This window comes from Triticum aestivum, chromosome 7A (assembly GCF_018294505.1).
Source record: "Triticum aestivum cultivar Chinese Spring chromosome 7A, IWGSC CS RefSeq v2.1, whole genome shotgun sequence".
NCBI classification, from domain to species: domain Eukaryota; kingdom Viridiplantae; phylum Streptophyta; class Magnoliopsida; order Poales; family Poaceae; genus Triticum; species Triticum aestivum.
In genome coordinates, this window is record NC_057812.1 from 723136775 (window position 1) to 723258850 (window position 122076).

Below are 122076 nucleotides of genomic sequence, written 5' to 3' on the forward strand. Positions count from 1 at the left end.
ATGTTACTCTTGAAGTTACTCCCACTATAACCAGTCTTAGAAATGTGGCCCTGGGTTAGTGGCAACTCCCTCCCTGACTTCCTGGATTCCATGGACCACTCTCTCTCTCTCTCTCTCTCTCTCTCGCTCGCTCTCTCTTCGTGCTCTAAATTGTATCTCCGTATCGTAATATAAGACGTTTTTTAACATTGTACTATATACCATATGCTAGTTACTTGTATCCGGCATAGGCTGGCCTATGAAATACCCACACACAGGCATTCTTTGTAGAAAGGCTGGGATCTCCTCCACATTCGTCTGTAGAAAGGCTGGCCTAGTTACAAGAAAAATTGTGTGTGTGTGCGCGCGCGCGTGTAGTGTGTGTGTGCGCGCGCGGCTGGCGCCGGTGGCGGCGCGGTGGATTGGAGGAAGGAGAGGCCGGGGGAGGGGCTCACAGTGCGCGCGGGCGAGGTCGAGGCGACGGCGACGGGGACGGTGACGGCGCGGGACGGGGCGGGGCGGCGGCGCGACGGGGACGGCGACGCGCGGCGACGGGGACGGGGACGGCGATGGCGCGGGGACGGCGACGGGCACGGCGACGGCGCGAGACGGGGCGGCGGCGCGACGGGGACGGCGACGGCGTGGGACAGCGCGATAGGGGCGGCGACGGCGCGGGATGGGGACGGCGACGGCGTGGGACGGGGCGGCAGCAGAGAGAAATGGGAGATGAGAAACTGAAATTTTGAAGTATTTTCTTATATAGGAGGCACCTTTAGTACCGGTTGGAGCCACCAACCGGTACAAAGGCTTGTTTTGGCCAGGCCAAGCGGCGGGAAGGGCTGGCCTTTAGTACCGGGTGGTGGCTCCAACCGGTACTAAAGACCCCCCTTTAGTACCGGTTGGAGCCACGACCCGGTACTAAAGGGGGGTGCACCGCAAGGCGAGGGGCGCAAAGTTTAGTCCCACCTCGCCTAGCGAAGGGCAGCCGCACTGTTTTATAAACCCAGCCGCGGCTGCTCCTTCGAGCTCCTCTCCAAAACAGGCCTTCTGGGCCTACCTATTCTGTGCTGCCCTCTGGCCTAGTAGGCGGGCTTTTTGCATATGACTTTCAAAACAGTTATCTTGGGCCCGTCAACGTCATTCGGAACAGGTTGTCCGCCAGGACCCTTCCTAAAGACTACCTTCAAATCCTTGACCATATCATGTACATCAGCACCAGTACGGTGGCGAGGCTTCGTCCGGTGATCCGCCTCACCTTTGAAATGCTTGCCTTTCTTTCTTACGGGATGCCTGCTCGGAAGAAATCGACGATGTCCCAGGTACACATTCTTCCTACAATTATCCAAATATATACTATCGGTATCATCCAAACACTGCGTGCATGCACGGTATCCCTTGTTTGTCTGTTCTGAAAGGTTACTGAGAGCAGGCCAATCACTGATGGTCACGAACAGCAACGCCTTTAGGTCAAGTTCTTATTGTCCGTGATCATCCGACGCACGTACACCTGTTCCATTCCACAACTGTTATTATTTATTTATTTCCTATATCATGATAAATTTTTATTATTCATGCTAGAATTGTATTAACCGGAAACATAATACATGTGTGAATACATAGACAACCAGTATGTCACTAGTATGCCTCTACTTGACTAGCTCGTTGATCAAAGATGGTTAAGTTTCCTAACCATAGACATGAGTTGTCATTAGATTAACGGGATCACATCATTAGGAGAATGATGTGATTGACTTGACCCATCCCGTTAGCTTAGCACTTGATCGTTTAGTATGTTGCTATTGCTTTCTTCATGACTTATACATGTTCCTATGACTATGAGATTATGCAACTCCCGTTTACCGGAGGAACACTTTGTGTGCTACCAAACGTCACAACGTAACTGGGTGATTATAAAGGTGCTCTACAGGTGTCTCCGAAGGTACTTGTTGGGTTGGCGTATTTCGAGATTAGGATTTGTCACTCCGATTGTCGGAGAGGTATCTATGGGCCCTCTTGGTAATGCACATCACTTAAGCCTTGCAAGCATTGCAACTAATGAGTTAGTTGCGAGATGATGTATTACAGAATGAGTAAAGAGACTTGCCGGTAACGAGATTGAACTAGGTATTGAGATACCGACGATCGAATCTCGGGCAAGTAACATACCGATGACAAAGGGAACAACGTATGTTGTTATGCGGTTTGACCAATAAAGATCTTCGTAGAATATGTAGGAGCCAATATGAGCATCCAGGTTCCGCTATTGGTTATTGACCGGAGATGTGTCTCGGTCATGTCTACATAGTTCTCGAACCCGTAGGGTCCGCACGCTTAAAGTTTCGATCACAGTTATATTATGAGTTTATGAGTTTTGATGTACCGAAGGAGTTCGGAGTCCCGGATGAGATCGGGGACATGACGAGGAGTCTCGAAATGGTCGAGACGTAAAGATCGATATATTGGACGACTATATTCGGACATCGGAAAGGTTCCGAGTGATTCAGGTATTTTTCGGAGTACCGGAGAGTTACGGGAATTCGTATTGGGCCTTAATGGGCCATACGGGAAAGGAGAGAAAGGCCCCAAAGGGTGGCCGCACCCCTCCCCATGGGATAGTCCGAATTGGACTAGGGAGGGGGGCACCCCCTTCCTTCTTTCTCCTTCTCCCTTCCCTTTTCCTACTCCAACAAGGAAAGAAGGAGTCCTACTCCCGGTGGGAGTAGGACTCCCCCCTTGGGCGCGCCTCCTCCCCTTGGCCGCCCCCTCCTCCTTGCTCCTTTATATACGGGGGCAGGGGGCACCCCAAAGACACAACAATTGATCCTTGAGATCTCTTAGCCGTGTGCGGTGCCCCCCTCCATCATAATCCTTGATAATATTGTAGCGGTGCTTAGGCAAAGCCCTGCAACGGTAGAACATCAAGATCATCACCACGCCGTCGTGCTGACGGAACTCTTCCCCAACACTTTGCTGGATCGGAGTCCGGGGATCGTCATCGAGCTAAATGTGTGCTAGAACTCGGAGGTGCCGTTGTTTCGGTGCTTGATCGGTCGGGCCGTGAAGACATACGACTACATCAACCGCGTTATTATAACGCTTCCGCTTTCGGTCTACGAGGGTACGTGGACAACACTCTCCCCTCTCGTTGCTATGCATCACCATGATCTTGCGTGTGCGTAGGAAATTTTTTGAAATTACTACGTTCCCCTACAGTGGTATCAGAGCCTAGGTTTTATGTGTTGATGTTATATGCACGAGTAGAACACAAGTGAGTTGTGGGCGATATAAGTCATACTGCTTACCAGCATGTCATACTTTGGTTCGGCGGTATTGTTGGATGAAGCGGCCCGGACCGACATTACGCGTACGCTTACGCGAGACTGGTTCTACCGACGTGCTTTGCACACAGGTGGCTGGCGGGTGTCAGTTTCTCCAACTTTAGTTGAACCGAGTGTGGCTACGCCCGATCCTTGCAAAGGTTAAAACAGCACCAACTTGACAAACTATCGTTGTGGTTTTGATGCGTAGGTAAGATTGGTTCTTGCAAAGCCCGTAGCAGCCACGTAAAACTTGAAACAACAAAGTAGAGGACGTCTAACTTGTTTTTGCAGGGCATGTTGTGATGTGATATGGTCAAGACGTGATGAGATATAAGTTGTTGTATGAGATGATCATGTTTTATTGAAGTTATCGGCAACTGGCAAAAGCCTTATGGTTGTCTCTCTATTGCATAAGATGCAAGCGCCAAATATTGCTTTACATTATCGCTATGCGATAGCAATAGTTGCAAAAGCAATAGTTGGCGAGACGACCACGTGACGACACATTGATATAGATCAAGATGATGGAGATCATGGTGTCAAGCCGGTGATAATAGAGATCATGACGGTACTTTGGAGATGGAGATCAAAAGGCGCAAGATGATCATGGCCATATCATGTCACATATTTTGATTGCATGTGATGTTTATCTTTTATGCATCTTATCTTGCTTTGTTTGACGGTAGCATTATAAGATGATCTCTCACTAAATTTCAAGGTATAAGTGTTCTCCCTAAGTATGCACCGTTGCCAAAGTTCGTCGTGCCCAGACACCACGTGATGATCGGGTGTGATAAGCTCTACGTCCATCTACAACGGGTGCAAGCCAGTTTTGCACACACAGAATACTCAGGTTAAACTTGACGAGCCTAGCATATGCAGATATGTCCTCGGAACACTGAGACCGAAAGGTCGAGCGTGAATCATATAGTAGATATGATCAACATAGTAATGTTCACCATTGAAAGCTACTCCATTTCACGTGATGATTGGTTATGGTTTAGTTGATATGGATCACGTAATCACTTAGAGGATTAGAGGGATGTCTATCTAAGTGGGAGTTCTTTAGTAATATGATTAATTGAACTTAAATTTATCATGAACTTAGTCCTAGTAGTATTAGCATATCTATTTTGTAGATCAATAGCTCGCGTTGTTGCTTCCCTATGTTTATTTTTGATATGTTCCTAGAGAAAACTGAGTTGAAAAATGTTAGTAGAAATGATGCGGATTGGATCCGTGATCTGAGGACTATCCTCATTGCTGCACAAAAGAATTATGTCCTTGATGCACCGCTAGGTGACAGACCTATTGCAGGAGCAAATACAAACGTTATGAACGTTTGGCTAGCTCAATATGATGACTACTTGATAGTTTAGTGCACCATGCTTAACGGCTTAGAATCGGGACTTCAAAGACGTTTTGAACGTCATGGACCATATGAGATGTTCCAGGAGTTGAAGTTAATATTTCAAGCAAATACCCGAGTTGAGAGATATGAAGTCTCCAACAAGTTCTATAGCTAAAAGATGGAGGAGAATCGCTCAAGCAGTGAGCATGTGCTCAGAATGTCTGAGTACTACAATCACTTGAATCAAGTGGGAGTTAATCTTCCAGATAAGATAGTGATTGACAAAATTCTCTAGTCACCATCACCAAGTTAGTAGAACTTCGTGATGAACTATAATATGCAAGGGATAACGGAAATGATTCCCAAGCTCTTCGTGATGCTTAAATCGACGAAGGTAGAAATCAAGAAAAACATCAAGTGTTGATGGTTGACGAGACCACTAGTTTCAAGAAAAGGGCAAATGAAAGAAGGGGAACTTCAAGAAGAACGGCAAGCAAGTTGCTGCTCAAGTGAAGAAGCCCAAGTCTGGACCTAAGCCTGAGACTAAGTGCTTCTACTACAAAGGGACTGGTCACTGGAAGCAGAACTACCCCAAATATTTGGCGGATAAGAAGGATGGCAAAGTGAACAAAGGTATATTTGATATACATGTTATTGATGTGTACTTTACTAGTGTTTATAGCAACCCCTCAGTATTTGATACTGGTTCAGTTGCTAAGAGTAGTAATTCGAAACGGGAGTTGCAGAATAAACAGAGACTAGTTAAGGGTGAAGTGACGATGTGTGTTGGAAGTGGTTCCAAGATTGATATGATCATCATCGCACTCTCCCTATACTTTCGGGATTAGTGTTGAAACTAAATAAGTGTTATTTGGTGTTTGCGTTGAGCATGAATATGATTTGATCATATTTATTACAATACGGTTGTTCATTTAAGTTAGAGAACAATTGTTGTTCTTTTTACATGAATAAAACATTCTATGGTCATACACACCAACAAAAATGGTTTGTTGGATCTCAATCGTAGTGATACACATATTCATAATATTGAAGCCAAAAGATGCAAAGTGAATAATGATAGTGCAACTTATTTATGGCACTGCCGTTTAAGTCATATTGGTGTAAAGCGCATGAAGAAACTCCATGCTGATGGGATTTTGGAATCACTTGATGCTTGCGAACCATGCCTTATGGGCAAGATGACTAAAACTCCGTTCTCCGGAACAATGGAGCGAGCAACTGACTTATTGGAAATAATACATACTAATGTATGCAGACCGATGAGTGTTAAGGCTCGCGACAAGTATCGTTATTTTCTGAACTTCACAGATGATTTGAAGCAGATATGGGTATATCTACTTGAACATAAGTCTGAAACATTTGAAAAGTTCAAAGAATTTCAGAGTGAAGTGGTAAATCATCGTAACAAGAAAATAAAGTTTCTACGATCTGATCGTGGAGGAGAATATTTGAGTTACGAGTTTGGCCTTCAGTTAAAACAATGTGAAATAGTTTCACCACTCATGCCACCTGGAACACCACAATGTAATGGTGTGTCCGAACGTCATAACCGTACTTTATTGGATATAGTACAATCTATGATGTTTCTTACCGATTTACCACTATAGTTTTGGGGTTATGCATTAGAGACAGCTGCATTCACGTTAAAAAGGGCACCATCTAAATCCGTTGAGACGACACCATATGAACTGTGGTTTGGCAAGAAACCAAAGTTGTCGTTTCTTAAAGTTTGAGGTTGCAATGCTTATGTGAAAAGGTTTCATCCTGATAAGCTCAAACCCAAATCGGAAAAGTTTGTTTTCATAGGATACCCAAAAAGTTACTGTTGGGTACACCTTCTATCACAGATCCGAAGGCAAGATATTCATTGCTAATAATGGATCCTTTCTAGAGAAGGAGTTTCTCTCGAAACAAATGAGTGGGAGGAAAGTAGAACTAGATGAGGTAACTGTACCTGCTCCCTTATTGGAAAGTAGTTCATCACAGAAATCCATTCTTGTGACTACTACACCAATTAGTGAGGAAGCTAATGATGATGATCATGTAACTTCAGATCAAGTTACTACCGAATCTCGTAGGTAAACCAGAGTGAGATCCGCACCAGAGTGGTACGGTAATCCTGTTCTGGAAGTCATGTTACTAGACCATGACGAACTTGCGAACTATGAGGAAGCGATGATGAGCCCAGATTCCGCGAAATGGTTTGAGGCCATGAAATCTGAGATATGATCCATGTATGAGAACAAAGTATGGACTTTGATGGATTTGCCCGGTGATCGGCAAGCCATAGAAAATAAATGGATCTTCAAGAGGAAGACGGACGCTGATAGTAGTGTTACTATCTACAAAGCTAGAATTGTTGCAAAAGGTTTTCGACAAGTTCAAGGTGTTGACTACGATGAGAGTTTCTCACTCGTATCTATGCTTAAGTCGGTCCAAATCATGTTAGCAATTGCCGCATTTTATGAAATCTGGCAAATGGATAAACAAAACTGCATTCCTTAATGGATTTATTAAAGAAGAGTTGTATACAATGCAACTAGAAGGTTTTGTCGATCCTAAAGGTGTTAACAAAATATGCAAGCTCCAGCGATCCATCTATGGACTGGTGCAAGCATCTCGGAGTTGGAATATACGCTTTGATAAGTTGATCAAAGCATATAGTTTTATACAGACTTGCGGTGAAGCCTGTATTTACAAGAAAGTGAGTGGAAGCACTACAGCATTTCTGATAAGTATATGTAAATGACATATTGTTGATCGGAAATAATGTAGAATTATTCTGCAAAGCATAAAGGAGTATTTGAAAGGAGTTTTTCGAAGAAGGACCTCGGTGAAGCTGCTTACATATTGAGCATCAAGATCTATAGAGATAGATCAAAACGCTTGATAAGTTTTTTCAATGAGTACATATCTTGACAAGATTTTGAAGTAGTTCAAAATGGAACAGTCAAAGAAAGAGTTCTTGTCTGTGTTACAAGGTGTGAAATTGAGTAAGACTCAAAACCCGACCACGGCAGAAGATAGAAAGAGAATGAAAGTCATTCCCTATGCCTCAGCCATAGGTTCTATAAAGTATGCCATGCTGTGTACCAGATCTATTGTATACCCTACACTGATTTTGGCAAGGGAGTACAATAGTGATCTAGGAGTAGATCACTGGACAACGGTCAAAATTATCCTTAGTTGAATAAGGATATGTTTCTCGATTATGGAGGTGACAAAAGGTTCGTCGTAAAGGGTTACGTCGATGCAAACTTTGACACTGCTCTAAATGATTCTAAGTCTCAATCTGGATGCATATTGAAAGTGGGAGCAGTTAACTAGAGTAACTCCGTGCGGAACATTGTTGACATAGAAATTTGCAAAATACATGCGGATCTGAATGTGGCAGACCCGTTGACTAAAACTTCTCTCACAAGCAAAACATGATCACACCTTAGTACTCTTTGGGTGTTAATCACATAACAATGTGAACTAGATTATCGACTCTAGTAAACCCTTTGGGTGTTGTTCACATGACGATGTGAACTATGGGTGTTAATCACATGGTGATATGAACTATTGGTGTTAAATCACATGGTGATGCGAACTAGATTATTGACTCTAGTGCAAGTGGGAGACTGAAGGAAATATGCCCTAGAGGCAATAATAAAGTTATTATTTGTTTCCTTATATCATGATAAATGTTTATTATCCATGCTAGAATTGCATTAACCGGAAACATAATACATGTGTGAATACATAGACAAACAGTATGTCACTAGTATGCCTCTACTTGACTAGCTCGTTGATCAAAGATGGTTAAGTTTCCTAACCATAGACATGAGTTGTCATTTGATTAACGGGATCACATCATTAGGAGAATGATGTGATTGACTTGACCCATCCCGTTAGCTTAGCACTTGATCGTTTAGTATGTTGCTATTGCTTTCTTCATGACTTATACATGTTCCTATGACTATGAGATTATGCAACTCCCGTTTACCGGAGGAACACTTTGTGTGCTACCAAACGTCACAACGTAACTGGGTGATTATAAAGGTGCTCTACAGGTGTCTCCGAAGGTACTTGTTGGGTTGGCGTATTTCGAGATTAGGATTTGTCACTCCGATTGTCAGAGAGGTATCTCTGGGCCCTCTCGGTAATGCACATCACTTAAGCCTTGCAAGCATTGCAACTAATGAGTTGGTTGCGAGATGATGTATTACAGAACGAGTAAAGAGACTTGCCGGTAACGAGATTGAACTAGGTATTGAGATACCGACGATCGAATCTCGGGCAAGTAACATACCGATGACAAAGGGAACAACGTATGTTGTTATGCGGTTTGACCGATAAAGATCTTCGTAGAATATGTAGGAGCCAATATGAGCATCCAGGTTCCGCTATTGGTTATTGACCGGAGACGTGTCTCGGTCATGTCTACATAGTTCTCGAACCCGTAGGGTCCGCACGCTTAAAGTTTCGATGACAGTTATATTATGAGTTTATGAGTTTTGATGTACCGAAGGAGTTCGGAGTCCCGAATGAGATCAGGGACATGACGAGGAGTCTCGAAATGGTTGAGACGTAAAGATCGATATATTGGACGACTATATTCGGACATCGGAAAGGTTCCGAGTGATTCGGGTATTTTTCGGAGTACCGGAGAGTTACGGGAATTCGTATTGGGCCTTAATAGGCCATACGGGAAAGGAGAGAAAGGCCCCAAAGGGTGGCCGCACCCCTCCCCATGGGCTAGTCCGAATTGGACTAGGGAGGGGGGGGGGGGCGCCCCCTTCCTTCTTTCTCCTTCTCCCTTCCCTTCTCCTACTCCAACAAGGAAAGAAGGAGTCCTACTCCTGATGGGAGTAGGACTCCCCCCTTGGGCGCGCCTCCTCCCCTTGGCCGGCCCCCTCCTTCTTGCTCCTTTATATACGGGAGCAGGGGGCACCCCAAAGACACAACAATTGATCCTTGAGATCTCTTAGCCGTGTGCGGTGCCCCCCTCCATCATAATCCTCGATAATATTGTAGCGGTGCTTAGGCGAAGCCCTGCGATAGTAGAACATCAGGATCGTCACCACGCCGTCGTGCTGACGGAACTCTTCCCCGACACTTTGCTGGATCGGAGTCCGGGCATCGTCATCGAGCTGAACGTTTCCTAGAACTTGGAGGTGTCGTAGTTTCGGTGCTTGATCGGTCGGGCCGTGAAGACGTACGACTACATCAACCGCGTTGTTATAACGCTTCCGCTTTCGGTCTACAAGGGTACGTGGACAACACTCTCCCCTATTGTTGCTATGCATCATCATGATCTTGCGTGTGTGTAGGAAATTTTTTGAAATTACTACGTTCCCCAACAGAAGATTATAGAAACATAGAGTCACAGGCTAGGTGCTATGGTTGCTGCTCTGCTCGCCAATTGGGTATATATAGGCACCTCATTGGTCCCGGTTCGTGACATGAACCGGGACTAAAGGGCAGTCTGTGGTCCCGGTTCAAGCCGCCAACCGGGACCAATGATGGTGGGCCAGGAGCCAGGCCCATTGGTGTCGGTTCGTCCCACCAACCGGGACCAAAAGGTCCACACGAACCAGGACCAGTGACCCACGTGGCCCGGAAGGCCCCGCAGGCTCACGAACCGGGACCAATGCCCCCATGGGTCCCGGTTCTGGACTGAACCGGGACTAATGGGCTGACCCGGCCTAAACCAAAGCCCCCTTTTCTACTAGTGCAAAAGGATTAATGCCATATGCGCTTAGACCAAACCATACGTTGCTTGCGTCACCTACAAACTCCTCCATGTACTTTCTCTCGAGTTTTCTCCACTGCGACCCGTCAGCTGGTACTCTCAACTTTCCGTCTTTCTTACGGTCTTCTCTGTGCCATCGCATCACCTTGGCATGCTCTTTGTTTTGGAACAAACATTTCAACCGTGGTATTATAGGAGCATACCACATCACCTTGGCAGGAATCATCTTCCTGGGGCGCTCGCCCTCGACATCACCAGGGTCATCGCGGCTGATCTTATAGCGCAATGCACCGCATACCGGGCAAGCTTCAAATCCTCGTACTCACCGTGGTAGAGGATGCACCTCTAACCCTAGAGGGCAGACAGCCTTGTTTGCTTCGTACGTACTCTCGGGCAATTCGTTGTCCTTTGGAAGCATATTCTTTATCATTACCAGCAACTTTCTAAATCCCTTGTCAGATACAGCATTCTCTGCCTTCCATTGCAGCAATTCCAGTGTGGTGCCCAACTTTTTCTTGTCAGCTTCGCTATTTGGGTACAACAATTTATTGTGATCCTCTAACATGCGCTGCAACTTCTTCTTCTCCAAATCACTTGCGCATTTTCTCTTTGCATCGGCAATGGCCCGACCTAGATCATCAGCGGGCTCATCTGATGCCTCTTCTTCAGCTTCTTCCCGCATTGCCGGCTCAGCTTCTTCCCCAATTGTTGTATCATCGTATTCAGGGAAACCATGGCTAGGATAGCTGTCGTCATCCTTTTCTTCTTCATTGTCTTCCATCATAACCCCTCTTTCTCCGTGCTTGGTCCAAACATTATAGTGGGGCATGAAACCAGACTCAAACAGGTGGACGTGAATGGTTCTTGACTTAGAGTAATTGTGATCATTCTTACAGCCAGCACATGGACAAGGCATAAAACCATCCGCCCGCTTGTTTGCCTCAGCAGCAAGCAGAAAAATTTGCACGCCATTAATGAACTCAGGAGAGCATCAGTCATCGTACATCCATTGTTGACTCATCTTCATTACACAACACCGAAAAGACCAAATTAATACAAGTTCGTAAATAAAGTTCATACAACACTTAAATGCAACAAACAAATAACTCTCTAACTAAAGCATTTAAATGCAACAACAAATACGATCAAGATCGCAACTAAGGTAACAATTGATCCAACAGCATAATGATACCAAGCCTCACTATCAATGGCATATTTTCTACTCTTTCTAATTTTCAAGGGCATTTTCTCCATCTTGAACTTGTGATCAACGACGACATCGGCAACATGCAACTCCTATTTCATCTTCTTCCCCTCAATTCTTTTTAATTTTTCTTTCAAATACTCGTTTTCTCTTTGAACTAAATTTAACCTCTCGACAATAGGGTCGGTTGGAATTTCCGGTTCACATACCTCCTAGATAAAAATATCTATGTCAACTTGATGGGCATAATTTGTCATAAACACGAAATGCAACAAATAATTATAAAAGAGAATATACCACATCCGAATCATAACAAGGACGAGGGCCGACGGGGACGGATATCAAAACCATGGCACTATGTATAACAAACAACATACGGATAAGATAATTATACGAGTAACTATACATCCAAATCACACAAACATCAATTTTTTATATAAAAAATTCATGAACAAGAGGCTCACCAAAAGGTGGTGCCGGCGACGGGACGGTGCGGGCGATCGACGGTGGTTACGACGAAGATTTAGAAGGCACTAAGTAAACCACACCTACATATGCAAACAAAGTGTTATTTTGACCTCAGATTACATATAAATCAAATACTACCACATATAATTCCTCCCAAATTACTAACCCATAAATTAATCACTATATAAACCATTGCAAGAGCTAATCTAGCAATGAGAGATGAAAGGACAAAGTTGCTAACCTTTGTGATCATTTGAATAGATGGGGGGCCTTCAAATCTTGACAAAATTTGGGCAAAATTTGTGATGAGCTCGAGAGGAAGGGAAGAACAGAGGAGAGGAGAAAGGGGGAAGAAGTGAGCTCGGGTGGACGAAGGGTTTAGGGCGACCTTTAGTACCGGTTTAGGACGATGCATGATGTCATAAATAGATGTGAATTAGACAAACTGTTTATCATAAAACTGGTGTGACATCCTTAAAAACATTTAGATGTGAATTAGACAAACTGTTTCCGAAAGGCTGGACTATTTTTTTAGGCAACCGAAAGGCCGGACTGGGCGGGTAAGGGTTGCCGTCTTGTTTCTTATCCATTTTAGGTGGAGCATTGCTATGCGTACGACTATTTCCATACGATTTTCATACGGCACTGTATATCACACCGTCCTTGTGTCAGAGCAAGGCGCTGCCCACCACCCGATCAGGAATCGTACAAAATCGTATATCCAAGCGTCGTACGTGCAGCAATTTCGTTTTAGGTGGGCTGAACTCCCATCAAGTCCACGTCGTTATCTCAGTCAAGCCATTCTCACTGCTAGTGTATTCCTCGCCCCTGGTCTCTCGCCTGTTCGTTTCACCCGAGGCGCGCTCATCTTCTTCCCCAAATCCAGACGACGGGGCTGGCCACCGGCGGGAGCAATGCGTCGGGCGCCCAGTGCGCCGGGGCGGATCTCAGGGGGCCCACCGCGCGTCGGGCGCACGCGGCTGCGCTGCCGGGCGGGCGCCCGCGACGGCACCTGGTGCAGGTAGCGCCCCTGTTCATCGCCTGTACGTTTTCTATGCTTTATTGCTATGTTGTGCACTAGATCAACGTCTCTGTTGCGCCCATTACACGGTTTTACACCGATCGTTTAGCAGGGAATATCGAGTGGTATGTTAATGCTGATATAATTGGATTCAACCCAGATTGATTTTACTGCTCACGCATATAGGGCTGCAAGAAAAGCTCAAAACTGGTGAGCCACTCGAGATCGGCTCGTTTTTTGACTCGACTCAAAATCGACTCGAAAAGAGACGACCTGAGTTTGAACACTTTATATAGCTCAACCAAGAAACGAGCCGATCTTAAGCCAATGTTGGCTCGCTCGATTTTAGCTCGATAGCTCGACAGAATATCATTATGTTAAATGATCATGCCATATATTAAATGGAAATAAGATAATTTATTATCATATATGTTGTCCATAATATTTCTCCATTTTATTTATCAAAAAACATGGAAACTTAATTAAGTGCAGAGAAGATTTAGGCCCAATTATGGCACGTGGCCGACTATGTATTAAATATCCTATATTTTTGGCAAAGGTTCCCAGCATATTCACCTTATTTTTTTGTTTTTAATCCATAAATTTATAATTTTTACTATCTCATTTAGCTCGAAATTAGCTCGAGATCGACTCGAGATCGTTACAAGCTGAGCACGAGTCATGTTATACAACTCGATCACGAGTTTCACTCAATTTGAGCTCGCTCGAATTTGCATATGAGTTGAACTGAGCCAACTCCAACTCGCTCGAGCTCGACTTATTTGCAGCCCTACACGTATATAGCCTAGCTGTTCCTGTCATGCAAACCATCAGATGCATGCAATGCGGGCTGTAGTACTCCCTCTATAAACTAATATAAGATCTTTAGTGATCTAAAAGATATTATATTAGTTCACAAAGGAATTAATTAACTGGGGTACTGAGTCCAGTACTAATCTTCCAAACAGCCCCTGAAACGCCTTCATACATCTGCATTTCATCTCCCTATAGTAAACTGGCATTAGCGGTGCCAGTTTACCCATGCTCTGTTAATGGCCAAATTAAGCCGACACGGTGCCGTTACCCGATGCTCTGTTTTCCTCCTCAGTTTTGTCAGGCGGCAGGCCACTGCTCGCGTTCCTCTCCACCACTGCTGGTAGAAGCAGAGCATCCAAATGGTCTGACACTTGGAATGACTCATTGGATGTATAGTGCGAAATCTGGGGAGCGATGGATCTTGACTATTGTACCATACGTGTTCGTTGTGTGCGGCTCCGCACCCTACTGTGAATTTCTTGTAATCTTGTTCATCCATCAGCGGTGGTTGATGGAGCATATGTGGCTGCCTCGGCAGATCCATCGGCTGCAAATATCAAAAGCAGAAGGATGAAAGTTGTGTTAGGCTTCATATATTCACATATATTTGACCTCAAGAACAGAGGAAAGATGTTTCAGGAGTAACTTCTTTGGTGTGCATGAATGCACCAACAAATGATCGTTCAAACATACTGCTTTTTTTAGAAAAGGAGGGTGTATCCTTGGCCTCTGCATCTGGACGATGCATGCAGTCATATTATTAATTATTCACAAAGATCATACAAGGTGATATATCAATAAGCCTGAAGCCATCATCTTGGCAACACCATTGCTACTCCTATCCCTTGATAAAGGCGTGCCGAATGTGCGGGCATAATACCAAACAGACATCGCATCAAAGCCTAATATCTAAAGTCGGGTGTCCCATCCAAGCCACTATCTAGATTGGGTCCTACACCGGTCTGGCACACTCCCGGTGAGCACCGCAGGCTGCAAGGGCCGTCACCTCCATCATCTCTCCGTCCATCCTCGGAGCAGAACTGAAGCACCGACCTTGCCAGACCTCTCTGCCATCAACGCCACCATGACGCGAGACAGCTTCCTCCTCCTGCGCGAGTCCATCTCCGCGCATCAGACGCCGAGTCTCCACAGCGCCATGCCGCCGAGATCCGCCACCATCAATGTGTAAGATGAAGCACCGCTCCACCAAAGACGCCGTCCTCCGGTCCCTCGAGCCCGTGTCCACCTCCAAGAATGACGCCTCAAGGGGGAAACGACACCAGAGAGCCGCCCTCATCCGATCTACTAATTTATGGTTTTCTTTGGAGGTAGCAGAGAGTGGCCTTGAACTTCTCCATGGCAATGCCTTCAGGAAAGGAACGACGCAGACATCATCGCCATCGCCGGCCTTGGCAATAGCCAATAGCAGGTTGTCACCCAGATCTCAAGCAAGGAGAAGTCCCCCACCGAGACTCGCCGGCCGAGCAGGGGAGGCTGAGACTGCGCCCGCAGGACTAGATCCGCGATGGATTCGTGCCCACGCCGCCGCCACGGAGCCAACCCTGCGTGCAGCCGTCACGACCTGGCCGCCCGCTCGCGTCGCCCGCCACGCCCTCGCCGCATCAGCACCAAGACTCCGCCGCACCGCCGCATCTCGCGGTACAGCCGCACGCCGGGAGGAGAATAAGGGCCCCACCACCGACGTGTGACGGGATGGTGTAGGAGGCGGGCGCAGGGTGGGGGCTAGGGTTCCCCCGCCGCCGCCGCCCGCGAGAGCGACTTGAGGGTTCAGACATACTGCTTTCCAAGGATGAATAAGTGATGTAGGAATCCAAGTAAGCAGAAGTTTTACTAGGAGGGTACCTGCATCGTTCGGTTGCCTCGCCACCTCATCGCCCGCCTTTGAACTGCCATCGGAATGTTTAAAAGAGTTTTTGTTATCTTCAAGCCTAATCTTGATGCTCGGGTGTCCTGGAGAGATGCTGATGGCATTCTTCAAGATGGGCTCCGCGTTGGCAGCTCTTCTTTGTGACTCTTTATCAGCTCCCTCAAAGTAAATATCAATGTTGACTTGAATGAGTCTTCGCAGGTCCTCCATGCCTTCAATGGTCGAGGGGCCGTGACGCTCACCCCTTGCTCATGCATTTGCATATTGCACGTTTCGAGTTTAGGCATCGCCCCTGTCATGAATTTATGCACGGGGCGAAGCATGTGATTCTCAGAGGGTGTTTGTTTCCAGGGACTTGTTGGTTTAGGGACTTAAAAAAGTCTCTAAGTCCCATCTAAACCAAACAGGAGGGATTTATAGGGACTTAAAGTGGGCATTTGGAACTTATGAAATAAGACTCTTAAGGAGGGACTTATAGGGACTTATAGTTGTAATATGGTCTTATAGAGACTTATAAGTCCCAGGAACCAAACATGTAGGGACTTTTTAGGGACTTGGGACTAAAAAAAGTCCTAAGACTTATGAACCAAACAGGGCCTCAAATATTTGAGAAGCTGGAATGTCACCTCACCACCATAGATGGTAATCCTTATTTCCGGGGATTTTTGTATCCACAACCACAGGTACAATAGATTAGGTAACATTGCGAGCAAATCAAAGTCCTCCTGCATCAGCTTCTCAACAGCAATTCCCAACTTGGAGAGCTTTCGATGCTGACCGGTCCAGATCGGAACCCTCGGAAATGTCCAAGTTGCTGCAACATGGAGTTCCTCAAGATTCCTCAGTATTGCTAGTGCTCTCTTGGAGCCGGCTCCTCTGACATGTACTCCCTCTGTATTAGTTTACGGAGGGAGTAGAAGGAAAGGCAGAGAAGCACAGTACTCCTCTGTATAGAAAAACGAAGGCAGGTGATACGTTTTCAACGTATTTATAATTTTTGATTATGTCATGTTGTTTTATTATTAATTTTGTTTGTTTTATAATCATTTTATAGTCATTTTACATCATTTTTTGGTACTAACCTATTGACATAGTGCAAGTGCCAGTTCCTGTTTTTTCTGTGTTTTTTACATCGCAGAAAATCAATACCAGACGAAGTCCAAATGCCACGAAACTTTACGGAGATATTTTATGGACCAGAAGAAACGTGTTGGGCCCTTATTGCACCTGGGGGGAGTCTCGAGGAGGGGCAACCCACCAGGGCTCGCCAGGAGGCCCAGGCGCGCCCTAGTGGGTTGTGCCCACCTCGGGTGCCCCCGGACCGCCTCTTTGCTCTATAAATACCCAAAAATACCAGAACCCTACGGGAGTCGACGAAATATTCATCCAGCCGCCGCAGAGTCCAGAACCACTAGATCCAATCTAGACACCATCTCGGATGGGGTTCACCACCTCCATTGGTGCCTCTCCGATGATGTGTGAGTAGTTCTTTGTAGACCTTTGGGTCCGTAGTTAGTAGCTAGATGACTTCATCTCTCTCTCTCTCTTGATTCTCAATACAATGGTCTCTTGGAGATCCATATGATGTAACTCTTTTTGCGGTGTGTTTGTTGGGATATGATGAACTTCGAGTTTATGATTAGTCATATCTTTTTATATCCATGAAAGTTATTTGAGTTTCTTTGATCTCTTATATGCATGATCTCTTATAGCCTCATATTTTTTCTCTGATATTTGAGTTTTTTTGGCTAACTTGATCTATTTATCTTGCAATGGAAAGAGGTGCCGGTAGTGGGTTCATTCTTACGGTGCTTGATCCCCGTGACAGAAAGAGAACCGCCACGTATGTATCGTTTCTACTAAGGATAAAGAGATGGGATTTATATCTACGCAATAGATAAACGGATCTTGTCTACATCATGTCATCGTTCTTATTGCATTACTCCGTTTTCCATGAACTTAATACACTAGATGCATGATGGATAGCGGTTGATGTGTGGAGTAATAGTAGTAGATGCAGGCAGGAGTCGGTCTACTAATCTTGGACGTGATGCCTATGTAATGACCATTGCCTGGATATCGACATAATTATTTGAGGTTCTATCAATTGCCCAAGAGTAATTTGTTTACCCACCGTTTGCTATCTTTCTCGAGAGAAGCCACTACTGAAACCTACGGCCCCGGGTCTTCTTTCTCATATATTTCCTTGCGATCTACTTTTTCTTTACATTTTTATTCAGATCTATTAAACCAAAAATATAAAAATACCTTGCTGCACTTTATTTTATTTACGATATATTATTTCAATCTATTACAATCTCTGGCATCGTTACCCGAAAGGATTGACAACCCCTTTAACACGTTGGGGTGCGAGGTGTTGTTATCTATGTGTAGGTGTTGTTTATGTTGTGTTGCTTGGTTTTCCTACTAGTTCAATAACCTTGGTTTCTTCACTGAGGGAAATACCTACCGTCGCTGTACTGCATCATCCCTTCCTCTTTGGGGAAATAGCGACGTAGTCCTAGCAGACAGGAGCTTTTCTGGCGCTATAGTCAGAGAGCAATAAAAAGGAATTTCTGGCGCCGTTGCCGGGGAGGATCTTCAACATAACCAGGTTCCTAATCACAAATCTCATCGCCTCGCAATTTACATTATTTTTCATTTGCCTCTCGTTTTCCTCTCCCCCACTTCACAAAAATTTGCCGTTTTATTCGCCTCTCTTCTCCGTTCGCCGTTTTCTCGCCATGTGTGATCTCAAAAGAGCTAAGGGTTTTCTCCCTGGTCTTACTGCTTTGGATAGCCCCTCTATCCTCTCTAAACTCATAAACAATGATGCTATGGAAGGATCTACTTAAGGAAATATGCCCTAGAGGCAATAATAAAGTTGTTATTTATATTTCCTTATATCATGATAAATGTTTATTATTCATGCTATAATTGTATTAACCGGAAACTTAGTAATGTGTGAATACATAGACAAACAGAGTGTCACTAGTTTGCCTCTACTTGACTAGCTCGTTGAATCAATGATGATTATGTTTCCTAACCATAGACATGAGTTGTCATCTGATTAACGGGATCACATCATTCTCTAATTGTCACTCTGATTGTCGGAGAGGTATCTCTGGGCCCTCTCGGTAATGTACATCACAATAAGCCTTGCAAGTAATGTAGCTAATGAGTTAGTTATGGGATGTAGCATTACGGAACGAGTAAAGAGACTTGCCGGTAATAAGATTGAACTAGGTATGAGGATATCGACGATCGAATCTCGGGCAAGTAACATACCGATGACAAAGGGAACAACATATATCGTTATGCGGTTTGACCGATAAAGATCTTCGTAGAATATGTGGGAGCCAATATGAGCATCCAGGTTCCGCTATTGGTTATTGACCGGAGATGAGTCTCGGTCATGTCTGCATAGTTCTCGAACCCGTAGGGTCCGCACGCTTAACGTTCGGTGACGATCGGTATTATGAGTTTATGTGTTTTGATATACCGAAGGTTGTTCGGAGTCCCGGATGAGAACAGGGACATGACGAGGAGTCTCGAAATGTTCGAGACGTAAAGATCGATATATTAAAAGGCTATATTCGGACATCGGAAAGGTTCTGAGTGGAGCTCCACTGATTTCAGGTAATCACTATAGTATGTCCTTATGAAACATGCACATTGAATATAAATGCCGGTTAGCCTCTCTCTATATATGGTAAAATAGTGAGTGCTCCATATTTCCCAGGCTAATAACAAAGCTTGGCTTGGTAGGTCGGTACGTGGTTTGGCATGTTTGACGGGGTCAGAAAGGTAATCCGTGTTTCCAGTTCTTATTGATTTCTGTATTACCCTATTTTTTTAGGTATTCTATCTCGTCTTAAAGTTCCCCCGCATTACCACAACAAATGTCCCTACCAGCTGTTGCCAGTGAAGCTGAAACCATGGCTACCCCTCAACAAGCCTATAGCTCTTATCCTAGGCCTGAACCGCCTGAACCTCCAATTACTGTACCATTAGTACTGAATACGACCACCACTCACACCTATTCCAGACCTTTAAACCCCTGACCACCTAGACCTCTAGTAGCAAAGCAACTAAAAGACCCAATCACAAAAATAACCCTCTCTATCCCCCTCAAAACCTTTGGCACGAACACTTGTTTCCAGCCACCTATGGCCTTCCTCACAGCTCAAAACATAATAATATTAGACCTAATCCTGCACCTCCACCACCACAACCAGGACCCAATTCAATACCAAATATCCAATTTTCCCAACCAATACTTTTGCTCTATGCTGGAAATTCCATGAAACCAGAAGTGCCAATATATACTTACCTTAACCAACCAACCGCTTCCAACTCAACAGCATGACCCGTACCAATACCTGCATTGTTGTCTGCTTAGTTATTTTGATGTTGTACTCCTTACTGATTTCGTTTCCTAAGATTCTAGACTAGTAAAGCATGTGCTCTTTCGTGTATCAGAGTTGCAGTTGCACACAGATATGGAGTGTCGGTGATGGAAATTGGTGATGAAGGACAAGGTGAGACTGAAGGCAGCCACGATAATTCCATATCAGTGGAAGAGTTGGAAACCCAAAGCCAATCAAGCACTGTTACTAATTTGGTATAGCGATTTAGTTTCTATTAACATATATACACAGTCGCCCGTTATTTTATGCTAACACCAGCATCCTGGATTCTTAGATCCGGAAATTTGAAAAATGGATATGGAGATGAACAGTATTGCTCGAAGCTCAACCAGCCAACTCTCTGACAAAGATGGACATTATCGGACCATGAGGAAGCATGTGGCAAGAGCTTGTGTGCCGAAAATGATTTAGTGAAGGTCAGCTGCTGTTGCTTGAAGTGAGGCGCTCGACCATTGATTCAACCAGCCAACTCTCTCACAAACGATAGATTTTCATTGTTTGAGAATAGCTGGTCGATCTTGCTAGGCAGTCCAAAGAATTAATTACACTAGTCGTCAACCCGTGCGGATGCACGGGCTAGCCTACATTAGGTAGAAGTATGTAAGTTGGACTTTTTTTTTAATATTTATTACATTGTATACTTATTAGAAATTAAATGGAAATAGTATTTCTAGTAGATTTTTATTGATTGCAAGCAATAGCACGCGACAACGTATATTGGTTAGGTGATAGATATACATCTATTTATGGTTGAAAAATTATGCGACACTAATGTTTTATTGTCTCATTATATTTTTTTGGGACTTGTTTGTAGATCAATACACTATTAATTAATGGAAAAGTCAGTACAAAACAACATGAATGCTATATTCATGTTCCTTTGTATATTTTCTAACTGAATGTTCCGGAGCTCTAACTTATTCATAGAAAACAATGTTAAGGTAATATAGTTTACTCTAAAAAGTATTTGTATGTTTTCCATCAAGCGTTTTTAATATCGATTCCTTTCAATTAGTAGTGTGATTAAATCTTGTCTAATTGCGGAATTTCCTCCCTAGAACATAGTGATAGTACTATATGATGAGACTGTAGAAAAACCCAATGACTCCTTTGTGTTCAGTTTAAGAACAGAATGAAGTGCGTTATGTTTGTAAAACAACATGTGGCTAGATTGAAGAAAATGTAGATACTTCAGATTTATAACGACATCACCTATGCCTAAATGTTTCTCACCAATTGGAGTAGATGATCTATCTAGAACTTGCAGTTTCTGCTCCCAAAGGCATATTCTTTTGAAAGATTAAGATTTCCTTTCAAAACATATAATACTTTGTACCGTAAGTCATATTAGTGAAATTTATGTTCTTCAATGCTTAATAACATTTTTATGACTTCCAGTTCTGTTTTTATTTAGCAACTTCTTATTTGAGCACCATTTGTATACACGGGTATACTGATCTAAAAAAAAATCAATGTGTCTAGTAACCGAGCACAAAAAATAATTCAACCCACATAATGTAAGAATGTGTACTGGGAGGGGGTGGGGAGCCCATGTATTGAACATTCTTGAAAAGGGGTCCGAGCTGGATATTATCATTATTATATAGTACTAATTCACTAAATAAGATTTATTTGTACATGAACTGTTGAAATCTCAATCTAAATTCCATGCAAAAAAATGGCTACCCAGTGGGAGAATATAATCATGTTAATAAGATGTTATTGGAAATAATAATAACTAATCTTCTGTAAATAAGCTGTTTTCTATAAAATTTAGGGTAATTAACTAAAAACACAGAGGACAAACATACAGAGGCAAATAATAGATGATCAACAAAATTATGTCTAAAATATCAGGTTTATGATGATCTACAAAATAAGCTGTTTTTTTGTACTCCTTCTATGGTAGATAAAAGGTGGGGGATCCGGCAAACTTGAGCCGTTAGCGTAACAATCTCCATTTTGGTAAGGGAAAAATTCTAGGAAAAATAATGTTCAAGTATAGAAGGTGCATGAGTGTTAACCATCTCAAATATGTAGGAGCATATCAATGGACAGTATGGCATAAAAGTAAACAGAAACTTACCTCATTGCATCATTGTTGAATATAGTGAGAAGACAAACTCAACATATAAATGTATTTGTTTAGTCAAACATACAGAAAATATAGACAAATAAATTGTTTTGTGTAGGTCACACATTTCAGATAGGGTACATTGGAATATCTAGAAGGATATAATGATTGCATGTGATGTATACATTAGATGGTTATACATACCCTCAGATCATTCATGCTGGAGTACTCTTTTCTACAGGTTGGTAAGAAAATAGTTGTCCAAGGCCCAGCATGTATCCTAGATGAAAAACTGTAATTGTTTGTCTGACACGTGGAGCTTTACTAATCCAAGATGTTTTGTTTGGCACACGGTATCATCTTTTTTTGGCTTACGTCATCCTAATCTAGACTATACATGGGAGAAAACTGAGACACCATGAATTTTTCGATCTAAACATAAAGAGAAGAAAAAATACACATACAAAGTTGAAGATTGAGTAACTATTCATTAATTCCAAAAATCATGCTGATAAATAATTTTCATTGAAGATTGATGTCCAGTAGCATAAATCCAAGAACTATTACCATTTGTACAATGGAGTAATGACCAAGGACGCAAGGACTCCCTGCTAGAAGAACCTGAAAATGTCACAAAGAACATGTAATACTTCCAGTACTATTAATCACTATATTATATATTACTGCAGACACATATGGCACATGACAAATCCCATAAATTTAAAGCCAATTCAGCTAAATGAAAACATGGCAAAAGTCAATAGCAGTCGACATGATTCATGAGTGACAAAATATATAAATCTAGAAGCTAGATCATAAACAGAGAGTGACATTGGCCGCTACAGAGCTAAAATATGTGTCATTTTCAGGCCAAGACATCGATAGAACATGACTACCAACAAAACTTGCAACTTAAGAGAAAGAGGAGTCAATCTGTGCAAGAAACTCTAGCGCGCCATGGAACCGCTCCTCCGCTCCTAGCCGCGCCGCTGGACACTCCGGCCGCGGCGGCCACCCGCTCCCTGCACCGTGGGCCACTCCGGCCGCGGCGGCCACCCCGCGGTGCCTGCCAGCTCCTGCCTGCTGGCGAGCATGGGCTGGCCGCGCTCCCGTAGATCTGGCTCTAGCGGTAGCCTGCGTGCGTCGTCGCCGGCCTCCCCTGCGCCCTCTGGTCCGTCGATGGTGCCGGATTCGCAACCGCCCCGCCGAGTCAATGCGCGAGATCCCGGTTCCCCGCCCCGGATCCTGCTGCGCGGCGAATGCTCCACCGCGGCTCCGCCGCTCTGCCCGGCGGATCTGGCCGCGGATCCCCTCTCCTTACCGCTTTCGGAGCGACCGCGCTTTCAATCCATCGTTGTTGCCCCTGCTGCTGGCGTTAACTCCCCCCTGCGGGGCTGGATGGGGGATGGACCGAGGTCTCATCCCGGAAAAATAGGCGCCCAAGCTCTGGCACGGCAGGCAATAGGCTGCGCTCCTCTCCGGTCCGGCATGGGCATCGAGGCGACTTCAATGCTGCTGCCGGCCAGGCTGCCTTCTTAAGCCAGTTTCGCGGCAAGTGCTTTAGATGCCTGAGCAAGAAGCACCGTAGGAAGGATTGCCGCGACCCGATTTGCTGCATCATCTGTAACCACTCCGGTCACTTTGGCCGCTGAAAGCACAAGTGCTCCCTAGGTGGTTTTGATAATTGATGACAACATATCTCTTGTTGGACTAACACTTCTATCTAGCATGTTTCAGATAAGTTCAACAATGGAGTGGCATGGACTAAAGGTTGTGGGAACTCCTTAGATGCTAAGGACAAAGGATTGGCTAAGGCTTCGAGCCCAAGACTCTTCATTTTATATTTTAGTGATCCAAGATCACATTGAGTCCATAGGAAAAGCCAATACTATCAAGGAGGGATGAGGTGTTGCTTAATGATCCTCTTGCTCCATGTGCTTAATGATATGCTCCAAAACCCTCAACTACTTTCCCATATCCACATATGACCTAAACTCTAAGCCAAACTCGGTCCTACCGATTTTTCCTATCCGGCGCCACCGAGTTTCACTTGTCATTAGCCACTGCCAAACCCTAGCAATTCGGTTCTACCGATAAGGATCTCGGTCCCACCGAGATGGGGTTGCAAACTCTCTGTTACCCATTGCATTATTCTCGGTCCCACCAAGTTTGTGTAATCGGTCCCACCGAGATTGCAATGTAAACTCAGTGTTTCCCCTTTGTAACTTTTCGGTCTCACCGAGTTCCACTCGGTCTCACCGAAAGAGCAAATCGGTCCCACCGAGTTTGCCTGACCAACTCTCTGGTTAGTTAATTACCAAACTCGGTCTCACCGAGTTTGTGTAATCGGTCTCACCGAGATTACGTTATGCCAAAACCGTAACCGAATCGGTCCTACCGAGTTGCATGTCAGTCCCACCGAAATTCCTAACGGTCACTAGGTTTACCATTTCGGTCCGACCGAGTTTTCTGATTCGGTCCCACCGAGATTGGTAAATTGTGTGTAACGGTTGGATTTTGAGTGGAGGCTGTATATACCCCTCCACCTCCTTCTCATTCGATGAGAGAGCCACCAGAACACACACATCATTCCTACTCATATGTTCTGAGAGAAAACCACCTACTCATGTGTTGAGATCAAGACATTCCATTCTTACCATATGAATCTTGATCTCTAGCCTTCCCAAGTTGCTTTCCACTCAAATATTCTTTCCACCAAATCCAAATCCTATGAGAGAGAGTTGAGTGTTGGGGAGACTATCATTTGAAGCACAAGAGCAAGGAGTTCATTACCTACACACCATTTGTTACCTCTTGGAGAGTGGTGTCTCCTAGATTGGCTAGGTGTCACTTGGGAGCCTCCGACAAGATTGTGGAGTTGAACCAAGGAGTTTGTAAGGGCAAGGAGATCGCCTACTTCGTGAAGATCTACCGCTAGTGAGGAAAGTCCTTCGTGGGCGTTGGCCATGGTGGGATAGACAAGGTTGCTTCTTCGTGGACCCTTTGTGGGTGGTTGCTTCTCCGTGGACCCTTCGTGGGTGGAGCCCTTCGTGGACTCGCGCAACCGTTACCCTTGGGTGGAGCCCTGTGTTGACTCGCGCAACCGTTACCCTTCGTGGGTTGAAGTCTCCATCAACATGGATGTAGGATAGCACCACCTATCCGAACCACGGGAAAAACATCCGTGTCTCCAATTGCGTTTGAAATCTCCAAACCCTTCCCTTTACATTCTTGCAAGTTGCATGCTTTACATTCCGCTGCTCATATACTCTTTGCTTGCTTGCTTGATATGTATTGTGTGTGCTGAAATTGTGCCTAAACTCCACTTAAACCGAAAAGGCTTAAAAATTGCAACTTTAGCACGAAGTGTCTAATCACCCCCCTCTAGACACATCTACTTCTAGATCCTACAAGTGGTATCAGAGCTTTGGTCTCCATTGCCTTGGTTTAATCACCATTGGAGGAAGATGGATGTGTCTACTCTAGGGAGTCTTAGACATAGAGTGCCTATTCTTGATGGAAAGTATTTTCATGAGTGGAAAAATGAGATGCTTGTAATCTTCAATCAACATCTTTTGAACAAGTATATTGCTAGCCCTTGTGCACCCATATTGATCCCTTGCATCCTACCCTAGATGAAGATATTGACATGATTCGCAATCTTAGAACTATTGAGCTCATCATTAGAGGATTGCCCAAAAATCTGATTGCTAGTTTGCCTACTCAAGATTGTGCCTATACTATATGGAAATTTCTTGAGGAACGATTTCCCAATCATTCCTTGAAAACTTTGGATGAAATTCTCCATAAATCCATTGCCTTGAGTAAGATGAACTCTAGTGATCCTAGTTTTGGTAAATGTCTTCTTGAACTTGCCAATCTTAAGCATGCTAAAGGAGATGTTGGAATCATTAATGATATCATACTCAAAGCTATAAGAATTCATAAAAGTAACCACTTTGATCATTTATCTAATGAATTACCCTCTCTAGGAAATGATGAATCACAAGATCATGATGAACATGAATATTATGATGATGATGATGATAGTGACTTCGATCTCGACGATGCAATGAGACATTTTGGTCTTATGGCAAATCTTCGGGGATATGAATCAGGAGGAAAGGAATGGGTTCTTGATAGTGGATGTACTGATCATATGACCGGAGATGAAGAGATGTTTCGTGAGCTTGCTGAAAACAACGGCCCTCGAAAATATGTCACCTTTGGTGATAATTCAAAGGGTAAAGTGGTTGGCCTTGGTAAGGTGGCCATCTCACATGATAGTTCCATTCAAAATGTCATGCTCGTTGAATCTCTTGGCTACAACTTACTTTCAGTATCTAGACTTGCTGATTTCGGTTTGAATGTCCTATTTACTGAGGTAGATTGCCAAGTATTTCGTCGAGACAATCATAAAATGGTCTTTACTGGTATGCGTAGAGGTGATCTTTACATTGTCGATTTCTCTAAAAAGGCGCAACCTAAAACTTGCTTTGTTGCTAAATCCTCAAAAGGTTGGTTGTGGCATAGACGACTAGGTCACGTTGGCATGAGAAACCTTGACAAGCTTATTAAAGGAAATCATATCCTTGGAGTTAACGATGTCATATTTGATAAGGATAGACTTTGCAGTGCTTGTCAAGCAGGTAAACAGGTTGGAGGAAGACATCCCGTGAAGAACATCATGACCACAAGGAGGCCACTCGAGCTACTTCACATGGATCTTTTTGGTCCCAACGCCTACAAGAGTCTCGGTGGAAATTCTTTTGGTCTAGTTATAGTTGATGATTTTTCAAGATTTACGTGGGTGTTCTTTCTTAATGACAAGTCGCAGGTCCAGAAGATCTTCAGAAACTTCGCTAGGAAGGCCCAAAATCAGTTTGATGTGAAGATCAAGAAGGTTCGGAGTGACAACGGAACGGAGTTCAAGAACACAAATGTGGACACCTTTCTTGACGAAGAAGGGATTTCACACGAGTTCTCGGCTACGTACACACCTCAACAAAATGGAGTTGTTGAGAGGAAGAACCGGACGCTCATCGAAATGGCAAGAACGATGCTTGATGAATACAAGACGCCGAAGCACTTTTGGGCAGAAGCGGTTGAGACAGCTTGTCACGCAACAAATCGCTTATATCTTCACAAGCTACTCAGCAAGATGGCATACGAGCTTCTCACCGGTAACAAACCCCAAGTTGGATACTTTCGAGTATTCGGCTCAAAGTGCTACATTCTTGATAAGCATCGTCATTCAAAGTTTGCTCCTAAATCTCATGAAGGTTTCTACTTGGTTATGGACTCAAACTCTCACACTTACCGTGTCTACAACAATTTCACCCGAAAGGTTGAAGAGACGGTAGATGTGAAGTTTGATGAATCTAATGGCTCGCAAGTAGAGCAATTGCCAATTGATGTAGGAGACAAAGACCCTTCAGAAGCAATTCCAAGACTTGTCCATTGGCAAAATTCGTCCAACGGAGGTGAAGGAGAGTACTTCATCCGTCCAAGTGGAAGCTTCTACTTCACGACAAGGTGAACCAAGAATCGACACGGAAGCATCCACAAGTGGGACACACCAAGATGAAGAAAACGAGGAAATACATCAAGACGAACATCAACAACCTCCTTCTCCACCACGACAAGAGAACGACGACGTCAACAATGAAGAAGGCCAAGAAGAAGAACAAGATGAAGAAGATGTTCGACAAAGACCCAAGCAAAAGCTCTCACGAGTTCGAGCAAGAATTACCAAAGATCATCCCGTCGAGCAAATCTTCAATGATATACAAACCGGGAGAATCACTCGCTCAAAAACTCGTTTAGCTAACTTTTGTGAAAACTATTCATTCATCTCTAGCATTGAACCTATGAAGGTTGAAGAAGCATTGGAAGATCCGGATTGGATAAACGCTATGCATGAAGAGCTACACAACTTTGAGAGAAACCAAGTTTGGACATTAGTTGAGAAGCCCGACAACAACCACAACATCATTGGTACCAAATGGGTGTTTCGCAACAAGCAAGATGAAGATGGACAAGTGGTTCGCAACAAAGCACGTCTCGTCGCCCAAGGATACACACAAGTCGAAGGTATGGACTATGGTGAGACATATGCTCCCGTTGCTAGACTTGAGTCCATTCGCATCTTACTTGCCTATGCTAATCACCATAATATCACCTTGTACCAAATGGACATTAAAAGTGCTTTTCTAAATGGAGAAATAGAGGAGGAAGTTTATGTCAAACAACCTCCCGGCTTTGTTAATTCTAAGAAACCAAATCATGTTTACAAACTTCACAAAGCTCTTTATGGTCTTAAACAAGCTCCTAGAGCATGGTATAAATGCTTGACCAAGTTCCTTACTACAAGTGGTTTTGAAATTGGTAAAATTGACTCTACTCTTTTCACTAAAAAGGTTAATGGAGAACTTTTTGTATGCCAAATTTATGTTGATGACATCATATTTGGTTCAACTAACCCTCTCTTTAGTGAAAAGTTTGGAAAGCTAATGTCAGAGAAGTTTGAGATGTCTATGATGAGTGAACTCAAATTCTTTCTTGGATTGCAAATCAAGCAAACTAAGGAAGGTACATTTGTCTCTCAAACAAAGTACACCAAGGACTTATTCAAGAAGTTCAATATGCAAGAATGCAAAGGTATGTCTACACCCATGCCTACTAGTGGACATAATGATTTAACCAAAGATGGTGAACCAGTTGATCAAAAGGTTTATCGCTCTATGATTGGTTCATTGTTATACCTATGTGCTTCACGTCCCGATATTATGCTAAGTGTGTGCATGTGTGCACGATATCAAGCTGCTCCTAAAGATTGTCATCTTAAGGCTGTGAAAAGGATAGTGAGATATTTAATCCATACACCAAATTTTGGCATTTGGTATCCTAAGAGGTCTTCTTTTGATCTTGTTGGCTATTCCGACTCAGATTATGCCGGAGACAAGGTTGATAGAAAGTCCACTTCGGGTACTTGTCAATTTCTTGGTAGATCTCTTGTGTCTTGGTCTTCCAAGAAACAAAACTCGGTATCCTTATCCACCGCCGAAGCGGAATACATTGCCGCTGGTTCATGTTGTGCTCAATTACTTTGGATGACCCAAACTCTTAAAGATTATGGGATTTATGTGAAACATGTTCCACTGCTTTGTGACAATGAAAGTGCTATCAAAATTGGTCATAATCCTGTACAACATTCTCGAACTAAGCATATTGAAGTTCGTCATCATTTCATTCGAGATCATGTTGCTAAGGGTGACATCAATCTTAAGCATGTTCGCACCGATAAACAATTGGCGGATATATTCACTAAACCGCTTGATGAGAAAGTGTTTTGCAGGTTGAGAGGAGAATTGAACATCATTGATGCTTCGAATTTGGAGTAGAAACTCCATTGGCTACATGCAAGACATGAGCTTATAAGTAATCCATGATGTATCTCTTATGATAACTATCTTATGTCTTGGATATATTTGCATCTTGCATGTTGTCTAACCCATGTAGGTGCTTGGTTGAATTTAGTTCCATGAGATTGCGACTCACTCACATCTTGAGCAATCTCTACAAGACCAAGACTCTACACAATAGTGGTTGAAGACAAGGAAGCACAAAACCATTCAAACATATCCTTTGACAAATTCTATGTTGAGCATCATGATTGTCATTTTTGGATACACAAGTGCTCTCCCTTGCAAGAACTAACCCATGTAGGTAGATGAACTCAAACTCCAAGTGGTGCTCCCAACTCTTGATGAGCTACATCAACCTTGAGCACCCACACAAGTCCAACTACATGAGCAAGAACCACACCACCACCCAAGGTATGTTGTTCCATCTTAGAGAAGCTTTACTCCAAGACATGAGTCAAAGCAACTCAACAAGATGTGAATACATCAAGATGCTTAAACGAAAAATGGTAACCCCATTTTGAGCTTAAACGATGAGTATGACCTATGATCAAGTGTCCTCACTTGACTCCTACGTCAATATACTCTAACATAGGTGACTATGTCACCGCCCAACTCTAGATGAAGTTCTATTGTGTTCTTTTCTGTGTTATTGCATTTGTCTCATGCATGTTTAGTTTCTTTTCTTTAAGAAAAAAAATGACTTCATCTAGATCTTTTAGTTTCTTCCCTTTTCTCTTTGTGTTTGTTCTGCATTTTTTGCATTTAATTCCTTGCAAATCCTTCAGGTAATTCATTGCAAATCTTTGTGAGATCTTACTTGTCTAGTGAGCTGAGGTGACAAGTGTGTTTCTATGTGTAAACTCAGTTTCACCGACTTGAAAATTTCGGTCCAACCGAATATTTTCGGTACCACCAAAATATGCCACTCGGTGCCACCGACTTTGCAATCAGAAAACCAATTTTCCACTTATTCTACATTTCTTCTGTTCCAGCTCCACTAAATGAATCTTGTCCTCCACAAGAATCACAATTTTATCCTCTGCTTTGTGCTGAATCTCAAGGACCAAACCTATTCGACGGATTCCAGGAAAAACCTTCTTGGAAATTGATGTCAAAGGGGGATAGAGAGATCACATCAAAGCTTGTAGGAAAGAGAGATCACATCAAGGGAGAGAAAGAATTAAGGGGGAGAGAAAGTCTCAAGGATCCCAGATGTTGCTAAGGGGGGGAGAGAGATTTCCAGGGAGATGTTGCCACATGTCTTTTTGGGGGAAAGACATGTTCATATGAACTCATTTGAATTAAGTTCTATTCAGCTCTGATTTTCTGTTTCCTATCTTCTCCCAATATCCCATGTAAGATTCAGGGGGAGCAAGACACCTAAGGGAAAAGAAATCAGCCAAATTCATTGCATATCTTTATTCTTGGGGACATGTTGAATCCAATGTTATCACTCTCTACATGTCATCCCAGTCTTGGCATTCTTGTGGTTTCTTTTGTTTGCTCTGGCTAGTGGACGTACCTGTGTTATCTAACCTTGTTTGTGCATGTTCATTCCATTCTAAGCCAACTCGAGACCACAAGGTAAGTATATGCATCAAAATCATGAGTATGAGGAGTTCTTGCTTATGTACATACTGTTTGCAAGAAGGACTCATGAGCATGAAGGTATTTTTCTTGATAATCTTTTTCTCTGATGCATATGGCCAAGATACATGTAACACATTGCCTACTCTGTCATGTTTATGCTCTCACATGCCTCTATATTTCATATCTACATGAGTGCATACATGTAGGGGGAGCCTATGCTTGTTACATGTTCTTCCAAAGCTTTACTTGCTGTTCTTTATATCTTTATCTAAAGCTTTGATGTATGTTGCCATCAATTACCAAAAAGGGGGAGATTGAAAGCACAAGTGCTCCCTAGGTGGTTTTGATAATTGATGACAACATATCTCTTGTTGGACTAACACTTCTATCTAGCATGTTTCAGATAAGTTCAACAATGGAGTGGCATGGACTAAAGGTTGTGGGAACTCCTTAGATGCTAAGGACAAAGGATTGGCTAAAGCTTCGAGCTCAAGACTCTTCATTTTATATTTTAGTGATCCAAGATCACATTGAGTCCATAGGAAAAGCCAATACTATCAAGGAGGGATGAGGTGTTGCTTAATGAGCCTCTTGCTCCATGTGCTTAATGATATGCTCCAAAACCCTCAACTACTTTCCCATATCCACATATGACCTAAACTCTAAGCCAAACTCGGTCCTACCGATTTTTCCTATCCGGCGCCACCGAGTTTCACTTGTCATTAGCCACTGACAAACCCTAGCAATTCGGTTCTACCGATAAGGATCTCGGTCCCACCGAGATGGGGTTGCAAACTCTCTGTTACCCATTGCATTATTCTCGGTCCCACCGAGTTTGTGTAATCGGTCCCACCGAGATTGCAATGTAAACTCAGTGTTTCCCCTTTGTAACTTTTCGGTCTCACCGAGTTCCACTCGGTCTCACCGAAAGAGCAAATCGGTCCCACCGAGTTTGCCTGACCAACTCTCTGGTTAGCTAATTACCAAACTCGGTCTCACCGAGTTTGTGTAATCGGTCTCACCGAGATTATGTTATGCCCAAACCCTAACCGAATCGGTCCTACCGAGTTGCATGTCAGTCCCACCGAAATTCCTAACAGTCACTAGGTTTACCATTTCGGTCCGACCGAGTTTTCTGATTCGGTCCCACCGAGATTGGTAAATTGTGTGTAACGGTTGGATTTTGAGTGGAGGCTATATATACCCCTCCACCTCCTTCTCATTCGATGAGAGAGCCACCAGAACACACACACCATTCCTACTCATATGTTCTGAGAGAAAACCACCTACTCATGTGTTGAGATCAAGACATTCCATTCCTACCATATGAATCTTGATCTCTATCCTTCCCAAGTTGCTTTCCACTCAAATATTCTTTCCACCAAATCCAAATCCTATGAGAGAGAGTTGAGTGTTGGGGAGACTATCATTTGAAGCACAAGAGCAAGGAGTTCATTACCTACACACCATTTGTTACTTCTTGGAGAGTGGTGTCTCCTAGATTGGCTAGGTGTCACTTGGGAGCCTCCGACAAGATTGTGGAGTTGAACCAAGGAGTTTGTAAGGGCAAGGAGATCGCCTACTTCGTGAAGATCTACCGCTAGTGAGGCAAGTCCTTCGTGGGCGTTGGCCATGGTGGGATAGACAAGGTTGCTTCTTCGTGGACCCTTTGTGGGTGGTTGCTTCTCCGTGGACCCTTCGTGGGTGGATCCCTTCGTGGACTCGCGCAACCGTTACCCTTGGGTGGAGCCCTGTGTGGACTCACGCAACCGTTACCCTTCGTGGGTTGAAGTCTCCATCAACGTGGATGTAGGATAGCACCACCTATCTGAACCACGGGAAAAACATCCGTGTCTCCAATTGCGTTTGAAATCTCCAAACCCTTCCCTTTACATTCTTACAAGTTGCATGCTTTACATTCCGCTGCTCATATACTCTTTGCTTGCTTGCTTGATATGTATTGTGTGTGCTGAAATTGTGCCTAAACTCCACTTAAACCGAAAAGGCTTAAAAATTGCAACTTTACCACGAAGTGTCTAATCACCCCCCTCTAGACACATCTACTTCTAGATCCTACAGCCGCGAGTGCCCGCAGAATCCCAGGCGCAACCCTGCCGCGGCCACCGCTAGGGTGCCGACGAGGGATAGACTCTGCTTTGCTCCCGCTGCTCCTGCGTCTCCACCCGCTACCGCCACGCCGCCACCCCTCGCCATGGAGGGCACCCACGTCGCCGACCCCACGCGCCGCCCGCGGCACAGCTGCAAGGTGGTGATGTCCACCCCTGCGCTGGAGCATGCCACCTTCGTCCTCAAGCGCCAGGCGGTGCTGCTCAGGGCGGCGGATGCGCGTCGGACCTCCAGTGCCATGGCGGTCGGGCTGGAGCTCGAGGCGCGGCGGGATGCTGCGGATCACCAGCCACGAGCCGGAGGACTACCTCATCATCTTTGATCTGCCGATTCATCAGGATCAAGTTGTCAAGCTCGGCTCTCTGTCAGTCGACGATGCCAAGTTCTTCATCAAGCGCTGGCACGAGGATGATCACGCGGTGGTGCAAACCTTCAACTACCACGTCCGGGTGGTCATTAAGAAGATGCCGCAGCAGCTCTGGTCCGTTGAAGGGGCTGAAGAGGCCCTTGGCTGCCGCGTCGACCGCCTCGACAGCCGCACCTTCGAGCGGAGCCACACCAAGAGCTTCGCCTGCTGGGTGTGGGTTTGGGATGTGGGGCTCATCCCGACCAAGCACACATTTTGGCCGATGGAGCGAGGGGCGGGCCGTGTGGAGGAGATGCTCGGGTTCTCTCCACCGGGCCGCATCGTCACCGCGCCTCCGTCCGCAAGCCGGCACGACGTCCTCATCCATGTGGACCGCATCAAAGATTGGACGCCCTACGAACCGCGGTTGCTGCGCTGGGCGCAGAGTGGCCTGCCTTGCTCGGACTCCGAAGATGATGACAGACCCATGCCGCGGATCATCCCCGTCGCCTCCTGGAAGAGGGGAGTGGAAGACGGCCAGCGCGAACCACAACACCGCCGCCAACTTGTCGTGCTCGTTGATGTGGGCTACCGCGGTGCACCCCGTGGCGTTGGCTACAAGGATGAAGATGGAGAAGATTAGGGCGGCCGCAGATCATGGAAGGACACGCTCCTTGGCCAGAGCCGCGCCGAAAAGGAGAAGGTGGAGGAGCAGGAGAGCTCCTCTCGACGCCGTAGCCGCTCCCCGTCGGGGCAGCGCCGCTCTGAGAGCTCGCGCGGCTGTCGCAGCTCCGCCCGTCGTCATGCTGCAGGCACGGGGGGTGTTGCTCTTCACGCGCCGCGCCCCCTACCCCCGCCTCCTACTGCTGCCGCTGCCACGGTTTAAGACCCGATCGCCTACTTCTTCGCCGGCGCCAAGACCCATCTCCCGCAGCCACCACCATTCGATTGCATGGCTGCTAAGCTGGAGGCCCACGTGTCTGCCGCTATCTCGACCCCCCTGGAGTTCAACGGCCAAGCCAGCTGCATCAACGCGGCAGATGCGGGCCTGCCAGACGCCTTCGGCCCAACCCTGGCGGGCCCAGGCGTTACAGTGGGCCTCCTTAGTCACAAGGAGCGGGCCCACTCCGCAGCAGTGGAGATGCAGCTTGGGGCTGTCACCCAACATGTCTGTTGCCTCTAGCTCGATGCAGAGGGCGAGGTTTTAGACCTGAATGCGGCCCCGCTGCGCCCCTTCCAAGCCACCAAGCCGCCGCTGGTGCCGGAGGCACCGGTGCGCCGCTCGTCGGCCCCGCCCAAGACCAGGGCCGCGCCTGCTCCAGTGCGCCACAGTGCCCGCCAAGAGGGAAATCCATCGACGGTTCCAGTCGCGCAACGGGGGACGCCGCGGCTTGTGCGCGAGCTGGGTCTGCTTGGCTCAAAGAAGAAGATGACTGCCAAGGCCGCCGAGAAGCTGCTCCGAAAGTTCGATGAGCCGCTCACTGATGACGACATCGCCTGCATCGTCAAGCTGACCCGTCTCAACAAGGAGGCGCTGCGTGCAGCGGCTGCCTGTACCGGCGCCGATGGAGTGGCCAAGGAGGCCGTTGTCTGATCATGTTAGTGCGATGTTTTAGGAATCTCCAGCGGCGCCCGGCCTTAAGCTTGGTTGAGTTAGGGCTCTTTGTAATCCTTGTAGGGTTAGTGTTTAGGAGTAGCTGGCGCTGCTGCAATTTGGGGCCTATTGGTGGGCAGCAGCGTTCCCTGAAAGTTGGAGGAGTTTGCTTGTCTTCGTCAGTACGTTTATCTTCAATCAATGAAACTAGTAGCCGTTGGAGTATGATCAAGTGTCCATATGGATGACAACCGCTGTCCGATAGTTAGTTGGAACATACATGGGCTCAATATGCCAGCCAAACGTGACGCTGTCTGTGAAGCAGTCGCGGTGCATCGACCAACGATTCTCTGTCTTCAGGAGACGAAAATCGACACCTGGTCACCAGCTCTAGTCAGAGATATAGGAGGTAGCAGATTAGCCGACTGTGTAGTGTTGCCTGCGATCGGTTCTAGAGGCGGGGTTGCCATTCTTTGGGACAGTGAGATCGTCTCGATCGCGTCCCAGGCAGTAGGGGAGTTCGCCATCACTGCCAAAGTAACGGTCACCGAATCGGCCACTGCTTTTTGGCTAACTGCGGTTTATGGACCGGCAGAGGACGCTCGAAAGGATGCGTTCCTCCTTGAGCTGGCAAGATCTGCCCCCCCCCTCCTGGCGAGCCTTGGCTCCTCACCGGTGATTTCAACATTATCTACGAAGCTAGAGATAAGAACAACTTCAACCTTAATCGGCGTATCATGGGAAAGTTTAGGGTGGCACTAGACGCGGCAGGTTTGCGGGAAATTAAGTGTAAAAACAGGCGATTCACCAGGAGTAATGAGCGGCAAAACCCAACGCTGGTTAGTATAGACAAATTCTTTTGCCCTATTAGCTGGGAGCTTCTCTTCCCCGCCTATGGCTTGATGGCCGCCGCCACGGCGTGCTCCGATCACTGCCCGTTGGTCTTGGCGCCATGCGAAGCCCCGATCCGTCGTGCTCGCTTCAGATTTGAGTCTTTCTGGCCGCAATTCCCGCGCTTTCACACTACCGTGGAGCGTGCCTGGAGCCGGCCGGTTCAGCAACGTTGCGCTTTTGCGCGACTGCAGGTCAAGCTCAGCAGGGCGGCGCACGATCTGAAGATCTGGAGCAGATCATTGTTCAGCGATGCGAAGACTAAATTCCACATTGCCAGTGAGGTGATTCTCCGACTGGACGTGGCGCAGGAGACTAGAATGCTGTCAATTGCAGAATTCAATTTGTGCAAACTGCTCAAGATCCGGCTAGTGGGGCTGGCGGCAATCGAAAGGGAAAGAAAGAGACAAGCCTCCAGGGTGCTCTCGCTGCGAGCAGGCAACGCCAGCACGAAGTTCTTCCACGCCAAGTGTTGCTCCAGAAGACGTAAAAACTTCATCCATACAATTCAGAGCGACGATCGATGTGCCACGGCGCATAGAGACAAGGAGCAGATTATCCACAAGCACTTTAGCAGCATGATGACCGCAGGCTCGGGGCGACGTGTGACTCTCAACTGGAGCGCACTGCAGCTGCCAAGGGTTGAAGCGGCAGGGCTGGATAATCCATTCTCGGAGGGAGAGGTCTGGGCAGATCATGCAGTCACCAGCAGAGAAGGCGCCAGGCCCTGATGGTTTCAGTGGAACTTTCTTCAGGGCCTGCTGGTCGATCATCAGTACTGATGTCATGGCGGCTTTTCACCAATTCTACCGTTTAGCTGGTAGAAATCTAGCTGCTTTGAACACCGCATTTGTAGCTCTGCTGCCAAAGAAGGACGGGGCTGTGCGGATGTCAGATTTTCGCTCGATCAGTCTAATCCACTCCTTTGCAAAGCTGGTTACTAAGGTGCTGTCAATACGGCTGTCCAAAGTTATCAACACGCTCGCCTCCCCCGCTTAGTCAGCCTTCCTGAAGACGAGGTGTATACAAGACAGTTTTCTCTATGTCCAAAATGGTGTGCGGGCTCTGCATCGTTCCAAAACCCCAGCTATGCTACTCAAATTGGACATCTCCAAAGCTTTTGACAGCGTGTCCTCGGACTACTTGTTGGAGCTGTTGCAGGAGTTAGGGTTCAGCGCCGGATGGAGAGACTGGATTGCCTGGCTATTGGCATCATCGCACTCGGAGTTTCTGCTTAATGGAGTGCCAGGAAGGAAGATTAGACACCGCAAGGGTCTTCGACAGGGCGACCCACTGTCCCCACTGCTGTTTATTCTGGCCATTGACCCGTTGCAATGCCTGATCGATGCAGCGGTTCAGCAACAAATGATGCAGCCATTGCCAAGGAGGGAGCTGAAGCTAAGGGTCAGCATGTACGCAGATGATGTAATTGTTTTTATGAACCCAGTGCAAGAAGAGATGGAGATGCTCACCACCATACTGAATTTGTTTGGCGAGGCCACGGGCCTGAGGATCAATAGGCATAAATCAACAGTGACTCCAATTAGATGCGAGGAAGTGGATGTTCAGCAAGTTCTGCAGAGCTTTGGAGGCATCATAACTAATTTACCGCTAAAATATTTGGGCCTCCCGCTCACTCTGACAAGAACGAGACTTTTTCACCTCCAGTTTGTCTTGGATCGGATCAAAGCAAGGCTAGCCGGATGGAAGGGCAGGCTCATGTCCATTGCTGGTCGACGGGTCCTCGTTAGAGCCGTGCTAACTGCAATCCCCGCGTTTGCTATGACAGTACTTCGCATGCCAAAGAAATTCTTCAAAGAAATCATCAAAGTCAGACGAGGCTTCCTGTGGGCACAAGAGGATGAGCTATCCGGAGGCAAATGTAAAGTAAATTGGAGTAAGGTGTGCACACCTTTGGATAAACAAGGACTTGGCATCCTGAACCTCGAGTGTTTTGGCTGGGCCCTGCGGCAACGATGGCTATGGCAAACCTGGAAGCACCCAGACAAGCCATGGGTGGGCATGGAGGTACCGCGCACTGCCTCCGATCGGCCGTTCTTCAACGCGGCCACCTCGGTCATGCTTGGCAACGGACAGACGGCAAGGTTTTGGACCTGCTCCTGGCACCAGGCCGGCGCACTGCATCTCCTTTTCCCAACGCTGTATAAGCACTCGAGGAGGAAGAACAGATCGGTTGCTGATGCCATACGTGATGATCGATGGATCCTGGACCTATCGCACGGGCAGACAGATCAGATAGTCTATGACTGTGTTGCCCTGGCAAGACTATTGCGGCTGTTGCCTGTAAATCTCAGTTCAGACACGAGCGACGAGATCCGATGGAACTTGGAGGCCACTGGCTGCTACACTGCTGCTTCAACTTATCGGGCGCAATTCCAAGCGAACCTCACCTCCACATACCCACAGATCATCTGGAAGACTTGGGCGCCCGGGAAACTGAAGATCTTCTTCTGGTTGCTGCTGCTGGACAGGCTCTGGTGCAACGATCGACTGCAACGAAGAGGGTGGCCCAATGCATATTTCTGTCAGTTCTGTTTCAGAAACCTCGAGACGGTCGACCACATCTTCTGGTCCTGCCCTTTCACCATCACAATTTGGAACAGCCTCTCGGTTTGGACGGGCTGTGAAGCACTGAGTCTGCAATCTGATCGCCAAGCCCAAAGCGGCACCGATCGGATCATGAGCATTGTGGAGGGTACAAAACCGGAGTTCAGAAAGAGCATAAAGTCGCTCACGATGCTAGCAACTTGGAAAATTTGGAGGCAGCGGAACGACTGCACTTTCAGGAACAAAGCAGCATCTGGGAGAGAAATTTTGCAGGCCATCAGGCGAGGCATTGACCTATGGAGGCAGGCTGGAGCAACATGCCTGATGCACCCATTCACGCTGCCACCAGAAGGGATAGGCTGATTGAGCTAGTGTTTTGTTTTCCCTTTGTTTCACTTTTGATCGTTTTGATCACCTCCATGTATTTTCAGTTTACCCATTGCTCCTTGCTATGATCAACATGAAAAGCCGGCTATGCTGGATCTTTCAAAAAAAAAACTTAAGAGAAAGAAAAACTTGATACCAGGTGCGCCATCGTGTGTCATTGGCTGACGCCATATGCCATGTGATCCTACAGCCAAGCACATGACGCGTCGCCTGTTTTTTCTTTGCATATCCTCTGATCCTCTCCTCCTTGCCGCAATGCTTAGCACTGCTCTGATTAGAGGAGGGGGAGAGGACGGCTGGGTGACTCTTCTATACGTACATGATCACCATAGGCACCCTATCTATTTCTTGAGACTCCAATTGCTCCTCGATGCATAAAACAACTTGCAGTTGATTGTCCTAAGAAGAGAACCAACATATGAAGCGTGGTGGGAGGATGACCCTCCCTTAACTGCAAAGACGACAGATCGAAGTAGAAATCTATATACTTGGTCACATAATTGGGCGTGCCCAACTCCAGGTGCATAGCCGCCCTGGGCACGTCCTCCACCTCTAGCAACTTGCCATCTAGCTAGCTCGCCCAATCCAGTTCTTCCCCACCATCTGCCTCAGCGCATCATTGTGGGTTCTCGGGGGCATAACTCATCAATTAAACTCACGACAGGAGCAGTGTGATGATAGTTTTCACAAGCGGGCACGCAAGCAGCACACACCACAGCGATGACGGCCTTGAAGATCGTGTACGCGTGGATCAGGAACATGTGAACTTGAAGCACATGTCCACATGACAGCTGGCAGGGCATGCAAGATTAGGAGAGGGAGCACGGCAGCCAACCATGACTACGGCAATTCCATCTTTCAGATTGAAGGGAAGAAGAGGAACCTAGAACGATCTTGGGAGATTTATTTCTAGATCGGTGGGAAGGAAAGGAACGTGCATGCCACACCTATTTTGGGAGAGTTTTATTCGGCCAAATAAGAAGAAGAGGTATCGTGAGACATTGGGAACGGTGCAGAGGAGTCCTTAATTGATACTCTGATTTGGTTTTGGAGGAGGCTGTTGATGATGTGTGGTTTTTTTCTCTTGTGATGAAAGGACGTGAAGCTTTTTCCTCCTTTTTTTAGTGGATGGTTTTTTTTTCTTATGAAAGGACGTGAAACTTTAGATAGATTGAGATACGTTTCTTGTTCTGTTTTTACAGCTGAGAAAAGTGTTTTTTTGCTCAAGATTTTATGGTTGGATCTACACCGTAATAACTCGGTCCCACGCTAGATGAATGGCTAAAAAAAATCTAATTTGCGTGGGAATTTCTAGGGACTTGGTTGAATCTACACCGTAATAACTCGGTCCCACTTCTGATGAACGGCTCGTAAAATCTAATTTACGTAAGAATTTCTAGAAAGTCTAGAATTAGTATAGGTAGGTAGGTATAGGTATAGGTATAGGTATAGATATAGGTATAGGTATAGGTATAGATAGATAGATATCGATAGATAGATATAGATAGCAAAAGGGCTCGTGCGTTGCAACGGGAGAAAAAAAAAGCATCATAATCTCCAATGGTCATGACCACATTTTGCTACATCACATACTATCACTCTCAATTTCGTGAAATCATGAACAGTTTTTGATATCATGATTTAAACTCATTCACATATTTGAAATCGTGAACATTTTTCAAGTCTGTGATCACGTTTTACAAATTTTTAAACATTTTCTAAAATCAAGAACATTTTTTGAATACATGAACATTTTATACTATTTGCAAAAATTTGTTTAAAATCAGGAACATTTTTTAAACAATTTTCTTGAAAGGGCAAACATTTCTAGATTCGACGAATATTTAACTGAAAATTGGTGGAACAATTTTTTAAATCCACTAACATTTTTTGATTTAGCAAACATTTTTTGTTTTAACAAACATTTTTTGAAATGCATGATCAATTTTTAAATAAGTAAATTTTATGAACAAATAAACTATTTTGTAACTTTCGAATAATTTTTGAATAGGCCCGGAGGGTGGTGCTCCTCACAGCATCGACGTCGTCCGTGTTCTGGAGCTTCAGATCAAGATTAGTGGTAGAGGACCAAGTTACTTTTACCACTTTTATGTTGTGCCCTATTTTTCTTTTTTTTATACCTCCATGTAACTTGTATCACCATAGTCTTATATAATGCCGCTTCCGGGGCGTTTGGGGCCCTTTCCCTGTAAATTTTTTTTTGTGTGTCACTTGATGTGTACGGGTGCTATCTTGGAGAGATAAGGTCATGTGTGGATAGGGATCAGTGGGAAGAAACGACTGGACCAGAAAAGAGGTGAGGTAGCGGTGCGTGGGACCCTGTAGTGGACGCGTGGCCCGGCTGTTTATAGTCAGCTGGATGAGAACAAATTTCCCCATCTCAAGCGAAGCCCTCTCACAGACCCCCCCGCCGTGCTCGAGCGCGAGCGCCTCCTCGCTCCCTCATCCAAGAAGCAGGCACGAACAGGCGCCACTCTCCCGCAGCTTGATCCTGAGTGAGTCGAGCGAGCGCCTCCTCGCACCCTCGTCCACGAAGGAGGCAGCTCTCAAGGGCCCTTTTTCCCGCAGCGAACCCAGTGGGTCGAGCCAACCCCCCCGCCGGCGATCTGCAGCAGGACCCCGCTGGTGAGCCAGCTCCTTCCCGCGCTTCTCCCCGGTCTCCTCTCTCTGTCTTCTCACCCTCTCTTTTCTCTCAAGCAGGAAGCAGCAACTCCAGCACAACAATGGCGCCGCCCATGGATCTTAGAACTGTCGCCGTCACGCCCGCGTCATTCGGAACCTTCACTGACGCCCGCCGTCGCGACCCTGCATGTGCGTATCAGCACCACAACAATGGCGCCGCCCAGATCTCAGAACTCCCGTCCTCATGCCCGCGTCATTCTCCGGAATCTTCACCGACACCCGCCGTCGCAATTCTGCATGTGCGTGTTAGCAGGAGCATCTCCCGCATTGGCCTCGACCGCCTCTCGTCGTCTCCCTCTCTTCGAGTCACAGGCCGGCGGCGAGCTCGTAGAGGCATGGAGGTCAGGCGGCCATGGCTTCCTGCGAAGGAGGGAGAGAGAGAGAGAGAGGAAGGGAAGGAGAGGAGGGCAAGGTGGCGCGTTAGTCCGACGGCGGCACTCCGGTGGCTGGCCGGCGCGGGGCGGTTCGAGCGCGAGCCCGCGCGTGGAGGCGCTGGGTGCGGTCGGTGGTGGCAGACGCAGCGAAAGGGTGTTTTTTGTAAAAACAAAACGTTTTCTCAGATTCATTTAAAAAAGAACTGCGGGTTGAATATCCAAAAACATAAGGGCTTTTCTGCAAAACTGTCACGACGTACCACCAGAAGCACTCCGTGCTTTTTTATTATTATTATTATTATTATTATTATATATAAGGAGAAGATAGATAGATTTCCGTCCGTGCGTGCGTGATGGCTGATGAATGAAGAAGCGCATATGTGCGTGTAAATTAACAATCTCTGCCTTCTCTCGGCGGCGTGTGCTGTGCTGCCCGGTCGCTTAAAAGGCCAGCTGCTCCTTTTGCAGAATAGAGTGATCGTAGGCCTCTCTTGCTTTCTTCCCCAAATTTGGTGCAAGCGAGCAACGACGATCTCAACCTTCTCTGGTGGCACCGACCCACAAAGGTACCGTGTAATCTTTGTAGGGGATTAGAGCGGCGATTGATGTGTTTTGTTAGAGGGCTGACATGACGGGTTGGATAACTACGTTACGTGAGCAGAAAAATTTGATAATACAGTTCCTTGATAGTAGGGGTACTAGCAGAATCCATGTGGATGGCAGACTAGCGAAGATGTTGAAGAGAGGAACGTCTGCAGAGATGATCCTTCATGTTTGTTCAAAATTGCTTTAAAATGGATGCGGACATGGTTGGATGGTCGGCTCCTGCATAACTGTCCGTTGAATTGCTAGCGTATGAATTTCCTCGCCCTGTTTTCTCAAAAAATAAAATAAAATTACTCGTCCTTCTTTCCTCTGTTCGTTGTTCATCATAGGACGGAGTTGCGCCTCTTCTTCCCAAAATCCGGTGCGGGCGAGACCAGGAGGAATGCGCCGGGTGCCCAGTGCCCAGGGTAGAAGCTCAGGCTCCCGCACGTGTCGGGCGTATGCGGCTGCGGAAACGACGGCGAGCTTCTCCGTGCTGGTAGTGCTCTTGTTTGTGCTACAACAAGATCTCAGCATGAGTAGTGGTGCCCGTCTCACTATTGTACACCGATTGATCAACAGGGATCGAGGGTTTGTTGATTAACACGATAATAAAAATGATATTCCCAAATTTCCCCACGTGTTAATGCTCACAAGATCTCAACAGGGCATCAGGTAAACGACAAGATCTCTGTTTTTATTATCCCGTTAAGCGATACCGTTAAGCGATGCTCTGTTTTCCACTTTGGTTTATTCGAGCCCTCCTTTCCCCCACTGCTGGTCGTAACAGAGCATCAGGTAAACGACACAACGTTGGTCACTTGTAATGGATCATTGGATGAATATATAGTGGGAATATCAACATCGACTTGCCTGAGATTCGGCAGGTGCTCCACGCCTTCAATGGTCGAGGGGCCGTGACGCTCCACTCCACGCTCATGGATTTGCAGATGCAACTCTTGGAGTTTGGGCATCGCCCCTGCCATGTAGGTTAGGCATGGGGCGAAGCACGTGATTCTAAAACATTTGAGAAGCTCGAATGCCACCACACCATCACGGATGACAATCCTTGTTCCTGGGGATTTTGGTACCCACAACCACAGGTCCAGTAGATTAGGGGGCTGTTTAGTTTGTGACTAACTTTGTCAAAGGTTGCCACACCTAAGATTAGGCAAGTTTAACTAACTTAGGTGAGTGTTTGGTTCAAGCCATACCTTAAGCAAGCCACACTTGAGTCCCACATGGCATATATACAAAAAGTGTGGCAAAATTCCCTTAAGCTTGCCAACTTGTGGCTCTCATTTTAATGAACTAAGCTTAGGCAAGGTTGGCAAAAATGTGTGGTAAGTGTGGCAATGCTAGACCTAGAACCAAACAACCCGTAGGTAACCCTGCGAGCAAATCAACGTCCTCCCGCATCTGCTTCTCAACAGCAATTCCCAACACGCACAGCTTTTGGTGTTGACCGGTCCAAACTGGAACCCTTGGAAACATCCAAGCTGCTGCAACACGGAGTTCCTCAAGATTGCTCTCAGTGTTGCTAGTGCTTGGAGAACCCAATTCAACAAAAGGAGGATGTGATATCTTACTACATGACCAAAGATATCTCAGATTGCTCCTGATAAGTTTGGCCACGGAACACCAGAAAGTATCCATCAGAATTCCATGCTGGCTGGTGGTATGTTCAGCACCATCGCAGCAAAATTGTAGATGTCTGAGATTTGTAAGTTCACTGAGACCTGTTAAATTATCCACCGAGTTCATGTGTGCAAAATAGGGTCTGGCATATTGTACATGTACACATATTTGTATACGTATGTAATTGTATTCTGATCATCTATATATTGAGACGCGAGGATGGATGTTAGCCACCCACGCAAAACCCTAAACCTATCTCTTCAACTTGGTATCAGAGAGCCACCGGGCCGTCGTGCGAACCCTACGCCGCTGCCGCGATGTTGTCGGCCGCCCTTTCACTCTCCAACAGCTTTGGCACCATCGCCTCGCCCGCGGCTGCCACCGTTCCCGTCGCACTCGCTGTTCCGGCGATCTCCGTCCGCTTGGCCGCCATAACTTCATGCTGTGGGGGGGGGGGGGCATCGCCGGCACCGTCTTAGCCGGCGCCAACCTCCATGGCTACCTGGACGGCACCACGGCGGCACCCGCACCCGACAAGACCATCGCCGTGGGGACTGGCGATGCCGCGACGACCGCCGCTAATCTGGCATACCACCATTGATGGACTCAGGACCAAAAGGTCAAGGGCCTCATTCTCACCTCCATGGAGGAGGACATCGTCTGTCAGCTCATCAACTGCGAGACGGCGTAGGTGGTATGGACGGCCGTCGGTGCCATGTACGGCGCACAGAGCCATGCCAATGTTCGTAACATCTGGCTTCAATTTCAGACGTTGAGGAAGGAGCAGATGTCCGCGGCCGAGTACATGCACAAGATGAAGGCTCTCGCCGACACCATGGATGCCGCCAGCTCTCCGATTTGTGATGACGAGCTCATTGATCACATCCTCACCGGACTCGGCTCCGCCTACAACCCCATCGCCGCCTTCCTGGGTGTGAGTAACGCACCTATGCCCTACTCCAGCTTCTACTCGCTCGTCTTGTCGTTCGAAGCGTTGCAGGCTCAGTAGAGTGCGTCGGAGGGGTGGACTCCCTCGGCTAATGACGTGACTCGGGGCTCCTATGGCCATGGCGGACGTGCTCCGTACTTGGAGCCCTACCCCTCCCAGGGTGGGGGTCGCCCGGGCGATGGCAACGGCCAGCCCGAGCAAGGCTGCCTAGGCGGCAACGGCGGCCCCAACGGTGGCCGCGACGGCAACTCCTCCTACGCCGGTAATGGTCGGCAAGGTGGCGGGGGTAACGGCGGCAACACCTATGGTAGTGGCCGTCGCAACAACCACTGGCGCCCCCAGTGCCAAATTTGCAAAAAAACTGGGGGCATGAGGCCGATGATTGTCGCAAGCGCTATGACCAGGACCACAACACTCGCTCCGCCAACTCGGCCTCCACCAACACTGTCAACTATCCTTGGGTACTGGACACCGGGGCTACGGATCACCTGACGAGTGATCTTGAATGTCTCCAGGTTCACGAGCGCTATGATGGCAAGGACCAGGTTCAGGTGGCCATGGTGCAGGTTTGTCTATTTCACACATTGGTCATTCCCGTTTACCCAGTTCATCTCTAAAACTGCGCAACATCCTTCATGTTCCACACATCAGAGAGCATCTTCTTTCTGCCTATCGCCTTGTTTGTGATAATGACGTATTCGTTGAATTTCACCATCGTCTTTTCTTTGTTAAGGACAAAGCAACCAGGCGCGTCATTCTTCAAGGTAGCAGTCGGTGGGGGGTGGGGTCTATCTGATTCCCTTTACTCATGCATCATCCTCGTCATCTCGCCATGCTTCATCCAGTGTCTGAGTTTCGTCATCGCAATGGCATCAACGTCTAGGTCACCCTACCAATAATGTAGTCACCTACATTGTTCGGAGCCATGATCTTCCCTGTTCTAGTTCAAATACTTCACCATTCGTATGTGATGCATGTCAGCGTGCTAAGAGTCATCAACTACCGTATTCTACGTCTTATCATGTCACTAATGTACCTCCTAAATTAATACATTTAGATGTTTGGGGTCCCGCTATTGCGTCTTCAGGGGGTGCAAGTATTATGTTAGTTTTGTTGATGATTACACGTGCTTCACTTGGATTTATTTGCTTAAACATAAATCTGATGTTGAGCAAGTCTTCTATAACTTTCAGGCTCATGTAGAACGCCTTTTAGATTGCAAAATCAAGGTCGTTCAGTCCGACTGTGGTGGTGAATACCACAAGCTCCATCGCTGTTTTCAACGCATGGACATCTCCCACCGTGTGTCGTGTCCACATACATCTCAGCAGAACGGTATTGCCGAGCGCAAACACCGTCATTTGGTCGACACCGGCCTCGCCTTACTGGCGCACTCGTCTCTCCCACTCCGGTTTTGGGATGAGGCCTTTCTTACGGCATGTTATCTCATCAACCGTATGCCCACTCCGGTTGTCAACAAAGACACGCCCTTGTTCCGCCTGTTTCATCTTCAACCCAATTATTCCTCTCTTAGGATTTTTGGGTGTGCATGCTGGCCTAGTCTCCGCAAGTATAATGCTCACTAGTTGGAGTTTCATTCCAAGATGTGTGCCTTCCTTGGTTATAGCCCTCTGCATAAGGGCTATAAGTGTCTTGATCACACCTCGGGTAGGATCTACATTTCTCGTGATGTTGTTTTTGACGAGTCAGTTTTCCCTTACTCCAGCCCGGGTGTCTCAGTCGACATTGCTGAGCACGCCCTCACTTGTCAATCTAATGAACCGATTCCGGATGTCCATGTGCGGAAATACGACCTGTCATATTTGTCACCTAACTTATTTTCTGCAGATGCTGCTCTAATTTCTTCCCAGGAACCCGTCGTCGCTCCTGCATCTGCCGGCGCGACCGACATGCATGCCACGCCTCCTAAGGCTGCCTCGTCGGCCTCGCCCGCTGGCGCATCCGCGGCCCGGTCTGTCTCACCCGTTGGCGCGACCGCCAGCCCGACTGGGTCGCCCGCTGCGTCCCCCGCATCGCCTGGGTCAGCCCAGCCTGCCTCGCCTGCTTCGGTCATCGCCGGGTCGCCAGCCGCATCACCTGGGCTGCCATCTCCGCCTGGCTCTCCCTTGTCGCCTGGTTCGGCCCAGCCCGACGTGTCATCCCGGCCCGTGTCGCCTGTTGCTGACGATCGTTCAGCCACGACACTATTGGCCGGGTCTTCCTCGTCGCCGCCACCATCTACCGGCGACGCCGCTCCCGGGCACACTATGGTCACCCTTCACCGTGATCATACGTGTAAGGCCAAGACATACACGGATGGCACGGTGCGGTACGACACTCGTAGGCGTGCATTCTTCGCTGCATCCACTTCTCATCGTGATGCTCTTGGTGAACCGGCTTGGCGTGCCGCCATGTCTACGGAATTTGCTGCCCTTCGTCACACGAACACACGGGTGTTGGTGCCTCGGCCTCCTGGTGTTAATATTGTGGGCTGCAAGTGGATTTTTAAGACCAAGCATCGTCCGAATGGTTCTGTTGACAAGCACAAAGCTCGCCTCGTTGCTCGTGGTTTTACTCAACAACAAGGGGTCGACTATGGAGATACTTTCAGCCCCATGGTGAAGCCAACCGCGGTTCATCTGGTCCTCTCTCTTGCTGTCTCCCGCGGCTGGTGTCTTCGACAGATTGATGTGAGTAATGCTCTTCTCCACGGTTTTTTGGCCGAAGATGTCTACATGCAGCAGTCCCCTGGTTTTGAGGATGCTCGTTATCCCTCTCATGTCTACAAACTCCAGAGGTCCATCTACGGGCTCAAACAGTAGCCGCGTGCCTGGTATGCTCGGTTGAGTCAGCGTCTTTCATAGCTTGGCTTTATTCCCTGAAAGGCAGATGCGTCCTTGTTCATATTTTCACATGGTGCTATTCAGATATACATGCTGGTGTATGTTGATGATATTGTGATTGCTAGTTCTACACCACTACAAGAAATATGTCAACTTATGACCTTCTGTCAGTGACCCTCGAAGAATTGGTCATAAATTTATGACCATTTTAGACCAATTGGTCAAAAGCTGTTCAGGGGGCTTCAAACCCTAAACCATTGCGACCATTTTGGTCAGAAAGGTCGTAATTTCCTTACACGAAATGGTCACAAATCAAACAGTGCTAGTCCGCTGCCTTATTTCTAGTTGTTAATGACCAATATAGATGGTCATAGCCTTGTAGATTGTGGTGGGTTGTGATGACTAGGCCCCATCTCATCAGTTTTGCCTATGTGTCATGTCCATGTGGCAGTTTTTGCCCTAGGTTGTGAAGCAACCTATATTTCTATCATTCCCAAAATTCCCAAAAAAATCTCATAAATTCTTTGGGTCATATCTTCATCAAATATGTAAAAATCCTTCCTTGCCTAGTTCAAAACTTGTTCAACAATATTCATTTTCCTATTATGTTCACAACAACACTTTATGAAGGAAGTGCTATTTATATATTCTTGATTTCCCTACGAATTTTTGGGCACTCTTTCCTATCCAAATCATTACCGCATGACAAAATTCAGCTCCACTTGCCTAGCAAATCTTCCTCGGCAAATTTCCAAAGTTTTTGTCCACCTAGAAGCATTGTGAAGGAAGTACCTTTTTTATATCTCTAAATGACATGAAATTTATACAGTTTCTTCATATGCCCAAATTATCACCCTCCTCCAAATTGCAGCTCAGTCAAATCATCTATGTGAGCCTAGGTTAAATTTATATTTTATGGCCAAATTGGCACGTTGCAAAGCAAGTGTTACATAGACCCCTCCTATTACCCTCAATCTTTTCGGGCACTCTTCCATACCCAAATCATTGCCACATGATAATATTCAGCTCAATTTTCCTAGTAAATCTTTCTCGGGAAATTTCCAAAGTTTCTACCTCGAGAGAAGCTTTGTGAAGTAAGTACTAGCTAGGCTTACCCAAATGATCTGAAAATTGACCAGCGCATGACCATACCTAAGTAAATTACCTACACCAATTTTGAGCTCATTTCATTCATCCAATCTCTCTCACTAGTTTTCCCAAGTTTCTGTCCATAGAAGAGCATTGTGAAGGAAGTACTACTTTGGCATGTCCAAATGGTATTAATTTTCTACAATGCTTTCCTATGCCCAAATAACCATCCTCCACAAAATTTCAGCTTAATCCATTCATTATTTTGAGCCCAGCTTCAACATTCATATTTTTGTCCAGCGTGGTACTTTGCAAAGCAAGTACCACCTAGGATCCTCCTTTTGAGATAAAAATTTGTGAAGACATTCTCCTTAGTAGATGATCATCCTCAGCCAAAACTCGCGCCCATTGTCCATGTGCATTTCCCGTACCGTTAATCAAACACTGGGCTACTAATTCATGTTTGAGCATCGATCGGTCTTCTCGTGAGAATCTTAGTAATTTTCTTCCTAGAACCAACCTGGGGAGTGCCCAACCCACTAGACATTCCTAAGCCGCCCAGAACACATGGCAACATTACGGTCACGCGGTGACCACGCGACGGGCATGCGAGTTTACGCGCTCTAGAGTTGGGGCCCTCGGCCACCGCCCAAACCTCGACGTATCACCACCAAACCATGTATTTATGATTAAATAGGTCCTTATGTAACTAGAAATGATTTTTGGAAAAAATAAATAGCAAACTATGAGGCAGCTGCAGTTCAAATTTGACCCGCTTCCAGCTGAATCGGCGGAAATTTGTCTTTTTCACGAGAGGTGGATCAAAACTTTTTACACCCAACCATTTTGTCAATTGTGCATTGAATATGTCCTAGTATTTTAGAAAATTTATTTGGTCCAATTTTCTAACAATTATTTGGTAGTTCCTTCACAAAAAACCTCCTTTCGGGCACTCGGAAAATGAAAAATGGTTTTTTCGTCCAAAGAAAATGAAAACTTCCTTAGGCAACATTGTTTGCCATTCCAATATGCACCCTTGTGCACAATATGAGATCATTTGAACAAACTATGCCACGAATGTGGCCATAAGATTGATCATTTGGCTTGAAAGCCATTGATCTCCACACGTGATAACTCGTTTCTGAGAACACTTTTTTAAAATAATTACCGTATTACAAGTTTGTTATTTTTCTTGGGAACTTGGCCACATATAATGACACAATGCGAAGGTTTCCCAATTTTTTGATTTTTTTGAATTTTTTATGCCCGTTTCAAAATGCGGTCAAAACGGCGGGCTTGACCGTTCCTAGCTAGTGGTTGAATCTTGGAAAACTTTTGGCATTTCTCTGATTAAATAGATACTTATGTACCTAGAAATGATTTTTGAAAAAAATAAATAGCAAACTATGAGGCAGCTGCAGTTCAAATTTGACCCGCTTCCTACTGAATCGGCGAGAATTTGTCTTTTTCACCGGAGGTGGATCAATGCATTTGACACCCAAACATTTGGTCAATTGTGAATCAAATATGGCCTAGTATTTTATAAAATTGATTTGGTCCAATTTTGCAACAATTATTTGGTAGTTCCTTCACAAAAAAACCTCCTTTCGGGCACTCGAAAAATGGAAAATGGTTTTTTTGTCCAACGAAAATGAAAACTTCCTTAGGCAACATTGTTTGCCATTCCAATATGCACCCTTGTGCACAATATGAGATCATTTGAACAAACTATGCCATGAATGTGGCCATAAGATTGATCATTTGGCTTGAAAGCCATTGATCTCCACACGTGATAACTCGTTTCTGAGAACACTTTTTTAAAATAATTGCCGTATTACAAGTTTGTTATTTTTCCTGGGAACTTGGCCACATATAATGACACAATGCGAAGGTTTCCCAATTTTTCGATTTTTTGAATTTTTTATGCCCGTTTCAAAATGCGGTCAAAGCGGCGGTTTGACCGTTCCTAGCTAGTGGTTGAATCTTGGAAATTTTTTGATGTTTCTCTGATTAAATAGATACTTATGTATCTAGAAATGATTTTTTGAAAAAATAAAGAGCAAACTACAAGGCAGGTACAGTTGAAATTTGACCCGCTTCCTACTGAATCGGCGAGAATTTGTCTTTTTCACCGGAGGTGGATCAAGGCATTTGACACCTAACCATTTGGTCAACTGTGAATCAAATATGGCCTAGTATTTTATAAAATTGATTTGGTCCAATTTTGCAACAAATATACTGTAGGTCCTTCACAAAAAGAACTTAATTCGGGCACTCGGAAAATGGAAAATGAATTTTCCGTGTAAAGAAAATAAAAAGTCCCTTAGGCAACATTGTTTGCCATTCCAATATGCACCCTTGTGCATAATATGAGATCATTTGAACAAACTATGACATGAATGTGGCCATAAGATTGATCATTTGGCTTGAAAGCCATAAATCTTCACGCATGATAGCTCATTTCTGAGAACATTTTTTTTAAAATAATTGCCGTATTACAAGTTTATTATTTTTCCTAGAAACTTGGTCACATATAATGACATAATGCGAAGGTTTTCCAAATTTTTGATTTTTTTGAAATTTTTTATGCCCGTTTCAAAATGCGGTCAAAACGGCGAGTTTGACCGTTCCAAGCTAGTGGTTGAATCTTGGACAACTTTTGATGTTTCTCTGATTAAATAGATACTTATGTATCTAGAAATGATTTTTTGAAAAAATAAAGAGCAAACTATGAGGCAGCTGCAGTTCAAATTTGACCCGCTTCCTGCTGAATCGGCGGGAATTTGACTTTTTCACCATAGGTGGATCAAGGCATTTTACACCCAACCATTTGGTCAATTGTGAATCAAATATGGCCTAGTATTTTATATAGTTGATTTGGTCCAATTTTGCAACAAATATACTATAGGTCCTTCACATAAAGAACTCAATTCGGGCACTCAGAAAATGGAAAATGAATTTTCCGTGGAAAGAAAATACAAAGTCCCTTAGGCAACATTGTTTGCCATTTCAATATGCACCCTTGTTCATAATATGAGATCATTTGAACAAACTATGCCATGAATGTGGCCATAAGATTGATCATTTGGCTTGAAAGCCATGAATCTTCACGCATGATAGCTCATTTCTGAGAACACTTTTTTAAAAGAATTGTCGTATTACAAGTTTATTAATTTTCCTGGTAACTTGATCACATATAATGACACAATGCGAAGGTTTTCCATTTTTTTGATTTTTTTTGAATTTTTTATGCCCGTTTCAAAATGCGGTCAAAACGGCGGGAATGACCGTTCCTAGCTAGTGTTGAATCTTGGAATTTTTTTTGATGTTTCTCTGATTAAATAGATACTTTTGTACCTAGAAATGATTTTTGGAAAAAATAAATAGAAAACTCTGAGGCAGCCGCAGTTCAAATTTGACCTGCTTCCAACCGAAACGGCGGAAATTTGTCTTTTTCACCAAAGGTGGATCAAAACTTTTGACACCCAACCATTTTGTCAATTGTGCATTAAGTATGTTCAAATATTTTAGAAAATTGATTTGGTCCAATTTTGCAACAAATATATTGTAGGCCCTTCTCAAAAAACTCATTTTCGGCACTTGAAAAATGGAAAATGAATTTTTAATCAACCATGACCAATTTTTTAGTCAACTATGACCAATTTAAATGGTCATAACATCGTACCCGTGTGCTGCATTTTGATTGGTCTGTGGGCGTTTCACGCGGATCGTGGATCGAACACCGTCGGATGCTCGCGGATCCAACGGCAGTCCTCACCCCAAGCCCACCTAAGCCGAAACCCTAGTCCTTGTGGACATTTTCCAGCCCCCCCCCCCCCCCCGCCTTCCTTCTTTCTCCCTCCCTCCCACGACCCCAACCCCTCCCTCCCGCGACCTCCTCTCCCCCGATCCCATTGGGCAGCGCGACCTCCGCTCCACCAGCCCCGCCAGCGACCTCCTACCCCAACGCCGGCGCGCGGCAGATCAACCCAGCAGCAACCCCTTCACCCCCGTCTCCTCCTCCCATCAGATCCATCACCGCCGCCACCTCGTCATCTCCTCCTCCCTTCAGATCCATCCACCCGCTGCCGCCCCTTCTCCCCCGTCTCCTCCTCCCATCGGATCCATCACCGCCGCCACCTCCTCTTCTCCTCCTCCCTTTAGATCCATCCACCTACTGCCGCCCCTTCTCCCCCAGACCAAGCAACCTCCTCTCCTCACGCAACGGAGACAACATCACTGACGCCCAGCCACAACAGCGTCGCGGCCGGCTTGCTCACCGGCGCGCGCGTGCGTGCTTCGATGCGTGGCGCTTCGTCGAGCTGGCCGGACCATGGCGCGTGCATGGCTTGCTTAGGGTTTGCGGTGGCAGCACAGCACGCCATGTCTCCGTCCACCAGGACGGCAATGGCGCGAATCTCAGAGACCTCTCGGCCTCTCCCAGCCTCAAACGCTCACCTGTAGCCCTCCCCGTGGCTAGGGCGGCGGCGCCTCAATCGTCAACACAGCTCCGGCGACATTGGCGGCTCCTCCCCGACATCTGCCGCGTCCCCACATGCGGCTCAGCCCCTGGATGGTGCTATTCCGCCCGGTGGCCATGGGGTACTCGAGCTCCATCCCCTCCTCTCTCTCTCTCTCTCTCTCTCTCTCTCTCTCTCTCTCTCTCTCTCTCTCTCTTTCTCTCTCTCTCTCTCTAATTTCTGCTCTGTTCTTTGACTGTAGGTATGCAGGAGGATGTTGTAGATAGACTGGGCAGCAAGGATGGATGGCGCCTGAGGAGGGGGTGCTCGACCTGTTGGAAATATGCCCTAGAGGCAATAATAAAAGCATTATTATTATATTTCCTTGTTCATGATAATTGTCTTTATTCATGCTATAATTGTATTATCCGGAAATCGTAATACATGTGTGAATAATAGACACCAACATGTCCCTAGTAAGCCTCTAGTTGACTAGCTCGTTGATCAACAGATAGTCATGGTTTCCTGACTATGGACATTGGATGTCATTGATAACGAGATCACATCATTAGGAGAATGATGTGATGGACAAGACCCAATCCTAAACATAGCATAAGATCGTATAGTTCGTTTGCTAGAGTTTTCCAATGTCAAGTATCTTTTCCTTAGACCATGAGATCGTGTAACTCCCGGATACCGTAGGAGTGCTTTGGGTATACCAAACGTCACAACGTAACTGGGTGACTATAAAGGTATACTACGAGTATCTCCAAAAGTGTCTGTTGGGTTGACACAGATCAAGACTGGGATTTGTCACTCCGTATGACGGAGAGGTATCACTGGGCCCACTCGGTAATGCATCATCATAATGAGCTCAAAGTGACCAAGTGTCTGGTCACGGGATCATGCATTACGGTACGAGTAAAGTGACTTGCCGGTAACGAGATTGAACGAGGTATTGGGATACCGACGATCGAATCTCGGGCAAGTAACATACCGATTGACAAAGGGAATTGTATACGGGGTTGCTTGAATCCTCGACATCGTGGTTCATCCGATGAGATCATCGAGGAGCATGTGGGAGCCAACATGGGTATCCAGATCCCGCTGTTGGTTATTGACCGGAGAGCGATCTTGGTCATGTCTACATGTCTCCCGAACCCGTAGGGTCTACACACTTAAGGTTCGGTGACGCTAGGGTTGTAGGGATATGTATATGCAGTAACCCGAATGTTGTTCGGAGTCCCGGATGAGATCCCGGACGTCACGAGGAGTTCCGGAATGGTCCGGAGGTAAAGATTTATATATGGGAAGTCCTGTTTCGGCCATCGGGACAAGTTTCGGGGTCATCGGTATTGTACCGGGACCACCGGAAGGGTCCCGGGGGTCCACCGGGTGGGGCCACCTGTCCCGGGGGGCCACATGGGCTGTAGGGGGTGCGCCTTGGCCTACATGGGCCAAGGGCACCAGCCCCAAGAGGCCCATGCGCCTAGGGTTTCAAGGAGGAAGAGTCCTAGGAGGGGCAGGCACCTCCTAGGTGCCTTGGGGAGGAGGGATTCCTCCCCTTGGCCGCACCACCCTAGGAGATTAGATCTCCTAGGGCCGGCGCCCCCCTTGGCCCTCCTATATATAGTGGGGGGATGGAGGACTTCTTACCTTGATCTTTGGTGCCTCCCTCTCCCTCTCCAACACCTCCTCCTCCTCCATAGTGCTTGGCGAAGCCCTGCCGGAGTAGTGCAGCTCCATCACCACCACGCCGTCGTGCTGCTGCTGGAGCCATCTTCCTCAACCTCTCCTTCCCTCTTGCTGGATCAAGAAGAAGGAGACGTCACGCTGACCGTACGTGTGTTGAACGCGGAGGTGCCGTCCGTTCGGTGCTAGGATCTTCGGTGATTCGAATCACGTCGAGTACGACTCCCTCATCCCCGTTCTTTGAACGCTTCCGCTCGCGATCTACAAGGTACGTAGATGCATCCAATCGCTCGTTGCTAGATGAACTCATAGATGGATCTTGGTGAAACCGTCGGGAAATTTTTGTTTTCTGCAACGTTCCCCAACAGTGGCATCATGAGCTAGGTCTATGCGTAGTTCTCTTGCACGAGTAGAACACAATTTGTTGTGGGCGTTGATGTTGTCAACTTTCTTGCCGCTACTAGTCTTATCTTGCTTCAACGGTATTGTGGGATGAAGCGGCCCGGACCAACCTTACACGTACGCTTACGTGAGACCGGTTCCACCGACTAACATGCACAAGTTGCATAAGGTGGCTGGCGGGTGTCTGTCTCTCCTACTTTAGTTGGAGCGGATTCGATGAAAAGGGTCCTTATGAAGGGTAAATAGAAGTTGACAAATCACATTGTGGCTTTCACGTAGGTAAGAAAACGTTCTTGCTAGAACCCTACTTCAGCCACGTAAAACTTGCAACAACAATTAGAGGACGTCTAACTTGTTTTTGCAGCAAGTGCTTTGTGATATGATATGGCCAAAGTTGTGATGAATGATGAATGATCTATATGTAATGTATGAGATGTTCATGCTATTGTAATAGGAATCACGACTTGCATGTCGATGAGTATGACAACCGGCAGGAGCCATAGGAGTTGTCTTTATTTTTTGTATGACCTGCGTGTCATTGAGAAACGCCATGTAAATTACTTTACTTTATTGCTAAACGCATCAGCCATAGTAGTAGAAGTAATAGTTGGCGAGCAACTTCATGGAGACACAATGATGGAGATCATGATGATGGAGATCATGGTGTCATGTCGGTGACAAGATGATCATGGAGCCCCAAGATGGAGATCAAAGGAGCTATGTGATATTGGCCATATCATGTCACTATTATTATTTGATTGCATGTGATGTTTATCATGTTTTTCATCTTGTTTGCTTAGAACGACGGTAGTAAATAAGATGATCCCTCATAATAATTTCAAGAAAGTGTTCCCCCTAACTGTGCACCGTTGCGACAGTTCGTTGTTTCGAAGCACCACGTGATGATCGGGTGTGATAGATTCTAACGTTCACATACAACGGGTGTAAGACAGATTTACACATGCAAAACACTTAGGTTGACTTGACGAGCCTAGCATGTGTACAGACATGGCCTCGGAACACAGAAGACCGAAAGGTCGAGCATGAGTCGTATAGAAGATACGATCAACATGAAGATGTTCACCGACGTTGACTAGTCCGTCTCACATGATGATCGGACACGGCCTAGTTAACTCGGATCATGTTATACTTAGATGACAGGAGGGATGTCTATCTAAGTGGGAGTTCATTGAATAATTTGATTAGATGAACTTAATTATCATGAACTTAGTCTAAAATATTTACAATATGTCTTGTAGATCAAATGGCCAACGTAGTCCTCAACTTCAACGCGTTCCTAGAGAAAACCAAGCTGAAAGACGATGGCAGCAACTATACGGACTGGGTCCGGAACCTGAGGATCATCCTCATAGCTGCCAAGTGTCCTACAAGCACCGCTGGGTGACGCACCTGTTCTCCCTGCAGAACAAGACGTTATGAATGCTTGGCAGGCACGTACCGATGACTACTCCCTCGTTCAGTGCGGCATGCTTTACAGCTTAGAGCCGGGGCTCCAAAAACGTTTTGAGAGACACAGAGCATATGAGATGTTCGTAAAAATGGTTTTCCAAGCTCATACCCGGGTCGAGAGATATGAAGTCTCCGACAAATTCTTCAGCTGTAAGATGGAGGAAAATAGTTCTGTCGGTGAGCACATACTCAAAATGTCTGGGTTGCATAACCGCTTGACTCAGCTGGGAGTTAATCTCCCGGATGACGCGGTCATTGACAGAATCCTTCAGTCGTTTCCACCAAGCTACAAGAGCTTTGTGATGAACTTCAATATGCAGGGGATGGAAAAGACCATTCCTGAAGTATTTGCAATGCTGAAATCAGGAGAGGTAGAAGTCAAAAAGGAACATCAAGTGTTGATGGTGAGTAAAACCACTAAGTTCAAGAAAGGCAAGGGTAAGAAAACCTTCAAGAAAGACGGCACGGGAGTTTCCGCGCCCGGCAAGCAAGCTGCCAGGAAGAAGCCAAAGAATGGACCCAAGCCCGAGACTGAGTGCTTTTATTGCAAGGAAAGTGGTCACTGGAAGCGGAACTGCCCCAAATACTTAGCGGACAAGAAGGCCGGCAAAACGAAAGGTATATGTGATATACATGTAATTGATGTGTACCTTACCAGTACTCGTAGTAGCTCCTGGGTATTTGATACCGGTGTAGTTGCTCACATTTGTAACTTAAAGCAGGAGCTGCGGAATAAGAGGAGACTGGCGAAGGACGAGGTGACGATGCGCGTCGGGAATGGTTCCAAAGTCGATGCGATCGCCGTCGGCACGCTACCTCTACATTTACCTATGGGATTAGTTTTGAACCTCAATAATTGTTATTTAGTGCCATGTTTGAGCATGAACATTGTATCAGGATCTCGTTTAATACGAGATGGCTACTCATTTAAATCCGAGAATAATGGTTGTTCTATTTATATGAGAGATATGTTTTATGGTCATGCTCCGATGGTGAATGGTTTATTCTTAATGAATCTCGAGCGTAATGCTACACATATTCATAGTATGAGTACCAAAAGATGTAAGGTTGATAATGATAGTCCCACGTACTTGTGGCACTGCCGCCTTGGTCACATAGGTGTCAAACGCATGAAGAAGCTCCATGCTGATGGACTTTTAGAGTCTCTTGATTACGAATCATTTGACACGTGCGAACCATGCCTCATGGGTAAAATGACCAAGACTCCGTTCTCAGGAACAATGGAGCGAGCAACCAACTTATTGGAAATCATACACACTGATGTGTGCGGTCCAATGAGTGTTGAGGCTCGCGGTGGCTATCGTTATGTTCTCACCCTCACTGATGACTTGAGTAGATATGGGTATGTCTACTTAATGAAACACAAGTCTGAGACCTTTGAAAAGTTCAAGGAATTTCAGAGTGAGGTTGAGAATCAACGTGACAGAAAAATCAAGTTTCTACGATCAGATCGTGGAGGAGAATACTTGAGTCACGAGTTTGGCACACACTTAAGAAAATGTGGAATAGTTTCACAACTCACGCTGCCTGGAACACCTCAGCGTAATGGTGTGTCCGAACGTCGTAATCGCACTCTATTAGATATGGTGCGATCTATGATGTCTCTTGCCGATTTACCGTTATGTTTTTGGGGGTATGCTTTAGATACTGCCGCATTCACTTTAAATAGGGCTCCGTCAAAATCCGTTGAGACGACACTGTTTGAATTATGGTTTGGGAAGAAACCTAAGCTGTCATTTCTAAAAGTTTGGGGATGCGATGCTTATGTCAGGAAACTTCAACCTGAAAAGCTCGAACCCAAGTCGGAAAAATGCGTCTTCATAGGATACCCTAAAGAAACTATTGGGTATACCTTCTACCTCAGATCCGAAGGCAAGATCTTTGTTGCCAAGAATGGGTCCTTTCTAGAGAAAGAGTTTCTCTCGAAAGAAGCAACTGGGAGGAAGGTAGAACTTGATGAAGTATTACCTCTTGAACCGGAAAATGGCGCAACTCAAGAAAATGTTCCTGAGGTGCCTGCACCGAGTAGAGAGGAAGTTAATGATGATGATCAAGATACTTCTGATCAAGCTCCTACTGAAATTCGAAGGTCCACAAGGACACGTTCCGCACCAGAGTGGTACGGCAACCCTGTCTTGGAAATTATGTTGTTAGACAACGGTGAACCTTCGAACTATGAAGAAGCGATGGCGGGCCCAGATTCCGACAAATGGCTAGAAGCCATGAAATCCGAGATAGGATCCATGTATGAAAACGAAGTATGGACTTTGACTGACTTGCCCGTCGAGCGGCGAGCCATAGAAAATAAATGGATCTTTAAGAAGAAGACAGACGCGGATGGTAATGTGACCATCTATAAAGCTCGGCTTGTCGCTAAGGGTTATCGACAAGTTCAAGGGGTTGACTACGATGAGACTTCCTCATCGGTAGCGAAGCTGAAGTCCGTCCGAATCATGTTAGCGATTGCCGCATTCTATGATTATGAAATATGGCAAATGGACGTCAAAACGGCATTCCTTAATGGTTTCCTTAAGGAAGAATTGTATATGATGCAACCGGAAGGTTTTGTCGATCCTAAGAATGCTGACAAGGTGTGCAAGCTCCAACGCTCGATTTATGGGCTGGTGCAAGCATCTCGGAGTTGGAACATTCGCTTTGATGAGATGATCAAAGCGTTTGGGTTTACACAGACTTATGGAGAAGCCTGTGTTTACAAGAAAGTGAGTGGGAGCTCTGTAGCATTTCTCATATTATATGTAGATGACATACTTTCGATGGGAAATGATATAGAACTCTTGGACAGCATTAAGGCCTACTTGAATAAAAGTTTTTCAATGAAGGACCTTGGAGAAGCTGCTTATATATTAGGCATCAAGATCTATAGAGATAGATCAAGACGCCTCATAGGTCTTTCACAAAGCACATACCTTGATAAGATATTGAAGAAATTCAATATGGATCATTCTAAGAAGGGGTTCTTGCCTGTGTTACAAGGTGTGAAATTGAGCTCGGCTCAATGTCCGACCACGGCAGAAGATATAAAAGAGATGAGTGTCATCCCCTATGCCTCAGCCATAGGTTCTATTATGTATGCCATGCTGTGTACCAGACCTGATGTAAACCTTGCCGTAAGTTTGGTAGGAAGGTACCAAAGTAATCCCGGCAAGGAACACTGGACAGCGGTCAAGAATATCCTGAAGTACCTGAAAAGGACTAAGGAAATGTTTCTCGTTTATGGAGGTGACGAAGAGCTCATCGTAAAGGGTTACGTCGACGCTAGCTTCAACACAGATCTGGATGACTCTAAGTCACAAACCGGATACATGTATATTTTGAATGGTGGGGCCGTAAGCTGGTGCAGTTGCAAGCAGAGCGTCGTGGCGGGATCTACATGTGAAGCGGAGTACATGGCAGCCTCGGAGGCAGCACATGAAGCAATTTGGGTGAAGGAGTTCATCACCGACCTAGGAGTCATACCCAATGCGTCGGGGCCGATCAAGCTCTTCTGTGACAACACTGGGGCTATTGCACTTGCCAAGGAGCCCAGGTTTCACAAGAAGACAAGGCACATCAAGCGTCGCTTCAACTCCATTCGTGAAAATGTTCAAGATGGAGACATAGATATTTGTAAAGTGCACACGGACCTGAATGTAGCAGATCCGTTGACTAAACCTCTCCCTAGAGCAAAACATGATCAACACCAGAATTCCATGGGTGTTCGATTCATCACAATGTAACTAGATTATTGACTCTAGTGCAAGTGGGAGACTGTTGGAAATATGCCCTAGAGGCAATAATAAAAGCATTATTATTATATTTCCTTGTTCATGATAATTGTCTTTATTCATGCTATAATTGTATTATCCGGAAATCGTAATACATGTGTGAATAATAGACACCAACATGTCCCTAGTAAGCCTCTAGTTGACTAGCTCGTTGATCAACAGATAGTCATGGTTTCCTGACTATGGACATTGGATGTCATTGATAACGAGATCACATCATTAGGAGAATGATGTGATGGACAAGACCCACTCCTAAACATAGCATAAGATCGTATAGTTCGTTTGCTAGAGTTTTCCAATGTCAAGTATCTTTTCCTTAGACCATGAGATCGTGTAACTCCCGGATACCGTAGGAGTGCTTTGGGTATACCAAACGTCACAACGTAAGTGGGTGACTATAAAGGTATACTACGGGTATCTCCGAAAGTGTCTGTTGGGTTGACACAGATCAAGACTGGGATTTGTCACTCCGTATGACGGAGAGGTATCACTGGGCCCACTCGGTAATGCATCATCATAATGAGCTCAAAGTGACCAAGTGTCTGGTCCCGGGATCATGCATTACGGTACGAGTAAAGTGACTTGCCGGTAACGAGATTGAACGAGGTATTGGGATACCGACGATCGAATCTCGGGCAAGTAACATACCGATTGACAAAGGGAATTTTATACGGGGTTGCTTGAATCCTCGACATCATGGTTCATCCGATGAGATCATCGAGGAGCATGTGGGAGCCAACATGGGTATCCAGATCCCGCTGTTGGTTATTGACCGGAGAGCGATCTCGGTCATGTCTACATGTCTCCCGAACCCGTAGGGTCTACACACTTAAGGTTCGGTGACGCTAGGGTTGTAGGGATATGTATATGCAGTAACCCGAATGTTGTTCGGAGTCCTGGATGAGATCCCGGATGTCACGAGGAGTTCCGGAATGGTCCGGAGGTAAAGATTTATATATGGGAAGTCCTGTTTCGGCCATTGGGACAAGTTTCGGGGTCATCGGTATTGTACCGGGACCACCGGAAGGGTCCCGGGGGTCCACCGGGTGGGGCCACCTGTCCCGGGGGGCCACATGGGCTGTAGGGGGTGCGCCTTGGCCTACATGGGCCAAGGGCACCAGCCCCAAGAGGCCCATGCGCCTAGGGTTTCAAGGAGGAAGAGTCCTAGGAGGGGAAGGCACCTCCTAGGTGCCTTGGGGAGGAGGGATTCCTCCCCTTGGCCACACCACCCTAGGAGATTAGATCTCCTAGGGCCGGCGCCCCCCCCCCCTTGGCCCTCCTATATATAGTGGGGAGATGGAGGACTTCTTACCTTGATCTTTGGTGCCTCCCTCTCCCTCTCCAACACCTCCTCCTCCTCCATAGTGCTTGGCGAAGCCCTGCCGGAGTACTGCAGCTCCATCACCACCACGCCGTCGTGCTGCTGCTGGAGCCATCTTCCTCAACCTCTCCTTCCCTCTTTCTGGATCAAGAAGAAGGAGACGTCACGCTGACCGTACGTGTGTTGAACGCGGAGGTGCCGTCCGTTCGGTGCTAGGATATTCGGTGATTCGAATCGCGTCGAGTACGACTGCCTCATCCCCGTTCTTTGAACGCTTCCGCTCGCGATCTACAAGGTACGTAGATGCATCCAATCGCTCGTTGCTAGATGAACTCATAGATGGATCTTGGTGAAACCATAGGAAAATTTTTTGTTTTCTGCAATGTTCCCCAACATGACCATGGCTGCTGCTCGGGATGCATCAGCCATGGATCTTACTCTCTGGCCGTAGGTGAGCTCGTCCCCTCCTCCTCTCCGCTCGATTGATTTGCTAGTACTAGGATAGGCCATTGCTTCTTTGGTGTTAGAATTTGGCACTCAACCTCGTGTGGGTTGGATTGATTTTGCATAAAGATCCTAACAGCATATCAGAATAGAATCATCTTTTTAGGTTCGCTGGAATGCATCAGTACAGCAAACCGAAGACATCATGCATCACAACAAAGAGCCTAATAGAAGTTTTGCTCTACTCCTTGCTAGTTCTATAATTAGATGCATTTTGTAGATAAATTGTTGGCCATCTATGATGGATTTACAGTGCTAATTTGGTTGTATAGCCTTTCCGAGAACCGGCAAAGATACTTCAAACATTATTTCTATTACAATGGTTTCATTAATCTGGTCTCAAAATTCAGTTTAGTTGGTTCAGTGTTGTAGTTTAACTGATCTCATTTGCCCCATGCACTGTCTTATAATGATTTACAATTCACCGATATGCTCACAAATGGACAACATCAATGATATGCTCTCAAATTTGTTTTCCAAAATATTGACAGGAGCATTGCTCTTTCTGTTAGTAGAAAAGAGGAAGTTTAAATACAATTTTAGTACAGGGGCCAACCCCTAGCACCTTGGTACACAACCCAGATCATCAATGAGTATTCTGCTCACATTTTGACATGCATAAATGACCTGCTCTTAAACTGATAACATAAAGTTACGATCTCAGATAAATTTGAGTTCTAGATTCCTCACAAAATACAAATTCAGTTTCTAAAACTGAAACTTCACTTCAGGTTCTTGCTGCTCAGCTACTGCCTGCTGCCTCCTTCATCGGTTTAGAAGTTCAGTTTCTAAAACTAAAACTTCACTTCAGTATTTCTTGCTTGCATGTTTGCTTCTTCTTTAATGGTTTGCGATTCGGATCAACTAAACTGAAAGTGAGATGCTGAGATGTGGATCACACTAGTACTATTTCAGTATTTCTTGCTTGCATGTTTGCTTCTTCTTTGTACTGAAGTAGGCGAGTTGATTTTCTGCTCTTAGTTTCTGTAGCAATTGGAGGAGGAGTTGGTGCCGAGAACTGGACCAGATGTGCTTTGATTCGTGATCTACAGCGCCCTTGATCTCAGGTGTGTGATCTACAGTGCCCTAGCTTGTTTGTTCTGACTAAATTTAGTTAGAACAAGTTAAGCTTCAGACTGCATATAAGAAAAGAATAAAAACAGACTCCTAAATTCAGTAAGAACAAGTTGAGTACTTGGTGTATATTCAACGCCCTTTGCTTGTTTGTTCTGACTAAATTCTGTTGCCTCGCATGACCATGAGCAGAGGCTGGAGCAGATCCGGAGGGCGTTCCAGGGCCTCGAGGGCTCCCATGTCTGTCCCTTCCAGGTCAAGCCTCACTTTGCTATTTGTTTCTCCTGTAGTGTACATTACATTACTTGGTTTGCTGTTTGCAACGCTGCCTGCGTGCTATTGTCTAGTTTGCTGTTGCTTTTCGTGCTTCACTGAATTTCAGGATTAGGGTGTGTTTTCTAAATTTTCGTGCTTGTTATGGTGCAGTATGCTTCGACGGGAGCATCTGCGGAGAGGGTCAAGGAGTGGGTCTCAGAGCTGGCTCATCCACTTGGAGGTATGCACCTTGCTAAATCTTGGTGCAACTTATCATCAGATTTTCTTTGAAACTTGGCGTTGATTGGTCTGAAGATGAAACTATAGTACTATACACACGACATGCAGCAACCACTTATATCAAACAGTGGAACAGTGCTGATGTCCTGAATGGAACGACACGATATTTAGCATCATTGATAAATCGTTTGTGTACTATCGTGTGTATAGCAGGGTTTAGATACTTGGAATTAATGTCTGCGTACATATATAACCGATTGGATTCTGTATGTATGCTTAGATGATTGTTTGGCTCTATATAATTGTTGACATGAATATCTTAACTTTCCAAACAAGTATAGGACTGTGCCTATGCATATAGATTATCCAAACAAAACTTAAAGTAAAAATTGAAGTATGAAATAAGCAATAAGTGTCTGATTTTTATCTACATGTTAAGCGGAAAGTTGCAGCCAAGGCTTATATATTACAAAATATTGTCTCACATTTGAGCTTCTACCGTTGTTAGGGACATTGTAGTGTGATCTTCATGATTTTTTGCTTGAAGATGTACTGATTCATTAGTCAAGCAGAGATAGAAGTCATATTTTGTGTCTATTAAGTCACGTAAAAATCACATAACTTGATCAGTGCCTAACATTATATTTAAGCTATACTTTGTTGTAAGTTCTTGCTTATATTAGTGTCATTCATTTCTGTTCTAATTAATGTGGAACCGAGAATGAACATTTTTCTCTCTTTTTAGACTGCTAGATTGTACAAGTTGAACAATCTGCTCTAGTTTAAACAAGTTGGGATCCATCAATACAATAGGACTTAGTTTACATTTCATCTTGCTTGTAATCAATATCCTCACTTCTAATTTACCTCAAGTTTACCGTTTACCGAAAGTTTCAAATTAGAAGAAGTTTCAAATTCTTATGTTGGTTTATGTTCTCTTTGTAGGTTATGAGATGCGCTGCTGGAGACATGCCGTTAGCAAACTGGAAGTGATGCAACCAAATCTAATCGGAAGCATGGCCTTCTTGTAGGTTTGCACATAAGTGGAACTTGTAGTGTATAAGTAGTCGCTGGAGCTGTGATGGTGATCTTTCTTTTGACTGGATGTTGTTTGCTATAGATGACAATCTTTTAGTTGTTGCTTCAAATGATGTAACTGCAAGAAATGATGTATGATTGTATAGTGAAACAAATGTTGCTTTGATAGCAAAATTGAAAAAAGCTGAATTGTTTCTCTGTTGTCCAATCCTTTGAATTAGTGGGCTGAAAATATTGATGGGCTAGAAGAGGCCTTAGCCCAAACAATATTGGACAAAAAAATGAAAGGAAAAACATCTTAAAAAATTTAAAAAATTAAATGGACCGCAGAAAGGCCGAGGCCCAGAAAAATGGAAGAAGCTCAGAAAACAAAAAAAGGCCAAATTGTTGGGCCAGGCCCATGTACTTAGCAAAAATTAACAATATATATATATATATATATATATATATATATATATATTAAAAAGGCTGAATTAATGGGCTCGGCCCATCTAAAGCACCGAAATGGACCGGGCCGATTCTAATTTTTGACCTTTTCAATTGGTTGCAATTTTGCCACGTCGGATCCGACATGGCCTGGGGAGAGAGCTAGCGACCAAAATAGAAGGTCATAGGATCAACGACCTTTTGTTAAAGGTCGCTATAGTCAGTTTACGACGCCCAGCTTTTGACCTTATATTTTTGGTCACAAAAAGGTCATAAATGGAAATTTGTAACCATTCAGTGACCAATAGTGGTGGTTATAAGTTGACATATTTCTTGTAGTGCACCTACTATGATGGATCGCCTTGTGCAGTCCTTGTCTGTGAGTTTTCCCATCAAAGACTTGGGCGGGCTGGAGTACTTTCTTGGATTGGAAGCATCCTTTCATTCAGCGGGCATGACATTGACCCAGAAGAAGTATGCCCTTGATCTTCTTCATCACGTCAACATGGAGAACTGCCACTCCACTTGCTACATCCGAGAGCCTCTCACGTCACAGTGGTGCATTGCTGAGTACCGATGACTCTTTCAGGTACCACAGTGTAGTTGGAGTGCTTTAGTATCTGACACTCACTCGTCCAGATATCTCCTTTGCCGTGAAAAAAGTGTGTCAGTTCCTGTCTCAGCCTACGGAGGTTCATTGGGAAGCAGTTAAGCGTATTCTGAGGCATGTCAAAGGTATGCTAGACACAGGACTACAGATTCGTAAGTCCAGATTTACTGGAGTCAGTATATTCACCGATGCAGACTGGGCAGGTTGGGTTGATGACATGTGTTCTACTAGTGGCTTTGTTGTATTTGTTGGACCCAATCTTATATCTTGCAGTTCCAAGAAGCAGCCTACAGTCTCGAGGTCTAGCACCGAGGCAGAGTATAAGGCATTGGCCAACGGCGCGGCTGAAGCCATTTGGATAGACACAGTTCTCACAGAACTTGAAGTCACACGGCATCGCACACCCATATTGTGATGTGATAACTTAGGGGCAACTTACCTGACGGCGAATCCAGTGTTTCATGTGAAGGAAATATACCCTAGAGGCAATAATAAAGTTATTATTTATTTCCTTATATCATGATAAATTTTTATTATTCATGCTAGAATTGTATTAACCGGAAACATAATACATGTGTGAATACATAGACAAACAGAGTGTCACTAGTATGCCTCTACTTGACTAGCTCGTTAATCAAAGATGGTTATGTTTCCTAACCATGGACAAAGAGTTGTTATTTGATTAACGAGATCACATCATTAGGTGAATGATCTGATTGACATGACCCATTCCATTAGCTTAGCACCCGATCGTTTAGTATGTTGCTATTGCTTTCTTCATGACTTATACATGTTCCTATGACTATGAGATTATGCAACTCCCGTTTGCCGGAGGAACACTTTGTGTGCTACCAAACGTCACAACGTAACTGGGTGATTATAAAGGTGCTCTACAGGTGTCTCCAAAGGTATATGTTGGGTTGGCGTATTTCGAGATTAGGATTTGTCACTCCGATTGTCAGAGAGGTATCTCTGGGCCCTCTCGGTAATGCACATCACATAAGCCTTGCAAGCATTGCAACTAATGAGTTAGTTGCGAGATGATGTATTACGGAACGAGTAAAGAGACTTGCCGGTAACGAGATTGAACTAGGTATTGGATACCGACGATCGAATCTCGGGCAAGTAACATACCGATGACAAAGGGAACAACGTATGTTGTTATGCGGTCTGACCGATAAAGATCTTCGTAGAATATGTAGGAGCCAATATGGGCATCCAGGTCCCGCTATTGGTTATTGACCGGAGACGTGTCTCGGTCATGTCTACATTGTTCTCGAACCGTAGGGTCCGCACGCTTAAGGTTTCGATGACAGTTATATTATGAGTTTATGAGTTTTGATGTACCGATGTTCGGAGTCCCAGATGGGATCGGGGACATGACGAGGAGTCTCAAAATGGTCGAGACGTAAAAATCGATATATTGGACGACTATATTCGGACATCGGAAAGGTTCCGAGTGATTCGGGTATTTTTCGGAGTACCGGGGAGTTACGGGAATACGGGGGAGAAGTATTGGGCCTTATTGGGCCATACGGGAAAGAAAGAGGGGCTGCCTAGGGCAGGCCGCGCGCCTCCCCAAGGCCTAGTCCGAATTGGACTAGGGGGAGGGGCTGCGCCCCCTCCTTCCTTTCCTTCTCCCTTCCCCTTCCTTGGAAGGACTCCTAGTTGGACTAGGAAAGGGGGAATCCTACTCCCGGTGGGAGTAGGACTCCCCTAGGGCACGCCATAGAGAGGGCCGGCCCTCCCCTCCTACACTCCTTTATATACGGGGGCAGGGGGCACCCCATAAACACACAAGTTGATCTTCGTGATCGTTCCTTAGCCGTGTGCGGTGCCCCCTTCCACCATATTCCACCTCGGTCATATTGTAGCGGTGCTTAGGCGAAGCCCTGCGACGGTAGAACATCAAGATCGTCACCACGCCGTCGTGCTGACGGAACTCCTCCCTGACGCTTTGCTGGATCGGAGCCCGGGGATCGTCATCGAGCTGAACGTGTGCCAAGAACTCGGAGGTGCCGGAGTAACGGTACTTGGATCGGTCGGACCGTGAAGACATACGACTACATCAACCACGTTGTGCTAACGCTTCCGTTGTCGATCTACAAGGGTACGCAGATCACACTCTCCCCCTCTCGTTGCTATGCATCACCATGATCTTGCGTGTGCGTAGGAATTTTTTTGAAATTACTACGAAACCCAATAGATGCCAATAAATGAAGGCAAACTCCTCGCTCATTTGGTTAAAGACACGACTGAAGTAGACCTTGACGACACTGTACGTGACACTACGCTTTTTGAGCTTGTCGCGACGGTGCGCAAGAACAAGTCTAATTCAGCAAAGAAAAGAGGGCGCTCCTCATCTAAGAAAGTAAAGGCCTCTAAACATAAAGTTGGTTCAGCATGAGAGGCATATTTTGGAATAGCAGAGGTCTTGGCGACTTGGCTAAACACAAACACATTGCCGATTGCGTAAAGGATCATTCGTTGGACTTTGTGGCTATCACTGAGTCAGGTAAACGTGATTTTCCAACACGTGATCTGGACCACTTTTCATGTGGTTTTGATTACGAATGGCACGTCTTACCGCCGACCGGGAGGTCCGGGGGAATTTTGCTAGGTATTAACTCTACATACTTACATCTTTTGTCCACGTCAAAGGGGGAATATCATATTAAATTCCACCTTCGAAATAAGTCCGATAACTTCACCTGGAGTCTGGTGGCTGTATATGGCGCCGCTCAAGAGGAGTATAAGTCTGCATTTCTAAAAGAATTAGTAAACACCTATCGAGACAATCCCCATCCCATGTTAATCGAGGGGGGGGGTTAATATTCTGCGATATCAACAGGAAAAAAACAATGATCGTTTTGACACTAGGTGGCCTTTCCTCTTTAATGATGTTATTGACAGCCTGGATATGAGGGAGATCACGATGTCTGGTCGTCAGTATACCTGGGCCAATAACCGATCGGTGCCAACCTTTGAAAAACTGGACCGGGTAATAGTACCTGGGCCAATAACCGAGGCTAGGGGATATTTATATTCCCAATCCCTTGATAAAATAGCGGAGGTGAGGCCTCTGTCTTCTGTTGAGATTGAACAAAAAAGTAATCTTAACGAGCAGATTGCCCGCTTACTACGCGAGAAAGAGATTAAATGGTACCAACATAGCAAGGTGGACTCGCTGGTGCAAGGTGATGATAATATGAAGTACATTCAAATGCTAGCCAATGGCAGACATAGAAAGAAGCGTATATTCTCCCTTGAACAGGAGGAAGGTCGAATAGAGGGGGACGTACCACTTAGAAATTTTATCACTAAGTATTACAAAGACCTTTTTGGGCCTTCAGCTGAAACTAATTTTCAGTTGGACGAGTCTGTTACTTATGACATTACCCAAGTTACAGACGCGGAAAATGAATTCCTAGCCTCTCCGTTTTCAGAGGAGGAAATTAGATCTGCTGTGTTCCATATGGAACACAACAAGGCGCCGGGACCGGATGCACTAGTAGAAAAAGGGGCTTTTGTCCCGGTTGGTAAGGCCCTTTAGTCCCGGTTTTCGAACCGGGACTAAAGGGTCGTTACTAATGCCTCTCCCCTTTAGTCCCAGTTCTTACTGGAACCGGGACTAAAGGGCGCGGCCACGTGGAGCTCCACCTTTAGTCCCGGTTGGTGCCAACCGGGACTAAAGGAAATTTTATGATTTTTTTTTTGAATTTTTTTTTTATTTTCAAATTTCTGAATTTTTTTAACCTCTAGTCTGTAATCACCACCCCTCATCACTGCTCAATTTATCCTCTAACCACCCTCATCATTCCAAATCATCTAACTTCCCGAACGGTCACCCATCCTCCCACTCCCCCAGCCTGAGCACGCTTAACTTCCGGGTTCTATTCTCCCTCGTTTCCAAGTCTGCACTTGTTGTTTTCCTGACAATAGTAAGATGTCAATCCTATTAACCTTCAGGAATTTTGCTTGAGCATGAAGTGACACATTTCACTGTTTGAGTTTGAAACTATTGTTTTAAAAAAATTTATTTAGTAACACTAATATTTCTTGAATAATTAGTTTGACCACAGTTTGACCGAAGTTTGACCACAGTTTGACCATATTTGACCAAAATTCGAAATAACTGAAATAATTATTTAGTAACACTAATATTCTAGAATAATTAGTTTGACCATTGTTTGACCACTGTTACTAGTGGTGCACCTAGCAAATGGTGCGCCACTAGTAAGTTTGAAATTTTTTCGATTTTTTCCACTCCAGATCTTAAAAGCCCCGTATCTTTTTTCTGTTAGGTTTTTGAGGATTTTGAAAATGTTTAATGGGGTTCCCCCTGGTTAAATTCGGATGTAACTTTTCGAGTAGATGATTTTTCATATAAAAAAACATTTTAATCCGAGTTCGTATGCAAAAGTTATGCCCATTTTACAAATTCTAGAGATATTTTGCAAATAAAGTCGAAATTCATATTTGTAAATTTTCCCAACAACTAGACCACATATCACATGGGAAACTTATTTTATTTTTATTTTTTGACATTTTCATCATTTTCTTTTGTTTTTTCTAAAACTGAAAAGGCGGTCCACGGGGGGGGGGAGGGGGAGTTTGAAAATGGGACCTTTAGTACCGGTTTGTGCCATGAACCGGTACTAATGCCTCAAAGCCCATTAGTACTGGTTGGTGGCACCAACCGGGACTAAAGGTCTAACCTTTAGTACCGGTTGGTGCCACCAACCGAGACTAATGGGCATCGCACCCTTTAGTCCCGGTTCGTGGCACGAACCGGGACTAAAGGGCCCAGGTGAACCGGGACTAATGCCGTAGCCGCACGAACCGGGATAAATGCACCCATTGGTCCCGATTCTGGACTGAACCGGGACTAATGGGGTTACCCGCCTGGACCAAAGCCCCCTTTTCTACTAGTGATGGCTTCCTCGCAGAGTTCTATCAATGCTTTTGGGACGTGATTAAGGCAAACTTGGTTCAGTTGTTTAACCAACTGCATTCCGAGGACCTTGATATTGCTCGTTGAAACTTTGGGGAAATTATTCTATTGCCTAAGATTAAGGAGGCTAGTCGTATTCAACAATATCGACCGATTTGTCTCCTAAATGTTAGTTTTAAAATTTTTACGAAGGTAGCGACTAATCGGTTGAATGGTGTAGCCGATCATGTCGTAAAACCCACTCAAACAGCATTTATGCAAGGACGAAACATATTAGATGGTGTGGTCGTCCTGCATGAAACTGTTCATGAGATGCACCGAAAAAAGTTGAACGGTGTCGTTCTAAAAATTGATTTTGAAAAAGCATACGACAAAGTTAAGTGGCCCTTCCTGTTGCAAACATTGTGCATGAAGGGGTTTTCATAAAAATGGTGTCGCTGGGTAGAGAGCTTTGTCTCTGGAGGTAGTGTGGCCATAAAAGTTAACGATGACGTTGGCAACTATTTTTAGACACGGAAGGGGCTTCGTCAAGGCGACCCCACATCTCCCATCCTGTTTAACATAGTCGCTGACATGCTAGCTACCCTTGTTGAGCGGGCTAAGCTGGATGGTCAAATTAGTGGAGTCATCCCACACTTGGTAGAAGATGGACTATCCATTTTACAATATGCGGATGACACGATACTATTCATGGATCATGATCTAGATAAGGCTGGAAATCTCAAGATGCTCTTATGTGCTTTTGAGGAACTCTCTGGTCTCAAAATTAATTTCCATAAAAGCGAACTTTTTTGCTTTGGTGATGCTGCAGAATCAGCACCCGATTATGCCGAGATTTTTGGATGCCAGCTTGGGCAGTTTCCGATTCAGTACTTGGGTATTCCCATACACTACCGGCGTTTAACTATTGCTGAGTGGAGGCATGTGGAAGAGAGACTGGAGAAACGATTAGCCAGTTGGAAGGCCAAACTCTTGTCTTATGGGGGCCGACTGATCTTGATCAATTCCGTCCTAAGCAACATGGTTTTATATATGTTGTCATTCTTCCACCTGCCGAAAGGGGTTCTACAGCGGCTAGATTACTTTAGATCCAGATTTTTTTGGCATTCTGATAACGAAACCAAAAAATATCGACTTGCTAGGTGGAGCGTATTATGCAGACTTAAAAGTCAGGGGGTCTGGGTATCCAAGACCTTGAGATTAAAAACATAGCTCTTCTCGGCAAGTGGGTTTATAAATTACTCACTGAGAATGAAGTATGGCAGGAAATCATTCGCAACAAGTATGTGGGATCCAATGCCATTTCTCAAATTCATTGGAAACCTGGGGATTCACATTTTTGGAGTGGTGTCATGAAGGCCAAGGAATTCTTCTTCCAATTTGGGACCTTCTCGGTTAGGGATGGTTCTCAGGTTCGTTTCTGCGAGGATACCAGGTTAGGGAACAACTCACTAATGGTGCAATATCCGAGCTTGTACCGGATTGTTAGACATAAATTCGTCACGATCAAACAAGTCCTCGGACAAGGAAAACCCCGATATTTCATTTCGTCGTGATCTTTTCGGCACTTGCCTGGCAGCATGGAATGAATTACTCACTCGCCTGGAGGACATTCAACTGTCAGATGAGCCGGACACTTTGCGATGGAACTTGCATCAGAATGGCAAATTCTCGGTCAAATCCATGTATGATGCAATGGTTCATTGTGATGTTCCAGTTGATAATAGGAAATTATGGAAGCTAAAAATTCCTCTAAGAGTGAGGATTTTCCTCTGGTTTCTAAACAAAGGAGTCATCCTAACCAGAGATAACCTGGCACGACGAAACTGGCATGGGTCCAAGACATGTGTCTTTTGCCAACATGACGAGACTATTAAACACTTATTTTTTGAGTGTAAGTTTGCCCGGACAGTTTGGGCCATGGTCCAAGTAGCTTCGAATTCATATCCACCACGTAGTGCACGAAATATGTTCGGCAACTGGTTGTGGGGTATTGATAAACAATTTTCTGCACATATTCTTGTGGGAGCGGCGGCCTTATGCTGGGCAATGTGGCTTACCAGGAATGATGTGGTTTTTAACAATAAATGTGTCTCATCTCCTATGCAGGTTATCCATGTTTGTACATGATGGCTCCGTACGTGGTCTATCCTGCAGAAGCCGGAGGACAGGGACCTTTTTATGATGGCGTCTACACGGCTGGAGCGTACGGCCAGGGAGGTTTTCTACCCACATGGATGGCGGTGTGATTTACGGATAGGGTCTACCGCTTCCTAGGCTCGACATGATTTATTGCTTGCTATGTATCGAATTATTTCAATTTAGAGTGCTCTGAACTTTTTGGCTGTGTGCATCTAGCTATGCAGAGGCCGGGCTTTCTCTCAATACGATTGTATCATCTCGATATATCTATTCAATGAAAAGTCCTTTATCGGAAAAAAAAATTAGGGCTGGCAGAATAAGGGTTGACACCTGTTTGCGGCTATGGATTCTCAAATACCTAAGTTGAAATAATTTACAGATTGGTGTGAGGTCAATCCTGTCACCCATGTGAGCACCCTGGCAATTCACATTGAGAACTCGGATGGACTTGAGTTCATACATAGAAAAGTCGAAACGGTACTTGCCAAAAAGCGCAAGAGATCGAATATGCGGCATGCTTAAGCTTGCTTCTGCCTCCATTCGCTCCAGAATCCAACTGAAGGGAAATTCTACGAACCTTGCTCTGCAATGCTGAGCTCATGCTCTGTAGATCATCTACCACACTAAGAAACTTCTCTTCTTCCGACTTGAGTCTGATTAGATCAAGAATCATATCATGAACTTTACAGTTCATGACCTGTCCATTGTACCTAATATGTGTAGGTTGGATCATGCTCCTATTCACAAGCTCATTAAAGTAACTTTCAGCTACCTTATTTGTATCCTCGCCATGTAATTTATGGATGAAACCTTCAGCCACCCATTCCCTCAAAAGATTTCCCTTCGTAATAATTTAATCCTCCGGATACATGGCAATATATAGCAAACATGTTTTGAGACGAGGAGGAAGATTGTTGTAGCTAAGGTTCAGCACCTGTCTCATGCCCTCCAAAGTCGGATCTGTTCTCAGATTTGAGCTTAAAGAATTGCCACATGCTTCCATTGTATCACTGATCTTGTTGGTTGTTGACTGGCCAAAAGACTAGTAATACTGACAATAGCAAGCTGAAGATCAACCTGTCCAACTCTACTGAAATATAATTTTCTTGAGTTGTGATCATCAAGAGGACTCATATTGTAAACGAACTCATGCTGATAGTTGCAGGTTGCTTTAGCTACCATCTCAATTCTTGTGGTTATGATAACTTTGCTACCTTGTTGGTTCTCTGGGAACGCACAACGAATAATTTCCCATACTGATTCGTCCCGTATATCATCAATAACGAACAAGTACCTGCCAACGTTTTATATCAATTATGCACTCAATTATTATACAACAATTCAAATGTTGAAATAACAGTGGAAGGAGCAAATTGGGGACTGTAAAATCTCAAAGCAACTATGCGTACAATAGGGATTGAGAAGTTACTAAAGTACCTTTTTTCTCTTAGATATTCTCTGATGTTGTCAGTCAGATCTTGCGCCTCGTCAGTATGGGTTGCTTGTGGCGTCTGAAGTTTTTTTTATGATCCCACCGAGAAGCTTCATCATGTTAGGTCTTTGTGATATGGACACAAACACCTTGCAGTCATATTTCCCTCCAAGTTCATGGTATACTTGACTTGCAAGTGTGGTATTTTCCAGACTTGGATCCATTCTCATCTTCTTGCTGCATCTCCGCAGGTTAGTGTCCAGCTTTGTTTGCCTGTCAAATTCTTTTGGTAACAGACTTCACTTTTACCATTCGTATTCATCTATCATCACACCTTTAAAACTGAAAAAGGATGAAACACCACTTGCTTAGTAGTTTGTTAATTATGAACCTGATATGTATTTCTGTTTACTGGAATGTGCATGAATTTCAGCTACAGTAAGGCTGTTAAGACAGTATTATATTCTTTGAGGAAACAGTGCAGCACCTTCATTTTTTTCAATGGCAAAATTCATCCTAGTAGGTGTTTAAGTGACAGATATTCCACAAAGATTAAAGTAAAATCACGGGTGAAACTACAGCGATCGCGGCGCAACCGCTGGTTGGATGGCTAGCTCCCCGCGACGCTATGCCACTAATCCCATGATCTGGCGCTAACCACGCCATCGCGGCGGGAAAAGTCGAAAACAGAGGCCCAAAAAAAGCTCGGCCCATCTTTGTCCCAACACCCGACAGACCAGCTCCTTCCGAAAACCTAGCACGCTCTCCCCATTCCCTTAGTCTCCCTGCCGCCGAAAAGGTTGCAGCGGCTCGGCAGGCCGGCGGCTGCTTCGCCGAAAACCGGCGTCGGTGACCAAGGACAAGGATCCGGCAAGCTGGAGGTAGTGACGGGCGAGGCGGCACGGTGACCAGCGACAAGTCCACGACGTCATCTCTAACTCCCAGTACGCCTGCCAGATACATCCATATACAGTTAAGCCCTCTGTGCTCCGTTTGTCTGACAGTTTAAGTGCCGAACTGCCGATTCTTCTTTGTGTCGAACTGGCGCGGACCTTAATGGACGTGGTGTTGTCGAATTGGTGATGCTTCTTGTTGTTGACTAGTAGAGACCTTGAGATATTAAGTGGCGAACTAGTGATCCTTGAGACCTTGAATTTATATAGAATATTATGATGCATTATATAGACTAGTGTTGGTGCTTTATATATAAAGCGGGGGAAACCCTTTTTCATATATAGAATATTATGTGGTGAATTGGTCTCTGTTGTAGACCTCTCTTATGCCGGTTATGTCTGAATTTCTACTGAAGATCCCCTGTTTTCTGCTGAAAATCCTCTGTTTCTAAGACAAATATGCACATATACTAATTGGCGTTTGGGAGGGTCGGCCGCTAAACCCGCGATCTTAAACTTTGAACACTAGTGATACTGGTGGCCGAGACATCCTTGCTTAGCACGAACAACTTTGGGCACCAGTGCTGATCAAGGATGCAGCTCCTCTGACGTGCCATTGGCCCACTGAAATATGGACCGGAGCCCAAACTTCAGTGGCCAACGCCAGGGTGCAGTACGTCGTCAGCGGAGTGGCAACTCTTTGTGGGCTTCCTCACACATGAAGTAGTTTACAGGTGAGCTACAATTGATAATGTGGAAAGCAAATGCTAGGAACGTTTATCCACGTGTAGACTATATTTTTCTTCTGTTTGGCCATCCGATGGACCAAAAGCATCAAAGAAATGTTTTTAAAGTACTCCACTACTAAAGCTTACGCTAGATCTAACCTAGAATTAGGAGCCAGTACGAAAAGCTGTGCCATTTGTTTAGCAGGATAGACCGACCATTGAGGTCGTTGTTTCTGACGCTGTTTGATTAACCAAGAGAGGAATCTTAGGCCCCCATTCAGTGGATAGATATTCTTTACGCGTAGCATTGTACTCCTAGGCATCAATCAACTGGATCATACGAGGACGCAGCGTGAACCTCCTGACATGGTCATGGTGCGCACTAAGGACCTGTTTTTCTAATATATATGCTTCAACCCTGGGCCATTTAAAAAAACACAACCCAATGAGGACAGTCCCATGTGAAGTTCAGGTTTCTTTACCTGTAATGCAGAGGAGGCATCCAAGAAGTTGCCAACTCAATCCCTGCAAGACTAGCAGCCAGTAGGTAGGAGTAATAAGCAAACAAAGAAACAAGAAAGGTAATAAAATGATGGTGGTGATCAAGGTTTTGGATACAGGGGGTAAACCACTAAACACGCACATCGAACAAAAATATACTGATTTTTTCCAATCACTTATTTAACAACATACTAAGATGTGGTGTAGTTGTAAAACTTTGCCCGCCATATTGGCATTTCGAATCCCAGGTGCTTAAACGTTTTCTGTTTTTAGATACGCATGTTGAAAATAAGGTGGACATCCTTGAGACTGCTTGCAGCGCCAGCAAGTTGCATGTAACCTTAGTATCAACATGAGAGCTGATATACGTACGATCAAATTCAAATTCTGTATGATCTTTGTACGACAAGACTCATCTGGTGTCATGGGCCCAGACCTCAAGGAAACGGGTCTGTCTCTTGTCGTACAAATCATATGACAGTTGAGGAGGAATCTTGAGCTGCCGGAGAATGCCTGCTCCAGTATGTTATATAACATTAAACTCACCGGCCTTAATTATCCATCAGAACTGAAATAAGTCATGTTGAAGGGTACGAATCTCAAAGCAGTCAAGGACTCAAGGCACACCTTGAGAGCAAGCTTGTGAACCATCCAAAGATACCTACTATGAAGGTGGAAGAACTACCATGTTCCTCCTAAAATGTACTCCCTTCATCCCATAATATAAGATCTTATTAGGACGGAGCAAGTGGCATATATTCTCTTTAACTTCCTTTTCTTTTCACCTACCACTGGCTCGATCCACTGTTTGCAATCTGACGTGTATTTGTCCATTTCTTTTGTACACGGGTTATGTTTCATTGGTTATAAACATGTTTCTGGTCATTCATATCTTGCATTCTTGCGTGTAAAGCTGATCGTCTCCTCTTGCAGTGTAGTGCTGCTGTTGTCCTCTTGCAATGTATTCTCCTCCCCTGCCTCTACATATTCTAGATTTGTGCATATAATGGTGCTCATTTCATGATTTCACTGATTAATTAAACCCTCTTGCAGCTCTCTTCATTTCTATGTATGCAACCCCAAGACCTCTCCTCCTTTCAACGTATGCAACCTCAACCTGATCCAGTCTTATCTTCCTGCGCCTCTCGTCTACTTGGATTTTCCTCGAGTAGCTAGTTGGATCCCCAAACAGATCCTCCAGGTCAGTGATCCAGTCTTTTGTACTCAAATAGGCTTCTAATTTACAGCTTGTATATTTCCTTTTGGGTTATATCATGAAATTTTATGGCTGTGTGCATTCTTGTGATGTGGAGGCTGGGGTAATCCTCTTTTTGAAAAAAAGTAATGACATTTTTCAGATCTGAAGAACAGATGAAACTCGAGTTATTAAGTAGCTTGTTAATTAATAGCAGGATCTACAATTGTTATGCAGGACATGCGCATGAATTTCTGCTACACCATGGCTATTTAGAAAGTACTCCTTCTGTACCGAAATACTTGTCAAATAACAAATATTTAGGTACAGAGGGAGTACGATATTCTTAGAATAAACGGAAGAGGGGGATTAATTGGAAGGGTGGACGACTTACGCTAGCTAATGTTTATGCATGTGTTCCCAAGAAATAATTCCAGGCCCGGAGTGCCAGTGGGCTAGCGCCGCCCGTGTTCCTCATTCGGTCGGAGAGTCAGCAGGCGTGGGGCTGTCTATCCCGTACTGATCGTGCTAGGTCTTCTGTATCTTCGCCGAACAGTTCCCTGCTCCGCCAACATAATAAAATAAATTCATGGGAGCGCCAAAATTAATTGGGTGCCTAACAAGATTTTGACTAATTGGACCATCTATTCTTGCGTTAACTGGATATTTTCTTTCTGACAATCCTTCTCCCTCATATCCCTGTAGTCTTCTTCTTCCTCGCGCACATGTCGATCCACCTGCTGCCACCGGTTGAACCATAGTCAGTGTCGCTGCTGCGCCGCCTCGATCGCCTTGCCCTGCCCGAGCCACACCTAAGGTGCATTGCCCAATTATTCTGTTATTCTCCTTATCTCAAAGTTCAGGTTCCTGAATATTGTATGTTTAGGGAATGATTACATTAGCTGCATTTCAAATTAATTGTTATGGAACAAGTTAGAGTCCCACAACTAACTTGATTCCATAGTGATGAGCGCATCAAAGGCCAGTAACCTCAAATAATAAGTCTTCGATAGGGAGTTTTATTTATTCGTGAATCTATTTCTTATTTACTTATATTATGAACAGTACAAGGGAACAACCTTTTATTTTGCATGCATGTCTACCTAACCCAACCATATAGCTAACTTCATATATTTTTTGTATTCTAGAGGATTTTGGAGCTTGGCTTTGTACATGACTTGCCTTGGCTCTTGTTTGCAGGTGCATAAGCTTTAAGATGATGCACATAAAGTAATTTTCTAGGATTTCTTAAATAGCACAAGTATCTAAAGCATAAACTCAGGCACCCACCATTACACTGCACATTTGCATTTCCTTATTACATTTAAAGAAGATTACAGAAGCATCATTGGAAGTTTAAATATTGCTGTCATAAATATTGGTTGGCGCAGAAATTATTTACTATAGACATTTTTGTTTGTAGAATGACCATATCCTGCCTTAAATAACGCTAATTTGGAACAATCATCTTTTTGTTAGTGGTCATAGTAGATAGTGTGAAATTGATTGCACATCAGATACATCATACATGGATCATGAGGTCCTGGAGCGTATACTTGATGGAAGAGAAAATCCGACAAATCTATCACTCTCACTTTTGAAGGATATCACCGAAAATTTCTCAGAGGATCGAGAAATTGGCCATGGTGGATTTGCAACAGTTTATAAGGTAAAATTAATTTTTACCACAAATTAGGCATAGATCATCTAGATATCTCCCTTGGAATTATTATATTGACTTGAGCAGTATTTGATGTACGGAACTATGTTAATACTCAGTGTTACAACCTAGTAAAAATATCACCGTATATACAGATGTTACATACCTCTTCAAGATGTCACTTATTTTAATTTTAAAGGCGTACCCAGTGCTCAAAGCTTCCACACAAGGTGGGGGTATGGGGATGGGAATATCTAGACAGGCTTAACCATCTCGCAAAAAAAAGATAGAACTTGATTTGCTTATTTTTGGTATATACTCCTGTATATTGTAGTCAGTCAATCAGGCAGATACTTTGGGTGGTCTATTGCGAAATTTGATTTCCAAGATAGAGACAGTGTGTCACGATGAGAGTGCAAGATTAGACGGATGCACACATGCATTACTTGGGAAAATATGTGCCTCCTTAAGTTGACTAGGGAGTTTCATATTTTTCTTAGCATGTGCGTATGGTCGAGTTTGTGTACTTTGCGCTCTGTCAAAGAAAAAAGCAGCTGTGTCCGTTAAGTGTTGTGTACCAAACTTTCAGTACTATCTTTCATGCACAACATATTCAAATTCAGCTAAAAGCTTTTAAAAGGCTTACAATAGAAGTTAAACAGGGAGTGCTCCCGAATGGGAACGTTGCGGTAAAGAGGATAAAGAACAGTCATTCAATCAAGGAGACATTGTTTTATCACGAAGTTGACAGCCTGTTGAACATTGAACATGAAAATATTATACGGTTTCTTGGCTTCTGTGCTAGCACAGATCAGACGGCAATAAAAATTGAAGGATTGAAACAACATATTTATGCCGAGGTACGAGAAAGACTACTCTGTTTTGAGTATGTTAGCAATGGAAGCCTGAGAAAGTATATTACAGGTACGTCATTCTTGCATGTGATAGAACTCTTATCTTTACTTATTTGTCCTTTTCCTTTTTAACTTACGTTTTGATAGATTTTACCCACAGTCAAGAAGTGAGATAGACTGGAAAACAATGTTAAGGGTCACTAATTGTGCAATCTAGCATCCATCAATTAAATGTTTGAAACTTTGGTGTCTCAATGCTACTTTTCCATTATGCAGATGAATTAAGGGGACTTAAATGGGACACACGTTATGAAATAATTAGAGGCATTTGTGAAGGTTTGTACCATCTGCACCATGTAAAGAAAATATACCATATGGATATGAAACCTGAGAATATACTGCTAGACAATGATATGGTTCCGAAAATCACTGATTTTGGTTTATCGAGACTCGATGAGAAGTCACAAACCATGAGTGAAGTCCGTCTTGGATCACTGTAAGCTATGATTCAAAACTATCTAACTTTCTTCACACTTACTCTCATATTTTTCTGATGTTATAACGCATTGAAATACTGGCCTTTTATGTAGTGGATACTGTGCTCCAGAATACACAATTCAGGGAAAGATGTCTTTCAAATCAGACATGCTCAGTTTGGGAGTTATAATTATTGAACTAGTGACAGGACAAAAGGTGATCCCCAAGAATAAAAACAATGTAAGAGGTTTTTAACTCGCCTTGCTGGCAAAAAAAATTCAACTGTCCGAACTTTCTACCTTGCATATTTGTTGCCATTTTACTAATCCTACTTAATTTGCATTTTATAGTATTGGGTGACATAAATAACCAGTTAAATAATACTCCCTCTGTAAACTAATATAAGATGCTTTAGGTCACAAAGTTAGTGACCTAAAACATCTTATATTAGTTTATAGAAGGAGGACATATTGGAAAAGAAGTACAAGCTACACATGGAAGTAAACTCTGTACCAAATGGTGATATTGAGTTACACATTACTTGTATGAAGATCTTGGAAATTGAATGGCTCTAAGCATTCCATGTGGGCCCCGACTCACCGGCCATGTCCCTTTCTAGCTTCCTGAACTCTCTAAATCATGTGCAGTATACCACACTAGGAAATATCCACGCACATGTTTCTTTTCCTTCTAGAGAACACAAGTTGTGAGTTGTGCGCGTTGTTCATTCTATTTTTTACAAGACAACTACAAGAGAGTAGGCTGCTCCTGGACATTCATATATAAGGAAGACTGGCCTGGTTTACGAAGAAACCTAGGCCAGAAACCATATAGAGTTTGGTTGATTAAAGGACGACCATACAAAACCTTGACAAGAGAGACAAACCCCCTAGATAAACTAGGCTAGGGGAGTCATATGAAAAATACAAACACTAGCAACCCAATGCCACCAGCTTTTTGAATCACTCATGCCCTCTTGAAGTTAAAATGCCATCACCGGTCCAAGCTAACCTCCACTACCGAATTGATTGTCATCTGCAATGGCTTGTGAGCTAGTTCTTTTGCAACGTCTTCAAGGAAGAAAACGGCACACATACGCAATTTTGCTGGCATTAACCGAACATGACCACCCACCTAACCTTGGGGAGGGTCTTGCCAAACCAAATATACATGTTTACCTCAAGATCGGACATCTCCAGCATGGGATATGAAGACTGGAAGGGAAGCGTGGTGCCAACGAGAGGGTCCCCGGGCTCGTCTCCTACCGCAGAACCGACATCTCCGACATGGAGGACCAAGAAAGTTATGAAAATGTGAGGGATGACGGTGACGATGGTCGTTCCTGCTAGCTACAGCTGCTTCTTGTCCCCGTGGAGTGGCATCCACACATTGATGGTGTTTCGGTTAGCTACCAGACAAAAAAGGATGGCCACAGGTGCGGCACAGGCTGGGTGGCCAGTGGGCTTTTTTAAAACTAACCACCAGTAACCAGTGTGTTTACTCTGCTAATGACGGAGACTCTCCATTGAATTTTAATCACTTGTGGGCTCAAAATGCATTAGTGGCGTGTTTTAGGTGCCCGGAAGTGATGTATGAATTCATAGTATAGCTAGTGTTAGCGTATTCTTATCTCCAGTGCAGTTTGGTAAGTGTTAAGTAAGTTAGTGTTTGAGTTCTAGCACTAGCCGTAGTACTTGTCCAACGAGTATTCTTGGAGGCATTGATTCTAAACAAAGGTCGTATTAGAATTAGTTTTTCATCTATGGTTGCACAAAGTTGATATATGCCCATGTGTCTGTTTGTAGAGCTTAGGAATTGTAGCACCACGTGCAGGCCCGATCCTGACATTTCGGGGGCCCAGGGCGAGACTAAGCCTAGGGGCCCTTAATATAAACACAACTATGTATTTTCAAAAATATTTTGAATCGCTAGTCAAAGGAAATACAATATGTTTCTCTTTCTTTTTTACTATTTATACAATATGTTCTTGTTTAAGTCTCTTCTTTACCAATATATCTGGTAGCTTTATTATTAAGTTTATCCTATAATTTCTTTCATCGTAATCAGCTATAGTAAAAACTGGCACCTGGTCTAGAATATATAATGAATGATTTAAATGGCAATGATCACTCCCGTTATCATCCATTTAGATGTCAGATTGTATTATGTATAGCCCCCATATGATTAGTTTATTCCTCCATACCAATTACCGGCAAGTCGCAAATATAAAAAATAATAGCCCCAATGATATCTTTTTTTTTGCGGGAAGGGGGGGGGGGGGGGGGGGGGGATGATATCTATCCATTAACAATACTGATAAATCAATTATTACTTTCCAATTGCAATAAGCAGAGGGCAATGTCGATGATCATTCATAACTTCGAATCAACTATCATGATAGAACTTCCTAGGCCATACATACCGACTACCTATAAAAATAGAGATCAGAGACATACCTTCTTTTGTGTAACTGTCATCGTATCCTAATAGTATTGATCTAGCCTCCGAGCGAGTCAATGTGGTCTCGTCCGAGGCAGCGACTGGCTATCTCCGACAGTCCAGCCCCCTTCCGACTTAGATCTGCTCCGAGCCGAGGCCGCACCATGCATGCATAGTAGTAGATGGATATCAAACTTGGCCATCTTGATCTATTCTCGCTGTCTTTTTTTTAGGCTATCTAGTCTTGCCGTCTATGTCATTCTCGCTTCCCATCAGTCCTATTTTTCTCACAAAAAATTGGGCGCACAACTTTCGGCTTCTGAATTAAGGAAAAGTGTTTTTTTTTGCGGGAAGATTAAGTAAGGAACCTAAGAGCTGATTGTTCCATAACTGTGCCTAATTAATCGCATCTAATAACTACTCTATTAAATAATTGAAAGGACCCTCAATCGTACTACTAGTAGCAGGAAGAAAGGAAGGCAGGAAATCAGGGAAAAGCTTGTGCGGCGGCGTTCTGGGCAAGTGCGCTACGCTAATCAGAGAAGAATTGGGGGCCCTTGGCACCTGGGGGCCCGGGGCGGCCGCCTCGCTCGCCCCCCCCCCCCCCCCCCCCCCCCCCCCCTCCCTCAGGGCCGGGCCTGACCACGTGAATGTGGTGTGCCCGAGTCTAGAGGCCGGGTATGTTTAGTTTGCCTAGTTTGAGTGGTATTGTTGCTGATCAGGTTGGTGTGTATATATGTATTGTAAAACACCCTAGTACACCTAAGCTCTACGACAACACTCTCAGGAGGGAGAACGGTGCAAAGTGTCGCCGCTACCGGGCCTGAAGTGGGCAACGATATTCACCTGGAACCCTAGCATGCAGAGGAGAAACACGGCGACATCTCCAAGAAGACAGCGGCACCCGCAGGTGTCGCTGCCGCTGGCCCCAAAGCGTGGAGCTTTCACTTAGTAGCTCACTCGTGCCACCACGAGGAACCCAAAACATCTGCAACAAGACCAGGCCTCCAGATCCGGATTTGGGCCTCTCCACTACCAATGACGGAAGCAAGCACAAGCCACCCACCGCTACATGCCTTGCCTTCTAGACGACCAAGAAGTATAGCCACCAGTCCACCACAGTTGTCATGGAGCCTGCCGAGAGGCCACCATGGAGACCGCCACCTAGGGCCACGGCTCCTTCATCCAAGTCCCGAGTCACCGCCAACCCTGGACATCACAATGCACTCACCACAGTAGGAGAAGCGAAAGACTCATCCTTCGCTCCTAGCCCAGCATCAGCCACCGGCCCTGGGCTAACGCTTCCATAGTAGGAGGTATCGACGCCTGCATCCCAGCTAGGCCTAGTGGAGCCAGGGGACCCGTCCCAACAGCATCTGACGGCAACCATCGATCAAGGCCCAGCACTATTCCTCCGACCTTGGCCGATTCAAACTCACACGACGCCACCACCGTGCCCTCAGCATCGAACCGACCTACAACATAGCAACAAGGGAAATGACTCGGACTGATGCCACAATGGAGCAACAAGGAAGGAGATCACTAACATGAAGGCATACCAGTGCAACTAGGTCTCCCCCCTGCACTTGCACTCTCTCAAAATAGGCTTTCTTCCCGCTTTATATATAAAGCAACACCCCCAACAAAGTACACGACCAACCAATACAATATGGTGGGGAGGCTCACTTACAAAGTAGATCACAAGATAAACATGAATCTCAAACAAGCCTAACACCTATCCGAGGCCCGACTGAAGACACCTAGGCTCCACGACAACGATCCCAAGAGGTTGATGGCGTGAAGCGTCGTCGCTGCCAAGTCTAAACAAACAGACTAGAGTTTTCATGTAGAGCCCTGGCACAAGGGAAAATCCAGGGTAACACTCTCAGGAAGTAACTGGCAACCATGGGCGTCGTCGGCGCCGGCGCCAGGAATGCAAAGCTTTAACTTAGAAACTCGCCTACACCAAGGAGGGGTCCGAACCACTACCACAATAGAGCCTCCCCCCACTACACCCCTTGTTGACCACATGAACAAGAGGTGAAGCCACCAGCGCCACCATGAAGCCTACCTGAAAGCCAACCCTAGAGCTCGCCATCTAGGACCACTGCCCCGGCCATACCCCTAGGCTCCACAAACCATCCACATCACGACCACCCGACCACCAGAGTAGAAGCCAAGGGCACCTCCTTTCACCCCTATCCCGGCATCAGCTACCGGGCCTGGGTTAGCGCATCACCCTCCATAGGAAGCACCCACACCCGCATCCACAGCACCCTTGGTGGGTTGGGGGAATACAACCTAGTGACTACCAACGGCCGCCAGCAAATCCGCGGTCCTCCGTGCTGATACATCCGATGGCGTAGTAGTGTCCAGAGAGTGGAACTCAGACCGATGCCACAAACATGAATCGGGCATAATGCGAAAGCTTGTGCCATTGCGGACCAAGTGAGCCCAAAACCTGTGCACCGCTGGACATCGCCCACCACCATGGGACAGAACCACACCGCCCCTCGACATTGATGGCGAAACGTGTGGACGCACCTCAATCGTCGGAGATCGCCAGGGTCAGGTAACGCTGCCGGCCAACTCCAAGGCAATGCCACTGGGAGGAGCAAAGACTGCCCCATCAGATCAGATCGTTTATATACATATATACATGGACTCCCAAGGAAATCGTTCAGATTCTAACTTGACGATGCCATCAGGCCGCTGGCAAACTGCAAGGCAACACCATTATTGTTCGGCAACGGCACAAGATAGCCTTATCCTCCCATGCACCCAACTCGCCACCACCTCCAACCTCGTTCGAGCTCCATCGAACAGCCGCCGGTCCCGCCTCCACATGCACTCCGCTGGATGACATGCACCACCGCAAAACAGATTCGCGACGCCCAGACAACAACCGATGGCCACCGGTGACACGGATCATCGCTGCAAGAGAGCAGTGGGTCGTTCCGCAGCCAGGCATGTGCAGCTCCACCATGCCAGGTCTGCATCGCCCCACTAGGAACACACCAGATCACGGTACCAGCCACCACGGCTACCCCCACATGGCGGGGCCGAACCGAAGCACTCCGTCGAGTGCTGCTTTGCATCAGATGTGATCAATAAACCACCACGGCTATAATTTTTGTGTGTGCATGTGTTTGTTATCTTTGATGTGATCAATAAACCGCCAGTGAGAGGGCCAAACTGCTGCCAACCTGCAGAACCAAACCATAATTCCATGCGACAGTAATGGTGTACGAACCAAACGGATCTTAGCCTCCACCATTAGCTATTATATCCTGCAGCACCCCGCATAGAAGAGACACAGAGAGGTCACAAGTAGGAGATGGGTCCTGCAAAAGCACAAAATGGTGATTCGGAGCAAGCAATCAGGGCATGATGAAACTGTGGCAAGCTTCAGGCGTATCCCCATGCATAGTTGGTGTCTTTGTTCTGCTTCAGCCATCATGGTTTCAAGAACCACCATGCATGTCTGGCGTCGAGTCTACTCTAGACCGTCTATTTATGACAGAGCTTTTGCGCCGAAATGCTATTTTGAGAATGGAGATACTCTGATTTTCGCACTTGCATCGTTCTTCTAGATAAAAGAAAAACTTTCCAGCCCTGCATTGAAAGACTATACACAACCACAGTTACGCCATCCTATATATGTAAAGAAAGTAATTTGCACAATAAATAATAACACATGATTCCCCATACTTAAACTACCACTTTAAAAACTTCAAGAGTTTTTATATAAACCAACAATATCCAAAAGCTGGAATCAATGCCCACACATTCACTACGTGCTAACATGCGAGCACCTCATCTAACTTTGTACGTGTCATAATTCCATTACTTGAGATTATTGGTTAAACATTTTGTCTTACTCTATATGTCATCTTTTATGGAATGACAGGTACTTAGGAGATGGAGGCATAGATGGAGGAAAACAGGGAAGGGAACACAGTTGGTTTACCAACAAGTAGAAAAATGCATGGAAATTGGGTTACTTTGTCAGGAAATTGACCCGTCTGAACGACCTTTTATATGGGATATCATAGATGATATCAGACAAGTGGAACGTGTTAATGGGTCAATCAGAAATGACTCTGAATATAAGTTTGGACAGGCAAGCTCGTATGCTCCCTTAGAAGTACAAGTTATCTATGGACTACACTCCCTAGTTGTCTCCGTCTTATGTTATACACAGTGGTGGAGCTACAGTCTAGCCAGCCTCGGCAACTGCCTGGGCTCTGGAGTGTATCCTCATTCAACCCATTTGATTAAATGAAGAACAAATGAATATTTTCAATGGGAAAATGGTCGGAAACCTTGGTGCTTTGTCGAGGCTCTCTCACCGAGTGGGCTCCATCACTAGTTATGCAATACATATATTATTTGTCCCAAAAAATGCAACATTTTTTTCTTCTTTTTTCTTGCAGCTAAGCCCTTACTCGGAGGACGACGATATGCTTGGAATTGAGCCGCTCGAACTACATTTTCCTTTCCAGCTTAACAAACAGATGTCATGCACCATTCAGCTAACCAATGAGACAGACTCTTACATTGCCTTCAACGTCGAACATATGAACCCTCTGTCATACTGTGCACAACCGCAGAAAGACATTATGCCACCACGATCCAAGTGTAATGTCAAAATAACAATGCAACCGCAGGCCAAGGCACCGAGAGATCATACCAACGAATTCACTGTTTGGAGCACAAAAGTGAATGATGGCCTTGCCATTGAGGATATGGCTACAATCAAGTTTATTAAAGAGGCAGCCAACGTGGTTGATGACGTGAATTTGGATGTGGTTTTTGATGTCAGTGAGCCACAAGAAGCAAGAAGCACGAAGCAACTGGTGAGTTATCTGAAAATACTAACTTGCAATACTTACTCTATTCAATTATTGTCCCGCGCAAACGATCTTTTGTTGTAGTTAGAGTGCCAAATTGATAGACATTCTGATCAAAATATATTTACTTACGTTTGTTGTAGAACTGAACTTGTTGGTTTTGTGAATGAAATTGGGGAGAGATTGCTATCTTCAACAAATAAAAGATCGTCCAGAACAAATACATTTTTAAATTATTTTAATACGGAGTACCGCAATATAATCAGTAGAGTAGGTTGGGTTGCACATATTTTCCTTTTTATTTTCATGTAGTATTAAATCAACAATACAAAATAACTGTTGTGTTGAGAAGTCAGAATTTTCTTTGTTGACAAGTCTCACCAGTTGCGTGGGTGTGTGTGCATCAGCACGTGATACAGGCACCGAGACAGAGGTGAGATTGGTAAACTAAGAAAGAAAACCTACTTGCAAAAGCTATGTATGGTTAATTATTGGCTAGTACAAATGAAATTTGTGTGTAATGAATAATGGTGCAAGTAAGAGTAACAACATGGCAGAAATTTAATTAATACAAATGTCAAAATGGGCAACGGCGGCATACTATACTCCCTCCATTCCTAAATATAAGTCTTTTTTTAGGGAGTCCAGTGCTGATTATATACGGAGCAAAATGGTTGAATGTAGACTCTAAAATATGTCTATACACATTCGTATGTAGTCCTTATTGAAATCTCTAAAAAAGACTTATATTTAGCAATGAAGGTAGTATATAACAGGTCTAATGTTTCGAGTCAACAATGTTTCACTCAGCCGGTAAAAGTGAACTATCGGTTAGCAGGGATGTTTCATCCTTGTTTGATCAAAACTGTACATTACCATATAATGCACGAGAATTGGGTGGGGTTGAGAGCTCGTCCAGCGACGAGAGGGTGCGGCCAGGATGAAGCTCCGTGGTGCGCGAGCCCTTGGCGCGGTCGGTCTTGGCACCCGTAGCACCGCTCGGTATCCAGCTTGCTGCTAATCGGCATGCGTGGAGAGGTCAGTGTTGCCCGCCACCGCTGTTTCCCTGGCCACGCCGGTCGATCGAGTCCTTGAGAAACCTTGGCTTACAACCTACTTCTCATTTCTTTTGCTTTTTTTCCCATACGACCATTAGTCCGACAACCTAATTATCTCCGTATCCGCGAGCATGATAGCTTCCTCCCAGAGCCCTTCGTGCTAGTTCGGACACCTACTGTGTGGAGCTTGCTCCCCAAGTTCTATAGGTGGCCTCAGCCATATAGCCGAGCAATGTTTGGACACCAGCTCCATTCGCACCAATTCGACGAAACGACGAGCCAGAGTTTGGGCTCACCAGCCAGCTCCATTTGCGCTCCGCGCACTCTGGTAGGCATTCATCATCCAACACCGTCCGCACCAGGTTGAGCGTATGTCCAGCACATGTGGCAAAACGTGCACAACCCATCCACTGATAATCTTGGAGATGTTGCGCACTGGCGACCACGACATTGCTGTTGGCGCCGCCGATATGACCATGGGTGTCGGGGTACTCCCATGCGACGCGCGCGAGCATGGGGATTTTGGCCATGGCAAGCGTCAGTTTGGCTATACAGCATCTTGGTCTCCCTAGACCACACTACGGCGGCCTCGTCGACAGCGTCCATGAACTTGTTCCAATAGTGGTGGTTATGTGTCAGAAAAAAAACAAAAGACGGTTCCTTCTAATTTACTCTACTGTGTAAGATAGATGATTTGAGATGATCAGGGTCGAAAGAGATCCCAACTAAATTCATTTATGAGTGTAACTGCGTTGTGGCATTGGAATAATGCTGCTTCAGTGACTGAGTTGAATTGTACTGATGATTTCTTTTGTCTGCCATCTTTGATGCATTGACAAACTAGCCGACAATCCAACCTTTAATACAGCTATTAGTTTTTGGGTTCTCATTTTCTCATCTTCCCACGCCCTTCCATCTCAGTGGTGGTTTCTCTAGTGTTGACAGGAATGTTGTTTGGTCAGATTACAGATGATGCAGTCGGTCCGTTCTTTTGTATAGATGCACATCAGACAGAGCCATTGTAAGTGTGTAGGATAATATGGGCATTTTAATCTTTAATCTTCCTTTTAAAGTCGGTGCGTTGGATGTGATTATCCTGCTTTAATACCTCATTATTATCATACAGGATTGTAACCGGTCACAAATTTGGTGATGTTCTGATTTGGAACTATGAGACACAGCAGGCAAGTTACCTCTATTGCTTCTTCTGCTAGTATTTTGGATAAACAAAGAAAATTATGGCCGCTTGCCCTTTGCACCAGAAAGATTCTCGTGGCCCTAGCATTTAGTAGTTCGTAAGTACATATAGAGATTCCGTTGATTGCCAAATAGCAGGAAAGTCTATGTTTGGTGATGGTCGATGGGTGCCGTACCATAATTTTGAAGTCTTTGCCCACAGCCAAGAAAACACCACACCATATTGCCTACTTTTTTCCGTCGTAGTACTTCAATTGAATTACCACGACTAAATGTAAAGGGTCATCACTAAAAGCTCAATTTTTGTTGGCAAATATACCAACCTTTTGTTTACACTGGACCAACAAATGACTCGTTTATGTTTACTGGCAGAAAGTGGTCGCTTCGACTAAAGTCTCAGAATACAGTGGTAAGCTCTCTGACTTCTTTGTTAACATAATTTGCTTATGATATGCTAATCAGACGATTGCCCTCACTGCAGTAACTAGTGTTAAATTTATTGCACGAAAGCGGTGGCTTGTGGCTGCGTCAGCTGATTATTTCGTCCATGTGTACAAGTATGAAAAGAAACTCGAAGAGGTCACGAGTTTCCATGCTCACTATTATCATGACAGAACCAGCTGTTCATTAGACGTCCATTCAACCCAGCCGTATCTGCTGTCAGGGGGTCGTTGGCAAATAAATCTTTGGGACTGGGACCAGCGCTGGAATTGCATGCAGACATTTGAAGAACACTCGGGTTCTATTAATGACCTAAAATTTAACCCAGAGGACACCAAAAGTTTTGCAAGTGCTGATAGTGCTTATACAGTAAAGGTATTGCTTTCTCTCTCTTATTTCTTTGCTAAGTAACCTTTTTGATGCAGTGATGAAGATGGAGTACGTCTAATTTTCTATTGTACCATGACTGGACGCTCTTATGGTTGATGTTCAGGTTTGGAGTGTTGATTCTCCCAAATCCAAGTTTACTCTATCTGGGCATTTGGGAGGATTCTTTTGCCTGGATTTCTTCAAGCGTGATGGTCAGCTGTATTTGATTAGTGGCTCCTCTGACAAGACTGCCAAGGTCGGCTATTATGCTGGAAAGTACATTAATACAACATGCATCTAGCATTTCTAATATATGTCGCCTTGTCTTTTTACTTTTCAAAACAGATATGGGACATGCTGAAGGAGGAGTGCGTTCATACACTCGAACATGAGTCTGCAGTCATTTCCGTCCTTTCACATGCCAATCTTTCGGTTCTAGTTACAGGTACAGACGATGGTGCTGTTCATGTGTGGAGCGCCACTGATTTCAGGTAATCACGCACATAACCCTTATGTCCTTATAAGACACAGGCACACCCCTTCAGAACATGACCTATACATCACATTGCGCATATATGCCAGTTAGCCTCTGCACATGGTAAATTAGTGTGTCAATATTTCCCAGGCTCAAGACAATACTTCAGCTTGGGCCCGGAAGTGGTGTTGTTGGTTTTGCATGTTTGATGGGGTCAGGAAGGTAATCATTATTTCCACTTCGTTGCCTGCTTAGTTCTATTGATGTTGTGGTCCTTTACATTATTGCTAGACTTGTAAAGTGCTCCTCTTTCATCTGTTAGGTTTGCAGTTGCTCATGAGAGAGGAGTCTCAGTAATACAAATTCCTGATGAAGAAGAACAAAGTGGATGTAGCAATGGCAGCAATGAGAACTCAATATCAGTTACAGATTAGGAAATCCAAAGCCAGTCGGGGACTGCTAGTGATTTTTATTAAAATGGTACATATACCTCATCTACGCAGTTGACTATGAAATGTGTTAACACGGGCATAATGAATTTCCAGATCTGGAAATTTCGACAATTGATTCAGAAATGAGGAGTATCGCTCGAAGCTCAACCAGCCAATTCTCGCACAAAGATGAATTATATTTACACTTCATCATAATAAAGAGTAGGATGGTCTTTTTCAATAATACGTCTCCCGCTTCGATCGCGAAACGTGGCCTGTGTATGTACCGCACTGGGCCGACCCGTTTTACACTTTTCATCTTCTGCAAAGAGATAAAAAATTGAGTGTCCGGCAAGATTCAAAACCAGCACCTGTATGCTTAGTACAACTCCAATAACCAACTTGAATACTTTCTTATTGTGTCTACTGCCTAGTTACCTTCTTTTTTCTTCTTCAAATATAACATTAACCAACATGAGCCTGTTTCATTTTCTTTTTTCTTTGGTTTTTGTTTGTCCGCTTTTTTCTCTCTATATTTTTCTAAATTCGCGAACTATTTTTAAATTGTAAACTTTTAATTATATATGTGAACTTTTCAAATACGTGAACATTTTCCAAAATTCATGAACATTGTTTTCAAATCCATGAACTTTTTTTCAAGTTCATAAAGCCTTTTTAACATTCATAAACTTTTTACAGCTTGCAATTTTTTTTCCAAATACTTGAACATTTTTTTGCAAAATTAATGATTCTTTTTTTTCAAATCCGTGAATACTTGTGCCGGCCCAACAGGCGCCCGATGGGAGCAATGCGGTCACCTAGTTGGGCCAAGGCCTAATTTTTTTTCTTTCTTGTTTTGTTCATTCGTTTTCCTCATCTTTAACATTATTATTCTTTTGAAACCTGTTCAAAAATTTGAAATGTTGTTTGGAATAACAAAAAATGTTCTTGTTTTCAAATAGTGTTTACAATTTAAAAAAATGTTCTGTGGTTTGGAAAAATGTGCCTGTTTTTGTTTTGTTCACAAATTTAAGATTCTTTTGCATTTAAAAAAATTGATAAATTAAAAAAGTACGTGTTTTGCCATTTGTGTTCATCACAGAATTTGTTGAAATTCGTTAGCAATTTTGAAATATTATTCAAGTTTGTAAATTCATACACTATTTAAAATTACAAAATTATTGACAAATTTTAAGAAACGGTTAGAACATAAGAAAATGTTCATATCAATTGATAATAACGAAAATTGCAAATAACATAAGCATTCAAATTAGAAAAAAGCACATGCTCATGGACGCACCTGTCTGGCCTAGTCTAGCACACTTGTCGAAGCTAGTGATTTGTTTAAGACTATGGACAAATGACCTCATCTTCTTTGCAGCAGTCTGGCACGGACATATGAGGCATCCATGACAGATTTGAACAAATTCCAGCACCGTATCAAGTTGCGTCCCATCTGCCATTTACCAGACATTTTTCACCGAGAAAACTCTAGAAAATGAAAGAAATGTAGAAAACTCAAACAACTTGGCATGGTGCTCGAATTGGTCATAGAAGCTCGTGAAAAAAAGTGCCATTTGACGGATGTCGAGAAACAATGTGCTTCCAAACGGACCTTTCTAGCCTACCCGAACACCCTCCGTTGAGCATGATCTACTTTTGTAAATTCTTCAAATGACCTCAACTTCTGCAGGCAGGTTGGCAGCCATCACGTCGATCACGCTCATGCTGGATAAACTCATCGCTGTTTCCTTGTTCAGAATAATGTGGTGCATGGCCGATGTGGCATCTGCATCCACGTAGCTAGTATACCGGGAGTGCTATGGCACGTCCAGGTTGTTTATTTTCTCATTTCCTTGTTTAGTCCTCCGGTTAGCAAGGTACACGAAATGCAGTCGTGGGATGGCACGGCATCAGGCAAATTGTGGGGCAGACCGGAGGTTAGTTAGCTAAGATCCATTGTAATCGAGCTACTCATTCAAAGGAATAACAGAAAGACTCGCGTAGGTTCAGGCGAGGCAAAAACTATTGTCTGTTGTTCGTTCTCGCTCGTTCTTCTCACTCTTCGGCGATCTAACTCGCCACTCCGGCAACTACAGCTCATACGCGTCTCTACCGTGTGTCAGCATAATCTTCTGTGAAGTTCTACACCCGTAAATAATTTACCCTGTCCAATAAAGACTGCTTGGGAGTTCAGTAGTATTACGCTCGGCCTGTACTAATTATTCACAATAGACCTGTAGTAATTTACAGTGGTATTGAGTCCAGAACTAGTCTTTCAAACTACCCCAAAAACGTCTCTATACATCGGTATTTCATCTCCCTTGTGAACTAGCGTTAGCAGTGCCATTTAACCAATAGTCTGTTAATGACCAGACTAGACCGACGCGGTGCTGTTACCCGATGCTCTGTTTTCCTCTTCAGTTTCTTCAGGTCAGTGCTCGCGTGCCTCTTCGCCACCACTGGTCATAACAGAAGCAGAGCATCAGCTAAACGCCACAGCATCAGTCTCTATCCTACCATTGAAATTGTCAGACACTTGAAATGAATCCTTGGATGTGTAGTGCGAAATTTGTGGAGAGCTTGACCACATGCGTGGCTGCCTCGGCAGATCGATCAACTGCCAGTATCATCAAAAGCAGGAGGAGGAGGAAACTTGTGTTAGGCTTCACAGGTTCACATAGATTTGACCTTAAGAACAGAGGAAGGAAGTTTCAGGTGTAACTAATTTTGGTGTGCATGCATGCACCGGCAAAGGAACGTCCAGACATACTGGTCTCCAAGGATGAATCGAACTCAGGTGTTGTAGGAATGAAAGTAAGCAGAAGTTTGACTAGGAGGATACCTGCATCGTTCAGTTGCCTCTCCACCTCTTCGTCCCCCGTAGAACTGCCACCGAAAAGTATGTCAGCATGCACCATCACGGACGATAATCCTCATTTTCGGGGATTTTCGTATCCGCAACCACATGTACAGTAGATTAGGTAACATTGCGAGCAAATCAATGTCCTCCTACATCAGCTTCTCAACAAAAATTCCCAACTTCGAGAGGTTTCGGTGCTGACCAGTCCAAATCGGAACCCTCGAAAATGTCTAAGTTACTGCAACATGGAGTTCCTCAAGATTCCTCAGTATTGCTAGTGTTTTCTTGAAGCCGGCTCCTCTGACATGTACTCCCTCTGTAAACTAATATAAGAGCGTTTCGATCACTACTAATGACCTAAGTGCTCTTATATTGGTTTACTAGAGTAATACCAGTAATGTGCTGGTATTACTCTAGTAACAGCCTCGAGTTAAGTCAAGTCAAATCAACTTCGTATATTACACACCCACCCCCACACCTACCCAGCTGCTGCAACCTGCAAGGAGATCAGACCACCATTCACTGAGCTCGTTTCTCTCATCGATCTAACAGCGTCTCCTCTCTCAAGGTGAGTGCAATCGCTTTATGCAGCTGATTGATTGTTATCTTCAAGCTGTCGATCAGTGCTTTGATAAACTGGGAGGTTGTATTGTTAATCCATGGCCTCTGCCTGCTCTTGTCGCCTCCGCTGGCCGGAGAGGAAGGTCAGGTGGCGTCCCTCTTCCTCTGCAAATCCAGATCCAGAGTAGATACGTTCTAGGGTCGCCGCCGTCGGCATGGCCGTTGTCTTCTCGATCGATGCAGCCTCAGGCGGCTGGACAGCAGTAAAGCGTCTCGCCCAGATCTAAAACTTACGGATGCCGGCGGCGCCGCCCGTCTGAGGTTTCCCCCCATCCAGCTAGCGTTTCCATTAATCTTTCCTGCTTTGCATTTCCCTCCACCACTTGGCGCCATCGCTCCAGATCTGACCACTCAAGTGTACTCTGCTTCTTCTTCTGATGCTATTCACGGCCTACTCTGCTTCTTTCTTCGTCAGAAACTTATGCCCCGGCTCTGCGGCAAAACCGGTTTCAGCAGGCGACGGTGCAACCAGATCGCCGGCACCGAAGCTTGTCGCTGCTTCTGCTGCTGCTGCCCTTGTCTGCCATTTTGGACAGGCAGCGAGCTAGTTTGTTTGGGGCAGGCCAGGCTCTGCAAAAAAAAAGCAAGATTAATTAATTAATCCCGGGGAGCTTCCACATGCTGCAAAATATGTACATAGTATTTTCTTCGGGGTCTTCTTGAGCTGTGCGTCTTTTTAATTCCGTGGCAAAAATGGTAGAAGGGCATTTTTAGCAGTACATCAAATTAGGCATTTTTAGCCATACTGTTATCTCAACTTTACAAGCATTATGTCATGTGTGTATCGACTTTGTTACAAATCTTACAATAATTTCGTTTATTTTGCATTTAATGCAGGGTTTTATTACATCAGTGGACAATTTGTATCAGGTCCGGTTTGTGCTAAATATTTGTTGGCACATGAATGATTTCCTGGAGTCAACTTTCTTGAACAATTACCATACGCTGCTATAGAAAGGTACTAGCGATCCAGTCAAACGTCAGTTCTCTATCGAATGCTGCTCCAGTAGGAACAAACCTTTTTTTTGTTAGTGTTGAAAGTGCATATTCTGAAATTGATTGCACAGCACATACATGGATATTGAGGTCCTGCAGCGTATACTTGATAGAAGGGAGAAGCCGACAAATCTATCATTTGAGCTTTTGAAGAATATCACAGAAAACTTCTCGGACGATCGAGAAATTGGCCATGGTGGATTCGCAACAGTTTATAAAGTAAATTATCTTAACAGAAATTACGCATATATCATCATCTAAGATCATGCTTGAAATTCTTATATCGACTTGAGCCTCATTAGTTAAAATCACAGTATATATAGCTGTCACATATATTTCCAAGATACTCCTTAGTTTTTGGGGTACTCTGCATATATATTGAAGTCAGTCAATCAGGCAGATTCTTGTATTATTAAAAAAAGGCAATTCTGTGTGTGGTACTCCTAGGATAGAGACACGGTGTCTCGCGTTTTATGGCACAACCCTGCTCACAGGCATTAGTTGGTCAGGGAGTCCCAAATATGTGGTGGCACGAGTATTGTGTTACTCACTTCATCTCTTTATTGCATAGCACCATCAAATTCAGCTAGACATTTTTTAAATGCTCACAAGAGAAATTAAACAGGGAGTGCTCCCAAATGGGGATGTTGCTGTAAAGAGGATAAGGAACGGCTATACAATCAATGAGACCTTTTTTTATCGAGAAGTTGACAGCCTGTTGAACATTGAACATAAAAATGTCGTACGGTTTCTTGGCTTCTGTGCTAGCACAGACCAAACAGCCGTACCAATCAAAGGATCAAAACAACATATTTACGCGGAGGTAAGAGAAAGACTACTCTGTTTTGAGTATATCAGCAATGGAAGCCTGAAAAAATATATTACTGGTACGTTGTTGCATCTGATAGCTGTTATCTTTGTTTATTCATCTTTTTCCATTCATTTCATGTTCAGCATATAGCTTGCATAAATCCATTGTTGGAAACTTTCATTCCCACTGCTACTTTTTCTATTTAGATGAATTAAGGGGACTTGAATGGAATACACGTTATAAAATAATTAGAGGCATCTGTGAAGGTTTGCATCATCTGCACAACGAAAAGCAGATATATCATATGGATCTGAAACCCGACAATATACTACTAGACAATGATATGGTGCCGAAGATCACAGATTTTGGTTTATCGAGACTTGATGAGAAGTCAAAAACTATGAGTGAAGAACGTCATGGATCACTGTAAGCTATGCATCAAAAGAACATGTTTCTATGCATTTACTCTCACATTGTTTGATGTTATAATGCATTGAAATACGACCTTTTATGCAGAGGATATTGTGCTCCTGAATACCTACATCAGGGAAAAATGTCATTCAAATCAGACATGTACAGTTTGGGTGTCATAATTATTGAACTAGTGACTGGACAAAAGGCGGTCCCCAATAATAATAACAATGTACGAAGGTTTTATCTCACCATGGAGCAATTCTATTTTTCAAAATATCCTTAACTTTCTAGCTTGCATATTTGTTACAACATTTTTGACTAACCCTACTTAATTTGCATATCATGGCGTTGAATGGCATGCATATCTAGTAAAATAATACATAATAATTGAGAAAAATAAGCCATGTGATGTTCTTTCTCAAAAACCTATCTGCGCACCACGGAAAAGTAAACTCTTTGGCAGATAGTGATATTGAGCTACAAATTACCCGGACCACAATTTAGGAAATTGATTCTGATGGATGGTAGCTTCATGTGATGGCTCATAACATTTTCAGCCATGTGGTCCTGGGTCACCGGCCCTGTCTCTTCACAGCTTACTAGTGTCCTTGGACCACTCCGGCTTCACGCTAAAATTGTATAGCATACCATGCTAGGTTGCTTATATGTGACTTTGGTGGATTTAGGAAACACCCACACACTTGATTTATCCACAACGAAAATTAATTAGTTTTGCTAAATTTTAGTTGACTGAGACTTAGTTATGTCCCAATCGATGCTATATTCATGAGATCTTACACAGAGATCTGTACATTTTTTTTCCTTTTTTATACGTTATGTCACTCAATGGAGACTTGTTTAAGTCTCAGTCGACTAAGATCTAGCAACACCCAAAATTAGTAGGAAGATTCTTTTCCTCCTAGAAACACAAGTTGTGGAAGTTGTTTATTCTGTTTTGTACGAGACCATGTCAAGAGGGCAGGAAGCTCCTGCGCATATAAGAAAGGTTGTTGTCGATTAAAGGACGACCAAGCAAAACCGTGACAAATGAGAAAAATTCCCTAGCTAACTAGACCAGGAGTGTTATCCTGGATAGTAGCAACACCGGCAACTCGATGGCACCAACTTGTTTTAATCACCTGTGTGCCCCCTTGAAGTTGACAACACTGATGCCGGCCCAAACCGACCTCCACCATGGAATTTGTTCGCCATCCTTAGTGAATTGTGACTTGTGAGTGAGTTCTTTGCAACACCTCCAAGGAGGAAAACCACGCACGTGGGCACCATCTTTGCCAGCATCGACCCCATTGAAAACTTATGATTTCGCCTTGAACCGCACATGACCACCCTATCGAACCTTGCAGAGGGGCTCATTACACCAATGGCCATCTCTTGCTTCAGATCCGACATCTCCAACATGGGAGAAGACGCAGGAAGGGGAGAAGGCCCCTGCTGGTTCCCAAGTTGCCGTCCACAACGTCAGTAGGTGAGCATGAACGTAGAAGGGCGACGGTAGGTGAGCATGAATTTAGAAGGGTGATGCCAAGGGGTGGGTCCTTGGGTTCCTTTGCCATCTCCTGCCCGAGATCCAAAGTTCTGACATGACATGCGGGAGCATGATGGCTATGACGATGTGGAGGATGACGGTGACGCCGGTGGCATCTTTGCACAACAACTTCTACTTGTCCCCATGACTTGTTTGTTCCCGGTTTGCGGATAGCGATGATGGAGTACACATGGCTGGATGGCTCGTGGTTTTTTGTTTTTGTAACTACTCCCCACTAGCGGGTGGGTTTGCTTCATCGACGCTAAAAGTAGTCACCAGTGACGTTTAATCCCTGACTGGCCCAGAAACCGTCAGTCCGGGGGTTTCGGCACCCATCAGTGATATATGAATCTATAGTAGCAAGTGTTAGCATTGTTATCTCTAATGCAGTCTGGTAGGTGTTAAGTTCTTGTTTGAATTCTGGCGCTTGCTATAGTACTGGTTTGACAAGTATTCTTGGAGGCGTAGATGCTAAGCAAGGTGGTATTAGGGTCAGTTTGTCGTGTACGGTTTGGACAAAGTTGATGCATGCCGATGCTAATTCAGAACAAGCGTCATGACATGATGAAATCGTTGTAAGCTTCAGGAGCATCCCATGCAAAGTTGATGTCCTTGTTCTGCATCAGACATGAGACATCATGGTTCCAAAAGCCACGGTGCATGTCTGACGTTTAGTCAATTCTGGACCGCCCATTCTTACGCCTTGTAAACATAGCACCATCAACGTTTTTGTGCTATATATATTTATAAGAGAGCTTTTGCAAACTGATTTTTTTTCTTTCAAAAAGGAGGTTGAACCCGTGGCCTCAACCAGTTTTACTAACTTTTTCAACAAAGCCTTACGAGATAAAACATTGATCCATCCGAAGCCACCTTCTAGGAGACTAAGTGTCATCGCACCTACAACTTTTAAGATGGGGGTGGTCATGATCAGGGCGCCTTGACCTACACCTACTCACATCATGTAAAACCGGAGCACCAGTTCAGCAGACACTTAGCGCAGACCGCATCCGCTCGCTCCAAAAGTCGTTGTCGCCTTCTTTCGCGAACCCATCTTTAGGACAGGGGTCAACGCATAGACCTTGCCAGGCCTGCCGGCGATGCCAGGCCTGCCGGCGACGCCAGACAGCGCCACAGCCCTATGCACGTCCATCATCATGAGTCCGTGCCGAGACCCAATTACGCCATGCCGTCGAGACTCGGTGTCTTCAACTAGGAAGAAAACATGCCGCTCCACCTCAACACCCCTACAGCCATCACCTCCTTTAAAAACCGATGCCCCCGGGAGGGGGAACGGCGCCGCATGCTGCCATCTTCTGATCCGGATCTCCCGGATTCTGATCCGGATCTCCCGGATCAAGGGTTTTCCCAGCAGCCCTGGCGGGATGACAAGAGCTGTAGCAACGATGCCTTTGACAAGGTTATGCCACCACCATCCTCCATTACCAAAGTCAACCCGTTTTTCACCGGTAGCCGCACCTCCCCGAAGTCGCAACCGGCTAGATCGACACAAACTGCCACCATCATCCGGAGCCATTCCTCGGCTTTCGATTCGCGAACCCCAAACGGTTGCGGTTCTCATGCATCTAGCGCCGTTGACTTCAGAGATAGCTCCGGCTGCAATGCGCCTCCTGCGATGAAACCGTGTTCGGGATACCGTGATCCGCCACCCCCATGCACCACCACATGGAGCCGCCTCCTGGCTAGTCATCCCCCGCGGAGGATAAGCCACCGCCGACGTTTCTGGAGCTGCTGCTTCGGGGTCCTTGTGCCTCAAACCGTTCACACTCTTGCCGAGTCCGCCATCCCTGCAATGCTGCCAGAGCGACACCGTGCTGCTGGAAGGGACAACCGCAGGAGGAGGATCTTACGCCGCCGTGCAATGCCCCTCTAGGTAGCCGCGCTACGGCCGTGGGTCGCCAGATCCCTGCCATCCTCTTCACCGGCGGCACGCGGCCTTTCCCGACGCCCGCCTCTGGAGACGACGAGGGGAGAGGGGAGGGAGGAGGGGGTGGCGGCGGTGGCGGCTAGGGTTTCTTCCCTTGGTTGTCCACGAGGAGGTGACGTGAGGGAGCCTCTTCCTTTATTCCTTTACAAACTGAAATACTCAGTTGAGAATTGAGATGCTACTATTTTTCCTTCACCATTTTTCTAGAACAGCCATATTTGCACAAGTGTTAAAGAACATAGTTTGGGTGCGTTATATAGGGAAGCTTCAACAATCACTAGAAAAACTTACAAAATTAGAAACCAATTTTTATATAAATCAACAATATTCATAATATCAAATTAGTAGCCACACCTTCATTACGTGCATGCAGGGAGAAAATCCATCTGTACTGTCTCTAGCGCCTCTTTGTATATATGAACCCTTCTCATCTCTCTCTCTCTCTCTCTCTCTCTCTCTCTCTCTCTCTCCTCACACACACACAGCAAAAGCAAAGCACATGGGATGCTCGGTTTGGCAAAAGATCTTTGGAGTGAGTGAGAGAGATAATGGGATCTTACGCTATTGATGATATTGGGAATTAAAACCTTATCTCTCTTTTTGCATCGGTCCTAAGCGTCCATCACCTCGTCTAATTTTGTGTAGATGAGAGAGACATGTCTAAGCTGGTTGATGTGTCATCATCCCCACGCTTGTGTTCTTTTTGTTGAACATTTCAACTTATTCTATGTCACATTTTGTGGAATGACAGGTACTTAGGAGATGGAGGCACATATGGAAGAAAACTGGGAATGAAACACCATTGGTTTACCAACAAGTAGCAAAATGCCTCCAAATTGGGTTACTCTGCCAGGAAGTTGACCCATCCAAATGACCGTATATATGGGATATGATACATGTTATAAGAAAAATTGAAGGTGCTAATGAAAAAATCAGCAATGCCTATGAACATACATTTGGACAGGTAAACTCGTATGCTCCATGGGCCTTATTAGTTAGCTTTGGACTACTTACCCTGAGTATGGTGTGTAACACATATATGATACATGTACTCCTGCTCTTTTCATGAAGATAAGCCCTTACTCGGAAGATGATATGCTTGGAGTTGAGCCACTCCAACTGCATTTTCTTTTTGAGCTTAAAAAACAGATGTCGTGTGCACTTCAGCTAACCAATGGGACAGATTCTTACATTGCTTTCAACATTGAAAATACGAGTCCCCTATCATACTTCACACAGCCGCAGAAAGGTATTGTGCCGCCACGATCCATGTGGTGTGTTGAGATAACAATGCAGTTGCAGGGCAAGGCTCCGGGATACATGCGTCGTGCCAATGAACTTATTGTATGGAGCACCAAAGCAAATGATTGCCTTGTAGTTGAGGATATAACTACAAACATGTTCATTAATGAGGCGGTCAACGTGGTTGATGACGTGAATTTGGATGTGGTTTTTGTTGTCTATGAGCCACAGGAAGCAAGTAAGGAAACCAGTGTGGTGAGTTGTCTAAGAATACTAACTTGCAAAGCTTTATCTATTCAATTTGTGTCCAGTGCAAATGATCTTTTATTGTAGTTAGAGTGCCAAATTGATAGACGTTCAGATCAAAATATATTTACTTAAGCTTTGTACCAGAACTGAACGTTTTGGTTTTGTGAATGAAATTGGAGAGAGATCGCTTTCTTCAACAAGTAAAAGACGTCCAGATCAAATATATTTTAAAATTATTTTTAATACGGAGTACCGCAATGTAATCAGTGGTTGGGTTGCACATATTTTCCTTTTTATTTTCATGTAGTATTAAATCAACAATAAAAAACAATTGTTGTTGACAAGTCTCACCAGTTGTGTGCGTGTGTGTGCATCAGCACGTGATACAGCCAGAGACGCAGGTGGGATCGGTAAACTAAGAAAGAAAAGTTATTTGTATAGTTAATTATAAGCTAGTACAAATGAAACTTGTGCGTAGTGAATAATGGTGCAAGTAAGAGTAACAGCATGACAGCAATTTAACTAATACAAACGTCAGAAAGGCCATGGTATCAACAAAGAGCATCTTGGTCTCCCTGGGCCACACCCACACTATGGCAGCCTCTTTGTCAGCGCCCACGAACTTGGCTGACATACCGCACAAGCGTGGGAGGAAGCCGAACAGCCTCGTTGTGTCCGCCATTGCCGACGAGCTGTAGGCGGTGCAATAGGCCTCCTCGCCTCCTCATCCCCACAACGCCGTCATCTGGCGCCCGAGCGCGGGCATTTTGGGTTTGAAGTGGCAGCGGCAGAAGTACATATCGCCGCCCTGCGAAGAGCTGCCGCATCATGTCCTGCTCCGTTACCATGAAGGTCACAGACGACTAAATAGACATGTTTATGCCGCCGCCGTACGCACTGAAGTCATGCCAACTCCAACCTCTGATGACGTGCCTCTCACCGTGCGGTCCAACGGCGACGGCGTGCGTCGCCGTCAAGGCGCTGCTGCTGCTGGGCGTGCAGGCGTTTTGCATGGGCGACCCTACTAGTTGCTTGTGCGGGTCAGGTGGCTTGGGGGTGGTTGCCTACGCGCGATGATTCACGGCGTTGTTATGTGTCACGACGGCGGGCAAGTAAGTGTTTATGTGTCACGACATTGCTCCAATAGTGGTGGTTATGTGTCAGAAAGAACAAAAGAGGGTTCCTTCTGATTTACTCTACTCTGTAAGATAGATGATTGGAGATGCTCAAAGTAGAAAGAGATCCGAGCTAAATTCATTTAGGAGTGTAATTGCGGTGTGGCAATTGAATAATGCTGCTTCAGTGACTGAGTTGAATTGTACTGATGCTTCCTTTTGTCTGTCATCTTTGATGCATTGACGACGACGTAGCAGACAATCCGACCTTTAATAGAGGTATTAGTTTTGGGGTTTTCATTTTCTTCTCTTCCCAAGACCTTCCATCTCAGTGGTGGTTTCTCTAGTGTTGACAGGAATGTTCTTTGGTCAGATTACATATGGTGCAGTCGGTTGGTTATTTTCTATGGATGCACATCAGACAGCCATTGTAAGTCTGTAGGATGATATGGGAATTTTAATCTTTAATCTTCCTTTTCAAGTCAGTGCATTGGAGGTGATTATCCTGCTTTACTACCTCATTATACAGGATTGTAACCGGTCACGAATCTGGTGATGTTCAGATTTGGAACTATGAGACACAGCAGGCAAGTTACCTCTATTACTTCTTCTGCTAGTATTTTGGACAAAGAAAGAAAATTATGGCCACTTGCCCTTTGCATCAGAAAGATGCTCGTGGCCCAAGCATTTACAGTTCGTAAGTACATATACAGATTTTGTTGATTTCCAAATATAGGAGGAAAAGTCTATGCTTGGTGATGGTCGATGGGAGCTCTACCATAATGTTGAAGTTTTTGCCCACAGCCAATAAAACACCACACTATATTGGCAAATGTTTTTGCCTAGTTTTTTTTTCTGGTCATAGTATTCAATTAAATTACCATGATTAAATGTAAAGGGTCATCACCAAAAGCTCAATTTTGTTGGCAAATATACCAATCTTTTCTTTACCTTGGACCAACAAATGACTCATTCTTGTTTACTAGCAGAAAGTGGTCGCTTCGATTAAGGTCTCAAAGATACTAGGTAAGCTCTCTGACTTCTTTGTTACTCCCTCCATTTTTATATACAAGGCCATAAACTCAAATTACAGGTACAAAGGTAAAATTTAATGCATACTTGACAAGCCAATTTTTCTTTTCATTTACCGAGATCATTAATACGCAACATGGATGCAAGGAAACTGAGTGAAGGAAGTAGCTAGTGTCATTATGACTGCATGCATGCAAGTATTAAACAGGTTGTTAGTATGAGGAAATATCATTAATTCTTTCCTCGAATACTGTTGGTGGCCTTGTATTGATGTAAAACGTATATTCCATAGTGGCCTTTTATATAAGTAATTGGAGGGAGTAACATAATTTTCTTCCACCATATGTACAGTTGTACAATGATATGCTAATCAGACGATTGCCCTCACTGCAGTATCCATTGTTAAATTTATTGCACGAAAGCGGTGGATTATGGTTGTGTCAGATGATTGTTTACTCCATGTGTACAAGTATGAAAAGGAACTGGAAAAGGTCACGAGTTTCAAAGCCCATGATTCTCTTGCGAGGGCACGGTGTTTATTAGATGTTCATCCGACCCAGCCGTATGTGCTGTCAGGATGTCGTGAGAAAATAAAGCTTTGGGACTGGGACCAGGACTGGAATTGCATACAGACATTTGAAGAACACTCAGATGATATTAAAGAACTAAAATTTAACCCAGAGGACACCAACAGTTTTGCAAGTGCTTCATTGGATTGTACAGTAAAGGTTTTGCTTTCTCTCTCTTATTTGTTTGCTAAGTAACCTTTTTGATGCAGTGATGAAGACGGAGTACGTTTCATTTTCTACTATACCTTGACTGGAAGCTCTTATGGTGGGTGTTCAGGTTCGGAGTCTTGATTCTCCCAAATCCAAGTATACCCTGTCTGGGCATTCGGATTTGGTGTACAGCGTGGATTTCTTCACACGCGATGGTCAGCAGTATTTGATTAGCGGCTCTCGTGACAAGACTGCCAAGGTCGGCTATTATGCTGACTGCAAAGTACATTAATACAACATGTATCTAGCATTTCTAATATATGAGTGCTTTGTTTTTCTTTTCTTTTCAAAACAGATATGCGACTTGCAGAAGAAGTGTGTTCATACACTGGAACATGAGTGTCACGTCTATTCCGTCTTTGCCCATCCCAGTCTTCCAGTTCTAATTACAGGTGCTTATGATGCTCTTCGTGTGTGGAGCTCCACTGATTTCAGGTAAGCACGATACAACCACGTCTCGCCATGTCTCGATACAACCACGGCCGGATCTCCCTGCTCCAGCCACCCCTACGGCCGCCGCGCCATCTGCTCTCTCCGTCCCTCCCACCCGCAAGAGAGCCCACGCAACCTTGCGCCGTCCGTCCCGTCCTCACCGCCAGCAGCCCCGTCGGCCACCCTGCCGCCGCCTACCGTCGAGCTGCCTGCTGGCTGCAGGGCGTACGTCGTCCTACCGGTCCCCCGTCCGCTGCCTGGTCCAATCCGGATCGGGAGCTCCTGGCCACGCTGCTGCAGCCAGCGCGGGGCCGCCCTGTCCAGGTGGATAGAGGGTCCGTGCAAGTGCTGGAGGAGCACCTGGCCAAGCCAGCGCCCGCTTCCACGAGGCTCCCCGTGCCTGCTGCTCCGACTTCGCTCGTCCTTTGTTCGTGCGACCGCGACCTCGGCATGCCTATGGGTTTGTAGTCATCGACAAGGTCGTGGCTCTAGTGCCGCCTATTATGCCTGAGCTGCAGGAGCGTTGTAGGGAACTCACTTCACCTCTTTCATTGGTGCTTCCGAAGGAGATGGAGCAGGTGGTGTCGGTGGGTGACGAGGTTGATGAGGTAGGTGCGTTGGCACCTAATCTGAGGTGCAACTGTTGGGTTCGCCTCTGCCATGTGAACAACTGGAGGCGCCTGAGTCTGTCGTGTCAGTGGTACTCATGGCTGAGGATGTTGTTGCAATGGTGTCTGTGAGGGAAAAGGTTGATGACATTCTCTCTGGAGATACAACTTGGCAGCTTGCTCACATATTTGGAGGCGGCCAACTCTGTATCTGGCAAGACGATTGTGGACAAACCACTCTGGAAGAAAAGCAAGAAGGGTGGCACCACAGCAAAGGCGTCTGTAGCTGCTTGGTGGATGGCCCTCAGTCTCTTGGTCGGTCCTTATGGCCTGGCTTGTCTCTGTCAATTTGGATGTGTTCGTGGTCTTCAGCCCAGGCACTTTTGTTAGGGGTTCCCTTGCGGTGTAGTAGTGTGAGGATTGGTGGTAGTTGCGTGTTGGGTATGATTGCAGGGCTGATAGTGCACTTTTGGGGTTGCATGCTCTATGAGTAGTATGTATGTGGTTGGTTTGTGTCAGTTCTTTTTCCCGGTTTTCCGTTAATTAACCGGGCAATTCTCTTTTGCTTAATTAATCGATGAGGCAAATCTTGACTCGGTATAAAAAAATGCTGGTTAGCCCCTCTCTCTATTATATGCTAAAACAGTGAGTGCTTCATATTTCCCAGGCTGAAGAAAAAGCTTGAGGTCGATTGGCCGGTTTATGGTCTCGCATGTTTGATGGGGTCAGAAAGGTAATCAGTGTTTTCAGTTGTTATTGATTTCTGTATTACCCTGTTGTTGTATGCTTAGTTATTTGGATGTTGTAGTCCTGTACACTGATTTCGTTTCTTAAGATTCCAGACTAGTAAAGCGTGTACTCTTTCATCTATCAGGGTTGCAGTTGCACAATTTTATGCAGTGTTAGTGATGAAAATTGGTGATGAAGAAGGACAAGGTGGTTGTGAAGGCAGCAGCAACGAGAATTCCGTAGCAGCTATAGATTCTTAGGAAACCCAACGCCAATCGAGAGGACTGCTAGTACGTCTACGCAGTCTATGCTGACACGGGCATAATGAATTTCCAGATCCGGAAACTTGAACGACTGATTGGAGATGAACAGTACCTGTCTGCTAGTACGTCAACTCTAGCAGGTGGCAACAACTTGTGTGCAGAAGATGATGATTTCGTCAAGATAACTTTGTATTGTCCGGGAGGAAATTTTACCTGTCTTTTGGTAAATGTTGGGTGCCAAAAAATAACTTCCACCATTCTTTTTCTAAGGGCTATGTCAACACTTCATTGTCCATGTTTATGCACATGCTTATGCGATAAGTCATTTAAAGAATCTCGACAATGTGTCAATGCAACATTTCTTTTGTCTCACGATATATGTTGTCAAGCTCAAGACGAGTACTTGTCACCCTTGTGCTAGCTCGACCTCTCTTCTCGAAAACGTGATACAAATTCTAGCACCGGGTTAAATCTTAATCCAAGTCACTTTGGTATGCTTTCCGAATCCAATCACTCGAGAGGGCCCTAAGAATGTCTCTCCGTATTAGAGGGGCAAATCCCATCTTGGTCAACCATGTCTCACGACTCACCCAAAATTTACCTTTATGACTACCTAGTTACGAGTAGCATTTGATAGACCCTAAGTGAGTCAATCCTCATCCTGAGAACAAAGAAGCTCAACTCTAGAACATGATATATACATCGTACTTGAGACTAACAGATGGCAGTATCTCACTGCGTTTCAAAGTGGTTATGTCGGACTCGGTGATCTCTATCCACTAGTCCATACTATCGAGGTAGCAACTCTATGCCAATGACTCCTGAAACATACTCATCAACTGAATCGTATACTAGTGAAAGGGTATGGGCCCAAACAATCAGCAAACATTACATAGTCTCACAAACAAATCACATACTTATTGATACATATCAGTGATGATGTTAAAGGAAAGCACAATTAACTCATGAATCGTTAGCTTTTGTTTCATATGTTTTGCCTTTATCTCTTTTTTATATTTTAAAATAATATAAAAATATTTTTCCATAATTAGTCTAGTTATTTCTTATTAAAAGTTACCATCTCACGTTTAAACAATGTTTGCGTGACTTTTTAGAAATTTCCAGCATTTTAAAAATAGTCCAGCGTTTCAAGAAAAATGTTCTATATTTTTTAAAAATTACTAATTTTTTTAGAAATGTTCACGTAGTTTCGAAAATGATTCATACAGGTTCAGGTTCCCTCGCGGGTGGAGTGCACGCAGATGCGCTGCTAGTCTGACGCGCTGCCACGGCTGCAACGGCTACTACTCCTTTTCATCACCCCCATCGCCTGATGCTCCGTGTGTACCAAATTAAAATCCTAACACTTTTAGTGGTGGCCATTTCATGATTTTGCACCGATCAATTAACAAGGATCTCGGGATAATACTAGCAAAATGACATTTCCAGATTTTCCCATGTGTTAGTGCTCAACTAGCCTATAGCTGGGCTACAACATGCATGTCAACCTAATCAAGTTGTTAAATCTGGAGTAGTATGGTCTTCCTAATTACAACAAGTAAATTTGGAAGTCAGCCGATATCGCCCAAAGTTCAGCTATCACGTCCATCAGCCTAATCTTCTGTAGAGGTCTACACCTGTACTAAGTAATTTACCCTGTATCATGCTGTACACCAATAAGGCTGCTTGGGAGTTCAGTAATACTACACTCTTGTAAAAAAATTATAGAACAGTTCTTCACACTAGGCCTGTACTATAATTTATAGGGGTATTGACTCCAGAACTAGTTAGCAAACTACCCCGTCTAACCAATAAATACTCTTTTAATGACCAGATTAGGCCGACGTGGGGCTGTTACCCAATGCTCTGTTTTCTCCTCAGTTTCTTCAGGTCAGTGCTGGCGTGCCTCTCTACCATCTCTGGTCATAACAGAAGTAGAGTATCAGGTAAACGCCACAACGTCAGTTTCTATCCTACCATCGAAATGGTCGACACTTGAAATGAATCCTTGGGTGTGTAGTGCGAAATCTGTGGAGAGCGAGTTCGACCATGTTGGTTGTCTACGGCTCGGGTCCCTTCTGTGAATTACTTGTTCATCCATCAACAACGGTGGATGGAGCATGTGTGGCAGCCTCGGCAGATCGATCAACTGCCAGTATCATCAAAAGCAGGAGGAGGAGGAAACTTGTGTTAGGCTTCACAGGTTCACATAGATTTGACCTTAAGAACAGAGGAAGGAAGTTTCAGGTGTAACTAATTTTGGTGTGCATGCATGCACCGGCAAAGGAACGTCCAGACATGAAAGTAAGCATAAGGCTGGTCATAGTGGAGAGTAACTTAGACTAGTGTCATATGCATGATACTAGTCTAAGTTACTACCTTCATAAGAGCATCTCCAACAGGCGCCGAAAGCGCCGCGCGCAAAAAACAGCTTTAGCGCGCGCCCATCGACTTGTTTGGCACGGCGCGCGGCGCCCGCTCCAGCAGCCGCGCTAAAATGCAGCGCGCGCGCCGCTCCAGCAGCGCGCAAAAAATGCAGCGCGCACGCTCATTCTACAAATGTATCGGAAGCATAGAAACTAGATAGATTGCATAGATTTTTAAAAACGATACAAAGGTATTTTACATCGGAGACATCGACTGCATAGATAAAAACGACAAACGATAAAAAACTACATAGATTGCATAGAAAACTACTCTAAGTCGCTATCATCATCACCATTATCTTCCTCGGCGGTGTCGTCCGAGGTATCTATCCATATGTCCAACCAACGATCATCATTTTCCGTGAAGAACGACCTCCCACCTGCTGCAACAAGATCGGACTGCGCATTCGCCAATGTCTTCCGCCGACGCCTGTCCAACCGCTCCTCGCGGCGCCTTCGCGTGTCCTCCTCGCGGCGCCTTGCCCAGTAGGTTTGCTCGTAGGCGACGTCCTCCGGGTGGCGCCGGCGCCACTCCGCCATGACCCGCTCGTCCTCCTGGGCGACGAGGAGGCGGCGCTGCCGCTCGGCGTGCTCCACACGGTCTTGTGCCGTGTTCAGACGAGGCGGCGGGGCGATGTCGAGCGCCTGCTGGAGCGTGTAGACGTCCTGGAAGTTCATCTGCGGGCGCGGCCGGCCTAGGCGCCACGCCGCCGCGTCATACGCACGGGCGGCCTCGTGCGCCATCCGGTACGTGCCAAGGCCGAGCCGGAGATCGCCGGAGCGTATCTCCGAGTAGTAGCCGCCGTTGGGGCACTGGCGGACGCCGCGGTAGCCGGATGCTCCTCGGCGGCGCGGCGGCATGGCGGCGCGGCGGTGGCGGGGCGCTGGAGCGGCGCGTGGCAGAGAGGGAGAGGAAGAGGAGAAGAGGAGGCGTGGAAAAGGCGCGTGGCGCGCGCCGCATTTTATAGGTGCGCCAAAAATGGCGCGCGAGCTGACGCCTTTTCGCGCGCGCGCGCAAACGGTTCCCGAGCGCGCCAGTTTCCTGCCACCGCTGGAGCGCGGCAAAACGTCCCGCGCGCGCTAAAAGCCGGTTTTACCACGCGCGCGTCTTTTGTCGCAGCCGTTGGAGATGCTCTAATGCAAAGTAACATGATAGTAGTGTCATAGATGGCTTCATTTATTAGCTTGTAGACTCATCTTGTCTTGGGAATCGTCATGTTACAGTAACATATTATATTACCATCTCACGTTAAATACTTGCCATACAAGCAAAAAATTCTTGGAGTACGCTATGTTACTAGCTAAGTTACTCCCACTATGACTAGCCTAAGTTTGACTAGGAGGATACCTGCAAAATTCGGTTGCCTCTGCACCTCACCGCCCCCTCAGAACTGCCACTGGAAAGCTCATGAATAAAAGAGCTTCTGTTACCTACAAGCTGAGGCTACGCGTTTAGTTTGCATGTAGCACGCTAAGATGTGGTAGCGTGGCTGATAGTCCGGATAATCGTTGGTTCAGTCTACAACTCGGCATGAAAAAGATTGTGATGAAGTGATGGCCATCGTTGCAAAAAGAGAGAAAATAGAAAAAGAAATAACGAGAAAAGAGGGCACGACAAGGGCCCTTGGCTATCCGTTTTTTGTGCGGGTGTGTTCGTGTAATTTGATGTGATCGATCATGTGGTGAATTTCCAACAATTTGGTATCTAGAGCAAGGTTCGAGTGAAGCTGCGCTTGCCCCGGGGTGGCGACCCTGCTAGCGCCTCGGGGTGGGCGATACAGTCGCTAGTGTAGCGACAACGAGGAGAGGGCGATATAGTCGCTAGGATACAACGACGAGGAGGAGCAGGCAATTGTCGTTCGAGCGGCGACAAGGAGGATCGGGCAGTTGTCGTTCGGCGGAGCGGCGACAAGAAGGCGGCGATGATGCTGTCGCAAGCGAGGCGACAGGGCTGTCATCGGCAAGGCGTTGGTGATCGTTGATGGTTATGGAGGTACCGAAGTTGCGACACCGAGGAAATCATCGAGATCATCGTTGGAGGGTGCAAGGTGGAGATGGCGAAGTTGCGAGCCGTCATCAAGTTGTGCACGGGAGTTCTTGTAAGTTGCGTCCAAGAGCTCAGGTGTGTGAGTCTTCTGCTGCAGTTGAGATGCGTCACTCGCGCAGGAGAATTGCGAGCGAGAGCGGGCGGAAAAAGGAATTTGTGTCTTGCGTTTCCGTTCATGGTCGTGGAGTTCCGGCGAGTTCATATACGATGGAGATGAGTTGCACGTATATGGCGAGTTGTGTTGCCGCTGGACAGGAGGGGTCGTTCAATAAGATGTGGCATCGACGACAATGAGAAAGATTGAAGATGCGACGGGTGAATAGATGTGTCTCCCCGTGTGCAAGAAACCGATGCGAAGGTGAAGATCAATGTCAAGATGGGCGCAGACCGGTTAAGTTGAGTTCCTGCATGAGGCTATGCGTTTTGTCTGCATGTAGCACGCTAAGATGTGGCAGCATGGCTGGTAGTCCGGATAATCGTTGGTTCAGTCTACAACTCGGCGTGAAAAAGATTGTGATGAAGTGATGACCATCGTTGCAAAAAGAGAGAAAATAGAAAAAGAAATAACGAGAAAAGAGAGCACGACAAGAACCCTTGGCTATCGGTTTTTTGTGCAGGTGTGTTCGTGTAATTTGATGTGATCGATCCTGTGATGAATTTTCAACACAAGCCTCCTCTTGATGCTCGGCTGTCCTGGATGGACGTGGATGGGATTCGTTAGGAGCCTCCGCGTCGACAGCCCTCCTTTGTGACTCTGTATCTGCTCCCTCAAAGTAAACATTAACGTCAACTTCCCTGAGTCTAGATAGGTGCTCCAAACCCACAATGGTCGATGGGCCGTGACGCTGCACACCAAGCTCATGGATTTCCAGTTGCAACGTTTGGAGTTTGGGCATCGCCCCTGCCGTGAAGGTTAGGCACGGGGCCAAGCACGTGATTCTCAAATATTTTAGAAGCTTGAATGGCATCATACCACCATGGATTATAATCCCCATTTCTGGCGATTTTCGTATCCACAACCACAGGTGCAGTAGATTAGGGGGCTGTTTGGATTGAGCCCGTGCTCGCCCTGCCAAACCGAGGGCACGCCAAATTATTGGCGAGCATTTTCACCGCCACGGGAATCGCCAGCTGCGGGCGCAAAATAACACGGGATGACCAAAATATTGATAGGGATCAGAAAATTTGGAAGCCAACCAAACATGAGCCAAGCGTTGGGGTCAACGCGAATAAATTGGCAGGGCGTCCCCGGGCTGTCATCCAAACAAGCCTAACCCTGCTAGCAAATCAAAGTCCTCCTGCATCATTTTCTCGATTTTTTTTCAAAACTATGATGATTTTTATAGCAAATTCGAAATCTATATGTCTTCATGCAAGAAAATCAAAACTAGCACCCCGTCGGCCTCTAGTTGGCCGAAGAGGGGCTCTTCGGCCTGCGCTTGACCGAAGTGGGCTTTTCAGCCTCCCGCTGGCCGAAGAGTACCTAAACTGGGACGAAAATGACTCTTTGGTCTGCCGTAGGCCGAAGAGTACTCTTTGGTCAACCATAGGCCGAAGAGTACTCTTTGAGGCCCAAGGCCCATGCAGCTTCGGCCTCCCGTTAACGTGAAAAGTTGGAGCCCAAGGACTCTTCGGCCTACGGTTGACCAAAGAGTGCTCTTCGGCCTACGACAGACCAAATAGTCCTTTTCGGCCCAGTTGGGGCACTCTTCGGCCAACGGGAGGCTGAAGAGCCCAATTCGGTCAACCATAGGCTGAAGAGCCCCTCTTCGGCCAACTGGAGGCCAACGGGGTGCTAGTTTTGATTTTGGTGCGTGAGGACGTATAGATTCCGAATTTGCTATAAAAATCATCATAATTTTGAAAAAAAATCCATTTTCCCAATACAAATTCCTAACTTCCAGAGCTTTTGGTGTTGACTGAGCCAAGACGGAACCCTCTGAAACATCCAAGTTGCTGCAACATGGAGTTCCTCAAGATTGCTCTCAGTATTGCTAGTGGTCAGAGAACCCAATTCAACAAAAGGAGGAGAAAATATGTTACTGCAGGATTGAAGATTTCTCAGATTGCAACTGAGGAGTTTGCCCACGGAACACCAGAAAATGTTCATAAAAATTCCACGTTGGCTGGTGGTATGTTCAACATCATCACAACAAAAATCAAGAGACCTGAGATTTGTAAGTTCACTGAGACCTGATAAATTATCCACCGAGTTCAAGTGCACATCAAAGTTCACCAGAGTACGTAGGGCCTTCATCCTATGAATACCATCAGGTAGCCTTCTTCCTGTAGGAACATGTAGATGCAACAAGCAAGGCAAATCAACAATATCAGATGGTATGGCAATAATAGCCGTATCCAATTTCAGTGTCTCCAAATGTTTCAGGTCCCCAATTAGAGCTGGCCGAATAAGGGTTGACATATGTTCCTTGGGGATGCTGATTCTCAAATATCTGAGTTGAAATAATTTATAGATTGGTGTGAGGTCAATCCTATCACCCATGTTGGCACCCTGACAATCCACATTAAGAACCCGGATGGATTTGAATTCATACATAGACAACTTGAAACAAGACTTCCCAAAAAGAGCAAGAGACCGAATATGCGGCATGCTTAAGCTTGCATGTACTGTGCCTTCATTCGCTCCGTAATCCAACTGAAGGGAGAGTCGGCGAACCTTGCTCCGCATTGCTGCGGTCGTGCCCTGTAGGTCATCTACCACACTAAGAAAGTTCTCTTCTTCCGACTTGATTCTGATTAGATCAAGAATCATATCATGAACTTTACAATTTATAACATGTCCATTGTACCCAATATTTGTAGGTTGGATCATGCTCCTATTGACAAGCTCGTTAAAGCAGCTTCCAGCGACCTCATTTGCATCCTCACCATGTATTTTGCGGATGAAACCTTCAGCTACCCATTGCCTAACAAGATCATTCTTTCTAACAATGTAATCCTCTGGGTACATGGCAGTATATGGCAAACAAGTTTTGAGACGATGAGGAAGATTGTTGTATCTAAGGTTCAGTATCCATCTCATCCCCTCCAAAGTTGGATTTGATCTCATATTTGAGCTTAAAGAATTGCACACATGCTTCCATTGTGTCACTGATCTAGTTGGCTGACTCGCCAAAAGACTAGCAATACTGACGACAGCAAGTGGGAGACCACCACATTTTCGTAGAATTTCATTCGAAATCTCTTCTAATGGTTGAAGATCAACCTGTCCAACTCTACTGAAAAATAATTTTCTTGAGTTTTGGTCATCAAGAGGACACATCTTGTAAATGATCTCATGCCGATAGTCACAGGTTGCATTAGCTACTGTCACAATTCTCGTGGTTGTGATTACTTTGCTATCTCGTTGGTTCTCTGGAAACACACAACGAATAATTCCCCATACTGATTCCTCCCATATATCATCAATGACAAAAAAGTACCTGCAAATATTTTATATTAAATATGCACTCTATCAGTATGCATTAATTCAAATCATCAAATCTTAAAATGACAGTAGAAGGGACAAATTGTAGACTGTAAAACTTCAAAGGCACTATGCAATAGGGATTGAGAAGTTACTAAAGTACCTTTTGTCTCTTAGATATTCTCTGATGTTGTCAATGAGATCTTGCGCCTCATCAGTATGGGTTGGTTGTGGCATCTTAAGTTTTGCGATGATCCTACCGAGAAGCTTCATCATATTAGGTCTTTGTATATTGACACGAAAACCTTGCAGTCATATTTCCCTCCAAGCTCATGGTATACTTGATTTGCAAGTGTGGTTTTTCCTAGACCCCCAAACCCAACAATAGACACCACTCTAGGAGGCTGGACAGATGCAGTCTCCTCGGCCGTCAACAATTTGATAAGCTCCTCTTTTGGACCCTCCATGCCAACAAGGCTCGCCGCCTCTGTGTAGAGGGCAGGCACCCGAGGATCTACTGCTACATAGCTAGAACTAGGGGTACACTCATCAAGCTTACACCTTTTCTGACGCTCACTCACGTCCTTGACCCATGTCTTCAGCTGTTGGATTTGTTTGGCAAACTGGTGACGTGCTCTCAACGCGTTCATGTACTGAGCAATTTTGCCAACAAATCCAACATCTCCTCTGTTAGAATCCTCACCAGATGCATGCATGAAGTCGTCTATGCAGTCCTCAATGTGAAACGCCATATCCATCACCTGGTTCTTCCACTCCATGGTCTGTCGATCGAGCTCCTCTTCCATGTTCTCGAGCTTCTTGAGGACAGCGTCCATGCTGCTGAGCTCGTCCTTGAGGAACGCCACCTCCCGCTGCATGTTCGTGTGCTTGGTGTACTCTTCCCCCATCAAAGTGGCCAGCTTCTCTAACACAGAGTTCATCACCCCCTTGGAAACACTCACCAGCGCCTCAGCCGCCATCTCTATGGCTAGCTTCCTTGCTCTTTTCCCTCAGTTGTGTACGTGTGCTCTCTTTTTCTGGTTTAACATAGCAAGATGTAGAGCTCTGTGGTGTCCATGATCTTATCTCTTCTAGTGCAGAAAATTCAGTAGATTGTTTTCCTATTATATGTGGCCGAGATTGTGTGTGATCTCTTTTCCTGGTTGAACATAGTAAAATGCAGAGTTGTGTGGTGTCCATGGTCTTACCTCTTCTAGTGCAGAAAATTCAGCGGATGCAGCTACAATCTTTATTTGTTTTCCTATTATATGTGGAAGAGGTTGTGTGTGGTCTCTTTTCCTGGTTGTACAGAGTAAAATGTAGAGCTCTTTTTTTCGCGGCAGTAAAATGCAGAGCTCTGTGGTGTACATCAGTCCATGGTCATAACTGTGACCTCTTTGTCTTGGAAGGCCAGTTTTTGAACGGGATTAGGAGTTTAGGACGACTCCAACCTCAGCAGAACCATGTGTAACAGAGAGCCAAGGAAGAGAGCAGTCGCTTCCAGGGGCAGAGGCAGGAATCGTAAATTTATGATCTTGAGGGGGGCCCGATTAAGAAAACATAACAAAAAAAATTACTGTTCACGCCCAAAATACAAAGAAGCTATGGTTCCGTCAGTTTTTTTTCTATGATGCAGTGAAAGATGACTGCAGGTTCGACGGCTATGTTCCGCTGCTCATGCAGAGTGAGGGAAATTGAAGGCCGTCGAGTTGCTGGTGAGCCATCACGTCATGGATGAATATGCTGTCAATCCAATGACTATCCGAGCTGCTGCAAGGGCTGGACTGAGACATTGCAGTTCATTTTGCAGAATTAGAGTGCTGGACACTCATGGTGCTATTTTTGCGGTTACATGTTCATAATTTTTGTGGAATTCATTCGTACCTTTCGAATTTATTTCATAGATTTTGTGTGTGCATGTGCACAACTTCATAGGTCTGGTGCTTCTAGCAAACTTTATATTTTTAGTTTTTTTGAGTGAATTTTTTTTTAGTGTTGTTCATGTAAATGTTGTGAAGAACTTTGTGGTCCAATGGTTTGAACTTTCTTTCAGTACTCAGAAGTTGAAAATTTGGTTCAGTAATCGAAATAATCCAAATTTTTTAGCCTGGGTTTGATTAGTGTTCAGATTTGTATTTGAAGACATTTTTCAATATTTGGAATATGGATTTTCATCTGTGAATTATGTGGAAAAAAATATTGAAATAGTGTTTCTGAATTTATTGAAATGGTTGAAACGGGTGTTTATGAAATTGGTGAAATAATTGAAATAGGTTCAATATCGTTTCCTGAAGTTAGTGAAATGATTGAACTAGATAATGAAATTGTTGGAATATACACAATTTTGTGATTTGTCACTGCTATTTTTACTAATACAATAGATCTTAGTGTGTTTTTTTCTAAATGAAAAACAAAAAGTACAGTGGATTGAAAAGTTAGTAGAAAACTAATGCAAACAAGGAAAAACCAGTAATAAAGAAAACCAAAACAAAAACTCTCTCGGCGGCTACAGGACTTGGTAGGCCCAGTAGCGCCGCGCCAGAGAGTTAACTTGATGTTGGAGGAAGCCTACTAAGCAGCGCCGAAAGGTCGAACTGGGCCGGTAAGTGTTGCCATCTTGTTTATTTTAGCTGGGCTGATTTCGCCCTTGAAGACCACGTCATCATCTCAGCCAGCCCATCATCCTGCGTGGTGTACTTCCTCCTCGCCCTGCTCTCTTGCCTGTTCGTTTCACCCGATCGAGGTTTGCTCCTTCTCCCCAAAATCCAGATGCCGGCGACGACGACGGAGCTAGCTGCCGGCGCGAGCAATGCGCCGGGACGGATCTAAGCAATCCAACAGCGCCTCGGCCGCACGCGTCTGAGCTGCTGGGCGGGCGCGCTGTCCCGGCCCGGACGACGTGCTTCTCTGGCGGCACCGATTGCTGGTAATGCTCCCGTTCACCGCCCCCATCGACTTTACACTTTCTATACTTGATTGATCTGAATCAAAATCTGAAAACGAGTAGTGTTTCCCAGTTTTCACGATTTTAGTCTGCTTGGCCGTCTTCATTTATATATGCAACTCCGGCTGATCGAGTCACAGCCAGCTGGTAGGCGGGTCCGGTCTCATGTTGTTAAATGTGAAGTCTTGTCTGACTAGTCTTCTTAAGTATGTTTGAATTTGTACTTGTTCACCTCATATTGCACATACTTAATGAACGCCTCTTCTTGTCACTCTCTTCATTTCTATACAACCCCAGGCAGCTGGTAGGTGGCCCCAGTCTCATCTACTTGCGTGTTTCTTGAGGGTGTCTGCTGCTAACACGCAACTACAAAGGATAATGAACGGATATTTTAGCGCTGACCTGCAGTTGTTCTTTGGCTCGACTTGTCAGCATTACATGCACCATACTTAGCTCAAGTTGTTAAATGTGTAGCCTTGTCTGTTTAGTCCTTTTAATTACATCGTCTAATTTTGGACTCGATCACCCACCTGATATAACCCATACTTAATGGCTCTTTTGCCCCTATATCTTCATCCCTATGCAACCCCAACGAGCTGCTAGTAGCTAGGTGGATCCAGTCTCATCTTCTTACGCCTCTCCTCTGAGTCAATTGCAAGAAACCACCATATTTGTAGCTAGGTTTGCAGAAAACCACCAACTCGTTAATCCGCTGCAAAAAACACCGCAAAATCACTTAAGTCGTTGCAAAAAGCACTGATCGGGTGATTTAGCCCATTTGATCGCTTTCTGACAAGGGGGCCTGGCTGTCAAGAGCTGACTTGGCAAAAACATTGACACACACACCCCGTATACCTTTTAAAAAGTGCAATCAGCCCCCTCGGTGTGGACAACCTCAGCGCACTGGCCCTGCTGTCCGGTAGGCACGGCGGCGCCCTCGTCGGCATCGGAGACGGGTACGACCGCGGTAGAGGACGAGGAGGCGGCTGGGGTGTGCGCATTTTCGAGGTGTTGGCCTGCCGGTGCTGCAGTGATGTGGAGCACGCGTTGGGAGCCGAAGCGGAGGAGCGGCAGCCTCCTCTAATGTGGTCGACGAAGAGAGTGGAGGGGGAGGAGGCAATGAGCTCCACCTGCTCGAAAAGTTGTTCCTGTCGCCCTCCTCCATTGAAGAGGATGAGCTCGAGCCGGAGGCCGCTCTGGCGCAGCCACGACAGAAGCGCTCGCGGCATCTGCGCCATCGAGGGAGGGCAGCGGGTGGGCTTCCGGCGGCGGCGACATGAGCCAGTGGGGGCGGCGCGGCGACGTGATCCGGCGGCGGCGACGGGAGCTAGTGGGGGTGGCGTGGCGACGGGATCCAGCGGCGGCGACGGGAGCCCGTGGGGGCGGCGCGGCGACGGGAGCCAGTGGCGGCGGCGACGGGAGCCCGTGGGGGCGGCGCGGCGACGGGAGCCAGTGGCGGCGGCGACGGGAGCCCGTGGGGGCGGCGCGGCGGCGGCGACCGGAGCACGTGGGGGTGGCGCGGCAAGGGAGCTGGCGGCGGCGACCGGAGCACGTGGGGGCGGCGCGGCGACGGGAGCCGGTGGGGGTGGTGCGGCGACGGGAGCCGGTGAGAGCTGATTGGAGCAAGGCACGGGGATTGGGAGGAAGGGTTTGATTGCTTTTCATTTTTAGATACATGGGTGTGTATGACATTTGATTGCCAAGTCAGCACCTTACAACTCGGTCCTACCTGTCAGAAAGTGATTAAATGAGCCAAATCACCCGATCAATGCATTTTGCAACAACTTAAGTGATTTTGTGGTGTTTTTTACAACGGATTAATGAGTTGGTGGTTTTTTGCAAACCTAGCCACAAATGTGGTGGTTTTCTGCAATTGACTCCCTATCCTCTACTCGGATTTTCCTTGACTACAGATAATCCTTGCAGATTGATCTTCCAGGTTAGTGCCTCAGTTCTTTACTTGGTCAAATACTTTGGATAATCATTAACCAGCCTTCACTTTGACAGTTCGTATATGCTCTTTTCAATTCTATCATGATGCTTTCAGATCTGAAAAAGAGACAAACATGTCTTGTTGCTATGTACTACCTCCGTGTCTAATTGTAGACGTTTTGGCAATTTAAATTGAACTGCCAAAACGTCTTATATTTAGGAACAGAGGGTGTACCTTCTTAATTATGAATATGTATTTTTCTTACTAGCATGTACATGAATTTCTCAGAGATCGCTAGTAATATAAGGCTGTTATTTGTCAAATTCTTTTGATAACAATCAACTGACCTTCACTTTTACATGCCTTCATTTGAATTCGACCTATGACACTTCCAGATCTGAAAAACAGATGAAACACAACCTTTATCTTTGCGGGAAGATGAAACTCGACTTGTTAAGTAGCTTGTTAATTATGAATAAGATATGTACTTGCGTACTATGAATATACACTAATTTCCGCTACAGTAAGGCCTTTAACATGCACTTTAACTGTTTCTAGTGACAAATTTCGTTATCAAAGTTTCTAATTAAGTGACAAACATTCCAAGAAACATGGAAATTTCATATTTTCTTTAGAAAATAAGTTTTTTTTTCTATCCAGTTTCATAGAGAAGTTGAATAGAACAACAAGAAAAAGCAAAACAAAAGAAAGGAGCATATGTACTTCTCTATGATCAACACTTAACAACCGATCATTTTGAATGGACTTAAAAAAGATAGGATCAAATTCCCCCATATGTTACTGCTAGCTGGACCTGTCATGTCCGCCATAACA

At 45.2% G+C, this 122076-nt stretch overlaps 3 protein-coding genes, 2 long non-coding RNA genes and 3 pseudogenes across 5 annotated transcripts; 6 read left to right on the forward strand and 2 right to left on the reverse strand.

The window, feature by feature from the left end:
• Positions 1-14408: 14408 nt before the first annotated feature.
• LOC123153879 (uncharacterized) lies at positions 14409-75912 on the reverse strand (annotated as a pseudogene).
• LOC123149705 (uncharacterized) lies at positions 19534-21007 on the forward strand. Its single transcript, XR_006474813.1, has 3 exons — positions 19534-19612; positions 20288-20429; positions 20510-21007. It is a non-coding gene; the product is annotated as an uncharacterized lncRNA (long non-coding RNA).
• On the forward strand, positions 41652-43532 carry LOC123149706 (uncharacterized). The gene is made up of 2 exons (XR_006474814.1): positions 41652-41885; positions 41961-43532. It is a non-coding gene; the product is annotated as an uncharacterized lncRNA (long non-coding RNA).
• A 78-nt stretch (positions 75913-75990) lies between the features above and the next one.
• On the forward strand, positions 75991-88278 carry LOC123153880 (putative receptor-like protein kinase At4g00960). The gene is made up of 8 exons (XM_044572782.1): positions 75991-76218; positions 78422-78569; positions 79269-79380; positions 80043-80232; positions 80886-81147; positions 81354-81573; positions 81668-81794; positions 87904-88278. Exons 4-8 carry the CDS (start codon positions 80092-80094, stop codon positions 88276-88278), a joined length of 1125 nt encoding a protein of 374 aa, XP_044428717.1. The 5' UTR covers positions 75991-76218; positions 78422-78569; positions 79269-79380; positions 80043-80091.
• LOC123153881 (vesicle-associated protein 3-1-like) lies at positions 88242-91118 on the forward strand. The gene is made up of 3 exons (XM_044572783.1): positions 88242-88852; positions 90867-90925; positions 91031-91118. Exons 1-3 carry the CDS (start codon positions 88286-88288, stop codon positions 91116-91118), a joined length of 714 nt encoding a protein of 237 aa, XP_044428718.1. The 5' UTR covers positions 88242-88285.
• Positions 91119-91442: 324 nt separating this feature from the next.
• Positions 91443-93259, forward strand: LOC123149707 (putative coatomer subunit beta'-3). Its single transcript, XM_044569416.1, has 6 exons — positions 91443-91510; positions 91583-91917; positions 92036-92167; positions 92257-92402; positions 92537-92608; positions 92709-93259. Exons 2-6 carry the CDS (start codon positions 91816-91818, stop codon positions 92818-92820), a joined length of 564 nt encoding a protein of 187 aa, XP_044425351.1. The 5' UTR covers positions 91443-91510; positions 91583-91815; the 3' UTR covers positions 92821-93259.
• Positions 93260-96045: 2786 nt separating this feature from the next.
• Positions 96046-108837, forward strand: LOC123149708 (uncharacterized; annotated as a pseudogene).
• Positions 108838-113536: 4699 nt separating this feature from the next.
• LOC123153882 (disease resistance protein RGA5-like) lies at positions 113537-117384 on the reverse strand (annotated as a pseudogene).
• Between the last annotated feature and the right edge of the window lie 4692 nt (positions 117385-122076).

Excerpts from the sequence above, each read along its gene's own strand:
- LOC123153880 (XM_044572782.1), top strand. The coding sequence starts at position 80,092 with ATGGATCATGAGGTCCTGGAGCGTATACTTGATGGAAGAGAAAATCCG. Across the intron at positions 80,233-80,885 it reads GATTTGCAACAGTTTATAAG|GGAGTGCTCCCGAATGGGAA; the intron begins GTAAAATTAATT and ends GAAGTTAAACAG. Across the intron at positions 81,795-87,903 it reads TCCCCAAGAATAAAAACAAT|GTACTTAGGAGATGGAGGCA; the intron begins GTAAGAGGTTTT and ends ATGGAATGACAG.
- LOC123153881 (XM_044572783.1), top strand. The coding sequence starts at position 88,286 with ATGAATATTTTCAATGGGAAAATGGTCGGAAACCTTGGTGCTTTGTCG. Across the intron at positions 88,853-90,866 it reads CAAGAAGCACGAAGCAACTG|ATTACAGATGATGCAGTCGG; the intron begins GTGAGTTATCTG and ends TTGTTTGGTCAG. Across the intron at positions 90,926-91,030 it reads GCACATCAGACAGAGCCATT|GATTGTAACCGGTCACAAAT; the intron begins GTAAGTGTGTAG and ends ATTATCATACAG.
- LOC123149707 (XM_044569416.1), top strand. The coding sequence starts at position 91,816 with ATGCAGACATTTGAAGAACACTCGGGTTCTATTAATGACCTAAAATTT. Across the intron at positions 92,168-92,256 it reads CCTCTGACAAGACTGCCAAG|ATATGGGACATGCTGAAGGA; the intron begins GTCGGCTATTAT and ends TTTTCAAAACAG. Across the intron at positions 92,403-92,536 it reads TGGAGCGCCACTGATTTCAG|GCTCAAGACAATACTTCAGC; the intron begins GTAATCACGCAC and ends AATATTTCCCAG.